This window comes from Melitaea cinxia, chromosome 25, assembly GCF_905220565.1.
Source record: "Melitaea cinxia chromosome 25, ilMelCinx1.1, whole genome shotgun sequence".
In the NCBI taxonomy this organism is placed as follows: domain Eukaryota; kingdom Metazoa; phylum Arthropoda; class Insecta; order Lepidoptera; family Nymphalidae; genus Melitaea; species Melitaea cinxia.
The window spans coordinates 4984593-5108546 of record NC_059418.1 but is presented as its reverse complement, the minus strand read 5'-3'; the positions used below and the strand labels follow the sequence as shown (position 1 = coordinate 5108546).

The following is a 123954-nucleotide window of genomic DNA, read 5'->3' as shown; positions in this document are numbered from 1 at the left end:
AAAACTAAACTGCTTGAAAGCAGTATTATTTAGCTGTACTAGCTATTATCTTCTATAAAGTCGAGTCCAGATCCCAGTCGGGATGCTCCATATTTTGAGCAGGAAACCTGCTGTGGCCTACTTCAGTTAATGTATGTATGTATATTAATTTTTAATAGTACAATAAATAGTATAATTAAAATAAAATGATAATTAAAAAAAAAACAAAAAACCCGCCTGCGTGAAGAACAACTAATAGAAAATCAACTGAAACAGCTGAAACAAGATAATTCAATATGCACACAAAATCAGCGAAATAAATAGAAACAATATCAAACATTTTGTGCTGTACATTTAAAATATATTAATACGGTAGTCCTTCGAAACTTTATGCAACGTCGTAGATAACATGCAGTCGGAGACATGCACAAAGAGAGAATGATTTGACTTAACCTTCAATTTCATGCCTCCGACTGCATATTATCTACGACGTTGCATAAAGTTCCGAAGGACTACCGTATTAATATATTTTAAATGTACAGCACAAAATGTTTGATATTGTTTCTATTTATTTCGCTGATTTTGTGTGCATATTGAATTATCTTGTTTCAGCTGTTTCAGTTGATTTTCTATTAGTTGTTCTTCACGCAGGCGGGTTTTTTGTTTTTTTTTTTAATTATCATTTTATTTATGTCTTTTTAGTCAGACAAATTGCGTAATCGGTTCAATTTATTAAAACAGTTTACATCATGTGGTTGATTAAGTAATTTTTTAGGGTCAAGAAAACTGATAGCAAGCCCGGAGAAAGATCTCACTCTGCTCAAAGCAACGTAAGCCTGACCTTTAGCAAATAGGTGACTGCTTAAGTCAAAAACTATTAGTTTTAATATAATGAAATTATTATTAAAATTATTTGTTTGTATTTGGTATTATGTATTTGTTATTGATTTTATTAATGTATTTAATTAATTTTTATTTGTAATTTTAATCGTATGTTTTTTTTTAACCATTGTATTTTATTAGAAAGGCTTCACCCCGAAGTTGATCGTCGCCTAGGAGGCGAGTTTGGCATGGCATAGGCGTGGGAAAGAGCAAAGTCCACATTTTTTAAACTTTAATATTGTATTTCTTTATTAGTATTACGGTAATAATAATCATGATATACCTTTTTAAAATCCTTGTATTGTGCCCTTCAATTTGATACCCATATTGTAGTATTCGAGAAAAAAAAATTTTTTTTCATTAACTACAATGGCTTCGCGCAGCCGCCATGTTTGATTTTTTTTAATGTCACCTATCTAAGAACACTTGGGCAGCTAAGACGAACCTAACGATACCTCAATTATGTAAATCCGTTCAGTGGTTCTGGAAATATAAGGTAGTAAATAATATTACATACAAATATACATACATACAAGATACGCGCGAAAAACATAACCCTTCCTTGGCAGTCGGGTAATAATAATAATTTACCCTTTGTACTCATAAAAAGAAGTTTACAATTTATTAAACTATTCACAAAAAGAAATGTACAACAGGCGGTCTTATCGCTAAACAGCGATCTCTTCCAGACAACCAGCTTGGAGGAGATAATGTGAAAAAAGCGGAAAGGGTGTACAGACTTAAAATAAAAGAAAACAGGAAGAAAATCAAATATACACACATACATGCATACATATACATATACACATACTACAAACAATATTAACTATAAAAATTACAGAACGTATTACATAAAAATATATAAATACACTACACACACATATATATATATATATATATATATAGTATTATTGTTAATTAACACAATTTATCTATAATTAAGGGATTAAAATAAAACAAAACAAAATGATCAAAGATTACAAGTTATAGAAACTTTATATTTATAACAAAATCAATAAAATTATTGTACCTATATGGCATTCCATTTACTATATAATATTACGTAAATTAGTAAAATTAATATTAACGAAATATTTACAATTATATATATAATTAAATCGATTTATTATTGATACATATTTATATTTGATTAACAAAACCTCTTTTCCTTAACCGTACCTATAACCAATTTTATATATGGCAATTAAGTTTCCACTGTGATGATATTATTAAACTTAAAAAAACATTAATAAATTCAAGGCATACATTTTTTAAAATATAATATATGAAAAGACAATTTTAATATTTAAAGGCAAATAACAAAAAAAAAAAAAATACATTGTTTATTGTAATTATTACTTTTGATAAATATGATAAATTCCTATTTAATATTAAACTTTTGTCATTAATTTTTAAAGTAACTTAACTTTTACGATTGTTTTGTACCTGTGTTTTCATTATATTTATATTTATTTTGGCTCATTAATGATTACATTAAAAATAATAATAATAACTCATTTATCCTAATTATTCACAATTTTTTCTTCTTGTTCGCATTACAAATTCCTAGAGGCCTTCATTTGTATTAATTACTACTCGATTGTAAAATGTTACCAATCGAGCGAATTCTGCAAAGCATCTCTCATTGATAAGCTCTTTTCGCTGTAAAACTGTGAAAACCACGTCCTAAATGAGCGAATAGCTTTATCACTTTTGACGTAAACGGGTGAGCTGACGTATCGCTTATTATTCCATATAGCCACGTCTCTCTCGAACTGTAATATAAACATTTTCATATGAATCGAACAAGGAAACCCATATTAAACTCTTTGTTATAAACTTAAAAACTGAATATGTGTAGGTAACTGTGATATGTATATAAGTTTTTTTTTTTATATCACTAGGTCGGCAAACAAGCGTACGGCTGACCTGATGGTAAGCGATTACCGTAGCTTATAGACGCCTGCAACACCAGAAGCATCGCAAGCGCGTTGCTGACCCAATCCCCAATCCCCCCCCAGGAGCTCTGGTCACCTTACTCACCAACAGGACAACAATACTGTTTGAAAACAGTATTATTTTGCTGTGATCATCTGTAAGGTCGAGGTACTTCCCCAGGCAGGCTGCTCCATATTTTGAGCAGGGAATTCCTGCTGTGCCCTACCTCAGTTAAAAGAATAGTTAGTGGAAAGAATGCTGGCATTATTTTCTGTTGAATCACAATATTCCTGGGTAGTAAAATAAAAAAGAAATAAGCCAAATAGATTTGGTAATTTAGGCGTAAGATAGATTTTAGTTTGACGTAAATAATAGATAGACACCAAAACTAAGTATATCATAAAATTGTTTTTTTTTTTTTTTTATATTTGATACAGCCTGTATCACCCTACTGCTAGACATCGGCTTCCTTCTCCATGCAGGAGAAATATCGGTGCTTAATCCACCACAATTCCCCACAGTGGGTTGACGGATAAATTCCCTACTACGAGTAACGATCGCTATTTATTTATTTATTTATTCATAAAACCAACAGCTTCTTATATACTATTTTTATCAGCAAGCATATAACAAATAATATAGCCAATAATAGGTTTCCCTACAGTTAACAAATTGGTATTATGGAGATATCGTTGACAAAAAAGAAAACAACAGTCACAATCAGTACATTCTGTTACACAAAAAATGCTTGTAAGAGAATATTGATGTTGAGGTGCAGTTAACTAAGATAGTACAAGAGTATCAAGTGTACATTTAATTTTTTTTTAATTATATTGACAACATCCACTGGAGTTATCATATGCACTACATATATTTATTTTATTATTGGCGTGCGTTTTTATACAATAGTTTAACTTCAGACCAGCAGTTCTAAAACTGTCTAGAATTGCTTATTTTATTTATTTATATAACAACAATGTACACACCAAATTTCAAGTACATCATACAATTACAGTAAAGTATTTTTATATGCGGGTTGGCGGATATATTCCCTACTATGAGTAACGATCGCTATCAGGTGTACAGGATAACAACCGGGACCGACAGCTTAACGTGCTCTCCGAGGCACGGTGGGGAGACCCACAAGGACTGCACAAACACCCAGACCACGGCAAACACCTGTATGGCCAATACAAATGTTGGTCATGTGCGGGGATCGAACGCGCAACCGCCAGCGCAACAGGTAGATACAATCCATGGCTGTAACCGTTGCGCCAACGCGGCGTCTTGGAGCAGCGTGGTGGATTAAGCTCTGATCCTTCTCCTACATGGGGAAAGAGGCCTATGCCCAGTAGTGGGATATTAAATACTAAATAAATAAATATATACACAATACACACACGGTCGTCTGTTCCTAAAGTAAGCAACTTAATGCTTGTGTTATAGGTAACAACCGACTGGTATATAGCTACATTTTTTTTTTCGATAAACATACTTTTAAATAATACATATATAAATATATAAATAATTTTTTTATATTATACCCAGACTCGGGGTGGGAATCGAACCCACAACCCTCGGAGCAGAAAGCAGGGTCACTACAAACTGCGCCAACGGGCTAGTCGATATTACAGGCTGAAGCGTATAACAACCGGGACCGACAGCTCAACGTGCTCTCCGAAGCACGGTGGGGACAAGGACACTAAACAATTTATAATCTACAGAGATTCAAATTTTTTATATATTCCTAAGAAATGGTTTAGGTATATAGCTTGATTGTGTACCCCTATCTCATACCTAAACCGTTTATTTAAATATTAGCGTATTAACTTACTTGATAAGCCTCGAATCTTACTAAAGAAGCGCCAACAACCGCGTTATAGTTAGGTGAGTACACGCGATGTACAACTTTCTGTAACAGCGGAGACATTGGAGTGACGGACTGTATCACCATCATAGGACCCAGCGGGCAGGAGAAGCGGAGACGCACATGAGCTGGTCCTATCTGTTAAAGATGAGAAATTTGAAATTAATTTGAAATTCTATCTGGGCATTCGCTGTCCTCAGACACTCTGTTCTATATTCAAAAAAGAAAGAAAAAATTGTGTGTGTGTGTGTGTGTGTGCAATTCAAACTTGGCGGAAGTGTAACTTCTGAAAAGTAGCCTTTTTGAGATCTTTTTGACCAACAATATTAAATACTGTGTAATGTATCCTATCTCATTCTTTTTTTTTATGTATGTTACATCAGAACTTTTGTCCGTGTAGACCGATTTCGACAATTTTTTTTAATCGAAAGGTGGTGTGTGCCAATTGGTCCCATTTAAATTTATTTGAGATCTAACAACTACTTTTCGAGTTATATCTAATAATGCGTTATTATTTGACGCTTTTTTCGTCGACCTACGTTGTATTATACTGCATAACTTTCTACTGGATGTACCGATTTTGATAATTCTTTTTTTGTTGGAAAGGAGATATTCCTAGTTTAGTACCATGATAAGAAACCAGGATCTGATGGTGGGATCCCAGAGAAATCAAGGGAAACTCTCAAAAATCCGCAATAACTTTTTACTGGGTGTACCGATTTTAATGATTTTTAATTTAATCGAAAGCCGATGTTCATCATGTGGTCACATTTAAATTTCATCGAGATTTGATAACTGCTTTTTGAGTAATCTTTGATAATGCGTAATTTACTTGACAATTTTTTCGTCTACCTGCGCTGTATTACTTGTCGATATAATTGACATCGGTTTTTCTTCGTTTACCTGCAAACACAATTATTATTGTGACGCATTTTATTGTGACGTACTTCAGTAATAATTGTGTTTGCTCGCAAACGAAAAAAAAACCGACTTCAATTACATCGACGAGTAATACAACGTAGGTCGACGAAAAAATAGTCAAGTAAATACGCGTTATCAAAGATTACTCGAAAACTTATAATCTGATCTCGATGAAATTTAAATGTAACCACATAATAAACATCGCCTTTGATTAAATTAAAAATCATCAAAATCGGTACACTCTGTAAAAGTTATGCGGATTTTCGAGGGTTTCCCTCGATTTCTCTAGGATGCCATCATCAGATCCCGGTTTCCTTATTCAGGGTACCACACTAGGGATATGTTCTTTTCAACAAAAAAATAATTATCAAAATCGGTTCATAAACAACGAAGTTATACTCGAACATACATTAAAAATAAAATATATATACACACCAAACCCATTATATTATATATAATTGAGTAACCTTCTCCTTTTTTTAATTCGGTGAAAAAGTAAATAAGTTAAGCATATTTCTACTTATATTTACCTGATTTACGGTAACGTCGATGGGGAAGATATCAAACTTCATTATTAAGTATTGTTGAGCGATTTTTATTTGAGCCAAATGATCCGCTTCGCCCTTAGACCACTCTGCGCTCCAATTATGATGACCTGGAATTAGCCACAATTAAAAAAATTGATTGTCTGAAAATTGGACGCATAGGCCAATCGAGTGGAAGAGAGATGGACGCGGCACAAGACAGAACAATGAGTCATCCTTTTTCTCGCATGCAGCCGGCGTTCATCGATTTATTAGACGTTGTCACGTCGAAAAATTATAATAACTATTATATTATTTACTAGATGATCCGGTGAACTTTGTATCACCTACATTATTTGTGAAAAATTTGGTCAAAGTTTTTACCTACATTAAATGCAACACCATTATACTCTTTCTAAACACACCTATAAATATTTGACAATCAAGCGCTACTACTTTCACAGCTACGAAAATTTTGTATTGGAAAATTAAGTGGAAGTTTTGTTAATTTCCGTTACTTATTATTTATGTTTCTCACCATTCAACCTTCCCTGAACTTCCACAAATATTTCAAGATCAAAATTACCCAAATCTGTCCAGACGTTCTCGGGTTTTAGCGAAACAAACAAACAGCAATTGATTTGATATATATATATATATATATATATATATATATAGAGGCATAGGAGGCATAAAATTGAAGGATAAGTCAAATCATTCTCTCTTTGTGCATGTCTCCGACTGCATGTTATGTACGACGTTGCATAAAGTTTCGAAAGACTACCGTATTAATATATTTTAAATGTACAGCAGAAAATGTTTGATATTGTTTCTATTTATTTCGCTGACTTTGTGTGCATATTGAATTTTTATCTTGTTCCAGCTTTTTCAGTTGATTTTCTATTAGTTGTTCTTCACGCAGGCGGGTTTTTTGTTTTTTTTTTAATTATTATTTTATTTATTTGTAATGGATGAACTCAACTAGGTACAACAACTGCTGGTCCGAAATTAAAAATATCCGAAATTAAATTTATTAATAAAATAATAAATTTATTTAATTCTTTTAACAGGACTGCGTTGAATCTATATTGTGCGGCCTACGTGAACGTGAGAAAACGGTACAATTGTGTAGTGTATGGGCCAAGCCTCGATGGAAAGGTAGTATGTCATAAATTAATTACCAATAATATTTTCTAAAACTGGATATTTATATCCGACGTCAGTCAGTAAAGAGACGTTGTGTACTGCGTTCAGATGAGCCACGTCTGCACCATTTTCTGGAATCTCCTGGAAAAAAATAGATTTTATAAGTTAATTTTTGTTTTAGTTGTTTTTAGCCGACTTCCAAAAAGGAGGAGGTTCTCAATTCGACTGTATTTTTTTTTTTTACGTATTGTACATCAAAACTTTTGACCGTGTGGACCGATTTCGACAATTATTTTTTAATCGAAAGGTAGTGTGTGCCAATTGGTCCCAAATTTAAATTTATTTGAGATCTAACAACTACTTTTCGAGTTATATCTAATAATGCGTTTTTACTTGACGCTTTTTTCGTCGACCTACGTTGTATTATACCGCATAACTTTCTACTGGATGTACCGATTTTGATAATTCTTTTTTTGTTGAAAAGGGAATATCCCTAGTTTGGTACCATGAAGGATACCAGGATCTGATGATGGGATCCCAGAGAAATCTTTTTACTGGGTGTACCGATTTTGATAATTTTTAATTTAATCGAAAGCTGATGTTTATCATGTGGTCACATATAAATTTTATCGAGATCTGATAACTACTTTTTGAGTAATCTTTGATAACGAGTAGTTACTTGACTATTTTTTCGTCGATCTACGTTGTATTACACGTTGATGTAATTGAAGTCGGTTTTTTTTTTGTTTGCAAGCAAACACAATTATATCTATTAGTATAGTATAATGATTCATTTTATTTCAATTATTTCTCTTACGTTAAGTTAATTTATTTAATTTAAGGAAAATATTTATTTTTCATCAAATTCGCACACTTAATCAGCTATTTTCAAAAAATGAGAAACTGTCAAATTTGTATAACGTCATGTAACGTGTTTTTACGTGTTTTTTACTGCTGAAATAACTTATATAATATATAAAACTAAATCGTACAATATAGAATATACGCCATATGATATGGTACTTGACTACGCATCAGCGCAACTGGCGGTTATGGTTCGATCTCACCATATGAAACATATTTGTATTGGCCATAAAGAAGTTTGTCGTGGTTAGGCCGTTGGTGCTTTTGTATTGCGTGTGCTTCCAGGAGTAACACAGCAGTAAACTAGTAATGGCCGTCGAATGTGAGACATTTATTTGTTATTTACTTACTTGAATATGAGCATTTACATAGAACTCATTTCTGCCTCGGTATCCCCAATTCTTTGTTTCCTCTAACTCCTCAACAGTCCACAGAGGATGTCGACCTTCAGCGTCGTACCAGATCCACACAGAACCATCTACCTCCATTGATAGGTATGTCTTTATTGATATGCCTTTTGGCACTGAAAGATAATGTAATAAATTAAAAAAAATGTGATAATTAAAAAAAAATGTATGTTCTAAACAATTTTAATATCATATCAAAAAGTATATAATATAAATTCATCCCCGAATATAAAATCATCATATCAAAAATTTCGATCTAGCGGTTACATCGTTCCGTAGCCTTATTGCCTAAAGCACCGACACGGTAAGTCGGAGATACAGGTTCAATCCTCGCTGGAACGGTCGATATGATATTAAAATTGTTTAGAATTTCCTAATGTGTGGATAACACAAAAATAAATTATACGAATTAAAAATGTGTGTATTTTTTGCTTGGACGCCGCGTAATGGTCACAGCCATGGATTGTACCTGTTGCGCTGGCGGTTGCGAGTTCGATCCCCGTACGGGACAAACATTAACACTTTTATGGGTCTCCCCACCGTGCCTCGGAGAGCACGTTAAGCCGTCGGTCCCGGTTGTTATCATGTACACCTGATAGCGATCGTTACTCATAGTAGAGAATATATCCGCCACCCCGCATTGGAGCAGCGTGGTGGATTAAGCTCTGATCCTTCTCCTACATGGGGAAAGAGGCCTATGCCCGGTAGTGGGTTACAGGCTGAAGCGTATTTTTTGCTTGTGTTACCTCATAGCTTCTAATTGGGTGCGCCATCGACCTACGTTGTATATATACCGCATAGTTTTACTGAGTCAACCGATTTTCATAATTCTTTTTTTAATCAAAAGCTGGCTTGTCATGTCCTTTCGTTTAAAATTTGCGTTTATATTGGGTATTTGTACATGACTATATTTTCATGTAATTACGTTGTATTAGATACTTGTCGATGTAATCGAAGTCAGTTTTTTTGTCGTTTGCGAGTTCACACAATCATTTTGACTTGTCCGTTGGCGCAGTTTGTAGTGGTCCCAATTTCTGCTCCGCGAGTTGTGGGTTCGATTTCCGTCTGAGTCTGGGTGTGATATTTGTTTTTATTTATATGCGGTGTAATTTCTGATCCCATGAGAAAAATCTGTTCAGTAGTTTTTTCGTAAATGAGTACCAAACATACATCCATCCTCACAAACTTTTGAATTATTAATATAAGTAGGATTTCTATGTGTATTTAAAAGAAATATTTAGCTATAGAAGTCGGCTGTTACCTATAACACAAACATTAATTCGCTTACCTTAGGAACAGACGACCGTGTGTGAGTGTTATAAGATATTTATTTATTATTTACTAGCTGACCCGGCGAACTTCGTATCGCCTAACACAAACTTTATCGTATGGTATTAAAGTTCAAATTGACTTTTAAGTATTATCACACATCTTTTGTATGGGAGTATATAAAAGTGTTGTTTTAAGACTTTTTCAGGAAATTTAATTTTTTTTTAATTTTTCTCTCCGTAAGAACCATCCTCGTACTTCAAGGAATATTTGCAAAAAGAATTAGCGAAATCGGTCCAACCGTTCTCGAGTTTTGCGCTTAGCAACACATTCAGCGACTCATTTTTATATTATAGATTATTATTGCGTTCATCTATGACAAATAGGATAAAACAGGTGAACTCACCTGTACTCGTGTTAGGTATGCTGACGCATTGACCATTTTCTCCAAACTTCCACTGGTGGAAGGGACACTCGATACAATTACCGCAGACCGTACCCCCTATTGCTAAATTTGCACCCAAATGGGGACAATACGCATCCACTACACGCACTGTCCCATCTTCGCCTCTGTAGACGCAGAGATTCAGACCTGTAGAAGATTAACTGTTAAAACTTACTATTTAAACTAACTTTAAAAATGACGAGCATTACAAACTGCGAACAAGAATTTCAACCAGTTTTTCACAGCTGTATGTTACAAAGTCCATCAAAACCTCAAACAAGTATTTACTCTTTTTTATTTGCTCGCTCGCTTCAGCCTATCGCAGTCCACTGCTGAACATAGACCTTCACAAGGTCACGCCAAAAATGGCGTGAACTCATGTGTGTTGCCCATAGACACCACGCTGGGCAGGCGGGTTGGTGACCGTAGGGCTTTGTCGCACAAAAGACGCTGCTGCCCGTCATCGGCCTGTGTATTTCAAAGCCAGCAGTTGGATGGTTATCCCACCATCAGTCGGCTTTGTAAGTTCCAAGGTGATAGTGGAAATGTGTTATCCCTTAGTCGCCTCTTACGACACGCACGGCAAGAGAGGGGCTGGCTATATTCTTTAATGCCGTAGCCACACACCTTATAGTTATTAGTCGCTCAAAAAGGAAGTTTTATGTCTGTAATACTTATTAAAAAAACGAATCTCTGAATGGTATACAAAGAGGTGCCAAGTTATCGTAATAATTTAATTAGGTGTTATATTTAAAAGCCTCCGTCTACATTATACACAAAGATATAATATGTGATCTATGACACAGGTGTTAAGTTGGCTATCTCAGGTACAGACGACTGTGTGTGTATATTGAACACAATTACTTAGATACTACCAGCTGACCCCGCAAACGTTGTTTGCCATATATGTTATTAGCCCCTTAATCTCCCCCTTATAACTTAGGGATATGAAAAATAGATGTTGGTCGATTCCGTTTCAGAGAAGTATGGTAACTAACACTGTGACACGAGAAATTTTAAATATAAGATTTTAAATATAAGATTTAAATATAAGATATAAGAGAAATGAAGATGAGTATGTCTAAAAAGTCCTATAATATTAAATACCTTTCATTGTTTACAGGAAAATAATTTTTAAAAACACTGATTGTAAGTATAAGAATTTCAATTGGTAAAATTCTGTTTGTATAAAACCTATGAATAAGGAAAGATGAATTTGAAATAGGTATAAAAATTGTATAGTTAAAATATGCTTACAAGGAAAAGTCGATCTAACGATCAAATTAGATTATTTTTTCCTGTTAAGTAATTTGTTTAAAAAACAAATTTTTTTCTTCAATTTTTATATACCTTGTTGAAATTTTCTATCGTTAATAAATATTTGAAGTGAATAATTAAATATATAATAAAAGTTCGAATACATTTTTAAAGGTCTTAAATATATATATATACTACGCGTCACGTTGTTTGTCCGTGATGGACTCCTAAGCTGCTTAACCAATTTTAATCAAATTTGCACACCGTGTGCAGTTTGATCCAACTTGAAAGATAGGCTATATATTATTTTGATATATGCAATTGTTATTTCAAGAAAAAAAACTTGATACGAAGTTTGCCAGGTCAGCAAGTAGACATGAAAGTTGACAAGGGGTCATCTACAAATAACGTGAGGTTTTTTCAGCACTTTTAACCCTCCCCCATGTGCATATTTACTATAGGGACCAAATGGCCATGGACCGAGGCGACATTCTTAGAAGGGTAGCAGAAGCCGAGCATACGTAATAGGGATGTGTAAAATACCTCGACCTTACAGAAGATAACACTTAAATAAAAAAGTGTGTATTAAAAAATAAAAGTGTCTTATGTACGCACGTAAGAAGTTATACTTCATTGGCTAGCTAACTTCACGTTGCTAACTTCTTCTTCGTCGACTAGCTAACTTCAGGGTGTCGGTTTTTTGTGACAGTGTGCGCGCGCATCGTAAATATTTACTCTCATCATTTTTTTTTTATGTCACTAGTTCGGCAAACAAGCGTACGGCTCACCTGATGGTAAGAGATTACCGTAGCTTATAGACGCCTGCAACACCAGAAGTATCGCAAGCGCGTTGCCGACCCTATACCCAATCCCCCCCAGGAGCACTGGTCACCATATTCACCAACAGGAACACAATACTGCTTGAAAACAGTATTATTTAGCTGTGATCGTCTGTAAGGTCGAGGTACTACCCCAGTCAGGCTGCTCCATATTTTGAGCAGGAAATTCCTGCTGTGCCTTACCTCAGTTGAGTTTTTCCCTAGCACGCCAAAATAAGTATAACTTCTATTCTACTTTCAAGCAGTGTTGTGTTTCTGTGGTGAGTAAGGTGACCAAAGCTCCTGGGAGCTCGAAGTTGAGTCGACTACGCGATTGGATTACTTCTGTTGTTGCAAGCTTCTATAAGATACGGTAATCCCTTACCACCAGGTGAGCCGTACGCTGGTTTGCCGACCTAGTAGTAGAAAAAAAAAAAACGAGATTTAGTAATACAGTAAAAAAAAATCTCACCTAACGCATCAACCGCCACCACGCCACCAACTCTTAAATCTCTGCTTTCCACCAGGGAAAACCACCCGTTTGGATAAGGAGGGGGTAATTTAGTTCCAAATCTCCGTGCTTTCTGCGCGCTTATAACGTGTAATGTTCTGTCTTTACCCTTCGGTAAATGATTAAAACCTACGTCTGACAATTCCTGAAATATGATTTGTGTTACTTTATTTAATTAAAATATTTTTAAGGTATTTATTTATTATTATCATTGTAGGCTTTTAAAGACTGTGAAAGAATTCTAAATAAATGTATATATTTGTATTTGTATAAATATTTCTTTCCATTTTGGATGTCTGTCCTTTCATCATTTGGTGTATGTTCTATTGGCTACTCAATGAAGATAAGCAATTTCGAACCAAAGTAGGATGTTTTGAATTTGACATCTTTTCCAATAATGAAATGATTTTGATAAGTTTTTATAACAATGCTTTCAGGATCTGTTATTCGATTTTTAAGTCATCGAAGGAATTAATGGTTTCAAAAAGGGGAATTAATTTTGTCTCCCAGGTATTAAAGTAGTTTTTTAGTACGAAAAGTATGGTAAGATAAAGTAAAAGCAAGGATAGTAAATACTTATAACTATCTTACCTTAGAGTAAAATACGGGACTACAGTACGCTTTGTAGAAAATATATATAACAACAAATAAAATTGAAATCAATAGTAAAACTTTAAAATACTTTAACGAAAATTCGAAAACGCTAATAGCAGCACCGATTGTCACGTTTATCAAGGTAAATTCGTCAGTCTTTGCTTCTTGACAGTTTCTTCCGCTTATGATATCTTTAATAGCCATTTTCGTTTAGCATTTTATCTGTAAAACAACAAAATAAATAAGTAGATAAAAAAATTAATTGTGTGGTTTTATGAAACCGTGATACAGGTGAAACTTTCTTTCGGTTTGTAGGCATTTAAATACCGTGGAACACTTGCACGAATAAGTGAGAATATAAACGCTACACGGTCAGCTGATGCTAGCTATGGGCGCCACAATATTAGCCTTGGCTGCTATACCATGCGCCTTTTACTTTATCCCTACTCCACAGCCGTAATGCGACATGCGAAAGACGAACGAAATTTTTTGGGGTAATAGAATAAAAGTTTCACTTTTATAAAATGTTCATGTTATTTGTTACATTACTGTAATAAGTACAAGCTTTTCCAAGCATAGAACTACACAAAACAGTCAATTACAAGCGTTGCAGATTTTAAATTTGATAAGCTTAAGTAAAAATAATCGATAACGTAAATGTCATCTTGGATTAGTAAAACTTTACATACTGATTCTAATATTTTAGTACATATTTAGTAGTTTATGATGCTTTGATCTCTAAGCTTACTACCAGAATACTTGTAACATTTCATAGAGATAAATCCATTTTAAATATTAATGGTCTACTAGAAAACATCGCACATTGATTTAGAACTTTAATTTTAAGGTAGTTAAACGTCTTTAGGAGGACGAGGAGGATCGTAGTTCGATGTTATTTTTTTATGTTTGTTACCTATCGTATAACTTTTTACAGGATGTACATATTTTGATGACTCTTTTTTATTTTATATTAAATTTGAGATCTAAAAGTATTTTTTGAGTAATAACCAATAACTCTTGTTTGTCTTTTACTTTTTGATGTAAATTAGGGTTTTTTTTTTTTGTTTGAGAACAAACAATTATTATTCTGGCAAAGGAGTGGTACCTTTAGAATAAATTTCCATGTGAATGCAATTGCAGGCATCAGAAGGTGTATATGTGTATACAAACTACATAAACAGGTAAGAATGATAATATGGTAATTATGTTTGCTCGTAAACGAAAAAAAAACCAGGACTACAATTACATCGACAAGTAATACGAAGTAGATGAAAAAATATTCAATTAAATACGCATTATTATCAGTCTCAATCAAATTTAAACGGACCCACATGACAAGCAACATCTTTCGATTAAAAAATTAACCATGAAAATCGGTATATCTACCCAATAAAAGTTAATAAGCTTAACACATGTAAAAATATTTAGTCGAGAACAGACAGACAACGCGTTACTAAAGTATTTATCGTTAGTAGATACGACGACGCCACGATTCTTCGAATTGAATGCGAATTTCCTAGAAATTGCAAACACCCAGTAACACGATCCCGACACATATTTAAATTAAATAAACACAGCAATATTTATACGATGAACAATACATTGTCTGAGTGTACTATATATTAAAAAAAAAGTAAAAGTGCGTTAGTTAACTCCGATACACGACTGGAGTTTATTCCTTAGAAAGGATTATCGTGATATTTAAAAATTAAAATGTTGTATAGAATAAATCAAATTATAATTAATTAGAACAATAAAATACTAAATTCTAAATATAATCGCTTGCTATATATCGGTTGAGTAAGTGCTGGTGTACTATTATACCTGTACCTTACATAAACATTAGCGTCATTCAATAAATGTCTTACTATTTCCTTCCCAATATTTCTTTCATGCCCCGTGCAGTATATCGTTTCTTAAGGAGTATTTGGCAAAAAATATTGTCAAATCGTGTGAAAAGTAAAAGAGTGAATGAAAAATTAGCGCGGAGCTTGTTTATTCACAATTATGCTATATATTTAACTGAGGTAGCGCACAGCAGGAAATATCCTGCTCAAAATACGGAGTAGCCCGACTGGGGTAGTGCCTCGACCTTACAGAGAATCACAGCTCAATAATACTGTTGGTGAATAAGGTGAACAGAGCTCCTGGAGAGAATTGGTGACAGCTTCAGCAATGCGCTTGCGATGCCTCTGTTGTTTCAGGTCTTATAAGCTACACAGTCCCCATGGAGGAGAAGTCTGGTCTTTTCGCCGAGGCTAGCCTGTCGCTGGAGGGGTCCTGTTGCCTGCAGATCCGAGACCCTCCAATTAATGCGGGTGAAGGCTCCCGCAGGGGTTTTGGTCGGTATTGCACCCCCAAGTGCTGAAGCCGACATACGGTCTAGCAATGCCTACCCGGGCATCCTGGATATCACCCGTTAATGGATTCCCCTGTGATACCAAAAAAAAGGTCTATAAGCTACGGTAATCGCATACCATCAGGTTAGCCGTACACTTGTTTGCCGACCTAGTTATATACATAAAAAAACATAGTAAGTGGAACAGCGTTATAATACTAGTTATATATGTAATACAATACGACCTTCCGTATTTAACATACTTGACCTTGTGAAATATGACTAAATTGAGAAACACGTGTACTTATGTATTGGATTAAACTACAGTTTGCAAAAAAAATATCACCAATAAAATAATATTGGTACAAACACAAACCTTTATTTTGCTTAAACTAACTTAACAAATTATAATCTATAGTTCCATACTAATATTATAAAGCTGAAGAGTTTGTTTGTTTGTTTGCTTGAACGCGCTAATCTCAGGAACTACTGGTCCGATTTGAAAATTTCTTTCAGTGTTAGATAGCTTATTTATCGAGAAAGGCTATATAAAGGCTATTGATGAAAGCGCAGGGCACATCTAGTATAATTATATTCCTTTCCTATTGTTATCAATCTTTGGGAAAGACCTGGTTTAATGTCACATATTTTGTAATTTTACACCTATAAATTCTTATTCTGCTGTGTGGTTACGGCAGTAAAAAATATATCCACCCCTTCTCTTCCCGTGGGTGTCGTAAGAGGCGACTAAGGGATAACATAGTTCCACTACCACCTTGGAACTTAAAAAGCCGACCGATGGCGGGATAACCATCCAACTGCTGGCTGCGAAGTACACAGGCCGAAGACGGGCAGCAGCGTCTTCGGTGCGACAAAGCCAGCCCTGCGGTCACCAACCCGCCTGCCCAGCGTGCTGACTATGTGCAAAACACATGAGTTCACGTCATTTTTGGCGTGAACTTGTGGAGGCCTATGTCCAGTAGTGGACTGCGAAAGGCTGCTGTGATGAAATTCTTTTTTTTTAATTAAAAGATTAGTTTCGATATTATTGTATTTACTTTGAAAAAAATATTAGAACCATTATGTTTTGAAATGTGGTGTCACAAAATTTGGGACTCCTCTCTTGTCACACAATGTCACACATTCGCCGACCCCACCCCCCTTAACGTGTGACGTAGTTTATGGATGACTGCTTTCCTAGATTTGATTTTTTGTTTATTTGTAATGGATAAATTCAAAAGTAACCGGACCGATTTAAAAAATAACATTAGCACTGAGCGATATAGGCTATATTATAACAGTAAAATGAACCGCCGAAATTACTACCGCATTCACTCTCTCAATATTATGATCAACCCGTGACTTTGTTTTCATTCACGCAACGGTGTATGGATGAAATTGTTGCCTAGCGACAGACGCGTTATTGTACCTATATCTAACGCTAGTTGTGTTTGTATATGAATTAATAATAACAACAACTTATACAATATTTTGATATATTAAGCAAATACCTGCGAGTAAAAATATGATGCAATGAGACGAAATAAATATATTTGGACATCATGCAAAAGTTTGCATATGACACGAGGCAGCGAGTTCAGCCTAGCCATTTGAAAATATTTAAAAAAGTAAAACTTTTTAAAAACAAGCTTTTATATAAATGCTCTAAAAAAAATCCTAAAAAACTTTTACTATCAACATGTGAAGTAATTTTTGAACGGCTTCCAAAAAATCGAAATGCGGTGCTTTTCATACATACATACATATAATCACACCTCTTTCCCTTAGGGGTAGGCAGAGATCCCTTCTTTCCACTTGCTACGATCCTTAGATACTTGCTCATGTCCCATTTAAATTTAATCGAGATTTGATAAGTACTTATTGAGTTATACCTAATAATGCGTATTTATTTGACTATTTTTTCGTCGACCTACCAACAATAGATGGCGCTGGAAGGCGCTTTTGAAATTTATTTTTTGTAACACAGAAGCTGAAAGCTGATGCTTGTCTTGTGATCCCTTTTAAAGTTGACCGAGATCTGATGACTACTTTTTGAGTAATCTTTGATAGTGCGCATTTACTTAGCTATTTTTTGTCTACCTATCTACAACAGATGGCGCTGGAATACGCTTTTAAGATTTATTTTTTTCAGAGTATAATGTATGTTGGGTCAAAAATGAAATTTAAAAATTCGAAATCAATAATCACTTTTTTAGTAGTATTTTCAATTAGTATTCAAAAGCGATTTTGAATCGATTTTCACAAATTGAAATTAAATTACTTTTAATAAATTAATAAATTATTTATAGTTAAAGTGAAGCTATCGTCAATTCAAAATGTAAATAAATAAATATATAAATGCTTTACACTCAACGGCCCCCAGTAGGATTTTCTCCTGTGTCAGGGGTCCGGAAACACACACAATACACAAGCACAACACCCAGACCGCGACGAATATCTATACGACCAATACAAATGTCTGTCGTGAGCGGGAATCGAACCCGGGACCGCCAGAGTAACAGCCAGTGCTCGTGACCGCTGCACCAACGCGTCGCCCATGTAGATTCTGTAGAGAAGAATCGACAAGAAACTCTGCTGTTTATCTTATAAAACATAACTGTCCAATATCACGGTTAATCACTTCAGCTTGTAATATTCCCACTACTAGGCATAGGCCTTTTTCTCCATGTAGGACAAGGATCAGAGCTTAATACACCACGCTGCTCAAATGTGGGTTGGCGGATATATTCCTACTATGAGTAACGATCGCTCGGGTTTACATGATAACAACCGGGACCGACAGCGTAACGTGGTGTCCGAGGCACGGTAGGGAGACCCACAAGGACTAACAACCAGACTGGAAATAAACACAAATATCCACTGCGAGCGGGAATCGAATCCGCGCGTCGGAGTTTGCGCCGCCAACAAGGCACACGTCTGAGCGGTCGTCACGGAACGGTTAATACCACTTACATATAATAATATTCTTTAAATTAAAATGCCATAAGTTTGTTTACAATAAGGCAAGCTTATCTATTCTCATCTATATTAATATTATTAAGTTAAAAAAATTTTTTGTTTGTTTAAACGCGCTAATCTTAGAAGACGCTGGTTGAATTGAAAAACTTTTATTACGTTAAAAATTCCAGTTACCGAGAAAGGCTATAGGCTATATAACATCACGCTATGACTAAGAGGAGCTGAATATTCATAAAAAATGTTACGAAAGGGGGAAAAACATAGTCTTTTCAGAGCTTTCGTTGTTTACGTTGTGTAAACGGTTAAACCTACTCGAAAACTACGTGTGACGGAATTTGTTGCTATTACAAAAAATCCTCTTATGTTTCAGTGTTCTAATAGTATTTGTTTTTTTTTTAATATACTACTATAATGTACTATTATATCTATAATGTACTATTATATCTATAATGTACTAGTATAATAGGAACCTAACTTTTTACTTCGTCCGCGTGGGTTATAATATAAGATTTCGGATTTTCCGGTTTTCGTAATATATTTTGTCACTCAAGTGATAAGGTAGCATTTTCCTGGTGAAAAAAAAATGTTGTCTGTAAAGTTGGTTTAAGGACGATAGTTTAACGTGATAACGTTATAACAAAACATCTCCTCGGACGTATAGGCCAATCGAGTGGAAGAGAATTGCAGTGCGTACAATGAGCGTAAGGTTACAATGAGCGTAACGTTACAATGAGCGTAACACTACAATGAGTCATCCTTTTTCGGGCCGGCCGGCGTTCATCGATTTATTAGACGTTGACACGTCAAAAAATCGTGTAAAATCCATCCAATAGTTTTTGAGGATAAATTCAAAATGGATAATCAGTAGATAATATTCAAAAATGTAAATATTTCCTCGTTGTAGTATACAAATGTCTTAATCGGTAGTTGATTTATGTTTACTAGTGGTCGCCAAGAGGTCGAAATTCGACCATTATTAAAAATTTAAATTTAAAAAAAAAACAAAAAAATTATGAAAAATGAGAACTTTTTCTGAATTTGACTACAGACTTTGACAATTAAGAAAAAAGTATAATACATACGTGTATTTATTATTATTATACATATTTGACACATCAAATAAATGGTAGTGTGTGTAATGTGTTTTTTATTGATTTAATATATTTTAATGCATAATTTAAAAAAATATTAATATTCTGCACTCCTTCTCTATATAAACTATAAGTGTGCGAAATTTCGTACTCTTCCGTCCGCGCAATTTTCGTAAAAAGGGGTACAAAGCTTCTGCTTCACATATTAATATACAAATTAATTAAGAAGTTATAAAGTTGAAAAAAAAAATATTGTAATAAAGTAACATTTAATAGATAACAGGAGTGATATGATTAGTGTTACGATTTTCTTTCTTACACATACCTACAGCCATAAATGACATAATAAGGGCCTGTATCACAGGTTGAGAATAACGCTCTTTGACAGGAGACAGTATCCAACATTTAACAATTTATGAGGAGTATTATTTATTATTATCGAATTTCATTTCATTTGTGAGGATAAACAGGTCCTAATGGCTTATTATATCTCCTGCTGATGAAAGTCTCATCGTAACTTATTTGTAAGGATACTGTAATACTGTATCCACAAACTTTGAGACCGGCCCTAATAGTTTACGACTTTTTTTTTAGATCTCACAAAAAAGGTTGTTGTATTAAAGTTTGAGTTGAGAGGTTTATATTTTGATAACATTGATTAAGATTATCATTGACTTTCTTGTCGTGTTTTATAAAAGTATAATGAAAAAAAAAGTATTGTTTTATATTTAAAAAAAAAAAGTTTTTAATTGTTCTTTAAGTAATCTTTCCCGAAATATTCGATAATTATTATTTATTTTCATAAATAAATGTAATTTGCTATATTTAGATTTAAAAAAAAAAAAAAATCAGTAATAATATTTTTTTTAATTGTACTTTTAAAATTAAAAAAAATGCTAGTATTAATTAATAAATTAAACTCACCAAAGCTGTGTCTTTAATATTAAAAATATAAATTAAAACTTGTAACAAACACAACGTCTCGGCAAACAAAACTTGCGCTGATGACTGAACGCTTACCGAACGATGCGATCGCTTTTAAAACGTTTTTCATATATATTATTCATGATCTTTATAAAAAGTAGGGATAAACATACGCTGAAACGTAAACACGGTAAACGCATCTGTTTATCACGGTAAAATTGACATTTATCTATGAATATCTTCAAATAAAATAATTACCAAACCCACTCAGTGTCAGCTACAACAAGCGACTGAAGTTAACTCCTTAAATACTCCTTAAGACGACCTCAGAAACGTTGTATTAAATAAATAAAAAACCGCGTGGTGTTGTGGGACACCAGATAGGAACGAAATTAATTATTATTAAATATTAATTTCAACTTCTATTCGAGGTATAAAGAATAGTTGTTAGGGTATACATTTTTTATTATAATATTTTTATCGATATAAATTAAGAGAACTACTATACATTACACATTGTTATAGCAATCATACCATACCATACATAAAAATCTTACGCTTTTTTTTTAGTTTCGGCCGTTTTCTGACGGCTAGGGTACCACAATGCCCCATAAGGAACTTCGTACCGAAATTATAATTAATCTAAACAATGAAAGTCTAAAGTCAAAACATAAATCGACACTTGCTATTTGTATGGTACAGTAAGTGCTGGTATACTGTAATACTAATAACTTACTACAGATGAAAGCGTTGTAAAGCAACAATTTCAGCGACACTGCTGTTTCACAGGATTTCAGTCTTTTCATATTTTTGGAGTTTACTCTTTAAAAATCGATTTTCATATAAGGCCCCGGTATGAAAAAAGTATATGTATAATAATGCATAATAATAAATAATTGTGTTTGCTCGCAAACGAAAAAAAAAATCGACTTCAATTACATCGACAAGTAATACAACGTAGATCGACGAAAAAATAGTCAAGCAACTACGCGTTATCAAAGATTACTCAAAAAGTAGTTATCAGATCTCGATAAAATTTATATGTGACCACATGATAAACATTAGCTTTCGATTAAATTAAAATTTATCAAAATCGGTACACCCAGTAAAAAGTTATTACAGATTTTCGAGAGTTTCCCTCGATTTCTCTGGGATCCCATCATCAGATCCTGGTTTCCTTATCACTGTACCAAACTAAGAATATCCCCTTTCCAACAAAAAAAGAATTATCAAAATCGGTACACCCAGTAGAAAGTTATGCGGTATAATACAACGTAGGTCGACGAAAAAAGCGTCAAGTAAAAACGCATTATTAGATATAACTCGAAAAGTAGTTGTTAGATCTCAAATAAATTTAAATGGGACCAATTGGCACACATCATTCGATTAAAACTTTCGATTAAAACAAAATTTGTCGAAATCGGTCTACTCGGGCAAAAGTTCTGATGTAAGATACATAAAAAAAAAAAAAAAAAATAGTCGAATTGAGAACCTCCTCCTTTTTTGGAAGTCGGTTAAAAAATGAGCATTCTACACTCCTTCTCTATATAAACTATAAGTGTGCATAAACTATAAGACTACATAGAGAACGAGGCCTATACCCAGCAGTGGGATGCCACAGGCTGAATCGTTTGGTTATGGATGACATAATCATTTTATTTATTTACTAGCTGCTGCCCACGACGTCGTCTGTGTAAACGCTATACAGCACCAAAAATACCTACGAATATACTTTTAAAACAACATTCATTTACCCGTTTCTTCTTTACATTTCATATTTACAGAAAAATCTCATAGATGGCGCTGCTTTAAAATTGTCTTGTCTACTTATATTCATTTAATTATGTTTATCGGCTTAGTTACTTATATTGCGTGATTTTTATAGTCTGAAGCTAGCTTATATAGCATGGTTATTAAGATAATAACAACAACATTCAAATATGCGTCGTTAGATTACACGTTGTTGCAGAATGCGTGGAGGAAATAAAGGTTCACTGCTCGTTCCCGGTAGGTGATAGCGTGATAATATGTAGCCTATATGTTGACCCGACTTCTTAATAATATTCGTGCCAAATTTGAAGTAAATCCAGAATACAGACAAACAGACAAAAATTCTACAAACTATATTTTTGGCTTCGGTATCGATTGTAGATCACACTCCAAGTATTCTTTAAAAAAAATATTCAATGTACCTACAGTTTTGACTTTCCTACCATTTTATTACATGTATAGATTACTAGCTATGTCTGCGACTTCGTCCGCGTGAAATTGAACAAAATATTTATTGTTCAGTTTTCAGAGCTATAAAATAAAAGAATAAAATAAAAGCCTAAGTTTCTCCTTATTACATCAGCTATCTGCCAGTGAAAGTCCGTCAAAATCTGTCCAGCCGTTTCAGAAATTAGCTGGAACAAACAGATAGACCGACAGACAGACAGACTAAAATTGTAAAAACTGTTATTTTGGTATAGGTATGTAGGTAACGTGTATACATCCATATGAATTTAGTAAAAAGCTGTTATTTTAATATTAAAAAGAAACACTCTAATTTTATTTAATTGTATAGATTTAATACAATAACGTATACACAAATTCTGATATTGATATTAACAACTAGTGACCCGCCCCGGCTTCGCACGGGTGCATTGCTGATACTAAACATACTACAGAATATCTTTATATACATCGTTCACAGGCCCTGGCCGGTACCGACGCAACCGCTATGTCCCAGTATTATAAATCTGTAATGTAATATCTTCGGAAATATTCATGTAAATTACATGCTGTAAAGAGACATTTTGATTTATGTATTATATTAAATACATAATGTTTTTAAGGTACTTAATTGGATAAGTATTAATACTATATTTTTTAAAATCGCTTTGCAAATAAGCCATTATTTCTCGTAAAAAGTAAAGGATAAAAAGTGGTTATTGTGGGTTATCCCTAAGAGATAGACATATAACATCGCGTACTTTTTTATAGACTTCTTTAAGGTATTCCACCTTGGAACTGTTAACAGTCGACCGATGGCGGGATAATCATCTAACTGCTGGCTTTGAAATACACAGGTCGAAGACGGGCAGCAGCGTCTTCGGTGCGACAAAGCCATTCCTGCGGTCACCAACCCGCCTGCCCAGCGTGGTGACTATGGGCAAAACAAATGAGTTCACGCCATTTTTAGCGCGAACTTGTGGAGGGCCTTTGTCCAGCAGTTGACTGCGATAGGCTGAAGTGATCCCTTTCGCGAAGCCTATAAGATTTAGTATTAACTTCAAGCTTAAGATGAACCATATGTTCAAAGGTTTCTGTACCTAATACGTTTCAAGTTATTTTTATGTTATAACGTCTATGGGTTGTCATGTAAAATATTTTAACTTCCACCTATTCTTCTCCTCAACCCGTGCCCAAAATCTGAATAAAAAGGAACCAATCTTGTCCAATTTAGTTCAAAGTTGTTCTGTAATTTTGTAAAGGCCAACATACAAACCGACAGATAGACTGACGAATGTGATAAAAAACACATATTATATACAAAAAGTTAATATTATTTACAATCATATTTACAAAGAATATTCAACCAATATTATTCAGAAGTACATTTGCAAAATAATTAACTAATTTAAATAAAAATAAAATTTAAACTTAAATAAATATGTGATATCGTAAAATTTGTTCATAAATTATTTTTACATCGCTTACAAAAAATCATACAAAATTTGGAGTCTTAAGGAGCTATAGCCCGAAAATGTAAAATTTTCATTCTTAACGCACATCCCTTCCATCCTTATTAAGGATGAGTTATCATAAAATCCGCTCATTGATCATTTCTACATCACACATATACAGCTATAGTAAAAAAACAAAAACGAAACGGGAGTTTTTAATATGTAATTCTCCCACCCGCAACACTGCGTCAACACCTGCTCTGGTGACCGCAGGGCTGGCTTTGTCGCACCCGGTCGCACCGAAGACGCTGCTGTCCGTCTTCGGCCTGTATATTTCAAAGCCAGCTGTTGGGTGGTTATCCCGCCATCGGTCGGATTTTTAAGTTCCAAGGTGGTAGTGGAACTGTGTTATCCCTCAGTCGCCTCTTACGACAGCCACGGAAAGAAAGGGGATGGCTATATTCTTTATTGCCGTAGCCCCACAGCTTATTTTATATTCAAGACTTCTACAATATATTTATATAATTAGTTGAAATATTCGATTCGGAGATTCCATTTGAAAGATATCACGAGTTTGAAAATATCTATACATATATTAAAATGGTAGGAAAGTCAAAACTGTACATCGATTTTTTTTTAAAAGAATACTTGGTGTGCCAAAAATATAGTTTTTAGAATTTTTGTCTGTTTGTCTGTTTGTCTGTACGATATGTCCGGGATAAACTCAAAAAGTATTGCATGGATTTACTTCAAATTTAGCACGAATATTATTAAGAAGTTGGGTCAACATATAGGCTACATATTATCACGCTATCACCTACGGGGAACGAACAGTGAACCTTTATTTCTTCAACACATTCTGTAACAACATGTAATCTAACGACGCATATTTGAATGTTGTTATTATGTTAATAACCATGCCACCAGCTAGCTTCATACTATAAATAAAGACATTCTGTAGTATATTTAGTATCAGCATTGCACTCGTGCGAAGCCGGGGCGGGTCGCTGTAAATAATAATTAGAAAAAAGTTGCGTAGTCGCCGTTTATTTGTAACTTGGTTTTAATCCTTATAAAAATAAATCTAATATATAAAATTCTCTCTTCTATTCTTTTAGATAAAATATTTATTGTTTATTTTATTATGATTTGGCGTTGAAAAATACATACAACCTAAATTTTGACCCTTCTACCACCAACTCCTATTTTTTTAATAGCGTTTAGCGGCAAGACAACGTTTGCCGAGTCAGCTAGTTTATTAGTTCGTTGGTCTCGTTAAAGCTCGAAAATGGCTGGGAAGCTATGTTGAAGTTCAGGGAAGGTTTAAACGGTGGGAAACATAAATGATAAGTAACGAAAAATACTAAAAACGACAATTTAATTTTCCTATATAGAATGTTCCTAGCGTTGAAATATTTATAGGTGCGTTCAGAAAGTGTTATGTCAAATTAAGTTGTAGATAGACTATGTGAACGTCCTGTTTTTAATTTCCTAGTGTATATAATATGTAATATGTATAATTAATGTTATTGTCTGTTCTTTTTGGTTGTAGTTTAACAACGAAAGCCTGACAAATTTTTTTTCTGTCCGTAATAATCAATGCAGCTTACAATCTCAACCACACTGATCATTCTCCCTCGTGTCTTTTCTATCTCACGTGACATTGGCGAAATTGACAGCGCCGCCTGGCACAATTTAAAGCCATTATGCCCAAGAATTAATTGTTTTTTCTATATTTTTCACAAATATACGTTGGTGATACGAAGGTCACCGGGTCATCTAGTATTGTATATATTATATTTGCTTTTGACTATATTTGTAATGTTCTGTTTTTTTTTTTTACTTTTGGACATATATGTCGGTTTTATTTTAGCTTAAGAACAAACAGTTATATGTAAATTTATACAGAATATAATTGTAATAAAGTTTAAATTTTTTTTTATAATCTTTCCCACCCTACATGATGTAGCGAAATAACTTACAGCCTCTTGTAATGAAAATTATTAAATCGAATAAATTAATGAATGTTTGTGGGAAAATAAAATAATAAAATTGTTTTTTTTTTTTAAATAGTGTTTTAAACATTTAAATCAATTGTGTTGTAAAAATTACAAGTACATGATTTTTTTATTTTATATTTATTTATTTTTTTGTTTTTATTAAGAACAAAAAACAATTGAACAGTAGATAAAAATAAACAAGTGTATAACTTAAGCATGTTACAGCTTCTTAACTTTTGTAATTTAAATAAATATATTATTACGTGTATGTGCATTTATATATTGTATAATTATATATTTATTTTATATTCTATTTTTTTTCTCAATATGTTTAGATTGTACACGCTAATTTTGCGACTGTTTTATAAGTTTCCTGTGGCAGGACTACTGGAAGAGATTCCATCATGGGATAAGTAGTGCCTTTGTACCAGCATTGTTTATAAGAGCTATTTCCTTTTGCTATCCTAATGTACATAAATTGTTAAATAAATAAATAAATTAGTATTATTTTATTTATTTCATTCTATATTTTATACTTAGAACTTCTTACAAAGTGTTAGAAAACTGTTCGATAAAATTTGGCTAGAATTGGTCTACATATCAATTCAATTTTGCTTGTATATTATTTAAAATCTATGCAATCTTACCTACCTTTAGTAAATAATAAATAATAATCTTATAACATACACACACGGTCGTCCGTTCCTACGGTAAGCAACTTAATGCTTGTGTTACAGGTAACAAACCTTTACATTATTGGTCAGATTATGAAACAAATAAAATGCGCCAACGTGTTAGTCAAAAGAGTTACACAAGGCTCTTGCTATAGCAATGGGAGACAAATACGGATAATTGGCTAGAGCGCCGACACGGTCAGTCGGAGACGTAGGTTCGATCCCCGCTGGAACGGTCAATTTTTGATATGATATTCAATAATGTTTAGATTTTTAGTTTTTTAGTGATGCAGGGTATAGCATACAGACAAACTATAATTAAAAATACTCATGCTGCGAAGCACCGCAAGAAACGATCAGGGGAAAGAAGACGCCGATATGTCCTCCTTTACCCTTCGTAATAGAGTGGAAGAAGGGCATTCCTCCCACAAGCTACCGGGGTAATGGAGCGCTCTCGGATGCTTACGGTTGCATGCGTCAGCAATTCCGTAGAGCCCCAGTATGACGACGAGGGCACCGTTGGGTTTTAGTGCAGTTTAGGTAAGTCCGTAATGGAATTTCCCAGTGACAATAAAAGGGTAGCCATGTACTTGAGATGTACTTATCTGGTGTTCCAAGCTTTCATAGGCTACAGTAACCACTTAGTTGTGGAAGGAGGGGGGGCGGGGTGGACGGAAAAACATTACGAAATATCACAGAGAAACCTTCCAGGGGGCGACTATATTAAGATATCACATAAATTTTCGTTGAACGCGCGATTTCTAAGCAAAAATCGAAAAAAAAACAATCAGAAATACCCTGCAACCTACTTTTCTAGGAATTTGTATTAAGACGTTTAAGGTTTCAAAATGTAATCAGATTATACCTGTATTTAAAGATAATATTATTAAAAGTACAATTTGTTTGCACAAAAATACGTGATTTTTTAAATGTAAAAACTCACAGAATATTACCAACGGGGTACAGGTGGTCAAATAGTTGCTATAACACAACGTGATCAATGGACGACCCCTTACTTGTTGGGTAAAAGTCTATATACATAACTCCCATGTACAGACATTGGCCAGTTATAGATTTATTAGATGTATATATTATATCTTCTATATATTACGTGAAGCAAAAACTTTGTAAACCTTTTAAAGAAAATTGCGCGGACGGAGGACTATGAAATTTCGCACACTTATAGTTTATATAGAGAAGGAGTGCAGAATGCTAATATAATTTTTAAATTATGCATTAAAATACATTAAATCAATAAAAGAAACATTACACACTACCATGTATTTGTCACACACGTATATATAGGTATTCTTTTGTTTATTATTATAGAAGTATAGTCTTTGACAACAGAATAATGTTCAAAATTATAATTTAAATTAATTATGGTCGAATTTCGACCACTGGGCGATCATTAGTTATATTAAATTGTTGAAATAACTTTTACTAAATATGAATATATAATATACTAGCTGACCTGGCGAACTTCGTATCACCTTATTTTTTCCTGAAATATAATAATAACATAATATATCAAAATAAAATATAGCCTATCTTTTAAGTTGGATCGAACTGCACATGGTGTGCGAATTGTATTATAATCGGTTAAGTGGTTTAGGAGTCCGTTGAGGACAAACACTGTGACACGAGATTTATATATATATTAAGATAACAATTATAAATATTTTATAAGGAAATGGCAACATAATAAAACCCAAATTTATGTCTGATTAAAATTTGAGCTGTCTCTTATTTTTAAGTTTTCCTCATTGCAGAAAATCAGGAATTTCCCATTTGCACAATTGTTAGATGTTTAAATTTTGTTTTTATTGCTTTAAAATATACTTATACACAAAAATTTCGATTGCTTTCACAATATAAACACAAGAAGAAATAACATAATTGTTATTCAAAGTATCCGAATGCGCAAAGTCCTTGTCTTTTTTACCGACTCCAAAGAGACATTATTAGATTATCGTATCTCTGGACGTATGAAAAAATCCGATAAATTATTTTACAGTTATTAGAAAATAAATTTAAAGTTTATATAAAATATGCCTGTAATATCCCAATACTGGGCATAGGGCTCTTTCCCCATGTAGGAGAAGGATCAGAGCTTAATCCATCGGGCTGCTCCAATGCGGGTTGACGGATATATTCTCTATTATGAGTAACGATGGCTATCAGGTGTACATAAATTGGTCATGGTGTACATAATTCTTTTTTTGATGAAAAGGAGATATCCCTAGTTTGGTACCATGATAAGAAAACCAGGATCTGATGATAGCATCCCAGAGAAATCGAGGGAAACTCTCGGAAATCCGCAATTACTTTTTACTGGGTGTACCGATTTTGATAAATTTTAATTTAATCGAAAGCTGATGTTTGTCATGTGGTCACATATAAATTTTATTGAGATCTGATAACTGGTTTTTGAGTAATCTTTGATAACGCGTAGTTACTTGACTATTTTTTCGTCGATCTACGTTGTATTACTCGTCGATGTAATTGAAGTCGGTTTTTTTTTCGCATGCGAGCAAACACAATTATTTGTAATGTATTTGTGGTGTACAATTAAGTATAAAATAAATAAAAATAAATAGAAAGAGAACATTTTAGAACTTTTAATTCTTAATATTAATATACATACAGTCGATTTGTTCTAGCAATAGGTAGGATACTTAAATAGGCTATCGGAGCTGACAAACACACTTTTTAACCGACTTCCAAAAAAGGAGGAGGTTCTCAATTCGACTGTATTTTTTTTTTATGTATGTTACATCAGAACTTTTGACCGTGTGGACCGATTTCGACAAATTTTATTTTAATCGAAAGGTGGTGTGTGCCAATTGGTCCCATTTAAATTTATTTGAAATCTAACAACTACTTTTTGAGCTATATCTAATAATGCGTTTTTACTTGACGCTTTTTTCGTCGACCTACGTTGTATTATACCGCATAACTTTCTACTGGATGTACCGATTTGGATAATTCTTTTTTTGTTGGAAAGGAGATATCCCAACTTTAGTACCATGAGAAGGAAACCGGGATCTGATGATGGGATCCCAGAGAAATCGAGGGAAACTCTCAAAAATTCGTAATAACTTTTTACTATTTTGATAATTTTTAATTTAATCAAAAGCTGATGTTTATCATGTGGTTACTTATAAATTTTATCGAGATCTGATAACTACGTTTTGAGTAATCTTTGATAACGCGTAGTTACTTGACTATTTTTTCGTCGATCTACGTTGTATTACTCTTCGATGTAATTGAAGTCGGTTTTTTTTTTCGTTTGCGAGCAAACACAATTACTATATATTACGTAAGCACAAAGTGTTGAAAGAATTATTTTTTTTACATAAACTTTTTTAATAATAATAATAATAATAATAATTGTTTCTTTGCATACATTTTTTTTATTCATTTTAATGAACTTCAAAAACAGGTGGTGTTTCTCACTGACTGAACTTTTTAACTCGACTGAATTTTTTAAGTTTGCTAACTAACTTTTAACTTGGTGAACCGATTTTGATGATTCTTTTATATTTAATTAATACATGGTTCATTTAAATTCGACCGAGATCCGAAGAGAAGTTTGTCAATGCTACATCACTTAAAACAGGTCACAACAGTACTCGAAAGCAGTGCTATTTCGTTGTGATCTTCTGTAAGGTTGAGGTACTTCCCCCAGTCAGATTGCTTCAGATAAAATATACTGGAATTCAGTTCACGTAGTATTCGTTCAAGATGTTGATCTAATAACATAATTCCTAACCTCACTTTCCTAAATTACTACCTTAGTCTAAAAATATATAAGAGAATTAAAACATCTCTTGATAGTCAATTATCACAAATCGATCTGAACGAATTGAGTATTTATTGTAATAACAATCACATGACTCTGAATCCCAAAAAGTGTAGCATTATCTCATTTTCTAGAAGGACTGAGTCTTGATTATTTTTGAGTGAGTCTTATTATTTATATGATTATTTTTTAAACAATGTTATGCTTAGCAGGGCATCTGAAGTGAGAGACTTGGGCGTTCTTCTTGACTGTAAACTATCCTTTAATTCTCACATCGAGCATATAACTACAAAGGCGTATCGAATGCTTGGCTTTGTATTTCGATGTGGTAGAGATTTTAGGTATAGATCTAATCTATTATTATTGTACAACTCATATGTTAGATTCATATTAGAGTATGGATCGACAGTCTGGAACCCCTAATACAAAACTTATATTGAAGCTATAGAAAAAATTCAAAGAAAATTTGAAAGGCACTTAAATTTAAAAGCTTTAAAGTTACAATGAAGTTACCGTTGTTCCCATCGTTGCTTGATCGGCGCTTAAAGAGAGCCAAGTCTGTTTGTATAAGATACTGAAATCTCATATTGATTCGGCGGTTTTTTTACAAAATATTAATTTGAGATGCCCTCGGACGAGTTCGCGTTCAAGAAGGTTATTTTCTGTTCCTGTAACCAGGACCTATAAAGTATGACAACATATTTAACTCCATTGACATTTTTAATTGTAACCTAACCTCATTCAAGCAACATGTTAGGGACGTAATAAGTAAAAAATAATAATGTATTTCTTTGATTAAAAAAAATCATAATGTATTTCTTGATATATCTCTCTGATTATCTGTATCTCTTTGATTTATTACAGTAATTTTAATCTTTGACTTATTTTTAAATTATATTTCTTTCATTTGACATAATTGACACATTCGATTCTTTTTATGATATTTTTTTAAGTGATTAAGTATTTTTTTTAATGGTTATGTGATTTTTTTCTCTTTTTGATAGTTAATTTAATTTTTATTCTGTTAATTGATTTAAAATTACGATTTTTCAGAAGACATGTCTGTTTAGTATTGTTAGTGGAAACTTTATTGATAAATGTGTTTTTGTAAAAATATTAATTGTATGTGATGTTTATATTGTTTGTTTTCCAAATAAATAAAAATGAAAATAAAATAAATAAAAGTATTCGAATTTTATATACATACCAGATGACCCGGTAAAGATTGTTTTGTCGCTAAACGCTATTTTAAAATAGGGGTTGGTGGTATAATGGTGAATATTTGAAGTTGTATGTATTATTCACCGCTAAATTATAGTAAAATTAAAATAATTAAAAAATAAATAAATAAACAAATTAGTGGTGGGTCACCCTTATCATTTAGGGGTATGAAAAATAGACGTTGACCGATTTTCAGACCTACCCGACATGCATACAAATTTTCATAAAATCAGTGCAACCGTTTCGGAGCTGTTTGGTAACAAACACTGCGACACGAGAATTTTATATATTAGACCAAATATATTTTATACCAATTTCGATTGCTTACATACTGATAGTAGCGCTACCACCGGGTCCAATCGAGATAAAATTTACCCTATCGCACAAGTTAGATCAAATTACAGATGATTACAAAATTCTATAAAAATTGGTTCAGCAGTTTCGGAGTTTATCGTCCACATACATCGTGACACGAATTTTATATATTATACTAGCTGTGGCCGCGGCTTCGCCCGCGTTGAAATTAGTGTGTCACAAAGTTTTCCGGGCAAACTTCCAGTGAAGGCTTCCAGGCTTAGCCGTTCCGTAAACCTCCCTCTTGCCAATAGTGGAGCCCTCTCTCCAATGGTGAAACCGCATGAAAATCCGTTCAGTAGATTTTGAGCGAATCGATCACATACACTTTTGGGGACTTCGTTTTATAATACACTAACTATTGTCCGCGATTACGTCCGCGTGGTTATGAAGATATGCATTACTATTAAGATGTTTAACGCAAATTATTTTTTTATTTCAGTCACTTGAAATGCTTATCAAACTGAGTAACTTTTTAAAAGGCACGATTTAGTATAATTTAATATTTATTTTTATAAAACCTCTCTATACACCACATTTTTAGCTTTATTTTCCGGCTGCAGTATAAATAACCTATCAGGCGAACTTATAGCTGCTGTTTATGTTTCAAACTATAATCCCCAATTAAACCCTCTTAGCGGTGAAATATTGCAAAATCCGTTCTTAGCGGACGTCTACTTTCTACAATCTACCTACCAACCAAATTTCATCTTTGTCCATCCTGGATGGATTAAAAACCACTGGATCATCCCAGCGGTTTTTGAGTTCTCGTTATGAGTGAGTCAGTGACCTTTCTCTTTTATATATATATATATATAGATTACGATACATTATTTGGACACCTCCGCACCATCTATAGAGCATACATTTTAAATTTCAAGTCTCTTACTCAAAAACATAGGACTTTCATATAAACTTCCAACCCCCGTTTTATCCCCTTAAGCGTCAAGTTTCGTAAAAGCCGGTCTTAAAGATGTTTACACCCTATAAGGAACCTACCTGCCAAACTTCAAGTTTGTGGCTATATATTATATTCTTTATTGCACTAAGTAAATTTTACAATAGTCATAATAATATAGGCTATTATAGTTTCGGGGATTTCGTGATGAGTGAGTCAACCTACCAATCCCCCGTATTAACCCCAAAAGGGAGTTGATTTCTAAAGATACGTTATTTGGAAACTTCCTCACTATCTATAGAGCACAAATTTTAAATTTCAAGTCTCTTACTTCAAAAACATAGGACTTTCATATAAACTTCCAACCCCCGTTTTACCCCTTTAGGGGTCGAGTTTCGTAAAATACGTTCTTAACGGATATTTACGTCTTATAAGGAGCCTACTTGCCAAATTTCAAGTTTATAGATATTATAGTTTCGGAGATTTCGTGATGAGTGAGTCAACCTACCATCCCCCGTTTTAACCCCAAAAGGGAGTTGATTTTTAAAGATACATTATTTGGACACCTTCTCACCATCTATAGAGCATACATTTTAAATTTCAAGTCTCTTACTTCAAAAACATAGGACTTTTATATAAACTACCAACCCCCGTTTTACCCCTTAGGGGTCGAGATTTGTAAAATCCATTCTTAGCGGCTGTTTACGCCCTATAAGGAGCCCATCTGCCAAATTTCAAGCTTGTAGGTGTTATAGTTTCGGAGATTTCGTGATGAGTGAGTCAAACTACCATCCCCCGTTTTAACCCCAAAAAGGGAGTTGATTTCTAAATATACATTATTTAGACACCTTCTCACTATCTATAGAGCATACATTTTAAATTTCGTCTTTTACTTCAAAAACACAGGTCTTTCATACAAACTTCCAACCCCCGTTTTACCCCCTTAGGGGTCGAGTTTCGTAAAATCCGTTCTTAGCGGATGTCTACGTCTTATAAGGAGCCTACCAGCCAAATTTCAAGTTTGTTGGTGTTATAGTTTCGGAGATTTCGTGATGAGTGAGTGACCTTTCGCTTTTATATATATTATTATATAGATTATAGATAGATAGATTGGTATATTTTTGTAAGCTTAGCATATATTGATTAAAATAAGCTTTTGAAGTAAAACTTCTTTACGCACGCTAGACTTGGTGAGTAAGCTGGTGAATGCGTGACGAGCACGTTACGAAAAGTGTAATCTGGCGAGGCAAACGGAAGTAAAGAGAGATATAAGATAGAAAGAGAGAGAGTTACGTTTAGTATATTACTGTAAGGGCAACCAAATGAGTTTCACTTGTGTGGCCTAAAAGACACTCGTATTTTAATGACAATTGAAGTTACACAATCTCTGCATTAGATATAAAATAATTGTGTTTGCTCGCAAACGAAAAAAAAACCGACTTCAATTACATCGACAAGTAATACAACGTAGATCGACGAAAACAGTCAAGCAATATCAAACGCGTATACGCGTTATCAAAGATTACTCAAAAAGTAGTTATTAGATCTCAATAAAATTTATATGTGACCACATGATAAACATCAGCTTTCGATTAAACTAAAAATTATCAAAATCGGTACACCCAGTAAAAAGTTATTACGGATTTTCGAGAGTTTCCCTCGATTTCTCTGGGATCCTATCATCAGATCCTGGTTTCCTTATCATGATACTAAACTTGGGATATCTCCTTTCTAACAAAAAAAGAATTATCAAAATCCGTACATCCAGTAGAAAGTTATGCGGTATAATACAACGCAGGTCGACGAAAAAAGCGTCAAGTAAAAATGCATTATTAGATATAGCTCGAAAAGTAGTTGTTAGATCTCAAATAAATTTAAATGGGACCAATTGGCACACACCACCTTTCGATTAAAAGAAAATTTGTCGAAATCGCTCCACTCAGTCAAAAGTTCTGATGTAACATACATAAAAAAAAAAAAAAAAAAAAAAAAAAAAAAAAAAAAAAAAAAAAAAAAAAATACAGTCGAATTGAGAACCTCCTCCTTTTTTTGGAAGTCGGTTAAAAAAGACAAAAAATTTACGATCACCGAAGCAATTTTGAAATGGTTAAGCAGTAGGCAAATATCAATTGTCATAATAGGACTAAATCTATGGCTGTAAAATCGATTTATGTAGCCAATATTTCAGTAATATTTCCATTATGTAACAAATTGTTGGTATTTAAAAAAAAGTCAACATTACTTCATCGAGTCGATTCTATTACTGTCACGGAAACGATTATTAATAATATTTGAATGACGGCAAAATTTTGGTAATTAACATGTTTTTTGTAAGACATTATCAAATTCGCAGCCAATATTTACACAAATATAGACACTATCATACGATTAGCACCAAGCATTAGGTCCTAATTTGTGTGTCCGTGGCCCCTCCTCGACTGGATCTCGGCTTTGGTTAGTAACAAGCTATCTACGTTACTAATATGTCTGTCTCCCTAAAATGTACCGTAAAAGCTTAGTAGCGATTCACCTATATAAATTCGCGTGTCCGTCCTTTGCGAATGAGAGCTAGCATTTGGGTTAAATAATTTTATTAGCTCGTGATGTCAGCCAGCTAATGAAGTATAGCTTCTTACGTGCGTAGGTACATAAGTATATACACTTTTTTTTTTATACTACTAGGTCGGCAAAAAAGCGTGCGGCTCACCTGACGGTTAGCGATTACCGTAGCTTATAGATGTCTGTAACACTAGAAGCATCGCAAGCGCGTTGCAGACCCTATGCCCTATTCCTCTCGTTAAAATATAGCATACTAGCTTTTAGCTGCGGCTTCGCTCGCATTGTTTTTTTAACCGACTTCCAAAAAAGGAGGAGGTTCTCAATTCGACTGTATTTTTTTTTTATTTTTATGTATGTTACATCAGAACTTTTGACCGGGTAGACCGATTTCGACAAATTTTGTTTTAATCGAAAGGTGGTGTGTGCCAATTGATCCCATTTAAATTTATTTGAGATCTAACAACTACTTTTCGAGCTATATCTAATAATGCGTTTTTACTTGACGCTTTTTTCGTCGACCTACGTTGTATTATACCGCATAACTTTCTACTGGATGTACCGATTTTGATAATTTTTTTTTTGTTGGAAAGGGAATATTTCTTGTTTGGTACCGTGATAAGAAAACCAGGATCTGATGATGGGACCCCAGAGAAATCGAGGGAAACTCTCAAAAATCCGTAATAACTTTTTACTGGGTGTACCGATTTTGATAATTTTTAATTTAATCGAAAGCTGATGTTTATCATGAGGCCACATATAAATTTTATCGAGATCTGATTACTACTTTTTGAGTAATCTTTGATAACGCGTACTTGCTTGACTATTTTTTCGTCGATCTACGTTGTATTACTTGTCGGTGTAATTGAAGTCGGTTTTTTTTCGTTTGCGAGCAAACACAATTATTTAAATAAAAAGTATCCAGGCTGAAGCGAATCCTATGTTACTTCTAGTACCTCCAAGAATATGTGTACAAAGTTTAATGATAATCGGTTTAGTAGTTTTCGTGTCAAAGAGTAGCAAACAAACTTACATTCACATTTATACTATTAGTAGGGATGTCACTCAGTGGTCAGTGAAAGAATTTTCAAAGTCGCGCAGTTTAGAGTTTATCCATTACAAACAAGCAAAAAATCAAATTGTTTCTCTTTATTATATTATTATAGAAGTATAATATAAATTAAAGTAAGAGTACAAATATTCTTAAATATTAATTTTCTAAGTAATATCTAACATGTTTCTCGTCTTGATTTTTTTTGCTGGCTCTTAGTGTAGGTCATTGCTGATGGTCGCTTCAGCCTTTAATATCCCATTGCTGGGCTAAAGCCTCTTTCCCCATGTAGGTGATGGATCAGAGCTTAATCCACCACGCTGCTCCAATGCGGGTTGGCGGATATATTCTCTATTATGAGTAACGAACGCTATCAGGTGTACGTGATAGCAACCGGGACTGACAGCTTAACGTAACCGCCAGCGCAACAGCCACAAACTAGTGCTGTGACCGTTGCGCCAACGCGTCGTCCTACTGATTTAATATTACCTAATTATTTGCAGCTATTCAATGTAATTATTATAAGAAATAATGTGGTCTGCTATATAGTAAATAAGTAAATGTAGATTGTACACAAATACATATTTGTGTATGGCCCCGTTTCGGACTTTGCCTTGTTTTTTCATGAATCAAAATGGTTGACAACGTTGAATGGAGCATATTACGTTTTGATTTAACAACTGAATCTGTCAAGCGCTTGTAACTAACAAATACTCCTTACAATTCATTTTCGCCTGTATTTTAAATGAAAAAGCATAATAAACTAACTGTCGTCCGACAGTCGGTCCCGTATTTATAAATAATAAATTTTCAAGATTTGACACTATTTTTTTTAACCGTTACTAACGCTGACGGCCATTTTGAATTCGCATTCGGATACTCGGTGATGAATATGTAATATTTTGGATTTTATTATTGCTTTTCGCAACAATTAATGTAAAATGTACGTAATCGCATAAATATTTTATTAAATATGCATTATTACAGATATCTGATAATAACAGAACTCGTCATATCTCAATCAAATTTAAATAGGACTGTATGACAAGTACCAGCTTTCACTAATAAAAAAAAGAGTCATTAAAAAGTTGTTTTATTATAATAAGAATCATTAAAATCGGTACACCCAGTAAAAGTTATGAGTAAACGCATAAAAAAAATAGAGTCCAATGAGAACCTCCTTTTTTTCGAAGTCGGTTATAAAACAAAGTCCTCCGCCGCATCTGTCTGTGCAGATGCAGTCGTATGCAGTTTTCATGGATAGACAGAGTGATTCACGGAAAAGGTTTTAGATTATAAATTGTTAAGGTTTTGTGTAAAATGATTGAAATTTGACGATAACTGTTAAAGAAGTCGGAGTAAATTAAGCCACCTGCTTTAATTGTAAGCACAGCCTAAACACTTTGAGACATAACAAACAATGCATGGTGAAATTGTTCCTCTTTATAGATCTACAAAAACTCCGCGATGTCATATATCCATTTTCAACCGAATTCAAAAAGGAGGAAGTTTTCAATTCAAGTGTATTTTTTATTTGTGTTAACTTTTGACTGGGTGGATAGATTTCGATTAACTTAAATCTAATTGAGATTGACAATTACTTTTTGAGTTAATGCCAATAACGCGTGTTTGCTTGACTACTTTTTCGTGCACCTACTTTGTACTGGTGGATACAATTAAAGTATTTTTTTTTTCGTTAGCAAGCAAACACAATTATCTATGAATAATTTATTATAACAATTAAAATTAATTTTAATCCGTGTAAATAAATCGAGGATATATATGAATATTAAAAAATAACAGAGATATTCATTAAAAAAAGTGTATGTGACAGTTCCGCGACTGGAGTTTACACCATAAGAATGATTACCTACCGTGATATTAAGAAATTAAAATGTTTTATTAAACGATTAAAATTATAATTAAGTAAAACAATAAAAATATAAAACCAAAACATAAATTGACGTTTGCTATGAGTGTACCGACGTACAGTAAATTCACTCAATATCTATAAATAAATAAGTAAATGTCACACGTCAGTTGTTTCACATTATTTCACGCCCCAATTTTTTTTTAAACCGTGGGTCTAATATAATTTTTTAAGGAGTAAACTTCGATAGTAAAAACGGTTAATAGATTCATTTAAAACAGATAAAAAACCTTTTTAAAATAACAAAACAAAAAATATATATTCGCGAGTGCGTATCCGAACGCTCGTGCATGTAAATCAAGCCTGAATACAATATGTATGTATCTCCTGCGTCAACAGCGCTTCATTTAAATAATGTTTTATGTTTTAACAATAGACATAATGTTTGTTGCGAAATAAATGACCGTGAATATTTTGATACTTGTGCTTTTTTTATTACAAGGGTGGCTAACAAGGGTACGGTCTACATAATGAGCGATTACCTTAGCCTACGGACGCCTGCAACACTAGGAGCGTGGCCGATTCGTTCCAACCCTACTTCGACCACCACATAAACACTTCGTTTCTTGAGAATAGTGTTATTTATTAAGTTAGGTTCGTTAAATCGGTCCACCCAGTAAAAAAATCATGAGGTAAAATACAAAAAATAGTCAAGTAAATACGCATTAATAGAGATAATTCAAAGCAGACTCTTCAGATCTTCTTCAAATTAAATGCGACCACACGACAAGCACTAGTTTTTGAATTTAAAAAAAATGCTCAAAATCGTTACAACCAGTAAAAAGTTATGAGGCGACACGCATAAATAATACAGTCGAATTGAGAACCTTCCTTCTATTTCGAAGTCGATTAAAAAGGGGTGTATAAATACATTGTAACGAGATGCTGTATGTATGATGATCTGACTACCTATTCGATTGTTTATTTTTGCTTTGCACGCCATTGACTGAATAATGTTTCTATGAAACACAATGTTTAAAATATTTTAAATGGGATTGAAATTTTAATGCTATTTTTGATATAATTTTATGTATCGATAATCGATATAGTAATCCTATGTGGTTGTTTAGCGTTTAGGTACACTAGACTTGACTACTCGTGCCAAATTGCTGTGAATAAAGCCGGAATTCTTGACTAGTCAATCTATAAAAAAATATGTGGTGTCATGGGACCCCAGGGAGGAACAAAGTTCCTTCGGATAGTATAGAAGCAACACAATTTGAAAAAAAAAATATGTTGAATTTTATATATATTTTCTAGTTCTTGATTTTCTTTTAAATTTTGTTAATTAATTTTTAATTAAGTACATAAACAAGTATTTAGGAAATTTAGTATTTTAGAAAATAACAAATACCGTAAAATAAAATAAAATATCAAAGAAAGTAATAATAATAATAATGATTCAAACTATTAAGTGAAATAAAAAAAAACATATGTATTTATTTATTTTTGTCGACAGTATAAAACTACATAAATAATTAAAAAAAAGTTTACTAGTAATATTTTAGTTTTACAAACGTCATATTATACAGTCGTGTGACCGATATTACGTAATATATTTTTCTTACGGTTTTAGTATCACATTTTTTTCAATTCGGTCGCTCAGCCAAATGTCAAGCCTGTCGTAAGGAACTTCGTTCCAACATTATGAAGTAAAGAATTAATACTTGTAATATTTTTAACTAACCTAAAAAAAGGCAGTTCTCTTATCTCAGAACTTTTGACTGAACCGTTTTCGACGATTTTTTTTAAATCGAAAGGTGGTGTCCTGTGGTCCCATTTAAATTTAATTGAGATCTGACAAGTACCTTTTGAGCTATATCTAATAATGGGTACTTACTTGACCATTTTTGAAGTAAAGCTTATTTATGTACGCTCACCTTGGGGAGTAAGCTGGTGAATGCGTGACGAGACTGTTACGAAAAGTGTGATCAGGTGAGGCGAACTGAAGTTGAGAGTGTGATATAAAGATGGAGTTAAAGTAGTTTTACTTCAGTCGTGTGGTCTAAAGCACACTCGTTTTTAACCGACTTCCAAAAAAGGAGGAGGTTCTCGATTTGATTGTATTTATTTTTTTATATGTGTTACATCAGAACTTTTAACTGGGTGGACCGATTGTGATGATTTTGATTGTAATCGAAAGGCGTTTGGCGTGTTATGCAGTCTGATTTAAATTTAATTGAGATAAAATCCGAAAAACTTATTTCATTATAATGAGTGAAATTTGCGTAAACATCAATTTAGATCTGACAAGAGATTTTCGAGTTATATCTAATCCGTATTTACTTGACTACGTTTTCGTCGACCTACGTTGTATTATACCGCATAACTTTTACTGCATATACCGATTTTAATGATTGTTGTTTTGATCGAAAGCTGATGTTTGTTTTGTAATTTAATTGAAATCTGATTACTATTTTTTGAGTTATCTTTAATAACGCGTATTTACTTGACTATTTTTTCGTTTATCTACACTGTATTACTTGTCGATGTAATTGAAGTCGGTTTTCATTCGTTTGCGAGCAAAAAACATTTTTTTATTCACTTTATCAATTACGAATTTGCAGACGTCATGGCCACGGTCATTTGTCGCGTTCAAAATATTGGCAGTCTCAACATTTATTCAAGCGATCACACCTTTATTTAAGCGATCACTCCCGTTACAGAAGATCACAGTTAAATAGCACTACTCTCAATTAATGTAGTGTTCCTGTGAGTAAGGTTAAGGAGCCAGAGCTCCTGAGGACGGTACTGGTGATGTAGGCGTCCATAAATTACGAGAACCGCTTATCATTACGAGATGGTATGCAAGTTTGCCAACTTAGTAATAAATAATTTTCTTTATTTTTAAACAAAAGAAAAATTCGTCTGTAAAGTTGGTTTACGGACGATAGTTTAACGTGACAAAATAACAATAATTTTGTTTGCAGGCAAACGAAGAAAAAACGACATCTATTATATCGACAAGTAATACAACGTAGGTAGACGAAAAAAAAGACAAGTAAATACGCATTATCGATTACGATTACCTCAAAAGTTGTAATCAGGTCTAATCTCGGTGAAATATGACCACATGATAAACATCAGCTTTCGATTAAATCAAAAATTATTAAAATCGGTACACCCACTAAAAAGTTCCCTCGATTTCTCTGGGATCCCATCATCAGATCCTGCTTTCCTTATCATGGTACCAAACTAGGTAGGCCTTTCCAACAAAAAAATAATTATCAAAATCGGTACATCCAGTAGAAAGTTATGTGGTACAATACAACGTAGGTCGACGAAAAAAGCGTCAAGTAAAAACGCATTATTAGATATAATTCGAAAAGTAGTTGTTAGATCTCAAAAAATTTAAATGGGAACAATTGACACACACCACCTTTCGATTAAAAAAAAATTTGTCGAAATCGGTCCACACAGTCAAAAGTTCTTATGTAACATACATAAAAAAAAAATACAGTCGAATTGAGAACCTCCTCCTTTTTTGGAAGTCGGTTAAAAATACAGTTGAATTGAGAACCTCCTCCTTTTTTGGAAGTCGGTTAAAAAGGATGACTCATTAGTCATCCTTTTTCGCGCATGCAGCCAGCGTTCATCGATTTATTAGACGTTGTCACGTGAAAAAACTGATTCAATTAACACCTAATAATTATTACACCACAATACATTATTAGGTTGTATTGATCTATCATCAAAAACTTCTCGTCTCGAATGGAAACTTTAAGTGAAACCGGCAGTCGCAGCTATATATAAAACAATAGATTTATTGTAATCTCCGCCAAATATCCGAAATGTATTCGATTTTTTTAACGTCTCACGAAGAGGGAAGGTCAGCGGAATTACATATTCATTTATTTATAAAGCTGAGTTTCCGTATAGAAACAGGGCTGTGTCGTTTTGAAAAATGTAAGTATAATGTAAGCTTTAAGAGTGTACCCTACCTCAAATTGCTTATTTTCCACTCGGCAGGATGTCCATATCTTCCAAAATACTGAATATTTAAGTTTGAAATTTATGTATGGTACAGTTCAGGACATAAACTATCTTTCATATGTTTCGAAAACACGATTCCATAAAATTTTCTCGATACAAAAAAATCGCAAACTGACCTCTATTTTTGTATTAAAACCTTAATATCTCAGTAAATATAGAAGTTATGGACTTGACATTAAGCATGGTAATTGAAATAAGTATGAAGAACATTTTATATGTTGCGTTTTTAAAACAATAACTATTGGTAATGTTTGTGGGGAGAAAATACATATAATTCGCGCGATGAACAACCAAGCGCTCTCAATTATCATGTGTTTTTAGTACGGGTGAAATCTGAATTCGAGCTGAGGTAGTGTAGCCCCTTAAATAATATATATAAAAGATCGCCCATATAGGTCGCCCAGTGGTCGAATTTTAACCTTAATTAATATAAATTATAAGTGTGAGCATACCTATATTAGTTATAATGTTTGACATAAAAAAAAATTTTGTCCTTTTTATTTACATGCTAGGCTTTTTTGTAAATTTCGAATTGGCTAATCGGAATTATTAATATTATGGTGTGTTTGTTTTGTATTTTTTATATTTTTAAAGACCTTAAATATTATTTCGCTCCAAATTATTTCGCTAAATGTATTATTGTTATAATTATTAGTGGAAACTGGTTTGAAAAATGTGTTAGTAGTATGTTGTGTATGAATGTACTGTGTATTGATTTTGTTTGTTTCCGAAGCGCTTCAGCCTGTAATATCCCACTACTGGGCATAAGCCTCTTTCCCCATGTAGGAGGAGGATCAGAGCGTAATCCACCACGCTGCCCCAATGCTGGTTGGTGGATATATTCTCTACTATGAGTAACGATCGCTATCAGGTGTCCATGATAACAGCCGGGACCGACGGCTTAACGTTCTCTCCGAGGCACGGAGGGGAGACCCAATAGGACTGCACAAACACCCAGACCACGGCAAACACCTGTATGGCCAATACAAATGTTTGTCATGTGCGGGGATCGAACCCGCAACCGCCAGCGCAACAGGTACAATCCATGGTTGTAACCGCTGCGCTAACATATAAAATAATACAAAAATAAAATAAAAATTAAGTAAAGACAAATAATATTAATGCTATAGTCTATAATCTATTCTCAATTTGATTGACGCGTGTGTGTTAAATACTTGGTATTGTGTGTAATATTTTTTTTATTGACTTAATGTATTTTTTATGCATAATTAAAAAAATATTAATAGTCTGCACTCCTGAAACAAAACTCTCAAAACCTGTGCACCTGAGTTGTCTCCAATCCTAACACGCCTGTTTCGTCTTTTTCTAGCGACAGGACATCTGCCGAAAGCCTGGAAGCAAGCTAACGTGCAACCTGTGCCCAAAAAAGGCAGTCGAGCTGACCCTGTCAATTATAGACCCATTTCCGTAACGTCTACTAAATAACCAGCTCCTGGCATACCTTGAGGAGAAAGATATTCTTAGCGACCGACAGTTCGGTTTTCGGCGCAATTGGTCTTCCATCATCGTACTTCGTACGTCCATTTTTATTTCATAACAAAAACAATTATTGAAGTTATACTTCTTGTGGTGCGTTAGGGAAAAATTATGAGAGTGAATTCTTAAGGTGCGCGCGCACGTCACGAAAAAAAAAACCGACACCCTGAATTTAGCAACGTGTAGTTTAATAGCCAATGAAGTATAACTTCTTAAGTGCGGCAGCCCTGGTTAACAAAAATATATATTTTTGAAGCGAATTCAGAGCTGAATAAATTGGGTCAAATGGGGTCATATCACAAAAAAATAAAACAGCTCCTTCCGGTCGAAAAAAAAAAACTTATATCGCCATTGAAGGCGAAATATGTATGAATTTTATGTATAAGGCATTTTTTTCTCTTATGGTAGTCTTGGATAAAACATTTATTTTTAATCTTTTTGATTGATCGATATTACCGACCAGGTCAGAAAAAAAATTGGCCTGTATATTGAGGAAGGTTTGTAGGCTATAAAACGTCAAAATACGACATATAGGAGGGGAACAATAAGAATAAATATTAAACAGGATGTAATTTTTCTATCACAATAATTTGTAACAAGTTGTAATTTTTAGACTGTTAGTTGATACTGCTGTGTGGCTACGGCAGTAATGAATATAGCCACTCCCCCTTTTCCCGTAGGTGTCGTAAGAGGCGACTAAGAGATAACACAATTCCACTACCACCTTGGAACTTAAAAAGTCGACCGATGGCGGGATAACCATCCAACTGCTGACTTTGAAATACACAGGTCGAAAACGGGCAGCAGCATCTTCGGTGCGAAAAAGCCAGCCCTGTGGTCACCAACCCGCTTGCCCAGTATGGTGACTATGGGCACCACACATGAGTTCGCACCATTTTTGGCGCGAACTCGGAGAGGCCTATGTCCAGCAGTGGAGTTGAGTTTAAGAATTTGAGTTTTGTCTAATAATGTCTCAGCCCTAGCTTAAATCAGGTGGTTTAAACAAAAATTTACTGGTAAAATGGGCTACATGTTCCTTTTATTGATTTAGAGCTTAACTGTACAATTTACCTAACTCTCAACATAGTATATGATGACAGATGGTTTGGTCATGTGGAGACAATGAGTGAAGAACGATTAACGAAAAAAATGTATAAGGCGAGTATGAATGGAAGGGTTGGAAGGGGTAGACCTAGGCGGACGTTCCGAGACCAAATAAGGGACGTCTTGAAAAAAGGCCAGGACAAGAGTACCCTAAACCGAAGAGCATGTATGAAGGGAATAATGAAAGTGGACGAAGCGAAAGAAGGATCGTAGCAAGTGGAAAGAAGTGGTCTCTGCCTACCCCTACGGGAAAGAGGCGTGATTATATGTATGTACATAGTTTGATGGCAAAAGAGGCGCTCGGACTTTACTCATACAGATTTAAATTAATTAAAACTAAAAAAGTATTTCATCTTCTATATATATCAATCAATCAATAAAAAATATAAATCAATTGAAGTTCGTTTGTCTTGCTAAAACTCGAGAATGGCTGAACTGATTTGGCTAATTTTGATCCTGATCTTTATATATTTGTTGAAATTCAGAAAAGGTTTAAATGGTGAGAAACTTTTATGTATTATTATATTGTATTGATAGATTTAATCAGCAGATACGTTTTACCTGATAAACTACAACTTTTGGGTTCACAGGTGGTACTTTAGATTTTTTTAAATAGGAACAAAGCAGTTATTACTGCTAATAATATACTCTTTATTGTACACAACAACAATCAACATAAATATCAGTGTTTGCTCGAAAATGAAAAAAAAAAAAACAACCAGTAATACAACGTAACTAAACGAAATAATTATGTTTGCTCGCAAACGAAAAAAAAACCGAATTCAATTACATCGACAAGTAATGCAACGTAAGTAGACGAAAAAAAAAAATAACAAGCGCACTAGTCGCCACTACGATTTTCGAAGGTTCTCCTCGATTTCTCTGGGATGAACACCAGAACCTGGTTGCCTTATCTGGTACAACCCTTTGGATATATCCTTTCCAACAAAAAAAAAAAAAAAAAAAAATCACCAAAATCGGTTTATAAACGACGAAGTTATCCGCAATCACACATAAAAAAATTATACGGTCGAATTGAGAAACCTTTTTTGAAGTCGTTTAAAAATCGTCAAGTAAATAGTCACTAGAGAAAAATCAAAAAGTACTCGTCCAATCTCATTAAATTTAAAATGTAACCTTTTATAAAGAATCAATGAAATCGGTCCACCTACTAAGAAGTTAAAACTTCCTCCGTTTTGAAAGTCGATTGAAAACAATATATACGAACCGGCAGCCTCTAATACATACAATTATTTTGTCTGTCCAGTTATTTTCCAACGACATTTGTTTGTTACGGCCATGGTGTATGTAGGCCAGTGAAATATGGAACAACATTGTGTCACCTGAAGAGTAATGTTGATGCTTTGTTATGTATGTTTAGTTCGATTTCGATAGATGGCGTTACTTTATCATAAGTGTTATGTTAAGTTAAAAATATATGTTAATTTTCTGGGCCTCTTATTGGATGGCAGAAGTATATATATATATATATATATATATATATATATATATATATTACACGTGAAGGAAAAACTATGTACCTTTTTTTACGAAAATTATGCGGATGGAGGAGTATAAAACTTCGCACACTTATAGTTTATATAGAGAAAGAATGCAGAATGCAATTTTTTTTTAATTATGCATAAAAATATAATTTAAAATACAGTAGGTACATACACTAGCATGTATTGACACACACACGCAAATATACTCTTTTGTTTAATGTTAAAACTTTTAATTTTAATTAATTATGGTCGAATTTCGACCACCAATAGTTTCTATGAATATCTAAAGTAGCAAAATCTGTCACATCTGAGAAGTAGAAATACTAGGGCTTAATTGAAGACGTTTAACTGCTTAAATTTAGGATAATAAAGAGATAATATGTCCTCTAAAATCTCGATGTAATAAAAAAAATGTCTTCAATTGAATTATTAATATTACTAAAGACATTTTGTGAAAAATAAACTATATATTATTAATATATAACGCTCATTATGATACAGTGTTTCGATATAAATTAGTTATTTTAAATGTCTCAGAATTTTTCTTGAATAGTTCAGGATTAGAACCCTGGGCTAATACTACTAAAAATACTTACATAGCAAGTATTTGATATAAAATTATTGTAACCCCTGTTCGTTATGATAATAACTGTCAAAATGAGTTTACAATTGCTGAAGATGAGGTAACGTATTAACCTAGAACAACCTCCTTTTTATAAAACGGTTAAAAAGCAGGTGAAAAAACACAAAAACAGAAACGGAATCAGCATAAACATACGACACCTATTCTCGGAAACGTTACCATGAATTTTGGTCTAAATTCCTAAAATATGCACAGCGACGTAGTTTTGGTGGACTGATTTATTTTTCGGGGAAAACGCGTGATTTTTTTTCACAAATATAAACAGTTTTTTGGATATCTGACTTTTGATATGGAAATATAGGGTCACAAGGATGTAAATAAACTTCTTTAATATTCTCATAAGGTCGCCTGTTTCTAACGTAAGAAACTTAATGCTTGTGTTTGGTAGTAGGTAGCAGCCGACTGATATAGCTTCATACTTTTTTCAATTAATATAATATAAACAATATAAATATAAATAAATATATACTATTACATAGACACATACGGGCTATAGTACACCCAGTCTCGGGGCCGGAGTCGAATCTTCAATCCCCGGATCTTAAAACAAGGATATTGCAAATTCCGACAACGGGCTTGTCATGTATGTGACCTGCAAAGAAGGAAGATGCCAAAAAGTAGCAGAATCTATTGATGGAACTAAAGATCAATCTATTAATGACAAATATGTGTTGGTTTTGTGCTGCTGTTCTGAAACTGTGTCGTGAAAGAAGCGTACAGCTGATGGTAAGCGATTACCGGAGCTTATAAGCGACGCGACACCTGCAACAACAGAAGCATCGCAGGCGTTGCTACCTTACACCCAATTCCCCTCAGGAGTTCTGGCAACCTTACACACCACAAGAACTCAACACTGCCTGGAAACAGTATTATTTATTTGTTATCTTTTGTAAGGTCGAGGTACCCACCTACTTCTCCAGGCAGGCTGCTTCAGATTTTCTGATGTATCACCTTGCCTCAATAAAAATTTCCAGTATTTCGTACGCGATTCACTTATAATTGTTGACGATGTTTTTAAAAGAGTAACATCTACTGAGTTTCTTGCTGATTTTTCTTATTTATTACTGCTCGAAAACCAGTAAGGAAATTATTGATTTTGGCTGAAGTAGCCCATACGTCTCACTTTGGGGCATAAACCTTCATCGTACAGACAAAAAAAATCTATCGAAAAAAAAATGGGTTAATTGTGAATTGGACTCGCGTGCCGAGGGTTCTGGAAAAACTAAATTATTAATAATATTTTATTATATGATGTAACTAACAGTTTAGGCAAAATACAGTGGCGTAGCGAGCTTGATTCGCGCCCGGGGCACGATACCTTTTTAGCGCACCCCTCATTCGAAAACCATATAATATGTCTAGCAGTTTTTTGTTTTGCGGACCATTTGGCGCCCTTTTGTGAGTTGCACCCAGGGCAAAATGAACCCCCATGCCCACCCCTCACCATACCACTGCCAAAATAATGTGTATTGTACTTACTTATTTTTTAATGTAAATTGATGTCGGTTTCTTTTTTTCGTTTATAAGCAAACAAAATTATTTTTAGTATTATTTTCATTAATATTAAAATATTCGTAGCAGTTTTGACGAATTGATTTTTATGTGCATTGATATTCAAATCAGATACTGCACACTTGAAACTTCGAAATTTATATAACACCCAGGCTGTGTTTGGACATAAAATTAAGTTATGAAGGTTATAGACGTATGAGTTATTATTTAAATATGTTTTTTTTTTGTGTATATGTAGTCTAGTTGTTTGACAACACTATTTAGTACGACTTTCCGAACGCATGGAAACTCATCTCGCCTTACGAAACTTCTATAGATATGTCGGTTGATACACAACACAAAACTTAATAAAGAACTAGTACACTAAAATATCTATTATTACATATATATTCTTTAATGCACTTTAATAATTGTGTTTGCTCGCAAACAAAATAAAATCGACTTCAATTACATCGACGAGTAATACAACGTAGATCGACGAAAAAATAGTCAAGTGACTACGCGTTATCAAAGATTACTCAAAAAGTGGTTATCAGATCTCAATAAAATTTATATGTGACCACATGAGAAACATCAGCTTTCGATTAAATTAAAAATTATCAAAATCGGTACACCCAGTAAAAAGTTATTGCGGATTTTCGAGAGTTTCCCTCGATTTCTCTGGGATTCCATCACCAAATCCTTATCATGTTTCCTTATCATGGTATCAAACTAGAGATATCCCCTTTCTAACAAAAAAAATAATTATCAAAATCGGTACATCTAGTAAAAAGTTATGCGGTATAATACAACGTAGGTCGACGAAAAAAGCGTCAAGTAAAAACGCATTATTAGATATAACTCGAAAAGTAGTTCTTAGATCGCAAATAAATTTAAATGGGACCAATTGACACACACCACCTTTCGATTAAAAGAAAATTTGTCGAAATCGCTCTACCCAGTCAAAAGTTCTGAAGTAACATACATAAAAAAAATACAGTCGAATTGAGAACCTCCTCCTTTTTTGGAAGTCGCTTAAAAACTTAATTATAAATCATTTTTACAAAGGCTGTTGGCATGGGTGAACTTAACGCTATCAGAGATCTCTACCAGTCTACCCATGGTGGTGAGAGACGATGTTACCGCGGAACACAGTAGCGCAAGAGTGATAAAGTAAAAATTTTTTAAGTCTTGTTTATATTTATACAAATCTAAAGGTTTAGATGTTTGTTCCAGCGCCATCTTGTTAGTTTGCAACGTAATACTATCGATATTAATGAAACAACCTTTGTAGTTTCTGTAGTACACGCTAGGTGGCTCTGTTGTTCGACAAAAACGTTGCACATCTTTGTGACGCTAATATTATTATCATTGCGTTTAATTCGTAAAAATTTTACCCTCATGCAACTAAAGAACTTTCTCTTCAAAAAACGAACAAATTAGTTACACATCAATTGTTAGTATTAGTATTATTATTATTATTTATTTATTATTATTAGTTCATCATCAAGATGTATATCTTTCTGTGTTAAAAGAACCTTTTCTGATGCAGCTTTGTTAGTTAATATGATCTTACATCACCAATGATTCTTTCTCCATTTCTTAGATATAGTGAGAATTAGGGTATAATGGGGCTGGCATATCTGTGTAGACAAAAGTCCCTAAAAAAATAAAGAATTAAAAAAATATATATACATCATAACACTAATATTTATAAAGTTTATTTGTTTGTCTAAACGCGCTAATGGCAAGATCTAGTGGTTTGAATTAGAATTTTTTTCTAGGATAGTTATTATCAAGAATGACTACAGGTTTTACACTATTTTGGTACGTTTTCTATCCAAATCGATGCGGGTGAAACCGCAGGACACAGCTCGTACACGGCGAAGTGCTATCGTTGTGTGTTTATGCAATTGTGACGTTATGTTGGTTAACATTACCCAGAAAAGGAACTCAATGAAAAGAATTGTTTTTTGAGTTACTTAAGCTTTATATTATTAAATTTATATATAATTTTGTAAGTATTCTTTTTGTACGTGTGTATGGAAATGTAAAAAATCGATCTCTTTCTCACTTTTCAGAATATTATATCCCTCTCGCTCTAAAGTTACATTTTTAAAAAGTGGGCCAGATTGAATAATTCAAAACATGAGGTATATATATCCTTACTACAGAAAATACTTATGTGGAGGAAAATATGTTTTATTTTGTAATTTACCCGTTTTGTAAAAAAATATATTTCAAGACTGGATAATAGTTATACGTATTCTTTAATCCTGGTTTGCCAGATGCAGAAATGTTTCAATGTTTTCATCTGTAAAAATAAATAAAACTACTAAAAATAAAAACAATAATTGTCAGTACTGTCCTCCCGTGACCATGATTGCTATTAAGTATCCGAAACGTCAAGCATCTCAAAAACTTAATAAACCGCGATAAAATCCGAAAAAGTTATTTCATAATGAATGAAAACGTAAACGTTAGAAAGCAATATTATACAATAATTTTGTTTGTTCTTAATTTAAAAAAAAAACGACTTAGAGTTTATATCGACAAGTATAGTATAACACATATTTAAAACAAATTAATAAACGAACAAAAAAAAAAAAAAACGAATAATTTTAATCGGTACGTTTCATCCAGAAAAAAGTTTTGCGGTAACAGACATCAAAGTGCAATGAAGTTTAGAATCTACTTTTTTTGAAGTCGGATAAAAGGTAAAATTACCCTGGCATGAAGAATGAACCCATCCTTAGTGCCCAGTTTGATTTAACCCTTACCTGGAGTCCAGAGTCATTACATAGATTCTTAACAGTTTATCGCTCCCCATCTTCTCCTAACGCTAAAAGTTTCATCAGCTCTCTTGACTCACATCTCGAAACTATCTCACATTACAAGAATGTGTTTGTTATTGGTGACATTACAACATAAATTTGATTCCGTCTGAGACAGAAAAACCTCATGAACGTCGTACTAGACATAGTTACCTAAATGTGCTTTCCTTGCATGGTCTCCTCATCATCATCATCATCATCATCATTACAGCCTATCGTAGTCCACTGCTGGACATAGGCCTCCACAAATTTGCGCCAAAAATGGCGTGAACTCATGTGTGTTGCCCATAGTCACCACGCTGGGCAGGCGGATTGATGGCCGCAGGGCTGGCTTTGTCGCACCGAAGACGCTGCTGCCCGTTTTTGTCCTGTGTATTTCAAAGCCAACAGTTGGATGGTTATCACGCCATCCATACCGGGAACGAGCAGTGAACCTTTATTTCCTCAAGGCATTCTGTAACAACGTGTAATCTAACGACGCATATTTGAATATTGTTGTTATTATGTTAATAACCATGCTATATAAGCTAGCTTCACACTATAAAAATCACGCAATATAAGTAACTAAGCCGATAAACATAATTAAATAAATATAAGTAGACAAGACAATTTTAAAACAGCGCCATCTATGAGATTTTTCTGTAGATATGAAATGCAAAGAAGAAACGGGTAAATGAATGTTATTTTAAAAGGTATTATCGTAGGTATTTTTGGTGCTGTATAGCGTTCACGCTGACGACGTCGCGGACAGCAGCTAGTTAAAATAATAAAATGATTTAGATAATTATTTTCGTTTGCAATCAAACACAAGTAATATTTTTTCGGAGTTGTAAATTACTTTTAAGCTTTCTTTGATTAGATACAATCTTGCTCCGACAATAACGAACGCATATAATATGCAATTCAAAGCAATCGTTCGAATGTTATGCGCGTACATACATTTCGGGGAATCATTAGAAGGTTTTATTTTTAATTTTTGCTTTTATTCACTCAACGTCAAAATATGTTACAAGGTTCAAAAATAAGACAAAACAATTGAAGTTTACGATGAGTTTTAATTTAAGATAAAAATAGGTAAAAAAACTTTTTAAGTTAAACGGTTTTATGTTAAACATACATTGCAATGTTTAAGATAAATGTACTAAAAACCAAAAAATAATAAAATAGATACAGTCGTGGGAATTATTAACATATGCATAGACTAGACTAAAATAAAACCGTGGGGCACGTCAATTGTCTACAATCGTTGATTAAAATGTTTTTTTTTTGTAATGTTACACTATAATTAGGCAGTTGTTCAACCGACAACGATGGACGTGTGATAAGTAGGGCTAGAATGTGGAAACAAGCTAGCAAGCTCGATTATAAGCGAGTTTTAGGGTTTCATAGTGGTGAGCGAGTAGTACTTTTATCATATGTTTTGTCGATTAAAGACAAACTACGAGCAGTGAAACGATTCCTCGCCAGCCAGCAGTGTGAATGTCCAACGATAAACTAGTTGAAACATCTCTTTTATTTACATGGAGTGTATAACTATTGGAATTTCCATGAGCAAGAAAATAGTAAGTAATTTCCTCACCGTCTGCGGGCCAACTGCCTATTTTAACGACGAATTAAACGATTCTTCTATCGCACATTAAGTCGATAATTTGTAGACAATTGACGTGCCCCACGGTTTTATTTTAGTCTAGTCTATGCATATGTTTATAATTTCCACGACTGTATCTATTTTATTAGTTTTTGGTTTTTAGTACATTTATCTTAAACATTGCAATGTATGTTTAACATAAAACCGTTTAACTTAAAAAGTTTTTTTACCTATTTTTATTTTCTAGTTTTTAGTTTTTATTTCGCATTCTGTTTAATTCATTTAGTGCTTCATTATTGCAAGGCCCATCTTAAATATTGAGGTTGTATAGTGCACTGTATTCTTCTTGTCAAGCCCTTTTATTTGATACCCATATTGGTGGGATTGATAAAAAATTGTTATCAGACATTTGGTAGCGGCGGCCAGCTTAGATTTCAATTTTGCATAGTAAATTGTATTCTACTTGTTGAGACCTTTCATTTGATACCCATGTTGATGGGATTGATAAAACCTAAGTTATCCGCCATTTTGTAGAGGCCGCCATCTTGGATTTTAATTTTATATAGTACATTGATTATACTGGTTGAGCACTTTCATTTGATACCCATATTGATGGGATCGATAAAACCTACGTTATCCGCCATTTTGTAGCGGCTGCCATCTTGTATTTCAATTTTTTATAGTATATTGTATTCTGCTTGTTGAGCCCTTTCATTTGATACTCATATTGATGGGATTGATAAAACCTACGTTATCCGCCATTTTGTAGCGGCCGCCATCTTGGATTTCAATTTTTTATAGTATATTGTATTCTGCTTGTTGAGCCCTTTCATTTGATACCCATATTGATGGGATTAATAAAACATAAATTATCCGCCATTTTGTAGCGGAGGCCATCTTGAATTTATAATGATAATGAATAAACATAATTGTATTGTCACCTAAATCCAAAGTGTATACAAAATTTCAGATTAATCGGTTGACAGGAAGAGGGTGAAATTTGAATTACTAAATTTGACCCAAGAATAAATAAAAAAAAAATAAAAAAACAAACGGGGTGAGCTAAATAAAACCGTTTAACAATTATTAAATTTTTTATTGTATTAAAAACAGTACCTAAAGTTTGGCAATTATTAATAAAAGAATTTGGCAATTATTAATTAAAATTATATGTAATTAAAGTCCACCTCGACCACTGCTACAGATGTCGATTCTTTTATCAAAGTTTTTAAGCAATTTTGGACGAAATGGCGGGTGGGTCTATTCCATTAATCACGTCACAAAATTATAATTATATTTTAATTAAAAAAAAAGTTCTCTGAATAATCCTATATAACAGTTTTCATAGAAATAACATACTATAGGATTAATATGACGTCTGTTTTGAACACTGTATTAAAATTCAACGCAAGTAAAGCTGTACAAGTATGTTTAAATATATATATTTTTTAAGATATTCAACATCATGCCTTTTTGAACCAACTTCAAAAATGGAAGAGGTTAGCCAATTCGACCGTATAAATATACATATTTTATGTTATGTGTTTGGGGATAACTTCGTCGTTTATGAACCGATTTTGATAATTATTTCTCTGTTGGAAAGGAGATATCCCAAGTGTGGTACCATAATAAGTAAACCAGAGAAATCGAGGGAAAGTTCAAAAATCGTAGTGACGAGTAGTGCGTTTGTTAATTTTTTTTTTGTCTACTTGCGTAGTATAACTTGTCGATATAATTGAAGTCAGTTTTTTTCGTTTTCGAGCAAACACAATTATATAAATGTCGTGTTTCTGAAATCCCATACAGCGTAATTAATACTTGTGAGTGTGTGATGAAGTGAATTTAATAAACTCCTCACATTTGATGACGTTATATTTTAATGATATTAACTAAAGATTGGCATAGCCATATATAACTAGATTTTTAACCGACTTCCAAAAAAGGAGGAGTTTCTCAATTCGACTGCATTTTATTTTATGTATGTTACATCAGAACTTTTGACCGGGTGGACCGATTTCGACAAATTTTTTTTATCGAAAGTTGGTATGTGTCAATTGGTTCCATTTAAATTAATTTGAGATCTAACAACTACTTTTTGAGTTGTATCTAATAATGCGTTTTTACTTGACGCTTTTTTCGTCGACCTACGTTGTATTATACAGCATAACTTTCTACTGGATGTACCGATTTTGATAAAATTTTTTTGGTGGAAAGGAGATTTCCCTAGTTTGGTACCATGATAAGGAAACTAGGATCTGATGATGGGATCCCAGAGAAATCGAGGGAAACTCTCGAAAATCCGCACTAACTTTTTACTGGGTGTATCGATTTTGATAATTTTTAATTTAATCGAAAGCTGATGTTTATCATGTGGTCACATATAAATTTTGTTGAAACCTGATAACTGCTTTTTTTAGTAATTTTTGATAACGCGTACTTAACTTGACTATTTTTTCGTCGATCTACGTTGTATTACTCGTCGATGTAATTGAAGTCGGTTTTTTTTTCATTTGTTTTATTATTATAATAATAAACCCACTGTTGGGCATAGCCCTCTTTCTCCATGTAGGAATAGGATAATGGAGCTCCACTTCGGGTTGGCAGATATATTTCCATCTAAGAGTAATAATCGTTATAAGGTATTTGTGATAACAACCGGTACCGACAACTTAATGTGCTCTCCGAGGCACGGTGGGGACACCCCCAAAAATTACTTGATGATAATAAAATGTATTTTAATTATTAATTAAATAATATGTATTTTATAATATGTGTATGTATATATATATATATATATTATATACTAAAATATTTACTTATTTATATGTTTTTTTTTTAATAATTATGTAAGTCTATCATATCGTAGTTTTTATCTATTTATTATTGATTTTTCCTCCTGAATTTGTGCACACTTCTAACCGCTGCTACTGTATCGTGTCCAGTACCCAAAGATTATCTGGAAGAAATTGCTATTTAGCGATAAGATCGCTTTTTACATCTTGTATTGTATTTTTCTTTATATGTGTCTATATTTCGGTGTACATTAAGAATAAATAAATAAATAAAAGATAAGGGGTCGTCCATAAAATATCTTTGCAAAGAAGGGGTAGATAGGATAATGCTGGAAGGGGGTCTAACGGTGATACATTTCGAACCTCATATGTATCATCATTAGACGTGACTTGGCGTGATTCAGGGGAAAGGGGTCGGGAATGAAGAAGGTGATATGTCACATGACGTATGTATTTATGAACAAAAAAATGAATCGAAGTAAGTCAAAACGCGTGAAAATTGTAAAGTTCATATGTAAATGTTATATTTCTATTTTTGTGATCACACGAGGTCTGGCGTAATAGCATTTAAATTTGTTAATAATAGGCCAAGGATGTGTCGCTTTCAGGTCTTACGTGATTGAAACATGTGCGTGTATATTTACATGCAGGTGCCGATGGTAATTGGGTTAAACATGGCGATGGTTGGAGGTTGGGATACATTATGAATTAGGTATTATAAATTTATCACCCCAAACTTGGGTATCGTTTATCGGAAAAAAAATATGCAGCTACCATCAGTCGGTTGTTACGTACAACACAAGCACCACCTTAGGAATAGACGACCGTGTGTGTATGTCGTGCGTTATTTATTTGATTTTGTCGTTCTGGTAAGAAGTCATACAAGGATTTTATTTAATGGAAGTATCAGGGCTTCAAGCTTAGGGGTGCGAAGAGTAGTCTATTCGAAAGACTCCTGGGCTAGCTAGCTAGACTACAGAAGGCTGAACTTTTTATTTTAGGCCACTTACTCCATAAATTAAATGAGTAAAAAGGGAATATTCGCAATATATTTCCGCTGACCTTTTTTTAAATACAAATCAATCTTCGCCACCCTTCGCAGAGTGCCGCCCTGGACCATTGGCCTGTTTGACCTAGGGTAAATACGTCCAGCGACATATATATATAATCATACTTACAGCGATCGAACCCACAGCCCCTGGTGGAGAAAACAGATGATCACTCCACACACAGACTAGTAGGAAATATTAAGTAAACAAACGCACGGATAGAACTGGACTTTTTAAGTAGTCGGTAAGCATTACCAGGTCAAAGTTGTTTACAAGACAATATGGAAGGTGGAAAGCGAGAATAACTTTGTTTTCTATTTTTAACCACCTTCACAAAAAGGTGGAGGTTCTCAATTTGATTGTATTTTTTTTATATGTATTTGCTCCAACACACGACTGAAGCTTAAGAATCTTAGAACGGTAACTGTGATATTTAAATATAAATATAATATGTTCTATTAAATGATTTAAATTATTATCGTTAGGTCAAACAATGAAATTCTAAAACCAAAACATATATTGACGCTTGGTTATACCATAGTAAATGCTGGTATACTGTTATACCTACATCATGCTATAAGCGCCGTAATGCTTTCCTTTCCAGCGACACTCTTAGCGTCACTGCTGTTTCGGTGTTTCACACAATGACACTCAACATAATTTAATTTACTCTTTATTGTACACATAAAAAGAGGTTTACAATTTATAAAATATTTCACAAAAAGAAATGTACAACAGGCGGTGTTATCGCTAAACAGCGATCTCTTCCAGACAACCAGCTTGGAGGAGATAATGTGAAAAAAAGATAATGTGAACATATTATATTTTAGTACCGTACACATTATAGTTATAAGTACATATTATATTCTCCAAACCGTTTCTTAAGGAACTATAAAAAATAAACCAAACGTTAGCGGAGTCAAACCTAGAATATTTCAGTTGTATTAAATCCAGAAGCGTGTTCCAGATTACGACATCGACGGTTTGACTGACATTGTAAACAAGTAGTTATGCTCTAAACATTGAACTTTTATTTCGAAATTGTTTTCGTATGCATTTATGTCACGTTTCGAGAGAAATTCTGAGTAATGTCAAATGCTTTAATACTAAGAACACTGTAGTAGAGGAAACTCTGGATTTTTTTCTCAGTTCCACAATTATAAGCACGTGATTTGTAATAACCAGAATAGTTCAGAGAAAAGACCCCGTGGACTTTAATCGAAGGTTAAAATATCCGTTCAGTTAATAATGCACCTAAAAGTACCTAATTACTGATTTTTAACCGACTTCCAAAAAAGGAGGAGGTTCTCAATTCGACTGTATTATTTTTTTTTTATGTATGTTACATCAGAACTTTTAACCAGGTAGACCGATTTCGACAAATTTTGTTTCAATCGAAAGGTGGTGTGTGCCAATTGGTCCCATTTAAATTTATTTGAAATCTAACAACTACTTTTCGAGTTATATCTAATAATGCGTTTTTACTTGACGCTTTTTTCGTCGACCTACGTTGTATTATACCACATAACTTTCTACTAGATGTACCGATTTTGATAATTCTTTTTATGTTGGAAAGAGGATATCCCTAGTTTGGTACCATGATAAGGAAACCAGGATCTGACGATGGGATCCCAGAGATATCGAGGGAAACTCTCGAAAATCTGCAATAACTTTTTACTGGGTATACCGATTTTGATAATTTTTAATTTAATCGAAAGCTGATGTTTATCATGTGTTCACATATAAATTTTATTGAGATCTGATAACTACTTTTTGAGTAATCTTTGATAACGCGTAGTTACTTGACTATTTTTTCGTCGATCTACGTTGTATTACTCGTCGATGTAATTGAAGTCGGTTTTTTTTTCGTTTGCGAGCAAACACAATTATTGAGTTATATCTAATAATGCGTTTTTACTTGACGCTTTTTTCGTCGACCTACGTTGTATTATATATACAACATTACTTTTTACTGGATGTACCGATTTTGATAATTCTTTTTTTGTTGGAAAGGAGATAACCCTAGTTTTGTATCACGATAAGGAAACCGGGATTTGATGATGGGATCCTAGAGAAATCGAGGGAAACTCTCGAAAATCCGCATAACTTTTTACTGGGTGTACCGATTTTGATAATTTTTATTTTAATCGAAAGCTGATGTTTATCATGTGATTAAAATTAATTTAAATTTTATCAAGATCTGATAACTACTTTTTGAGTAATCTTTGATAACGCGTAGTTACTTAACTATTTTTTCTTCGACCTACGTTGTATTACTTGTCGATGTAATTGAAGTCAGTTTTTTTTTTCCTTTGCGAACGAATACAATTATTGCCGAATCGAATGAGAGATAACATTCACAATTTGATATTGACAGTTGTTGTTTCCCGCCACGTTTTGATGAAAGCCAGCTCAGACTGATACAAACAGCTACCAAAAAGCGAAAAGAACTTCGTTACGACTGCAGGTCTATAGACCCCTCACGGCATTAATTTCAATCACAATTTATTGGAGGAATTGCGCATAAAAATAAAAAATAAAAAACTAGCGATAATTTAGACATATTATGATTTGACTTTTCAAGTCAGGACAACATCTATCAAGTTACGTATCGCATCAGATCGCATGGCATCGTACGTTGCCGCACATCTCACTCGCGTACGACATCGGATAATTCCGACATATTGACCTCACAGATTACCATGATACACGTGTTTAAATGAACATTTTAAAATCACAGTATTTTTTAAGAAAACAGATCAATTTAAATTTCAACGGAATTTAAAAACGCCTTTGACGTAAATCCGGTTACGTATCGTATGTATTCGGTATACATATTGATACGCGTTTGGTTTAGTATGGCAATTGGGCAAAAGACTGGTTCATACTAGGCACGGTAAAGGTAATTAATTACCTCTGCTCGCAAACGAAAAAAAAAACCGATTTCAATTACATCGACAAGTAATACAACGTAGGTAGACGAAAAAATAGTCAAACAAACACGCATTATCAAGGGTTGCTCAAAGAGTAGTAATCAAATTTAAATGGGACTACAAGACAAGCATCAGTTTTCGATTAAAATAAGAATAATCAAAATCGGTATATCCGATGAAAAGTTATGCGATATAACACAACAAAGGTCGACGAAAAAATAGTCAAGTAAATACGCATTATTAGATAAACTCGAAAAGTACTTGTCAGATGTCAATTACACATGACACACATCGCCTTTCAAATATATATTTAAAAAAAAAACATTGAAATTGGTCCACCCAGTCATAAGTTCTGAGGTCAGTTTTTTTTTCATTTGCGAGCAAACACATTTATAAAACAGTATATTAAATTCAAAATTCAATTATATCACTATATAGGTATAATTTTTCTCTGTGTGTTTGTCATTTATCTTCTCTTAAGCGGCTAGACAAGACCGATTTGGTTAAAATTTTGTGTGCACATTTCAATGGATTCATGGATGGTTTAATTATTGGACCCGTACACATGTGGCGCTGCTCATATGTTATACCCATAGTCACCACGCTGGGCAGGCGGGTTGGTGACCGCAGGGCTGGCTTTGTCGCACCGAAGACGCTGCTGCCCGATTTCGATCTGTGTATTTTAAAGCCAGCAGTTGGATGGTTATCCCGCCATCGGTCGGCTTTTTAAGTTCCAAGGTGTTAGTGGAACTGTGTTATCCCTTAGTCGCCTCTTACGACACCCACGGGAAGAGAGGTGGTGGCTATATTCTTTAATGCCGTAACCATGTCTATGCTGCTGTAATGTGTCTATGCTGCAGTCGGTAAATCACATGTATTGATGTGAAGATATTATTCAGGCCAGGACCACGTCTGCTGGGTCCGCTATAAATTTTTTGTTTATTAAGTGATCTCCCTCTAGTTATGAGATGAATGATTTTATTTATTTGAACAATCAAATAGCCATATTGCGATTCGACACTAGATGGCGTAAATATAAATTTATATAGTGAGTTTTTAATTTTAATTGAGTGAAAAAATAAATGCCATAATATTTTTTTTAAATATAGATATTAATTGTTTTTATAAAGAAACGAGGATAAAGCACCACTTAAACTGTTGTTGTCCATAGACATCTGAACATTAGACAATTATCGGTTCTATTATCATACCTAACAGATCTTTTTTTATACGACTAGGCCGCCAAAACGGTTACCGTAGCCTGCAGACGTCAACACCGAGCAAAGCATCGCGAGCGTGTTGGCAACCCTACTCTCGACCCTTTCCAGGAGCTCTGGCCACCTCAATCACCACAGGAACTGTCATCTTCCTTAGCTTTATCGGTGGGCTTAATAATATTTCTGCCCAAACTTCATTCCAAAATCAGTTAAACTATGGAATTAACTTCCTAACCTACAAAACAATTTTAAAGTCAATTCGATTCAAAACGATTACGGGTAAACGAAAAAAAAAAAACTTTGTCTCCATGTCACATTAGCATACCAAATTCAAGTTATACAATGTAATAAAAAAAAAAAAACGATTTTAATTTGAATTCAATATATTTGAATAGATGAAAAATTATGAATTATTGTTAACAAAGGGCTGAGTGGAAATTCTAAGCTCACCTCACCCACAGATATTCAATAATTATTTTTTTTAATTTAATAAAAAAAGTACGAAGTCCTCAATTAAACTGTTTTTTTTTAAACTATTTTATGTATGGTACATCATCAACTTTTACTGGTGCACTAATTACGATTAATCTTTTTTAATACGAAGCTTACATATATAATATCTTACATTATATATATGACTTTATTTTATTTCCTTGCTAGCTACTACTTTTTTGAAATCAGATAAAATGTATTGGATTGATTATTAATATTCATAGTTCGCAGTGAAGTTCTGTGCCGCAAACTCAGTAGATACCATAAAGCTACCATTCTTACAAAATCCGTTAAAACAGCTTAGTGCTCATTATCTGTATATTTAAGGGAATAAAAAATAATGACTTTCAAACGTTAAATATACCATATTATATATACACAGACGTTGTGTCACAAGCGTACTGGCCGTTTAATTCAAAAAAATAAAATAAAAAATAAGCCATGAATAAACTTTTTCATAAAATTTAACATAAAATATACGGCGCAGATTTTCCATACACTGTGCTGCCAACTGTCAAATGTAAGTGTCAACTGTTTGAAACGGCCAAGCAAATTTATAATATGCAACATCAATGCACCTTATTGCAACTAAACAGAAATGAAATTCCCTTATCCGAATAGTGAATTAAATTATATTCTGTTACGTATATATATGGCCCATTTCACAGTCTTGTCGCAGTGCTGGCCGAACGGGGCTCTTAGCCACCATATCTCCGCAACGGGTTTGCCACTCTAAAAATTTCTTTTTAGAAAATAAAAATGAGTGCGCTCCTCATAATCGCTATATGTCTTATCATATATAAACTCGTAACACGTCGTACTGTTACGTGGAGAAAGTTTACGAGATATGGAGATGACAAAGTAGCCAATTTGAAGCTAGCTCCTGGTCCGATACCCTTACCAGTGATAGGGAGTATGCACTTGCTTGGAAAGCACGAATCTCCCTTCCAATCGTTCACAGAATTAGCGGGAATTTACGGAGACATATATAGCATTAAGCTGGGCTCTGCACAATGCCTAGTCGTCAACAGTTTGGAAAAGATACGAGAGGTACTAAATCAAAATGGAAAATTCTTCGGCGGTCGTCCAGACTTCCTGCGCTTCCACAAACTCTTCGCCGGTGACAGAAATAATTGTAAGTATATATATTTTTTAATTTTTAAAACTCTAACCGTCTAAAAGGAGGTTCTTTAACTTTTTTGTATTTTGTTTTAAATTTAGAATTAAATAAAACATTTAAAAATTATTTGATTTAATTACATATTGTAAGTTTCGCGTTATTTTATTACACGTAATGGATAAAACAGTTTTCTTTGCACATATTTGTCTACAATATGAAAGATATATATGAGAAAAAATATTATTGGGACCTGTATCATCGCAAATAAGATCCATAACAATGATTGTTAGAATTTTTGTCTGTTTGTCTATGCATTTATGTAATCTGAGAAACAGCTTATACTATTTAGACGTGGTTTTCACTAATATAGTATGGTAAGCATCACTTAACATTTAGTTTTTATATAATGTCAATCGGTTAATAAATAAAAAAAGTTATGCCAATTTTAAGAATCACGTTAACTTAACATACCCATACAACGGTGTTTATAATTCAAAATAAACTAAAAGATATATCCAAAAAATGGTGTCCAAAGTTACTATTTCACGCAAACGAAGTCGTCTAGTACTAAATAAATGTCATTAACAACTTACCTCGAGACATCAACAGGAATTAGTTTATCACATATTTTTTTCACTCACATTGCTCGCAGGGTTAGAATGAAAATTTAAGCTGTCTTCCGTACTTATTAGTCTTACCCTACCACCTTATATATACTAAATATAATAAGAAATAAATTAGAGAATCATTGGTTCCCAAATAAACGGTTTTCAATTTGATTTACATTTATACTTCGAAATTTATAGCCAACACTTTTTAAATATTAGGCTTTTTCAACGTAATGTTTGGAAGATCAAAATAGTCAAAATAGTGTATCAAAGAAATTCTTTGTAACACAATTTAATTTATAGTTTTTAAATGGCCTATTAAATCCTGATGAGGATGGTCACGTCAACAGTAAGCACTAAGCACGTCTATCACTCTCAAAGGCACCAATAAGAATGCTTATAATATTTTTCAAAAGCGATAAGAAAAAAGTTCATCAAATTACAGTCATTAAGATCGAATGAAAAATGCGAGCTTTAATTACGCGTTGCTTGTGTGTACAAACGTTGGCCCAACGTTTGGACAATGTTTGATGTACAATAAGATCTTACAGAAGTTTTTAGTCCATATAAATAAAATTATTGGAAATGTCGGACGTAGTCGGAATCAACCAAAACGCATTATTAGCGATAACTCACGTCAGATTTCAATGAACTGTTAGGACACGTATCCGCTTTCGAATGTAAAACGAATAATCAAAATCGGTACACCCAGTAAAAAGTTACAAGGTAATACATACAGTCGAACAGAGAACCTCCTGATTCTCCTTTTTTGCAGTCGGGTACCAAAACAAGACCAAGACTTCGCTCGTGCTATCCAAGGCATGATGGAGAGACACATAAGGATCAAAAGGGGCCTATAACTTGTATATATGTTCTATATCATTCTCTGTATGTAATATTCTCATCGTTTCTAGGTGTACGAAAAACAGATTTATTATTGTAATGTATTGGAGGGAAAAAATGCAACAGCAATAGTTATTTCTTCAGCATATGTTTGATTGTCTATCTGTAGTACGGATGGACTGATTTGAATGTGATTTTTTCACGTAAATACGAATTTCCTTGCGTTAGGTCTTAGTCATATTCGTTGAAAATCGATCCAGCATTTCGAAAAGTATCAGCACTTTCCCTAAACAATGTAAGGCATTCCTCTAACAATTTAGATAAATATAATGATCCCATACATATCTTTGTACAACGACAGGAAACACGACGTTAGTTATTCGATAAAACAATCAATTAAATACGCATTATTGAAAAAAAATAGTCAATCACATCTTTTTTTGAAGTCGGTCATAAAATAAAATTTAAAGCCTTACTAAAAAGGATCTCTAAAATAAGACATAAACATTCTTACTAACCCATTTTTATTTGACCTAGAAATAAAGTGTAATATTAGATTTTAAATATTGTCTAGAAAGTGTCAATTCATAAGAGATTTAAATTACTTCTAATAGATAATAGTTTTTGCGCGTAAACGATATTACTAGGGATAATTCAAAAAGGACGGTCGTCAGATCTCGATCGAATTTGAATCGGACCACATGTCAGCTTTCGATTAAAAAAGATTCATCAAAATCGGTACACCCAGTAAATAGTTATGCAATATCATATATTAAAAATTACAGTCAAATTGAGGACCTCCTTCTTGTTTGAAGTCAGTTAATATATCTTTAATTACATATCAATAGGGTGAAAAGGAAACACGAAATAGATTCTGGTTGTAACATCCCACTGCTAGGCATAAGGTACTTTCTCCGTATAGAAAAAGGATCAGAGCTTAATACACCACGCTGCTCTATTGCCGGCTGGGGGATATATTCCCTAGTACGTGTAACGATCGTTATCAGGTGTATATGATAACAAGCGAGACCGATATCTTAACGTGCTCTCCGAGGCATAGTGAGGAGACCCACATCCACACACATTCAAACCGGAAAGAAATATTTGTACAAACACAAATATCCGCCCCGAGCGGGAATCAAATGAATAAACCGCCGGTGTTTAAGCGCGTACATGTCTCACACACCACTACATAAGAACGGTTGTTAAGAGAATTACGAGTTATTTTGGAGATCCAACTATCAACCGTACCTAGTTTTATATAATCAGTTCAGTAGTTTTTGCGTGAAAGAGTTACAAATATCCATCCTCGCAACTTTTGTAAGTTATCCCTGACAAAGTTACCGAAAAAAATATATATATAAGTTGTATTCCTTATCGATGTAATCGAAGTCGGTTTTTTTCGTTTGCAGACAAAAACAATTATTTTTGTCAAATTAAATTTAAATTACGTGAATAATATGAATACGCCTTTTACTTACACCACACGCCGAGTAATTTAATACAATAATAATGTTAACAGGCGCCATTTGGTGTCAATATGACACTGTATTTGTAGAATAGTAGTAGGGTTGGTTATATGAATATTTTTTACGACCATGTTTAATTGATTAATTAATATAGAAAGCCGTAAGGTTTTTGTTTAGTGTTTTACTAACGATATTAAGTCGGTGCTATAAACAAAATTTGTATGTTGTGAAACTACTGACGCTGGCGCTTAAGACGCTTACTCTAAGCGACATTACAAAAAACTTTAGTGCTTAATTCATGTTTCATTTGAATTATATTATTTTATTAATTATAATTTATTTATTTATTTATTTATTGCGGTTAAAATTACATTAAGTAAAATAACAATATTCTAAAGAACAATGGCGAAAAAGTTGTTGATAGAATTCCTAAGCGTCTATAAATGTCTTAATGACAAATGTAAATAAAATAATTTCTTACGTTTTTTCAATATATTTTTAAGATCTGTGTAAGTCTAGGAAAAATATCATTTTTAATGAAAAAAACATTTGACTATTGTAAAAATGATTTGACATGTCATTGGAATATGACGTACCTAGCGATAGTTCCGTTGAATGTTGCCACATGGTAATAAATCTTCTCTCAGTAACATACATGAACTTTTTGCCTTTAAATAAATAATACACTTTACATGTATTATATTGCATCACGTTAAACGATTTATATGGTATTAATCCGAAACCTTGTTTTATTACAAAGAATAACGCGTTATTTATTTATTTACTAAGCCCAATTATTTCATGAAAACAATAATAATTCGAGTATGGTAATGGTAAAATAATATGACAGCCATGACAACACTTGAAAATCATAACTGTCTTAATTGAGCGAAGGACTAGAATCCAGCTCTTAATAATAAAATATATGTAAAAATAATGTACTCGGTCGTGCAGGAATAGTAGAGTATTGTTTTAGTTGTTAGTAAAAAATAATGATGTTTTATGTTATAAACATTCTTCTATTAGAAAAAATGAGCAGATACTCTTAACTGACTGTATAGGACTACTGTCTTTATCCCACGCAGCTGTAGTTAAGTGGTTTCTAGAGTCTGCTTTTTAACCTAGAGGCCGCACCTTCAATTTTTGTAGGGAACAACCATTTTGTGTGCCATTGTAAACTGTTTCTTATTTAGTTAAGACCTTGCAGGCTGCTCATCTGATTATCTGATAAAAAGATGATCCCATGCTGCAAAGGGCACGATAAGTGGATGGTCCTAGTATCTATCTATGGTGATTATCATTAAAGAAAGAACTAATCAGGAGCTTAAAGGTGGTCTAGAAATTCTAAGAGCTGGGTTTATTAGATCTGTTGACCTACAGCACTCATGATTTAAGAAGATGAACGTCTTTGTCGATCGTCGATTTTACATCACCTACAGCTAACGCTGTACGAAATACGTACGCTGTATGTACCTACGTAGGAAATACCTTAGGACAGGTAACAAAAAAAATCCCCGAAAATGAAATATTTTTAGGCCTGAAGTTTAAAACAAGCGTCTAAGAAAAATAATTTTCTTTATTTTTCTTGGAGTGCGTCAAAAGTCTAAATATACCTATTAACAAGGTTTTGTAATCAATCTATCTAGATATTTAAAATGTAGTTTTGGACTATATTTAACATGTATTTGACTAAGTTTTTGATTAGGTACCTACAAGTTGTCGAAACATAACCTCTAAATGTTCAACCTGGAATATCTTCAATTCATTACTTCTTTCGACGGTGCTTCTTTAGGTAAAAGTGATCAGGAATTTAAGCACTATATTATTACATATTTTTCATTAGTAGACGCTAGAAATTTATGCCAACAAAAATTTGTTAGGGAATCTGCCATTGTCCTTTAAGTAATTATGTTTGCTCGCAAACGAAAAACGACCGTCTTCAATTACATTGACAAGTAATACAACGTAGTTAAACGAAAAAGTAGTCCAGTAAATATGTATTTTTAGAGATAGCACCAAAAGCACTCGTCAGATATCGATTAAATTTGAATGGTTACACCCATCAAAATTTATTGACAAGCGCTAGCTTTCGATTAAAAAAGAATATCAAAATCGGTACAATACAATATAGATCGATATATTATCGGATACAATTAGGCTGTTAAAAAAAAGTGTGTGTGTGTAATTCAAACACGGCAGAATTGAAACTTCTGAAAAGTCGTAGGAAGGTAAACTGTTGCGATTAATTCTATCGACGATGATTCGTTTCATTGAGTTTCAAATCGTAACGATTCTAAAGAACTTTCGCTTTAAAAATAGCCTTTAAATTTTTTTGTAATAGAGGGTAGAAATAGAAAAGTACCTATAATATATTTCAAAAAATAAAATAAAGAAAAACATTCGAAAATCAAGCTTTTATTTAAATGTGTTAAAAAGAATAAAATAAATTTTTCGTTTAAAACTCTTACCATCAACATATAACGTCATTACACATTTTGTGTGATAATAGAGACCTCTGTCCTTCCATATCTTTTTACGCGACAAGTAATCACCAACATATCATATACTAAAATCTTCTCCGAAGAACGCTGCGTCTTATGGTATAAAGTATTAATCCAATCAGTTCAGTAGTAATCGCAGTGTAACCGAGCAAAAAAACGGCTCTCCGATTAGTACCGATAAAAGCTCATCGCGAGATTTAAGTACCTATTCGTATTTAATTTCGTAAATTTCGAAACAACCTTTTAACCTATTATTAATTTTAAGCTATTAACAATTTAAAAAATAAATAAAAAAATATGCTTTATAAATAACCCAAACTAAAAAGTATTAAACCTTATCAAATTAGTTTATTGTTATCGGACCTTTGTTCGGTTTGAAGTGGGTCAAAATGAAGTCCAAAGGAGTCGGTTACAAACATACAAACACACAGGTGAAGCTAATAAAAAGCGTGTAAAGTTGATGGTTTTTAAAACGATCACAGTTCAGTTACTTCTCAGCATAATTTAAATTCCGAATTGTTACTAATTTGACAATACGGGCAGGTTTCACCGGGTTGCCATTGACGCTATCTGACGAATGACGATATCCGACAGATAAAAGTTTATGAAGTATTATTTCTATTCGCAACTGTAAACCTAAAAGTTGTAGTTTATGAATTGATGTGAAACAGGCCCTAGGCCTATTTAACTTCTTGCTGTTGAAGTCTATTCGTAACTTATGCTTAGGATAAACTTCACCACAACCGGCGAAGCATTATATTTATTTCTAACTATTTTATATGACGATTTAAATTGCCTTTAAGCATACTAAGTTATTACAAAATATTAATTTCAAGTTCTATTTGTGGTATAAAGAAAATAATTATTTGGCTATACATTTATTCATATGATTTTTTAATCGATAAAAACATACTTTATAATAATATCTTAACAATTTATTTAATTAACAATGATTTATAAAAATATATGTATGATGATTATCGAATGATATAATAATAATAGCAAACTGCAATAATAATAACAGTCATTATGTATAGCCATCATACATAGTAATTACATGACTGTACTTAAAAATCTTACGCTGTTTTTAACGTTACGGACGTTTTTGCCGGCTAGGGAACCCCCCCCCCCCAAGGTTCCCAAAAGAGTAATTATACAACGCGAACAAAGTCACGATAATAACAAGTATTTAATATCACTTTGATTGTATTTATAATCAATCAATTTTTTGTGACCTAGACTTACAAATGAGGCAATAATTTTTTTTCACGTAATCATCTTTATTATATAAATAATTCTCAAATATCATATTGAGCTTAGTAAACAAATCGAAGTATATTATTACAAATTTCGGATTACTGAAACATCATAATTACATCTAGATTAATACAATAACAATTTTTAAATCAAGCAACACTGAAACTACAGACTTGCAAAATCGATAAACTAACTGTCATTTGAATTAGCAAAAACTATAAAAGGATTTATTTTTAACCGTCATCAAAAAAGGATGAGGTTCTCAATTCGACTGTATTTTTTTATGTAATAATAAAAATAATGTATTCTTTATTTGACCAAATACTATACAATTCCACAATCCGCCAAACTGTGTGACAGTTTATCGGCGGAATTGATGCTTCTCAACATTTAATTATTTATTATATAATAATAATTATCATAAAATATTCAATTACTTTTTTTTTCATTTTTTGCTGGCTGGGTTCTTTTTTTAATCGAAAGGTGCTTACCACGTGGTCCCATCTCAATTTAATTAAGATCTGACGAGTACTTTTTGAAAATATCGCTAATGATGCGTGTTTAATTGATTGTTTTACCGATTGCCTATATCGCATTACTTGTCGATGTAATTGAAGTCAACTTTTTTTTTTTTTTGTTTACGACAAACACAATTATATTACAAAGATAAAACCCAACACAAGAAACACAACTATAAAAATGTAGTAAAAATAGGAATATCGGGGTAAAAAGTAGCCTACATATTAGATCTCCAGGTCTCCAACTGTCATTTATTTGTTGTCTAGATGTCCAGGTACCTATTTGCCAAGTTTCATTTCTGTCAATTTTGTTGTTTTTGTGTGAAAAGGTAGAAAATAATATTAATCCTCATAAACTTTCGTATTTAGGTATACTAGTAATCACCTAGTGGCCGAAATTCGACCATAATTAATTTAAATAATAACTTTGAACGTTAATAAGCTTCTGTTGTCAAAGACTATACGTCTATAATAATAAACAAAAGAGTATATATGCGTGTGTGTCAAATACATGGTAATGAAAAAAAAAACATTCCTTTTTTTTATTGGTAATTGAAAAAAAAAATCATTCTTTTTGTGCTCACACAATTTAAATTCACGAATAAAAATCAATTTAATATTAAATATTTGTAAGCTTAGAACATTCGGAGATCCAAAAGTACAGCAATTTTTGTATACATAATAATTTTATGTATAAAACATGAGATTTACTGAACGCACCCAGCTGGTGAGCTGCATTGACGTAAAATAACAATTATTCATACAGTTACCGACTTATGTGTGCGCATATTTTGCGCCCTGTATCATATTAGCGACGAAAATAGACTTCTAGATTAAACATAATTGTATAAGCTGACCCGACAACTTATTTCGTCATGCAACAATAAATAAAAAATGCGAAATTCTAAACATTTACAGATTTAATACGCAATTTTCGTAAATAAAGTAAGAAACTTCTGTAGAATCGTTGTGATTCGAAACTCAAACAAAAGGAAAATGCGTCACAATAAAGAAACAAAGATAAAAACTAAGTCCTTTCGAAGATCACGATCTAATTTAACGTAGTTTATTTATTTATTTTTTAATAAAAAACTAAAATACAAAATGAGATTATGAGGTTTTTGAATTTTGCAAATTTTTAAACTGTACTGTGTGGCTACGGTACTAAAGAATATAGCCACCACCTCTCTTCCCGTAGGTGTCGTAAGAGGCGACTTAGTTCCGCTACCACCTTGGAACTTAAAAAGCCGACCGGTGGCGGGATAGCCATCCAATTGCTGGCTTTAAAATACACAGGCCGAAGACGGGCAGCAGTGTCTTCGGTGCGACAAAGCCAGCCTTGCGGTCACCAACCCGCCTGCCCAGCGTGGTGACTATGGGCAAAACACATGAGTTCACGTTATTTTTGGCGTAAACTTGTGGAGGCCTATGTGTAGCAGTGGACTGTATAGGCTGTAATGATGATGATGATGATGATGATGAAACTTTTTAAAATCTGGAGTAGCACGACTGGGGTAGTACGTCGACCTTACAGAAGGTCATAGTTAAATAATACTGCTTTAAAGCGTGGTGTGTTCCTGTGGAGAGTGAGGTGACCAGAGCTCCTAGTGAGGATATTAAACTTAAGGTCGGCGACGCTCTTGCGATGCTTCTGGTGTTGCAGGCGTCTGTAAGCTACGGTAATCGCTTACCATCAGGTGAATCGAACGCATGTTTGCCGGCCTAGTTGTAAAAATAAATAAATAAATAAGTAGCCTAAAATAAATAGTTTTCAAATTTTTCATAGTAAATATGTACCTAAATAAATTACATTATAAAAACTCTTCTAATCTCTCTTATTTAGTTAAATTATTCTGACACGAAAGAAAAAAATTTAAATTTATTTTTACGGAAATAAAATACGCCAGAACACTCAGTAATCACGTAGATTTAAACTGATAAACAAAAATCAAAATCATTTATTTTAAGCAGTTCTAGTAGATTACACCCCACAAACTTACAAACAAATAAAAATTTTACTTCACATTATATTATTGATATTTTGTCCCTTTATAACTTACTGGTGTAGTTGTATATTTTTTACAAAGAAATATCGCGTGTTGAACTACAATTCAGATTGATATCCATCAGAGCATGTCTTCTATGGTCCATTAATTTTTATGGGCCATCGACACTATATTGGAGAATAGGGGAAGATTTTATTTACAAATTAGTGATGACCCTTTTGATATTTAAAAAAATATCGATGCGAGCAGCCGCGGGTAAAAGTTAGTAATTTATATTTAAAATATAAAGTTAACAGAGTTAAATTAAAAAATTTCTAATAACTCAACTCTCAATATATATATTTCTGTATAATGATTGAATATAAAGAGTAAATGTAAAAAGCAGAAAACTGTACATGAGATAAATAAAGAAAATTGAAAAGAAAACAGTGACAACTGAAGCACTAAATGATCGCGGATTTTTTTTTAATATATAGACTATCGCTTGACTGCGATCTCACCTGATGGTAAGTGAAGATGCAGCCTAAGATGGTTGCGCGCTTGCCTAGAAAATGCCTATTCACTCTTCATTTGAGGATACCTAAGTTATAATTAGTTAGTAAAGAGGATAATTAAGTTAATGAAATATAAAAATGTAGAAATTCTATACCTACATTTTATTTTTTAAATTAAAATTTTGTAATTTTATAACTAAACAATAATTATTATTTATTATAAAATTAACCAACGTTAAAATATATTTAATCATTTTCAATCACAGTAATAATTGGTTCGTGGTAACTGAAATATGACACATATGTTTGAGATCTAATTTTATACTATAGTAAAAAGTGTCGATAAAAGGTCTTATTACGCTTTTTATGATCTCGCTCCCATCCCACTAAGTGTATGTACAGCGCGATAAGGAACTTCGTTCTTACAATAATATTAGAAATAATGAAAAATGTATAGTTTGTAATATGGACAGCGTAAAATAGCTAAGCTATGAATATTAATTAATTCTGTTTTATGTTAATAATGAACGCTTCACACTTAACGGCACCCAGTGGGATTTACACCTTTGTTATTTGGTCTGGGAACATAATCACAAATCTGCAGAGTCCAGACAACTTCAAAAATTTGTATGGCCGATACAAACGTGACCTCTGGCGTGTTAACTACTTACTATGACCACTACGGCAACGCCTCATCAAATAATAATATTGATAATTAAAAATAATCAACTGTCATTTATTTGTAATAATACTCAAAATATGCCCATAACTTAATTTATATTTCTATCTCTTACAGCCCTTGCCCTCTGCGACTGGTCGAATCTGCAACTGAGACGCCGCAACCTCGCCAGACGTCACTGCGGCCCGAAACAGCACACTGACAACTACGCAAGGATCGGTTCTGTGGCTACATTTGAGTCGATCGAGCTCATTCAGACTCTGAAAAACGTAACGAGGTCAACTACCGGCAGTATTAACTTGAAACCCCTCCTAATGTCAACAGCTATGAACATGTTCACCAATTACATGTGCAACATTCGATTTGATGCTGAAAACGATGCCGAATTCAAAAAAATCGTTGATCATTTCGATGAAATATTCTGGGAGATAAACCAAGGTTATGCTGTTGATTTCCTTCCATGGTTGGCTCCATTTTACAAAAAGCATATGGACAAACTATCTAGCTGGTCACAGGACATTCGTTCTTTCATACTCTCCCGGATAGTTGAACAGAGGGAGATCAATTTGGACATGGAGGGACCGGAGAAAGACTTCCTTGATGGTCTCTTAATGGTGCTCCATGATGATCCAACAGTTGACAGAAACACGATCATATTTATGCTCGAAGACTTTTTGGGAGGTCACTCATCTGTTGGTAACTTAGTAATGCTCTGTTTATCCGCTGTTGCAAGAGATCCCGAAGTCGCTAAAAAGGTGAAGGCAGAAATTGACGGTCTGACTAAAGGCAAACGAGCTGTGACGTTAGCTGACAGAAATCTATTGCCATACACTGAAGCAACGGTCTTAGAATGCTTGAGGTACGCCTCGTCTCCCATTGTACCTCACGTAGCCACCGAAAACGCAAACATATCTGGATACGGCGTAGAAAAAGGAACGATCGTCTTTATAAACAACTACGAGTTGAATACGTCAACGAAATACTGGGACGAACCACAGAAATTTGATCCATCAAGATTCTTAGAGCGTACCAAAGTACGTGCACGCAGGAATTCACAATGTGACTCGGGCATGGAATCCGACAGCGAAAGAACTGGGCCAATTAATAGAGCGACTGAAGTAGAAAGAGAAATTGTTACTGTTAAGAAGAATATACCACATTTTCTGCCATTTAGCATCGGTAAAAGAACGTGCATTGGACAAACTCTCGTAACGACTATGAGTTTTGTCATGTTCGCGAACATCGTTCAGGAGTTCGATGTAGCAGCTGTTAATTTTGAGGATTTACGACAGAAACCCGCGTGCGTCGCACTACCAAAAGACACTTACGAGTTCTACCTGTTGCCGAGAAAATATTAGACTCAAATTATTCTAGAATAATCTATTAATTTATTCTGTGACGATCGATTTTTAGCATTTTATTAATTTTATTTAATATTTTATTCAATGATGTATTTCCTTATTTATTGTTTAAGTTTTTATTTAGTTATTCTTTCGATTTTTAATAGACCTGTTTATTTTTGTTATATAATTGAAAATTTTAATGTATTAGCTTAATTGTATTTGAATTATAGTTCTGTATTTTAATAATTATAAAAGTATATATTTCACATGATTCATATGATTATGCAAATTATCGAAAAGTTTTGTTAAAAATATCGTTTTTGTGATTAGAAAAGCTATTTTAAGACATTCTTCTTAGTGTTATTTTAAAGAAATGTAATTTTACATAAAAATTAACATTGTACTATTTGTTTGTATACAAAACGGTTTTAACAATTTTTTTATTGCAAAGCTATGTCTGAGCATTACGGCACAAAGGAAGCTTGCCTTTCTGGCTATACGTCTGCGGTTTTATCTTATTTGTTATACACGTTCATCATAGCTCCATTAATTGTGTGCATATAATTTTTCAATTTTAATAATTATTAATGGAATGTAATTCGTTATTGACATTAGGACCGAAGATAAATTTTGGATAAAACTGCTTCAGATACATTTTGGATAAAACTGCTTCAAAATAACAAAAATATAATTGGATGGAGAAATCAAATACCATTTATAAAAATCACTATGATAGCGGACTTAATTCGAGCATTTATAGATATTTAACGCGATGAATTATTCTGCAATTTATTTATTTATTATTTATCTAAATACTTTCATCACAGAATAAATAATGGAGTAAGCTCAAAACTAATTTATTATGAAGATTTTGTAAATTATTTTGATAAATTCTTAAACGCGAAATGGCTTCAAGCATTTGACTATTGACTTTATATGTAATGAAACGACTGCATTATGTTATGTTGGATATCGATTTATAGTTGTATGAATGGGTTTAGAATGATAAAATAGAAATTTTTACTCATAATTATTATAAAGGCTTTTTATTTTCCTACCCTTATTAGGTCTTTTACTGTCTTACAATGTTGTTCAACCTTCTGGTAAGCACATAATTGTGTTCAAACGAAAAAAACCGACTTCAATATTTCATTGACAAGTAACACAACAAATAGTGCACCCTCAAGTGTTGAAGCCAACATACGGTCTAGGAATGCCTACCCGGGCATCCTGGATATCACCCGTAAATGGGTTACTCTGCGATATCAAAAAAAAAAGTAACACAACAAAGGTAAACAAAAAATAGTCAAGTAAACACGTATTATTAGATATAACTCAAGAAATACTCGCCAAATATAGATTAAATTTAAATGGAACCACACGACAAACCGTAGGCTTGTTTGTCACTCTAGTAGTAAACAATAATTGAGTTTGCTCGCAAACGAAAAAAACCGACTTCAGTTACAAAAGTGGTTATCAGATCTCGAACAAATTAATCTCGAATAAATGGGACCACAAGACAAGTATCAGCTTTTGGCTGAAATAAGAATCATCAAAATCGCTACACCCAGTAAAAAGTTATGCGGTATAATACAACGTAGGTCGACGAAAAAAGCGCCAAGTAAACACGCATTATTAGATATAACTCGAAAAGTAGTTGTTAGATCTCAAATAAATTTAAATGGGACCAACTGACACACACCACCTTACGATTTAAAAAAAATTTGTCGAAATCGGTCCTAAAATGTAGAAAACAGTAATGTAAAAATATAGACATAAGAACTTGTCGTACATAGTATAAAAAAAATCTTGGCAAGGACCAATTCACTAACCACAAGTTTCTTGTCAACAACAATTATCTTTAAATCAATGATTGCTTATGACGATCAGTCAATTAAATTATTTATTAAAATCATTAAAGTTGAAACGATGCTGATTTGCATTCTTGACTCTGCAAATAGACGGTTCCTGCTTGACTTATATCATTTTGTAACGTTATAATAAATATGAATGTAATTTTGAATGACTTCGCCAGTAGATACATTTTCAAAACGAGATTTATAATAATTGTGTTTGCTAGCAAACAAAAAAAAACCGACTTCAATTACATCGACAAGTAATACAACGTAGATCGACTAACTACTTTTTGAGTAATCTTTGATAACGCGTAGTTACTTGACTATTTTTTCGTCGATCTACGTTGTATTACTCGTCGATGTAATTGAAGTCGGGTTTTTTTCGTTTGCGAGCAAACACAATTATATACTATGTAATGATATAAAATTCTAGAGTCATAACGGTAGTTACCATACTACTCCGAAACGGATGGACATAATTTTATAAAATTTCGTGTGCATATCAGGTAGGTCTGAGAATCGACCAACATCTATTTTTCATAAATGATATGATAACTCACCCCTTAATTTTTTTATATTTTTTATATATTTATTTCTTATGATTTAGCCTTGAAAAATATATACAATCCTAAATTTTCACCCTTCTACCACAAACCCAAGTTTTAATAGCGTTTAGCGGCAAAACAACGTTTGCCGGGTCAGCTAGGAAATTTATAAATTAAGATATTTTAAAACAAGAAAAAAAAATTGAAAAGTAGGATGGATGGTCGCAGATCATAGGAAGGTTTGAAAGCTGGAAACAATTTTTTTTTGTATTACAAAGGTACCAAAGAACCGTAAGGTCCGGATGATAGTAAGCAGATATTTTAGCTTGTGGAGGCCTACAAAACTAGGAATAAATTACATATTATTTATTTATTGTTAATCTGTGGTCAACTGAGAATAGATTAATATGGTTTGTCTTTACTGAATATCAAACATAACCATAATAAATTCATCTATTACAATATACACAATTATACACATTACCCGACTAGAAAAAAAGTCAGGCTCAACCAGATCATGTATCTGGACCGGATCAGGATAGAATGAGGCATGCCAGATCCGGCAAGCTCTATCAGGGCCAGGTCTGGTCCAGACAAGGATAGCCTGATGTAAAATATAATCAAGTATGGTAAGGCATACTGGATCATTACTGCGACTTCTCCACTGTGTAGAAATGGACTCCCTGCTAGACTGTTCTGATAACTGTATATATACTAAGTGCGCTTAAAAACATTAATAGCGCGATTCCGGTTTAATTTTTTTCAGGCTATCCTAATCTGGACCGGACCGGGTCCTGTCACGACTACTTGTTTATATAGGTCACGACTGTTCTTATATGGCACGACTATTTGTTTATTATATAGGTAGATGTTATGGACAAAAATAAAGTAAAGAATTTCATATAACTTGTCCTCGTTTAAAACCATTTGAATCTATTAGAATTCCATACTTATATGTGAATAAAAACAGAATGAATGAATCTATATTTTTGCTAGGGTTTTTTCATCGTCTAGCCTGCATATAGTCTAGACCATTGCCTACCACAACAAATTTTAAATTCAATCAACTAAGGAAGTGATATTCATGTATACTGACCTACCTCAATGTCGAATACTTATAAATTTTTTATTATAACCTTGTGAGCGGATATGCGTCAAATTTTACACCTGAATACACTTTTAGAAGTAAACTAGCTGCTGCCCGCGACGTCGTCTGCGTGAACACTATACAGCTCCAAAAATACTTACGATTATACCTTTTAAAATAACATTCATTTACCCGTTTCTTCTTTACATTTCATATCTACGGAAAAATCTCATAGATGGCGCTGCTTTAAAATTGTCTACTTATATTCATTTAATTATGTTTATCAGCTTAGTTACATATATTGCGTGATTTTTATAGTATGAAGCTAGCTAGCATAATAACAACAACACTCAAATATGCGTCATTAGATTACACGTTGTTACAGAATGCGTTAAAGAAATAAAGGTTCACTGCTCGTTCCCCGTAGGTGATAGCGTGATAATATATAGCCTATATGTTGACCCGTCTTCTTCATAATATTCGTGTCAAATTTGAAGTGACTTCAGAATATAACAGTCCATTGCTAGGAAGCCTCTTTCTCTATGTCACTACGCTCCACTGCAGCTTGGCAGATATATTCCTTACTATAAATAATATTGTATTATGCTGTATGGCTACGGCATTAAAGAATATAGCAACCCTCTCTCTTCTCGTGAGTATCGTAAGAGGCCACTAAGGGATAACACAGTTCCACTACCATCTTGGAACTTAAAAGTCGACCGATGGCGGGATAACCATCCAACTGCTAAAAAATAAAATAAGTACACAGGCCGAAGATCGTCCAGTAAGTGGACTGCGAAATCCTGAACTGTTACTAACACTGTTTGGGCTAGTCCCGAAATAAGGGGGGTTTTTATTAAGGGAGTTTATAACATATATGGCAAAACAAAGTTTGCGGGGTCAATTGATCGCTTTTTAACCGACTTCCAAAAAAGGAGGAGGTTCTCAATTCGACTGTATTTTTTTTTTTTTTTTTTTTTTTAAATGTATGTTACATCAGAACTTTTGACCGGGTGGACCGATTTCGACAAATTTTGTTTTAATCGAAAGGTGGTGTGTGCCAATTGGTCCCATTTAAATTTATTTGAGATCTAACAACTACTTTTTGAGTTATATCTAATAATGCGTTTTTACTTGACGCTTTTATCGTCGACCTACGTTGTATTATACCGCATAACTTTCTACTGGAAACACCGATTTGAATAATTCTTTTTTTTGTTAGAAAGGGGATATCCCTAGTTTCGTATCATGATAAGGAAACCAGGATCTGATGATGGGATCCCAGAGAAATCGAGGGAAACTCTCGAAAATCCGCAATAACTTTTTACTGGGTGTACCGATTTTGATAATTTTTAATTTAATCGAAAGCTGATGTTTATCATGTGGTCGCATTTAAATTTTATCGAGACCTGATAACTACTTTTTGAGTAATCTTTAATAACGCGTAGTTACTTGACTATTTTGTCGTGGATCTACGTTGTATTACTTGTCGATGTAATTGAAGTCGGTTTTTTTTCGTTTGTCTGCAAACACAATTATTATAAGCATTAGATTAACACGAATACCCCAAGAAGTACTTGTAATATTTTAATAAATCGCACTGTTATTTATTAGGGGTCGTCCATTTATCACGTAACGTTTATTCCTGCCTTTTTTGACCCCATACCTAGGAATACGTAGTGAGATTTTAGCCCAATCCCCCTAAATCCGAAAATAACATATGATATCTCATTTACCCCTACCGCGCTATTATATTTAGTGATTTTTTTCGAGTATTTGCTCTCTGGAATTAATAGTTTACCTCTTAATACTATTGCGAATATGCAGATCGATACATAAACGGGACGGGACTTAGTTTTAAATATGTGGTGATTAGTCAATGAGTTTTAGTGAGTGTTATTCATTCGATTTTATTTAATCAGTTGTTGTTGTTGTATTTCTAGTTGAGTTGAAAGTAAAATTTTACGAAGTGCTTCTTCGAATACGAAGGGTTCCGTATTACTGTAATATTTTATAACTATTTATTAATAAACTTCAAAAGTACAATTTTTATTTATTGGTTAAACTTCTTTACGCAAGCTTGACTTGCGGAGTAAGCTGATTAATGCGTGACGAGAAGGTTACGAAAAGGGTGATCGGGCGAAGCGAACGGAAGTTGAGAGGTAGATATAAGTTAGATGGAGCTAAAGAAATTTTACTCCAGTCGTGTGGTCCAAAGCACACTCATTTTTTGTACGTCTTAAGGTTGACTGCCGTAAGGCTTTAAGTTCGCCTTCTGCGCAACAAGTTATTTTCAGTTGTGCAATAAAGTTTTAAATTAATAAAAATAGTTTATTTCAGACAAATTGTATCCATAAAAGCTTTTAGTTAAGAAGAACGGAAAGTTATAAAAAATTGGTTGTCTGTAAAGTCGGTTAACAGACGATAGCTTTACGTGATAATTGCATACTTTTATGAATTGAATTAATGTCACTGAATTATTCCGAGCTGCTAGCTCTGACGTCACGTGAGAAGAAAAATGTGTTACAAGCCAACGCTTGGGCTCGTCGGCCAAGAAAGTGGTGTACCACCCTAAGGTTAAATGCCGCTTGCAGATTTATAGATGATAAAGATTAGTTTCGCTTGCAGATCGATCTGATAACTAATATTGCCGTCTTTATCTGATTACTGATATTATTATTCAATTAGGTTTACGTCATTATTATATGTCACTTTCAGTAATATCTTTTAATAACGAACCTTGTCGTAATTTTCGATGACAAGGAAACTAAATCAAAACTGGTACACCACTTTCTTGGCCGACCGATCGTGTCTCTCTATCGCTTGTTTTTATTTTTTATTTTATTTTTATTTTTTATTTTATTTTATTTAGGAAACAAACAGTACAGTAATACAAAGAAAAAAATCATATAAAACTAATACATAAACCAATAAAGTTTCCAATAGTAAACAATTCATTAATAAGCTAAAAAGCACACATTAATCAGAAATAATCGATACACACAGAAATATAAATAATTCAAACAGTAGTAAAGTGAATAATTAGGTAAACATGTACGAATAGAAACATTTCATACAATCATCCATTAAATAATAAATAATTAAAAGATAATAAAATTCAGATATATACAACATTAAAAATTAATCATACCAACTATAATACAATTATAATTAAATTAATTTATAACAAAATCAAACCAACCTACTAGAAATTCATGAATTATGTAAATAATTAATGATAAATTAAAAATTAAAAATTTATTGCATATCGTAATTCACTCCTTAAAGATTGCACTGAACAAGTTGCAAAATCAATGTGATGAAAACATTGGTTGTACATTTTACATGCTCTAAAAGTAAAATTATTCTGCGTATATTTGGTCCTAGTTCTAGGCACATAAAATAGGGACTGATTACGTGTATTTATTTTGGGACACCTAAATAATATATGACTAAGTAGATAAGGGGAATCAATAAAATTACGAAGTAACTTAAATAAAAATATTTGGTCTCTCTCCAATCGACGACTTTCTAAAGAAGGAATATACGGGATATCTTGAATATGCGGCGAAGCTTTGTAACTTAAAAATTTTATAAATTTATAATTAATTTTTTCCAATTGAGCAACATGACATTTGTAAAATGGATTCCATACAGTTGAGCAGTATTCCAAGATAGATCTTACAAAAGAGTTATAAAGGAGAATAATTGTGCTGACATTTTTAAAATCACGTCCCACTCTCAACACAAAGCCAAGCATTCGGAATGCTTTAGCAGTAACATAATTAATATGTGACTTAAAAGTCAATTTGTTATCGATGTAAACACCCAAGTCTCGCACCTCGGTAACTCGTGTTATTGGCTCTTGATTAAGTTGATAATTAAAATTAATTGTGTTAGTCTTACGAGAAAAGGATATCACGTAGCATTTTTTTATGTTCAGATACATAGAATTCACTGAGCAGTAATCACACAATTTGTTTAAGTCACTCTGAAGTAGTATGCAGTCAGAATTATTAGATACACACCTAAAAATTTTCATGTCATCAGCATAAAGAAGTATATCTGAATTCTCGAAAATTTTATGTATATCATTTATAAAAATATTGAAAAGTAGAGGACCAAGGTGCGAGCCCTGGGGTACACCAGAAGAAACGGGCACAAAAGAGGAAACATGCCCTTTCACTGTCACTGCTTGGCTACGGTTATATAGGTAAGAAGAAAGCCATCGAAGTAGATCGCCATGTATACCGACTCTTTCTAGTTTATTTATCAATATTGCATGCGGTATCTTATCAAATGCCTTAGAATAGTCGGTATACACGACATCCACCTGGTAACCCTGATCCATGGCAATAGAAACGCGTTGGACAAACTCACACAAATTACTCTCCGTTGATCTCCCGTCCACAAACCCATGCTGCTGACTCATTAAGAAAGGTCTAAGACTCGGATAAATATTGTCATACACAATTTTCTCAAACAATTTAGCAACAGTAGACAATTTTGAAATCGGTCTGTAATTTTCAATATTATGCCTATCACCAGACTTGTACACAGGAACAACGTAAGATCGTTTCCAAATATCAGGCATGATACCCGATCGTAAAGATAAAGAAAACAAAAGCAGAAGCGGATAAGCTAAAGATTTGTGGCACAATTGCAAAAAAATAGGTGGCAAGCCATCCGGTCCCGAACCCTTATCAACTTTCAACTGCTTGAGATATTTCATAACAATATTAACGGTAAGCTCAATACGTCCTAACGACAAATTACTATTAGAAGACACATTACCTTGTGACCCATAAGAACTAGCAATGTTAGGCGGCGCTGAATAGACAGATTTAAAGTGTTCGTTAAAAAATTGACATATTTTACTTGCATCGGAGGTGCACTCATTCTTGAAAAAAACATCTTTAGGTATATTTACTGAAGCCCTTTTAGACCTAATGAAAGCCCAAAAAAATTTACTATTCCTATTAATTTTTAATTCTGATTGATATATATATTTATCATAACACTCAATTTGGACTTGTTTTTGACGGTTTCTCAGATAGCTGAACATGTTGTAGTCAGATACTCGACCATAGATTTTCCATCGCCTATGACAACGCAACTTATCACATATTATTTTTATTAGACCGTTAGTATACCAAAAAGGATACCTTTTATCGCCTTTTAAAGTTTTTATTGGAACATATTGCGAAATTATGGAGTTAATAGTATCATAAAATAAATTAATAGCATCAGAGATATCACCGTTACTAAGCAAATGACACCAATCAATACCAGATATGACTTTATTTATTTCATTATAATTAGCATTTCGAAATAACCGTACCTTACGAGGAGTGGAAAAAGTAGATCTATCATAAGCAATACTTAATTTCACCTTAAGTGTGGGATGATGGACATCTTCCTTTGTAAGAGGAGAATCATTGCGACTCACAACACAGTGAGAGTTGCTAATTACTAAATCCAAAAATCGCCCATTTTCATTAGAGACACTATTAAATTGTTTTAGGTCTGTAATATTTAAGAAACTGAACAAAGAATCAACTCCAGGGTCACTATCATCGAAGTTACACATGCTCATAAATTTCCCATCCCAATCCCAAATACAGTTCGAAATGTTAAAATCACCAATTATAAAAAAATTATCATCGGGATGCGTCAAAACTTCATTTGTGATATGTTCAAAACAATCACAGAGAGATTCAACATGGAATCTACTGTGAGGAAAATAACAACAATAAATATGAAGCTGCTTAAGGAGAGGTCCAATTTCCAAAGGAATAGAGACTTTAATTACTTCACCAGCAAAATTCTTCACATCAATTGATACTGACGATCGAACCGGTATATCTGTCTTAACTGCGACTAAGACACCCCCACCCATACTATCACCACGATTTTTATACTCACGATCACGCCGATATACCAAATATCTAGAATCAAACAGTTCTTCGCTGAAAATACCATCACAGAGCCATGTTTCAGTCAAACAGATAAAATCATAATCCACACCCAAGATGCTCCTAAAAAATGAGTTTGTTTTAGTACGTAAGCCGCGGACGTTCTGATACAGAATTGAGAAATTCTTAGCCATTAACAATCAGTTTAAAAATAATCACAAATATAAAGGTCAAAACAAGAGAGAGTCCAATATTGTACTCAAAGAAGAGTATGTCCCAATATATAATAATAATGTACCCAAAACCAAAACGCAAAAACACACGATATACCATGATCAATTTCAACAATAATAATAATAACAATATAAAAGCAAACACAATCAAACACACATTAAAATTAAAATTAAATAACATAACTATATGTACAATAATCCTCACGCAATTTTGTTTAAATCTTTCAAACTTGTAAAGTGCAAAACTGGACTAGTATCGGAACGACGAGCCATAATACTGCAGTTTTTCACCCACACATATTTATAATTCTTATCACTTGCAGCCTTCTTCACTGATTGCAATAACGCTTTATTTGTGCTGGTGAGATGATCGTTGAAGAATATCGAACTGTTACCATCATTAAAACCAATATCAGTACCTCTGAGCTTTAATTTTCTGACAACTGATAAAAATTCATCTTTCTTCCATCGGCATAAAAAACGTACAATAATCGGTTTGGTTTTCTTATTTTCAGACTTTTTAGAGGCAACCCTAGTAACGAAATCGATATCAGTACTCATATTTATTCGTAGATCTGTCTTATTAACTATAGTCTGTAACAGAGAAATAAGATTTTCATTTTTCTTTTCGGGAATTCCATATATTTCTACATTAGACTTACGAGCCCATTGTTCTCGATTATTGTTTTCGGACTCGATTTTTTCAATGGAACTACTCAGTTTACCGATTTCGATACATTTCTACATTGTTCCACGCTCTCGCTTGCGCGTTTAGAACGTGACACTTTTTCGTGCGTGCAGCCGGTGTTCATCGATTTATAAGATGTTATCAAGTCAAAAACATATGATATTATTAGTTTAGTACTAAGCAGAAGATATTTCTCCTCACCATATGGCCGATCAGCGGACAGTTTTCACTGTCAGCAATCTCATTCAGTAGACTGGCCGCTGCTGCGCGCTGCTGTGCACTCAGTTTAGTAATGATGCTATATTTTTCGTATTATTACATCGAAATTATTACATCTACTTATTATCATCACAGCAGCCTTTCGCAGTCTACTACTGGACATAGGTCTCCACAAGTTCACGCCAAAAATGGCGTGAATTCATGTGTTTTGCCCATAGTCACCACGCTGGGCAGGCGGGTTGGTGACCGCAGGGCTGGCTTTGTCGCACCGAAGACGCTGCTGCCCGTCTTCGGCCTGTGTATTTCGAAGCCAGCAGTTGAATGGTTATCCCGCCATAGGTTGGCTTTTTAAGTTCCAAGGTGGTAGTGGAACTGTGTTATCTCTTAGTCACCTCTTACGACACCCACGGGAAGAGAGGGGGTGGCTATATTCTTTACTGCCGTAACCACACAGCAGCTACTTATTATAATACTGATAAACTTAAAATCATCTTTTAAGAATTTAAATTATTTTAGATTAGCTTTTAAAGGAACTGAATTATGCGTCAGCCTGTAATATTCCACAGCTGGGCAGGCCTCTTTCCCCATGTAGGAGACGGATCAGAGCTTAATCCACCACGCTGGTCTAATGCAGGTTGGTGAATATGTTCCCTAATATGAATAACGATCGCTAACCAGGTGTACATGATAACAACCGTGAGCGACGGCTTAACGTGCTCTCTGAGGCATGGTGGGGAGACCCACAAAGACTGTACAAACACCTAAACCACAGCAAACATCTGTATGACCAAAACAAATGTTTGTCATGGCTGGGGATCGAATCCGAAATCGCCAGCGCAACAACCACAAACCAGTACTGTGACCGTTGCGCTAACACGTCATCAAGTTGAAATTAAATTAGTTCCAATCATTTGTAAGTGTCTGGTAAACTTTTTTCAAAGTTTATCTCCTTATCCTGTAAGATATCGGAAATAAAGTGAGATAAGCAACCCTCACTAACTCACTCACTCACTTCAGCATATTGCACTCCACTCCTGTACATAGGCCTCCCCAAGTTTGCGCTTGACGCCGTAATATTAAGAACAGACATTCCAATTTTATTTATTTGTATTGATTAATTATTTATAATTTTGTTCATGTAATGAAACATTTTAATTTTTGAATATAACGGTAATATCAGAGTTCAATGTCGGAGCTGATAAACACACTTTTTTTTCTTCAAGTATAATCTTCAATATTATAATAATAAAATTATGTGGTGTCACGGGACATCAGGTAGGAACGAAGTTCCTTCGGATAGTATAGAAGCAACACATTTTGAAACAAAAAATGTTAAACTTTATACATATTTTCTAGTTTTTGATTTTTTTAATCTTGTTGATTGGTTTTTAATTAAGTACATAAAAGTATTTAGGAAATTTAGTATTTTAGAAAATAACAAATACCGGAAAATAAAATAAATCAAACAAAATGATAATAATAATTCAAATTATTAAGTGAAATAAAAAAACTATGGTTTTATTTATTTTTGTCGACAGTATAAAATTACATAAATAATAATTTAAAAAAAGTTTACTAGTAATACTTATTTTAGTTTTACAAACGTCAGTTTATATATATTTATTATATATTATTTTCAGTATATATATTTCATACAGTCGTGTGACTGATATTACGTCACTTCCGTTATATATTTTTCTTACGGTTTTAGTATCACATTTTTTTCAGTTCGCTCGCCCAGCCAAATGTCAAGCCTGCCGTAAGGAACTTCGTTCCAAAAATACAATCTAATTGAGGATTCTTCTTTTTTGGAAGTCGCTTAAAAATAGATTTTTCTTTATTATATTTCTATATAAGTTACATTAAAATTAAGCTTTTAACATCATACTTTGAGGAATAGGCCTTATTCTCCCTGTAGAAGGATCAGAGCTTAATCCACTACATCGGGTTGGCGGATATCTCTATCTATACATATAATAAAATGGTAGGAAAGTCAAAAATGTACATTGAATATTTTTTTAAAGAATACTTGGGTGTGATCTACAATCCGAAGCCAAAAATATAATTTTTAGAATTTTTGGCTGTTTGTCTGTATGTATGTCCGGGATAAACTCAAAAAGTAACGCATGGATTTACTTCAAATTTGGCACAAATATTATTAAGAAGTCGGGTCAACATATAGGCTACATATTATCAGGCTATCACCTACGGGGAACAAGCAGTGAACCTTTATTACTTCAACGCATTCTGTAACAACGTGTAATCTAACGACGCCTATTTGAATGTTGTTATTGTGTTAATAGCCATGTCATAAGCTAGCTTCACACTATAAATAAAGACTTTTTGTAGTATATTTAGTATCAGCATTGCACCCGTGCGAAGCCGGGGCGGGTCGCTAGTTCCCTAATATGAGTAACGATCGCTATCGAGTGTACATGATAACAACCGAGACCGACAGCTTAACGTGCTCTCTGAGGCACGGTGGGGAGAACCACAAAGACAGACACCCAGACGGAATAAATTTTTTAACAATACAAATATTAACCCGTTATCATCCGTTTATTGGCCTTCGTGCACTATTACATCTAACCGATCTTATCTTTAAAAGTGGAATTTAAAAAAGTAAAATTTTAAAACAAAAAGTTTTTATTCAATCAATAAATAATAACAAAATCACCAAAACAAAAATTAAACACCGTATTGTAAATAATTTATTTACAGAAGCAAATTTAAAAAAAAAATACACTTTTATTTAAACCTTGCAGCACATTTTAACTTGTTCCTGATTATCATTCTTGCTATGGCAACACTTATCCCTCCTTCCTTTTCCCGCCAATGGCCTATCCTTTTCATCCCATACAACTACACCGTCGCACGCGCATATTCTTTTAGGATTTTGGAAGATACCGGCTGATCTTGCTATTATACCGCAGGCTATGCTGAAATATAATTATTTTACTTATACCTCTTTCCTATTCATCATTTCAGCCTATCGCAGTACACCACTGAACATAGGCCTCCACAAATTTGCGCCAAAAATGGCGTGAACTCACGTGTGTTGCTCATAGTCAACACGCTGGGCAGGCGGGTTGGTGACCGCAGGGCTGGCTTTTGTCGCATCCTCCATGGCACAATCCTAGACGTTAAACATTCAGCCTCGGTGTACTATAATACATAGATACTTACGACGAGCCCGCGTTCCCATCAACTTTTGAAGCGGGACTCGAACCTCTACCGAAATCGTCAGAACCCTCTTTTATCGCTACCGACCTGCCCACGATGTCGTAGATCTGAAAATCAAAAAGACGCGTATAGCACAAGTACTATTACAAATATTATCTCCATTATTCTCACTCCCACAAGTGGGCAAAGTTTGCCGCCTACCATAGGGTCGTCCATAAAATACGGCATGTGGAATTTTACCAACCCCCTAACAAATACCATGTTACATAATTGTTTCAGCTTGCAAACTAGAAAAAGTCGATTTCAATTACATCGACCAGTAAATACAACGTAAGTAGACGAAAAAATAAGTCAAGTAAATACTTTTGACTAGCCCGTTGGTGGAGTTTGTAGTGAGCCTGCTTTCTGCTCTGAGGGTTGTGGGTTCGATTCCCACCCCGAGTCTGGGTGTAATATAAATATTTGTTTATATATTCATATATATATTATTTATAAGTATGTTAATCGAAAAAAAAAATATATGTAGCTATACCAATCATCTGTTACCTATAACACAAGCATTAAGTTGCTTACTTTAGGAACAGATGACCATGTATGTATGTTGTAAATATTTATTTATTTAATACATATATCATCATGTTCAAAGCCAGCGGTTAGATGGTTATCCCACCATCGGTCGGCTTCTTGAGTTCCAAGGTGGTAGTGGAACCTTGTTATCCCTTAGTCGCCTCTCACGACACCCACGGGAAGGGAGGGGGTGGCTATATTCTTTGGTGCCGTAGCCACACAGCACGAAAAATTCATTAATAATAAATAATAATTTTCATACATTTAATACACTATCCAAAATCCTGAACGTTGCCCTTCCATTTTCATCTGCGGTGATATTACCCAGGTCCCCCGCGTGTCTCTTATCGGGGGGGTCCGAGGGCCCTCCGTGTGGGGATTGCTGGGGGTTATAGTGGTCACCGATTGAGTTACAACCCTGAAATTTTATATATTAAATCATTAATTACTTATTAATGACAAAACATAGCGTACGAGAAAAATATACAAATAATCCACAACAAGCACCAACTTAAAATAATAATAAAAAAAGAATAATCAAAAATTTGGCTGTATGGAGTTGAATGGCTAATGTCTAATATATATATAGATATTTAACATGGCTGCGGGGGATTAGAAAATAGATATTTTCAATTCCCATCTGGCCCAGCTATAAGGTGTATACCCTTGTTTTGGTGTTATTTACAACGGAAATTAAGGCATTGCAACTTTTAAAGAACAAAGCCAAAACAATATATAATCTGACCCGAGTCCATTGAATGGCATGTAGAGATACACAGCGATGGCATATCCACAATTCTGTTTTAGAGAAAGTAGGCTGCGAAAATTTGTAAATTCATCAAATTGCTAACAGTTGACAAGATCAGCCTAAACATGGCTTCATATTAATTTAACCTTAACCAACTTAATAGACATTTCACATCCTTCTTTATTTATATGAGTTCTTTATTTATAAACCGATTGACATGTAACAAACACTATTTAGTGTTAAGCTAAGCTTGTCACAATATATTAGTAAAAACCACATCAAAATCGGATAAGCCGTTTTTGACATTAGCGTACACAAACGCATAAACATACAAAAATTAATAAACATTCATTATATTGGGTGCTATTTGCGTTGATAAAGGCCCCAATAATATTTTTTCCCATATATCTTAAATGTACAGACAGCGACCTGTGACATTTTTATTATATGTATTAATTGATAATTAAATCCCTAGAACAGGGTTGTAGACGTAGAGGCAAGAGAACGGACATTCAATTAACTAACCAAGCTTATATCTCCAGTATCGTGAACGTGAATGCCATGTTCACCTGGTGCCAGACCGTCCACACTGCCATCGGCTATCAGCGGACCCCCTTCACTCTGCTGGAATCTGATTACGCCCAGAACTTGATTCTTACAGCAATTCTGGCTCGATATCATGGCAACCGCTGATTGAGTCTCTGTAATATTTTAAATTAAAATTATTTTTAATTAATTAAAATTATTTATCATTCCTTGCCATATCAACCGGTTGCGGGTTCGATCCCCGCACACGACAAACATTTGTATTGGCCATACAGGTGTTTGCCGTGGTCTGGGTGTTTGTGCAGTCCTTGTGGGTCTCCCCACCGTGCCTTGGAGAGGACATTAAGCCGTCGGTCCCGATTGTTATAATGTACACCTGATAACGATCTCTTACCCTTCTCCAGAGCTCAGAAACAGGCTAATACCCAGCAGCGGGGCGTTACAAGCTGATTCAATCTAACATTCAATAATTTTACTTTAGATGAAATAAATAAATATCGATACTAATATTAAAATTGCTAAGTTTGTTTGGTAAAAGGAACTTAGTTCCTAATTTTTTTTAATATGAAAAACATTTATATAAATCACTTTTCCAGAACAATTTATGAGCATTACCTCCGAATCCTTGTAAAACGGCTCGTTTTCCAGATGATTTCGTCACAATATCTAGTATAAGGGAACTGGGTAGCGTTGTCTCTATAACTACAGCGCCATCTTTGAATAAAGCCTGTAAGTAAAAACAATGAGAATTTTCGTCAATAATAGGAATGATACAAGTTATTGGATGAAGTGGTCCCACACCACTAAGCGGTTTTAATGTCAGAATTCGATAGAAGTCAGGATGGGTAGGGCAGAATAGAATAGAAAAAAATTTACTCACGTCATACAATGCTTATATTATAATGCTGTTTATATAAAATTGTATAAGGATTATACAATATTATATAAACAACATGAATAATAAAAAATCAACAACAAAAAAATTAAAATTGTATTTGTATTAGCACAAATATATGGTCTGGTCTGGGTGATGGGCCATAGCAATAATAAACGCCTCAGACTCAAAGGCCACCACTAGGATTTATTCTTGTGTCATGAAGCCGGAAATACACAATTCCAAAGTTTGCCATGTGCAGGAATAAATCGTGACAGCCAGGGTTACAGCCAGTGCTGTAACGGTGTACTCGCTAGTACTCACCACATTGACAAAACATATAATTAGAAGACAAAATTCACTTTTAAACTCATTGGTCACAGATTTATACAAAGAAACATTTAATATCCATTAATACATCATGTCCAAAGTAAATTACTCACAAAACAATTTTGACTTTCATTGCAATTAATTCCAAAATGACATAGTTATGTATAAATAATTACATAAAACCTCTAATGTACAAGGAGTAAGTTTGATGTTACAGCAAAATAGATACAAAAGTATTGTTACCTCTTTTACACCGTCTTGGCCTTTTAAGTGATTCAGCGTTTTGTCTATCATTTTTTGATCAGGATTTGCACCAAAGTCCACCAACACTTCCAGCTTTAAACACAACACACATATTACAAAACATCATCATAACATTTAATGAAGTCCTACATAATATGAATCTAGTGTCATAGATACGAAAATATATTTGAAGATAAATAAAATAATAATATTCTTTTTAACCGACTTAAAAAAAAAGGAGGAGGTTACTCAATTCGACCGTATATATATATATTTTTTTATGTATGTTCGGAGATAACTTCTTCGTTTATGAACCGACTTTGATAATTCTTTTTTTTGTTGGAAAGGAGATATCCCTAGTTTGGTACCATGATAAGGAAACCAGGATCTGATGATGGGATCCCAGAGAAATCGAGGGAAACTTTCAAAAATCGTAAGGGTGACTAGTAAATTTAATCATGTTTTCATTAAGTACTATAAAGCACTACTATTTAATAAAGGTCTGGAGTCGATCTGATGATGGAGAAGAAAGATACTCGAGGAAACTCTTCAACAATTAATAGCAATTACCTGCTTTTTGAACTTAATTCGTATTTATTGATGAGAACTTTGAACCTGTATGAGTTATAAGTGCCATTACAGTCTGATGATGGAGACAAAAGTTAGTCGAGGGAACTCTTTAACGATTTATAGCAATTACCTGCTGTTTGAACTTAATTCGTTTCTATTGATGAGAACTTTGCATATATATGAGTTATAAGTGCCATTTCAGTCTGATGATGGAGACGAAAGATAGTCGAGGGTACTCTTCAACGACTTATAGAAATTACCTGCTGTTTGAACTTAATTCGTTTCTACTGATTAGAACTTTGCACCTATATGAGTTACAAGTGCCATTAAAGTCTGATGATGGAGACGAAAGATAGTCGAGGGTACTTTTCAACGATTTATAGCAATTACCTGCTGTTTGAACTTAGTTCGTTTCTATTGATTAGAACTTTGCACCTATATGAGTTACAAGTGCCATTAAAGTCTGATGATGGAGACGAAAGATAGTCGAGGGAACTCTTTAACGATTTATAGCAATTACCTGCTGTTTGAACTTAATTCGTTTCTATTGATGAGAACTTTGCATATATATGAGTTATAAGTGCCATTTCAGTCTGATGATGGAGACGAAAGATAGTCGAGGGAACTTTTCATTGATTTATAGCAATTACCTGCTGTGTGGTCATCTGTGTCGCAGGACCAAGTTTGATGATAGAGCCCATAAACACTCGAGGGAATTTCTCAACAATTTACAGCAGTTACCTTTTGCTGTTTGACGACCGCTTTGATATAATGGTGCATGTACCGTGTCGGCGGCGCCTAAACACCCACTGTCGCGGGTTCTATTCCCGCTCGGAGTGGATATTTATGTTTATACAAATATTTATTTTCGGTCTAGTTGTTAATCCTTGTGGTTCTCCCAACCTAGTCTCGGAGAACACGCTAGGCTCTCGGTCCCGGTTGTTATTACGTATACCTGATAGCAAACTTTACTCATAGTATATCGACGCGTTAGCGAAGCGGTCACAGCACTGGCTGTTGCGCTGGCGTTAGTAGGTTCAATCCCCGCGCACGACAGACATTTGTATTGGCCATATAGATGTTTGTCATGATCTGGGTGTTTGTGCCTATCTATTGTTTATGTTTCCGGACACTCGACACAAGAGAAAAAGTATCCTTGTTAGGTCTACCCATCACTAAAAATTGTAAAATAAAAAGACGTGTGGCACTCGGGGACTGCCGCGGTAAAGCTATTGCATAGCATTATGTATCAACTTATGCAATTATAATTATTTATTTATTTTATTTATGCAGTATTTCTTTTTCTTTGATATTAATTCAAGTTACACTTTTTGAGTGTGGTGACCGATAAGAAAACAAATTTTTTTCTTTCATTAAATAAATAAAAAGTTAATATTGTTTAAAATATTTTTATTATTTTACAATACATGTGGTTTTATTATCTTACAGTAGCTGTTGGTTATTCAGGAATATTTATCATTGAAACTATAGGTTTACGATAACTGAAATAAGAAAAATAAGTTTGCGACTTAATATCCTCTAAATACCTAGAAAATACTCGTCTCGATTCGTGCGAGTTTCGTAGAGTCGTACAATACGTCTAATCGCGCGCACACAACGCCGTGTCGAAGACTCCCGAACTGAAACGACGTTAGACGATGCACGACCTTCAAGCCACACCTCCGTGCCCGTCGGAGTGGGGAGCGTGAGGTGTTTTCGTTACGGAATTTCTGGATTCGGTCCCCGCGCTCAAGGCCCGCGATAGAAGCTATGCAGTAGCTTAAAATAATTTTTAACAAAAATAAAACCGACTTCAAACAGGAAACTAAAAAGTGAAAAATAAATTTACAATTTTGAGGTCGGTACCAAGTAAATACTACAACAACCTGACTACAATAACAAATACAAACAACACACACAACAAACAAGTACAAAAAATATTATTAGATATGTCTCAACAATAACAGAATGATAACAGAATTCTAACTAATAGTCAATGAAACAAATGATGAAAGAAAACTGAATACAACTTATGAGTAGATACTAGAGTAATTGTTTTACTTGGCACGGAGTTCAAAATTATAAAATATTTATTTAACCATTCCTGATTGACTAAATCAAAATACGAATTACTTTGTACTAAGTAAATTTATTTTTCACTTTTTAGTTTCCTGTTTGAAGTCGGTTTTATTTTTGTTAAAAATTATTTTTAAGCACTTTGTACGTTGTCCTTCATTTATTTTTTTTAGCCCGTTGGTGCAGTTTGTAGTGGCCCAGTAGTAGTGCTTTCTATTCCGTGGGTAGCAGGTTCGATTCCCGCTCGAGTCTGGGTGTAATATGTGTTTTTATATATTTATACTAGTGACCCGCCCTGGCTTTGCATGGTTGCAAAAACTATCAATGTTCCTCTACTATATTATGCATGTATTAAACCTTTCTCTGGACTCACTTTATTTATTCAAGAAAACTGCATCAAAATCTGTTGCATAGTTTTAAGGATCTAAGCATACAGACAGCGGGAAGCGACTTTATTTTGTACTATGTAATGACATGTATTATTCAAAACAAATTTAGTTATAACAGTTGGCTGTTACCTGTGTTACACACAACTGTTACTGCTGTTAACTGTGTTAAACACTAACGGTCTTATTCATAATGCTTAACATGGGAATTGTCGACCATGTGTGTATGTTATAAAATATTTATATTTATTTATATTTTATGATAAAGCTTAATAGGTGTTTTTAGAATTATAATGCTATTTCAATCAATTTCATTATGAGTTTTAATTTGGACAGACATAAATGAACTGTGCAAATCATCATGATTTGAATTTGTATAAAGAAATAATGTCTAAAATATAACTCAATAACTGATGTAAAATAATTATCGTAGTAGCAATTTCACAAAAAGAATAAATAGAAGTATTCACAAAAGTATTCAATACACAGTTATTCCTAATTAAGAAGAATTTTTTATGTTATTATTTTTGTCTCAAAAATATCTTATTCGAATTAAGTTTTTTGGGAACATTTTTTTTTAATTTAGTTTCTGTTGTCAATCATTAATCTAATCTAATTATCATATCATCATAAAAAAAACTTTTTAAGGTACAATAAATACAAGTAAAATAAAGTTGTGCGTAGACGAGACAAAATATATTAAAATTACACATATAGATATTTTTTTGAAAACACCTATTATTTTTTTTCATAATCATTCAGAGGCCAAGGTAAAGGGCAATAAGTATTAAATCAACTGGTTAATAAGAACAATATAAATTAATAATTATCTATTCTTACCTTAGAAGTCAACATGCTTCCTGTTTGCTATATCTACAAACCAACTTTTTACGACCTATGGTGTAATATCAAAAACTTCTAGAATATAAATATTTATAATTTGGGTACGATAATCGCATGCGAGCAAAGCAAGTGATAAGATAACTGACGTTTGACGGTGACTTTTGTTTTGACTTAAGGTTGTTAAGAGTTGCCTGTTGCAATTTTATATGTATTAATATTTTCTCTCACAATTATTATACTTAATTTTCCTGTTGTAATACATTTTGAATTTACATATTTTACAAAGAAGAATAAAATATAAAGTAGAGATTAGTTAAATATAAAACGAGATTCAGTGTATTTTAGCAATTTATGCTAAATGTAAGACTGAATAAAACTTAACGTGTCAAGTTTATAAGCACAAAAATTAATAAATAATAGGAACTCCGTTTAATGCCATGCTTGGGGTTTCTCTCAAAGATAGGATTAGAAATGAGACTATCCGCGTGAGAACGAAAGTAACTGACATAGCCCACAGAATTAGCAAGTTGAAGTGGCAGTGGGCCGGTCATCTGTGTCGCAGGACCGATGGCCGCTGGAGTAGACGGGTCTTGGAGTGCAGACCGCGTCTTGGCAAACGCAGGGTGAGATGTCCTCCGGTCCGTTGGACCGACGATCTACGTAAGATTGCAGGTGTAAGCTGAATGAGGATTGCGGAAAACCGGGATGTCTGGCGCGAACTTGGGGAAGCCTATGGCCAGCAGTGGACTGCCATAAGCTGAAGTGAACTCCATTTAATAGTAAGGAAGGTAAAATTTTCTAACGTTCAATGCTATTGGACATAAAATTCGAATATACAATTATTTGTATAATAAGAACACCATAAGTTTTCTTATAATAAATACCTATTGCGATATAAAATGGTGAATAAAAAATGTATTAGTTCGTAGGCATATTTATTTACATAATAATAACAACAAAATGTATTAAAAATTCATCCATAAATGAATTTCTTTGAATTATTTGTATGTAATATAATCAAAGTTATACTTTTTTATCGATCATTGGGGTATGGTGCCATTGCCTTCGCTCTCTGTAAAAAAAAAATATTACAAAATTAAACAAATAATACATAAAAGTAAGTTTTTACTTAAGACAACTTCTATCACATAAACCAAATTTTGTTTTTTATATTTCTTTCCGGCTTGGATGTCTGTCCTTGTGACCTTTCCCCATCCTGCCTCGGAAAGCACATTAAGCCGTCGGTCCCAGTTGTTATCATAAATCTCTGATAGCGATCGTTACTCAGGTACATATCCGCTATCGTAAGGTACATATCCGCCGGCCCGCAGTGGAGCACCGTGGTGAATTAACCGCCGGTTAATCTCCGACGTGGAAAAAGTGCTATATGCCCAGCAGTGGGATTTTACAGGTTAAATCGTAATTGATCGTGATCACGTGTGTAATATAATTTAGACTTTACTGAATAATATACGTTAGGATATCCTGGAATGTCAAACAAGATGTTTCCTGCTGTATCTATCTCAACAGAAGTACAGCATAGCGGAAAAATCCATAGAAAGTGAACAGGCTATGTTGACCTCACCTCTCTATAATCGGCCTCTGCGAAGGCAGGTCTAAGCATTTCAACTTTCTTCGTCGGCGCTTCGTCCATATTGTGAATTGCTTTGAAGACTTCAGAACGCTGCAAATGGTCAAGTGCGGGCAGTGGTTTTTCGTATTTCATAAAATTGACTCTATGAAAATAAATTATAAATTAAATTTCCTGTTTTTGACTTCCTAAAAAGAAGATTTTAAATATTCTTAAACTCCTTGATACCTAAGTTCATGTCAATCTTCTTAACCGTAGTTTACATTTTAATGTTTATTTTTTTGAATTCACATAACAGTAAAGTTTTAATGTAAATTAAAAATTGTTTTCACATTAATGTGACAACAACACCAGACATAGACCAACAACGATTACAACAAATAAAAAAAAAAATACACATTTCGAAAAAGTCTTGCCAGTCACATTGACTTTAAAATAATAACTACATTCTAGAAAAAACTAAAGTGATGCCGTAGAACGAAAAGAAAAATGTAGATCTGTATACCCAATAGCATTCCCCTTAATGACTTCTGCCTGAGCTGTCAGTGTTTCCTGGATAAGTTCTTCGTTGTACTCCATTGACTTTTTCCACCTCCTCCCACCAGGGAGGACGAGAGATCTCTCCTGAGGAGCCGGTCCGAATGCAGGGGTTGGTTTCACACGTTGAGTTAATTGGGGTTGATTTTCTAATTGGATCTGGTGGATTGTTTCCTGTGTAATATGTTATTTTTTTTTAATTTATTGTATTTAAATTAAGATCTTTTCTGTTAACTTAATTTGACAAAATTTAGTCTGTTGTAATTAATAACTGCCGTTTTTCTATAAAGTCTAATTGCCATATTTGAGAACTACCAAAAATCATTGATTATAGCTCTTTTATTTTGCGTGGACCCATCACCAAACATGGATAAAAGCTCTAACGAGTAACTCTTATTATATACTGCATAAGCACTTACCTCTTTATGCGTATTCTTTTTCATTTTACACTCTAACATTTTCTTTATATCTTCCTGTTGTAACTGCAATTCTTCTTCTGTCAAACTCGGCTTCGTCACTCTTATTTCTAGATTTTTCTCCTTCTCTCCTTCCACATCATTATCCGGTTCAAGCTCTGTTATTTCAACGGAATGTCTCGAATCTTCTGGATGTCTTTCAAATTGAACTATTCTTTCTATAATAATGGTATTAAATAATTTTGACGTTATTTTATTGATTTCGGAGTTTTATTTTTTTAGATTATCGTAAGTGCTGATCTTAAACTACTGATGTAGCCTTGCTTGAAATAAATATATAAATAAATGCTCTACCTAGCTAGATATACACGAGCATATAAATGCTCTGTCGAAACTTCGGAAGCACTAACAATAGATAGACATAAGAAACCCAATCACAACAAACGTCTACAGATCTACTGGGGACCTACTTAAACATTTTGTCGTGTGAGCAGATTGTCTCACGATCACTAGTACATCCAGTTGCTATGATCATTATACCAATGAGTCTATTTTTTGACCGAATTCAAAAAGAGAAGGAGGTTTTCAATTAGTCTGTATTTTTTATGTGTGTTAACATAAAAATTTTGACTGGTGTACCAATTTAGATGATTTTTTTTTTCAATTGAAAGGAGGCGCCCGTAATTAGTTCCCATTTAAATTTAATGACAAGAACTTTTTGAGCATTTTGCACATTTACTTGACTATTTTTTGACGTTGTAATACTTGACGATGTAAATTGAAGTTGGATTTTTCGTTTGTGAACAGACTTATATACATCAGGTACAAGCTTTTAATAATCCGTTGAAATATAGCTTATTTTACTTCGTAATATTGTCCCATTCTCCTGACTAAAAGACTAAATAAAAAATCTGTCCAGTAATTTCCAGTTTATCCATTGTAAACAAACAAAAAGTCAAATATTCCTACTTTATAATATTAGTATAGACTTAAGGAAAATTAGATTAACATCGAGTTAGAGAATGGTGGATGTCAATAAACAGAAAACAGAGGAAACAGAAACGTTAAAGTTTAAATAGTAAAAAAACCTACCTTGACCAGGTTTTTCAATCTCAAGATATTTTTCTTGTCGTACTTCTTTGAAGCTCTGAAAATTAATAAATGAATTATGTATACAAATATTTAATTATAATATAATTGAGGATTATATAGTCTAACGATAAGCAATACACACATGTATACAGAAAGAACAAAACGATATTGCCTCAAAGCTAGCCCTTATTAAACGACTTCCAAAAAAGGAGGAGGTTCTCAATTCGACTGTATTTATTTTTATTATTTTTTTTTATTTTTATGTATGTTACATCAGAACTTTTGACAGCGTGGACCGATTTCAACAAAAAATTTTTTAATCTAAAGGTGGTGTATGCCAATCTAACGACTACTTTTCGAGTTATATCTAATAATGCGTTTTTACTTGACGCTTTTTTCATCGACCTACGTTGTATATTATACCACATAGCTTTTTAATGGATGTACCGATTTCGATAATTATTTTTTTGTTGAAAAGAAGATATCCCAAGCTTAGTACCATGGTAAGGAAACCAGGATCTGATGATGGGATTCCAGAGAAATCGAGGGAAACTCTTGAAAATCCGCAATAACTTTTTACTGGGTATACCGATTTTGATAATTCTTTTTTTGTTGGAAAGAAGATATCCCTAGTTTAGTACCATGATAAGGAAATCAGGATCTGATGATGGGATCCCAGAGAAATCGAGGAAACTTCTTGAAAATCCGCCATAACTTTTACTGGGTGTACCGATTTTAATAATGTTTAATTTAATCGAAAGCTGATGTTTGTCATGTGGTCACATATAACTTTATTGAGATCTGATAACTACTTTTTGAGTAATCTTTGATAACGCGTAGTTACTTGACTATTTTTTCGTCGATCTACGTTGTATTACTCGTCGATGTAATTGAAGTCGGTTATTTTTTTCGTTTGCGAGCAAACACAATTATATTTATTTTTTATACAAATAGGTCGGCAAACAAGCGTACGGCTTACCTAATCGTAAGCGATACCGCAGCTTATAGACATTTGCAAAACTAGAAACACGGCAAGCGAGTTACCGACCCTATCCCTTATTCCGCCCAAGAGCTCTGGTCACCTTACTCACCAACAGGAACACAATTCTGCTTGAATACAGAATTATTTAGCTGTGATCTTCTGTAAGGTTCTACCCCAGTCGGGCTGCTCCATATTTTGGGCAGGAAATTTCCTGCTGTGCCCTACCTCAGTTAAATATTTAAGTCGACTAACTTGAAAAGTATCGATATGTTCAATCTACTCGCGTTATACGAAACAAAAAATTTGATTAAAAATCAAACACACTGATTTAAAAAAATCTTACACCATTTGAAAGCTACGTTATCTGTATAACAACTGCGAAACAATAAGGCCAGAAAACCACGTGGATAATATACAAGGAATTTAATATTGACTCTTTAAGAAACAATATAAGGCGCACGGTATAAAAAAAATATGGGGAGTGACGTCATATGAAACCATGAAACAGCAGTGATGATGGGTAACGGTTTACAGCGCTTTTACCTAAAGTAAGATACAGGTTTAATAGTGAACCAGTGTAAGCAGTGTGGCTACGGCAATAAATAATATAGCCACCCCCTCTCTTCCCGTGGGTTTCGTAAGAGGCAACTAAGGGATAACACAGATCCACTACCACCTTGGAACTTATAAAGCCGACCGATGGCGGGATAACCATCCAACTGCTGGCTTTGAAATACACAGGTCGAAGACGGGCAGCAGCTTCTTCGGTGCGACAAAGCCAGCCCTGCGGTCACCAACCCGCCTGCCCAGCGTGGTGACTACGGGCAACACACATGAGTTCACGCCATTTTTTGGTGCGAGCTAGTGGAGTCCTATGTCCAACAGTGGACTGCGATAGCCTGAAGTTATGATGAAGTGATGAGTGAACCAGCATTTATTGCACCGATATGAATAGGGAACTACACATATTTTTTAATTACCATTTCTCTAATATGGTTTATCTGCCTGTTAACTGCATCTACTTTTTGTTGTATTACCATCGGCAAATGCGACAGGGCTTCAAGTTGGGCACGCATTTGTGCCAATTGTTGTTCCACAGATGCACAAGGGTCTGAAAACAAAAACAAGCTTATTTGTGTCAATATATCAAAGTTGATAGGATAACAACGTAGTTTGACTGAGGTAGGGCACAGCAGTAAAGATCCTGCTCGTAATCTGGATCAGTTCAGCTGGGGAAGTATCTCGACCTTCCAGAAGATCACAGCTAAATAAAACCATTCCTATGGTGAATAAAGTGACCAGGCTCATGGGGGGGTGTAGAGTCGGCAACGCGCTTGTGAAGCTTCAGGTGTTGCAGGCGTTTATACGCTCCGGTAATCTCTTACCATTAGTTGAATCGTACGCTTATTTGCCGATCTAGTAGTATGAATAAAAAACCAACACCTTACAGTTTGTAATATAGTAAACTGTTTAGGTTGCTCATACTAGGAGCATCACAAACGCATTACTAACCCTACCCCTGCTCTCAACACAGCATATCGCCAGGTCTGGATATCTCATTAAATACAGAAACATCACTTTTTCTTGAGAGCAATATTATTTAACTGTAAACTTAACTAAAATACTTCTGCTTGAATGTCGGTTTTTTCATTCCTTTTTGAAGTAAAAACTTCTTCAGCAGCGTTATGTACTTTTTTTTTGTAATGGGTAAAAAATTTTAAGCTCGCGTCAGGACACGTGGCGTGATGGAAAATTCGTAAGACAGGAGGAAGGAGACCGTCGGCGCGGCGTAGGAGAGGAAGTATCCCATTTTTTTTATACCGTGCGGCAAAAATGTATGTCTGCGCCTGCTACTTCGTTTAGGCGGCGCAGGGCGCTAGCGCGAATGTTCGTGTGTAATATAAATTGTCATGTTTGTGTACGATAGCGCAATAAATGAATATATTTAACCCCATAAATGATAGTACCTTTATACTGATAATTAAAGCAATTCGTGCAAAATTATTCCCAAACCATTCCAAAATATCACAACTATAAAATGCACAACGTTAATATTCAAGTTTTCACTTCTGGCGGCACTCCCGGAGTGCATCCCGTTGTTTTTTTTTCAATTAATTTTTAGTGTAATCAAATGAAACATGTTAACTTATTTGTTAGGCATTTGTAAATAACAATTTCGACCATGTCGTCTTAATCCTCCTTAATCTTACCTATCATGCTGTCAACTGTCTTCATTATTTGCTCCGCTATGCGCATATGATCCATTTCTTCTTACTAATTCTTAACTTTTCTTCACTATTTCTTAAATAAACTTTATCTGAAAGAAATTAGCGCGTAAATTTAATAGATATAATCGTTATAAAAATAATTTAAGATCGATTAGAGCCTTCAAACGAAGAATACTGTATTATAGCACAAATTTTAAATAATACTAGCTGACTTGGCAAACGTTGTCTTGCCGCTAAACGCTATTTAAAAATAGGGGTTGGTGGTAGAAGGGTGGAAATTTAGGGTTGTATGTATTTTTCAACGCCAAATCATAATAAAATAAAAATTAAATAATTTATCTAAAAATTAAAAAAAAAATTGGGTTGGACTAACCTTAACATTTAGGGGGATGAAAAATAGATGTTGTTCGATTCTCAGACCTACCCAATATGCACACAAAATTTTATGAGAATCGGTCAAGCCGTTTCGGAGGAGTTTAACTACAAACACCGCGACACGAGAATTTTATATATTAGATTTATTATTAACCTCCTACAAATAATTGTGTTTGCTCGCAAACGAAAAAAAAACCGACTTCAATTACATCGACGAGTAATACAACGTAGATCGACGAAAAAATAGTCAAGTAACAACGCATTATCAAAGATTACTCAAAAAGTAGTTATCAGATCTCGATAAAATTTAAATGTGACCACATGATAAACATCGGCTTTCGATTAAATTAAAAATCATTAAAATCGGTACACCTAATAAAAAGTTATTGCGGATTTTCAAGAGTTTCCCTCGATTTCTCTAGGATCCCACCATCAGATCCTGGTTTCCTTACCATGGTACTAAGCTTGGGATATCCCCTTTCCAACAAAAAAGGAATTATCAAAATCGGTACATCCAGTAGAAAGTTATGCGGTATAATACAACGTAGGTCGACGAAAAAAGCGTCAAGTAAAAACGCATTATTGGATATAACTCGAAAAGTAGTTGTAAGATCTCATATAAATTTAAATGGGACCAATTGGCACACACCACCTTTCGATTAAAATAAAATTTGTCGAAATTGGTCTACCCGGTCAAAAGTTCTGATGTAATATACATAAAAAAAAATACAGTCGAATTGAGAACCTCCTCCTTCTTTTTTGGAAGTCGGTTAAAAACAGGAAGATTCTATGTTTGGATGAACTTTTTAACCGACTTCCAAAAAAGGAAGAGGCTCTCAATTCGATTGTTCTTTTTTTTAAATGTATGTTAAATCAGAACTTTTGACTGGGTGGCCAATTTTGATATTTTTTTTTAATCGAAAGGTAGTGTGGGTGTGCGTCATTTGGTCCCATTGAAATTTAATTGAGATCTAACAAGTACTTTTCGAGTTATATATATATGCATTGTTAGATATAGCACACACAATACATCCGAAAGTTCAGAAGTAACATACATCAAAAAAATACAATCTGATTGAGAACCTCCTCCTTTTTTTGGAAGTAGGCTAAAAATGGTTTAAATTTAAAGTGATTTTAGCGAGCTTGTATGACTATAAAATGAAAGTATGAGAGTGGTATAAAATATTGTCAAATTATAAAACGAAATACTTCATTTTTAATGTTAAAATTCCAGTGAACTTGTTTACCTCAAACTTTTGGAAAAAATATGGTGTATATTTAAAAATATTTGCTGTCTACAACTCAATTATCATATTACAGCTGAGCAGAACGCAGGTCCACTGCAAACTGCCGTAACAGGCTGGTGTAACAAAAACTATTTCCTCAAAAAAATATACCTAGGTCATTTTAGCATGCTAAGGCTAAAAATAGGTATAAATAGCTGGCAGGTTGTCTACTTACATAAGGCGTCTGATTGAGACCACAACTGGGTATATACTAAAAATTTCTTCTGCACTTGCCAATTTTTTTTTTTTGTATTGAATAAGCGCCAAACAATGATGGACTTATGTGTGAAAATGTTTTATATTTAGACTTACGTTTAATTTACACTCTTAATTAATTTAACCTTAATAAATTGTTCATTTTGGTATTTGTTTAACAAAACACCATGATTAATAACTCTCTGGTTCAAAGAAACTTTTTAATTTCGTTCAGAAATGTTCAGATTTCGTTTATGAGCAGTTGAAAAGTGTCTAACAAGGCTCGTTTGGCTGTGCATGAGGGGGTGTTGGTTCCGACACTCATGTGCGGAAGTTGGGTATGGCAGAAGAAACATGAAAGCAGAATAAATGCAGTTGAAATGAGAGCGTTAAGAAGTATGATAGGAGTTAAACAGAGTGAAATGATAAGAAATAGTGAGATAAGGAAACGTAATGGTCTGAAAAAAGATGTAGTGACGAAAATTGAGAAAGGTATGCTTCGATGGTTTGTTCATGTCGAGAGAATGAGTAAAGAATGATTGACGAAAAAACTGTATAAGGCAAATGTGGATGGAAGGGTTGGAAGGGGTAGACCTAGGCGGCCGTTCCGAGACCAAATAAGGGACGTCTTGAAAAAAGGCCAGGTCAAGAGTACCCTAAACCGAAGAGCATGTATGAAGGGAATAATGAAAGTGGACGAAGCGAAAGAAGTATGTAAGGATCGTAGCAAGTGGAAAGAAGTGGTCTCTGCCTATCCCTACGGAAAAGAGGCATGATTATATGTATGTATGTATGTAGACATAAAAATGAATAAATCAATGATTTTACCGGATTTAACACCCTAACTTGCTGAGTTGCTGTGCCGAGCCGAGTGCTGATAAAAATACGCGAAACAAAACGGTATACAACAAATAAAAGCTTATGATATATTTTCTCTTTTCACCTTCAAACTTCACTTCAACTATCAGAAATTTATTCGCCACCCAAGATTCCAAAAGGTGTCGTGTATTAGTAAAAGGATTTGGTATACATCTTACTTATAAAGCCTATCAGTATCTTATGTGCGAGATAAACTTTATCAGGGCTCTTTAACATACAATAACAATAGCTTTACCGTATGTCTGTATATGCTCTGTGTTTTTACAATTCCATATGACAATCAACGTGTTGGTTGAATCATACTACTAACGCCATCTAGTTTAATTGAAATGACCTTATAAACGTAAAACGATTATACAATGTATCGTTAACCAATGATCAGTAAACTAGAATAAAAATACATTTAATTATGCATGGCATTTGGCAGCGTTAACAATGATGTGTTTTATTGCAACGCCAATTATGTAGTTATTTCATTCATTCAATTATTTCTATAAATATAATTGTGTTTGGTCTCAATCAAAAAAAGCCCGACTTCAATTTATATCGACACGTAATACGACGTGGGTAGTCGAAAATATAATAAATTAACTATATACCTACGCATTACTCGTATTAGGCATAACTCAAACAACTCGAAACTCGTAAGTTTCCGATCAAATTTAAATTAAATATCGTGACAAGTAACAACTTTCGATTTAAAAAAATAGTCACCAAAATCAGTAAATCCTGTAAAAAGTTAGGAGATAGCACATGTAAAAATTGAAAATAAGCATAATTGAAAAATATTTCTTTTTTCCCCCCCTTATAACTTAGGGGAATGAAAAATAGATGTTGGCCGATTCTCAGACCTACCCGATATGCACACAAAATTTCATGAGAGCCGTTTCGGAGGAGTTTAACTACAAACACCGCGACACGAGAATTTTATATATTAGAATTGTAGGTGACTATATACTGATAGCTACAATTATTGATATATATCTGTTATAAGGAAAATATAGCAAAAGTAATATAGCAAAGTGAAATTAGCTAACCAATGAAGTATAACTTCTTGCGTGCGTACATAAGTACACACACAATTTTTATACAAAATCACTTCATCACAAAACCAAGAAATGTAGAAAAGTAGGATAGAATTCTAATCAGTAGAGTAATTAAATGATACAAAAAATAATAATTAAAAAAAAAAACAAAAAACCCGCCTGCGTGAAAAACAACTAATAGAAAATCAACTGAAAAAGCTGGAACAAGATAAAAATTCAATATGCACACAAAGTCAGCGAAATAAATAGAAACAATATCAAACATTTTGTGCTGTACATTTAAAATATATTACTACGGTAGTCCTTCGAAACTTTATGCAACGTCGTAGATAATATGCAGTCGGAGACATGCACAAAGAGAGAATGATTTGACTTATCCTTCAATTTCATGCCTCCGACTCACGGCCGTTGATCATCGCCTAGGAGGCGAGTTTGGCATGGAATAGGCGTGGGAAAGAGCAAAGTCCACATTTTTTAAACTTTAATATTGTATTTCTTTATTAGTATTACGGTAATAATAATCATGATATACCTTTTTAAAATCCTTGAATTATGCCCTTCAATTTGATACCCATATTGTAGTATTCGAGAAAAAAAATTTTTTTTTTCATTAACTACAATGGCTTCGCGCAGCCGCCATGTTTGATTTTTTTTAATGTCACCTATCTAAGAACACTTGGGCAGCTAAGACGAATCTAACGATACCTCAATTATGTAAATCCGTTCAGTGGTTCTGGAAATACGAGGTAGTAAAGAATATTACATACAAACATACATACATACATACAAGATACGCGCGAAAAACATAACCCTTCCTTGGCAGTCGGGTAAAAATATGTACGTCAAGAACATTTTCAACTGACTTCCAAAAGGAGGAGGTTCTCAATTCAAATGTACTTTTTTATGTGTGTTACCGCAGAACTTTTTACTGGGTGAATCGAATTAATCATTCTTTTTTCAATCTAAAGTTAGTGCTTGTCGTGTGGTCCCATTTAAGTTTAATCGAGATTTGTAAAATGTTTTTTGAGTTATCCCTAGTAGGTAATATGTATTTAATTGATTAATTTTTCATTGACATACGTTGTTATTATACCTCATGACTTTATACTGGGTGTCCTGATGTAACACGTGGTTCAATAAGTCCCGAGACTAAGTACTAAAAAAAGGTCTTTTTTATAAAATTAATTTTTATTCATCAACATAGTCTCGTCCAAGAGCGATACAGTCCCTCCAACGCTTTTCTAACTTTTCTATCCCATGTGTGTAGAACGATTTGTCTTTGGCTTCAAAATAAGCCTCCGTTGCTGCGATAACTTCACTATTTGAGTCAAATTTCTTACCCTGAAGCATTTTTTTGAGGTCTGCAAACAGCCAGTAATCGCTGGGGGTCAAGTCTGGCGAATAAGAGGGATGAGGAAGCAATTCGAAGCCCAATTCGTTAATTTTGGCCATCGTTCTCACGGACTTGTGACAAGGCGCGTTGTCCTGGTGAAAAACCACTTTCTTTTTGTTCATGTGAGGCCGTTTATCCGCAATTTCGTACTTCAATCGCTCCAATAAGCACATGTAATAGTCACTATTTATATTTTGCCCCTTTTCAAGGTAGTCGATGAAAAGTATTCCATGCGCATCCCAAAATATAGACGCCATAACCTAACCGGCCGATTTCTGAGTCTTTGGACGCTTCGGGCGGCTTTCACCAGCCGCTCTCCACTCCGCTGCCTGCCGATTGGATTCCGGAGTGAAATGGTATATCCAGGTTTCATCCATTGTTACATACCGACGTAAAAAATTCTTTTTATTATGATTCATCAGCGCCAAAATCGCTCTGAATCATTGATACGTTGTTCCTTTTGATTAGTTGTAAGCAAACGCGGCACCCACTTAGAAAAAAGCTTTTTCATGGCCAAATTTTTATATAAAATAGTGAAAACACTACCAGCTGAAATCTTCACTATCTCGGCTATCTCTCGCACTTTTACCTTCCGATCTTCCAATACGATTTTGAGGACTTGGTTAATATTTTGTTGAGTCACTGCTTCATTTGGACGACCTGAGCGTTCCCCATCATTGGTGTCCATGCGACCGCGTTTGAAGTCGGCATACCACCGACAAATGGTTGCTTTAGAGGGAGCTGATCCTGCATAACATTTTATAAGCCATTGCTGTGCTTCAACGGTATTTTTTCCCATTAAAAAACAATGTTTTATCAACACGCGAAACTCGTTTTTGTCCATTGTATCGAAATTACAACCGTAGCGTCACTTAAATGTTTCAAAATCAATAATTTTATTGTTCCATTTTTAAAAATTTGACACATATTCTTGTATTGATAGCCAGTACTTTTTAAAAATCAAAAGAGTTTTTAATATATGCGCCATTTCCAGGTTAGTCTCGGGACTTATTGAACGATCTAGTATATAATTATTTTTTTTATCGAAGACTGGCGCTTGTCATGTAGTTTCTTTTTTATTTGATCGTGATCTTATAAGAACTTTTTGAGTTATCTTTAATAATACAAACATGCTTAACTATTTTTTAGTCTACCTTGGTGGTATTCTTTGCCTAAAACCTACTCCAACCTCCTCTACCTAGTGTGACGTCACATATTTTGCAATTTTAGACCTACAGATTATTATTTATTAAATTAAAACATCAGTTTTAACATTATTTTTATTCCCTTTTGAAAATTATTTCAATAAAATCAGTAGCAATCCGACATAGGTATGAAAAATAAAATTATATCATACTAACAATCATAAACCTACTTGTATACATTATATTTTGAAATATTATATCACAATATTTTGGACCCCTTGCCACACAATGTCACACTTCTTGAACCCCTTAATCCCCCCTTGATGTGTCACGTAAATTATGGAAAACCTTTAAAAGCGCTGTAAAGCGTCAATCACAGCGTCACTGCTGTTTAGTCCTTTCACACAATTTCCCTCCCAAAAGTTTTTTCATACTGCGCACCTGTATCACTTCTTAAGGGGTAAACTCCAAAAAATAAATATTGTATTCGATTTAATACAATATTTTATAATATTTGTTGTTTGTTATCATAAACATATCTATTAATACGCATGTTTTGGTTTCATTGTACTTACATAATATGTCCTGTTATATTATTATCAACGCATTAATTGCGTCTTTTCCTTGACTCCTTCCTTTCCTCTATCAGTCTTAACAAGATTTTGTATATTTATTTTTTCTGAAAAGAATATATAAAATTTGTATCATCACTACATAGTATAAAACAAAGTCACTTTCTCTGCCCCTATGTCCCTATGTATGCTTAAATCTTTAAAACTACGCAACGGATTTTGATGCGGTTTTTTTTAATAAATAGAGTGACTGAAGAGAAAGTTTTATTTTTCAAAGCGATTTTAACCAATACAGCATTAATTCTTATCTAATTAAATACCTTAAATACATTGTTGATTTAATATAGATCTATATGGCCCTTTACAGCATATGATTTAAATGAATACTTTCGAAGATATTACAGATTTAAAAATTGCGGTGCGTAGTGTTTGCGGCTGTTCCGGCCGGCTTTTTAACCGACTTCCAAAAAAGGAGGAGGTTCTCAATTCGACTGTATTTTTTTTTATGTATGTTACATCAGAACTTTTGACCGGGTAGACCGATTTCGACAAATTTTGTTTTAATCGAAAGGTGGTGTGTGTCAATTGGTCCCATTTAAATTTATTTGCGATCTAACAACTACTTTTCGAGTTATATCTAATAATGCGTTTTTACTTGACGCTTTTTTCGTCGACCTACGTTGTATTATACCGCATAACTTTCTACTAGATGTACCGATTTTGATAATTCTTTTTTTGTTGGAAATAAGATATCCCTAGTTTGGTACCATGATAAGGAAACCAGGATCTGATGATGGGATCCCAGAGGAATCGAGGGAAACTCTCGAAAATCCGCAATAACTTTTTACTGGGTGTACCGATTTTGATAATTTTTAATTTAATCAAAAGCTGATGTTTATTATGTGGTCATATATAAATTTTATTGAGATCTGATAACCACTTTTTGAGTAATCTTTGATAACGCGTAGTTATTTTTAGCGTAGCGTAGACTATTTTTTCGTCGATCTACGTTGTATTACTCGTCGATGTAATTGAAGTCGATTTTTTTTCGTTTGCGAGCAAACACAATTATACTCTAAAGTGCGGGCTACGGGCAGTAATGAATAAATCAAAACTGCTGGATCGATTTTAATCATTTTTTCAGTGAATGACATAGGCTATAATTATATTTTATACCCGTGCGAAGCCGGAGCGGGTCGTTAGTAAATTATAATAATGAAAGTATTATTATTTTGGAATATAATATAAATAAAACAAAACTGACTTTAATTTACATCGACAAGTATGACACACGACACGATTAGGGATAACTCAAAAATTACACATCAAATTGCGCTCAAATTTAAAGGAAAGCTCTCGAAAAAAATATCAAACCAGAAAGTCATTATATTCTAAAAGTGAGTGTAAGAAACGAAAAAGTGGAACTCATTACGAGTAACTTATAATTATTTAAACTTACCGTCCATTTTCAGTACAAATGCAACAAGTTGTTTTTTTTTTACATTAAATTGTATAATATTAAGTTCTTTTCTTTATTTATTTTCCTTCTTCGTTCGTTCGAAATTGGATGTCTTCAAAATTTTATCTTTTTGAATTATATCCTAAATTTTCTTTATTTCCTTTATTTATTAAATTTACAGCAACTTCTTCTTACTTCAAGGAACTACTATAAATACAATATATTTCTTTTAGTTGTCTTCAACTTTTAAGGAAAAGGTGTAGCTTCAATAATCGCGAACACGTTCGTTTATTTCTGTGTACTAAACTTGAAATTTTTTCTCAGTACATATTCTTAGTGGGTACTTAATATAAAAAATTCAATTTCTTTATGACGTGATAACGTCTTATAAATCGATGAACATCGGCTGCACGCACGATAAAGTGTCACGTTTCGCCTGAGCCTGAGCGTGCATGAGAGGCACGATCGGCCCAAGCGTTGGCTCATGACATATTATTTTATCTCTCTTCTCGCGTGATGTCAGAGCTAGCAGTTCAAAATAATTCAGTAATAATAATTCAATTCAATTCATAAAGGTTTCTTATGATGTTATCACGTAAAACTATCGTCCGTAAACCGACTGTACAGACAGCCATTTTTTTTTATCTACCAAGAGTACTGAGCATATAACCTTCGCGATATACTGGTATGTGATAGTTATTAACAAAGTAAATCGTAATTAATATCTAAATTAAAACTAAACTTTACCTAATTGTAGTTTTTGTTATGACTAAATAAGTCTTGTCTGTTTTTATATCAACAAAAGTATTTGAATAAACTAATGTTACTACTTCTGTAATCTCCCGATCCACCTTTTAAACCAGGCTTTTTGTAAATTGGAACGATTTGCCTTTCTGGCGATGCTGGAGGTGTTGGCAAAGGCGGACTGTATATTATACGTTCAATTCTAGTTATTATATGTGGTATGTAACCACATTTTAAAATGATATCATCTTCAATACTTTCAGGACTATACGAACAATCTCTCTCAACGTATCGTGTAATACGTGGCAGTGGTATATCAAATTTGAATATGTATTCATCAGTCAGAGGAGTAGGCGGCGATAGTGGTGGGGATGGTGTAAAACCATTGGTAATAACTTCAGATTCATCGGCTGTCAAATCAGCTCTTATTTCTAATTTTTGGCTAGACTCGTTTATTGTAGATGAGTTACTTCTTTCAAGTGCATTTTCTTCATCAACAGAGGTAGTTGCCACTGAAAATGCTGCAGCTTTCTTAGATTGAATATAGTTACTTTTCCTGGATATGTCTGATGCTGCTTGAATGTCATTAATTTCCAATCTAGCATTTCTCGACTCCGCTTCCAAAGAAGTTTTGTCATACATTTGTGATTGATTGGCATCAGAAATTTGCATAATAGCAGATTCCGATTCAGCTACTACTGAATCAGATTCTATAGCTGCTGATTTCATAGTCTTTTTCGTTCTTTGAGCTGTTGACATTCTTCTCCTAGACTCAACTATTGGTTCTTCTTCGATAGACAATACACTTACATCGATCCCTGTTTCAATAGTTTGTTTTGTTGCTGCCCTTGCAACAGCAACTTCTGTGTGTAAGCTTTGTATTTCGGATGAATGAACACTAGATTCTAATGATCTAGAAATTTTCTTAGAATCAAAGTATTGCATAGTGCTATCTTTTTCAGAGATACGTTCCGTCGTTTCCATTGCAACTTCTATTGCTTCCGGATGAAGTTGAGAATCAGCTATATCTTGTAATATTAAAGTCAAGCTTGTATCAAAACTCTGTACGGTAGCTGTTTGATATTTGGACTTTAGTCTCAATGTTGCTTCTTCAAACACATCCTCCATATGTTTAAATGTTCTTAATTTTGGACCCCTAAGTCTAAATAAGTATTCTTGTATAATGGGTATTAATGTAGGCGATGGAAACGTGAAATTAGTAATATCTTCTATTTTTGATGATTGTAATATTTCTAGTAATTCTTCCTCCACTTTTTTCTCAAGTTGAACGTCTGAAATAAGAGCTGTATAGCTGAAATTTTCGTCCATAGATTTAAATTCCTGAACATGTTTTTTCAAAAGTTTTATTGACTCAAAAATACTAGAATCTACTTCTGTTGTTTTCTTTTCATTAACTTCGTATTCTGCGAATACCTCAACTGGTGGACTTTTTTGTTTGGTCAATGTAACTTCCGCAAATACTTCGTTGACCTCTTCGTCCTTCGGTAGCTCTACAGTATAGTTCAACTCAATATCTTCAGTTTTTACATCTTGTATTTTTCTTATCGGTATTTCCCTTATTTTTACTCTAGACTTCAAGTCAAAAGTTCTAAATGCTTCTTCTTTAGCTGCAGTTACAGCTGTAGTTTCTGCGATCGTTGCTGCAGATGATTCCACAAACGTGACATTAGCTGATTGGGAACACAATTTTAGTTTTTCACTTAAATCGTTTGTTTCTTCAATGGACGTTATAATTGTGTGAGATATTGGCGTCACTGATTCCAGCGCTACTTTGACATCCTTTTCAATCGATTTTAAAGCCTTTTCTAGTATAATTTGAGTACCTACTTCAGTAGCGGATTCTATAGAAGAGGTCGTTACAGTTTCAGCAACTGCTAAAGGACAACTTACTATTGATGTTTGTACTTCTTTTTTAATTATTTCCGGTAAATCTAAGTTTTCGTTTGCAATTTCTTCGCACGTTATTATTTCTGTTTCTGCAGCTTTAAATTCTTCAATATTAATACGCGCTTCTTGAGTTTTTACTGTTGCAACATTGAATTCTTGATCCTTAGGCTCTTCCGGTATTAATAATAATGTTTCGGCGATGTTTAATTTGTTTTCTTGTATTTTGAGTTGCGGCTGTTGTTCAATAATCTTTGGCATTGGTAAAATATCTTTTATCGTATCTCCAAGAGACACACTTGTTGTTTCTACTGAGTGTAATTTGTTAAAATTCACTCTTATTTCTTCTTCTGATGTTTTATCGATTACAAGATTTCCTTCTTTCAAACCTTCTGGTATTATTGTTAGTACTTCAGCTAGAATATGATGAGGACTTTCTAATTCGGTCTGTGCTGCCTTAATATCAATTTTAGGAACTTGTAACTCGTCGTGTTGGTCCTCTAAAAACACAACAGTTGTAGTAAAAGACTTTAAAACATCTAAACCTATATTAGGTTTTTCTAGTGAAATTTCATTAACTTCAATTTCTCCTTCTTTGGGTCCTATGGATAGTGTATCGAGAAGTTCAGCAACAGTTAATGAGGGTGATTCAATTGAAGATTTCGTTTGTTTTGCTGCTTCACTAGGAATTTCCAAATATTCATCTTTTGGTCCTGCTGGTTCGATAGCAATAGTCTCAGGGACCATAAGAACACTTGTTTCTATTAAACTCTGAGGTAACTTTTCAACTACTTCAGCCATTATAAGATTTTCCTGTGAAGGTTCCTCTACTAATATTGTAGTTGTCACTGGTGAAGCTAAAAATTTTTGTTCTATATGCGTTTGACTTTGTCTATGTTCGGTTTCAGCTATTTTTATTTCTTCATTTATTGGTTCTTCGAACAAAACTTGTAGAACTTCAGTTGCCATACTTTTACTTATATCTATTGCTGCTGATTGTCTTCGAATTTCAGTATTATTTAAAAACTCACTTCCGATTTCTGGTGAAATGGCTATAGTTTCTGCCACAGCCAGTGACGCTTTCTCTACAAGAGCATTTGATGTCTTAGTTGTAGCTTTTTGTACATCAAGCACACCTAAATTAGCTTCATCAACGGCAACTTCAGAAACGATGGCGACTGATTTAGTAGATATGTCTATGGTGGGAGAAGGTTTAATTAGCTTTGGTTCAGGAATCACAATTTCATTTACGTGGTCCTCGTTTATTATTACTTCAGATATTTCAGCGAGTGACTTAACTGGAGGCTCGATTACAGTTTGAGGTTCTTCTTTTTTAACCTTTTCTTCTTCAATAATCTCACTATTATCTTCATCTATAGATATTTCTGTTATTTCAACTGCTGGTTTCTCAGGTTTTTCGATTGACATATATGACTTTTGGGTTACATATACTTGAGCCTGGAAAAACATTTGATCCTGTTCTGTGAATATCTCTGTTTTTTCAGCTATTGTATTTACAGGCGTTTGTATCTCTGCACGAGCACCTTTACTGGCATATATATCAACCTCTGTTTTTAGTAGTGGTTCAATAACTTGCGTGATATTTTGTACTGCAATTTTCTTTGCTACATGTTCCAAATCTGTAGTACTTCTTATATAATTTACTTTGGTATTTTCCATTTCTTGAACAGTTGCATACTCTTCAACAGGTACCATGACAGTACTTGCAAGAGATAACTTACGAGTATCACCAAAATCAACATAGATATCAATTTTATTAGTGCTGTCTGTTACGTCGCTCTGCTTATTTATTTCACACTTTTCTATTACATTTTTAGTCTCCGACAATCGGCGCATATAATCTCTAAAAATGGCATCTTTATAAGTATATACGTGAGCTTCTACTATAGCAATATATATAATATTGCCATTTGCGTCTCTAACGTAAGTTCGCACTTCATTACAAGGACTAGATTCTTTTTTGTTAGATCTATATTCAGAATAACGTTTTTCTGATCTAATTTCACGAACTTCCATTGACTGTGTTTTAGTTGTTTCATAAGTATGAAATTTACTTTGCTTTTCGTCAAACTTTGTTTTATATTCGTAAGAAGAATCTTTACAATCTTCATCAATTTTATTTTCACTGCAAGGCCTAGTACTCTCGCTGCTTCTTTGATATTTTTCACAATAATTCTCATTTTTATTGAATTCTTCCTTATCGAAATCCATCTTCTCAAAATCTGTTTCACTATACTCAGTCTCATCAAACTCTTTTTGGCAAAGCTCTTCCTCTTTTCCTGACATTCTTTGGAGCTCTAATATCACGACATTCATTTTATCTGTTAAATCAACGGGTTTCATTCCCTCGATTTGAGCTATTTTTGCCCCAGATAGTTTTTTCTTTACAATAAGTTCTCCTTCTTTTAAAAGAGATGAATGTTCTACTTCTCGCCTTTGTTTAAAATGTTTTTCTTCTTTAAAATAATATTCCGGTTTTATTTGAATAAATTTAGATAAAAGTATCATAAATTTGGTGAATTGTGAGAGAAATGATTTCAGCAATACTTTGCTGAATAAAGAGCAACTTGCACGATGTATGTTAAGTATTGTTTGAGCTCCTGTTTTGTAAGCTTTCTGTTGTGAAACTTTTTTTGCTTGCTTAGTTTTTGAAAACACATGTTCACTTCCTTTAACATTCGATTTTTCATATTTATAGTCACTTTTTTCTATAACATCATTCATTATATTATATTTCCTGAAGACTTCTGATCTATCGCGAACAGTTCCTGGCTGAATTACTTGTTCAATGTCCTGTTGAACTAATAATTTCCTTTTTTCGGGTGTTAATCTACCATTTGTTTCTAAACAATTCGTTACATCGTTTTCCGTTTTATTACAAAAACTCTCTTCTTCTTTATATTCATCTACATTAAAAGTAACTTTTTTCGTTTGTGCCTTATCACGTACAGAACTATGTATAGTTTCCTGCTTGTGTTCGTCTTTGAAATAATTAGATTTTCTTTCATTTTCTTGAAACTTTGACTCATTCAATGGCCTAAAATTCTCAAACGGTGATTCTTTATGTATTTCATACTCAGCTCGTGTGATTTCATTTTTAATTTGCGTTTTAGTTTTTTGTTTCGTTTGAGCTGAAAGAGCTTTATTGATGCTCTTTTCAACAATTTTGACGGCTGTTTCTTTGGTAAAATTTTCTATATTTTCATCCATATACATAAAATCTTTTTTGATCATTTCATTTGGTTTTCGTATTTCTTCTGCGTTAAAATCTCTATTAATAACATCTTGTTTTACATCTTTCAATCCTTGATTTGTTTTATTGTCGTCATTCTTCATTTGTTTAAGGACTTTCGTAAGATCAATATTTAAAAATTTTTCATATAGTCTGCGTAATTTCGACATTTTTTTACCTTCTGGATCATATTCATCAGAAATAGGTAATTTAAATCTCGCTTGTGGGGGAAGATCTTCTGTTTCGATTTGGGTAAAGGTATCTTTTAAATTCATCCTGATTTGATCTTGGAAAGCTGTATCAAGAGTTTCTTTCGCTTGTGTTTTGAAAACGTTTTCGTTATTTGTTCCATTTCTTTGTTCATAGTTTTGCTTTTCACTGTAACTTAAATTTTGTGTTTGTTCAGAATTATTAGATGCTTGCCATTCTTCTTGTGTTACTGGTACGTAAACCAGTTCAGTGTCATCTAGTACTGGGTCGTAGAGGCCACTGAAATGTACAATAATAATAATAATTAGTAAATTATCTAACAAGATTATAAAACTACATTGTATTGTTTCATATTACAAAAGTCTATATAAATAATGAATACTTTATTATACACTGAAATTGACGCATAACCTTGAAAGGTTTTTTTTTTGGATTCTTTAAGAACCATCTATAAAGTAGAAGACATCACAAACGAATTGGCTAAAATTGTTTCAGTCGTTCTAGATTTTAAAACTATAACTCTTAACGATTTATTTCTAAATTGTTTTGTATTAATTTCCTACAAATAAATTAAAAGTATTTATTTAAAAGAACATTGAAGCGATTATAAATCTTTTACAGTCAAAACGTATCATTCAGTACAAGATTATAATTATAAATGACAAACTTGTGTGCGGTTAGCAATTATAAATTTCACATAGTACGGAGGACTGGATACAGGCTGTACCTTGTAGGTATCTACCAAAAATAAATATTTTTACATATACAAATATCTATCTCGAGGCACCACTACACCAGAGTGGAGAGTGGACTGGGTTTATAATATAATGTCTAGTATTTGAAAGGGTAACCTTATGTCATATAATTAATTTTTTTCTCCTGATTAATCGTATGAATTCGTAACTAGCTGACATGGCGAACTTTGTGCCCTGGTTTATCAATCTTACCAACAGAACCGGATAAAAGAGGCCAAGTTGCAGTGATATAAACCATCATTAATATAGTCTAGATTTAGCATACTTACGTGAATTTGAATCTTGTATCGTAATGAATAAAGTTAAATTTACCAATAGCAATCACGAAATGAACGATGCTCAAAGCGCAACAAGTGGAGAATCTCTTCAATGTTCATAGTTACCTGGTACTTATGTTTTGGGTTAAACGTGACTTCAGGGCTTGAATTGTTCATGTTAAGTAGTTATATTTATTGGTGTACGTGTTGGTGTATGTGTTGTACACGAAGTAGTATCATACTATTTGATATGTGTTTAAAATAATTTGAACAAGCTGTTAAATCATGGTTATTATTATAAACACCTGATCGTTACTTATAGGAGGAGAAAAATATATATATACGGTCGAATTGAGTAGCCTCCTCCTTTTTTTAACCGACTTCCAAAAAAGGAGGAGGTTCTCAATTCGACTGTATTTTTTTATTTTTTTATTTTTATGTATGTTACATCAGAACTTTTGACCGGGTAGACCGATTTCGACAAATTTTGTTTTAATCGAAAGGTTGTGTGTGCCAATTGGTCCCATTTAAATTTATTTGAGATCTAACAACTACTTTTCGAGTTATATCTAATAATGCGTTTTTACTTGATGCTTTTTTTTATATTGTTTCTATTTATTTCGCTGACTTTGTGTGCATATTGAATTTTTTTCTTGTTCCAGCTTTTTCAGTTGATTTTCTATTAGTTGTTCTTCACGCAGGCGGCTTTTTTGTTTTTTTTTTTTTAATTATTATTTTATTTGTGTATTTTTAGTCAGACAAATTACGTAATCGGTTCAATTCATTAAAACAGTTTACATCATGTGGTTGATTAAGTAATTTTTTAGGGTCAAGAGAACTGATAGCAAGCCCGGAGAAAGATCTCACTCTGCTCAAAGCAACGTAAGCCTGACCCTTAGCAAATAGGTGACTGCTTAAGTCAACAACTATTAGTTTTAATATAGTGAAATTATTATTAAAATTATTTGTTTGTATTTGGTATTATGTATTTGTTATTGATTTTATTAATGTAATTGTAAATTGGTGTGACATTTATTAATTTTTTTTTTGTAATTTTAATTGTACGTTTTTTTTTTACCATTGTATTTTATTAGAAAGGCTACACTCCGAAGTTGATCGTCGCCTAGGAGGCGAGTTTGGCATGGCATAGGCGTGGGAAAGAGCAAAGTCCACATTTTTTAAACTTTAATATTGTATGTATTTCTTTATTAATATTACGGTAATAATAATCATGACATACCTTTTTAAAATCCTTGTATTATACCCTCATTCAATTTGATACCCATATTGTAGTATTCGAGAAAAAAATTTTTTTTCATTAACTACAATGGCTTCGCGCAGCCGCCATGTTTGATTTTTTTTAATGTCACCTATCTAAGAACACTTGGGCAGCTAAGACGAACCTAACGATACCTCAATTATGTAAATCCGTTCAGTGGTTCTGGAAATATGAGGTAGTAAAGAATATTACATACATACATACATACAAGATACGCGCGAAAAACATAACCCTTCCTTGGCAGTCGGGTAATAAGAATTTTATTTCGAAAATCAGTGAAAGTGTATTTTAGGGTAGTTAGGGTGTTGTTAATAATTTAAACAACAATTTTAAATACGTAGTTTTTTAATAAACGTTCAATTTGTTTGTCACCTACTCTAATATAGGCTCTGAATCAGCGGGTCAACGGGCAATCGTGGTGAAATGCTGTGTGGCTACGGATGCTGTGTGGTTACGGTATTAAAGAATATAGCCACTTCCTCTCTTCCCGTGGGTGTCGTAAGAGGTGACTAAGGAATATCACAGTCCCACTACCACCTTGGCACTTAAAAAGCCTACCGATGGTTACCGGACATCCTGTATATACACCAGTTAACAGAAATATGTGGTGGTACTGGAAGTGTCATTGTTAAGGAGTTATTTTATGTTTCATTATATAACAAAAAATTAATATACGTATTTTTTTTTAAAGTGAAAACGTATTACCTAATTGATTTGCTGTATTATAAATTTGAGTAATTTTTTATTATAATTAAAAAAATATTTTATTATTATTATCCTTTTTTCCTTGCCAAATTTCATAACCCGTAGTTTAGTTTTTATTTAATGACATTTATGTAGTTTAATTTTTAATTAGATAGGTATGTTTATGAAATTGAAATAATTAGAGCTTAGTTTATAAATAATTATGATTATGTTATTCGATTTTTTATATAGTTTTTGAGTAGTTTCTTAAAACTAAAAAGCGATTTAGCTTCCCTAACGTCATTTGGAAGTTTATTGTACAGTTGGGTACCTTCGAACATTACACATCTCTTCCCATAGTTAGTGCGTGGTCTATAAAGTATCATATCATTGGCAGATCTTAATTTCATTTTTTGTATTTCTTGTTTTTTTTTTTTTGTAAAAGTTATTTTAGATTGTAAGTCCTTGTTTAATATTTTACATATTAATAAGCAATTATAATAAACATAAGTTTGATGAACATATTAAATTATTTGGTTGGATGTGAAGAAATTATCTATAATATAAAAATGAGTCGCTGAATGTGTTGCTAAGCGCAAAACTCGAGAACGGTTGGACCGATTTCGCTAATTCTTTTCTTAAAATATTCCTTGAAGTACGAGGATGGTTCGTACGGAGAGAAAAATTCTAAAAAAAAAAATTTAAATTTCCTGAAAAAGTCTAAAAACAACACTTTTCTATACTCCCATACAAAAGATTTGTGATAATACTTAAAAGTCAATTTGAACTTTAATACCATACGATAAAGTTTGTGTTAGGAGATACGAAGTTCGCCGGGTCAGCTAGTATTTAAATAAAATTTTTATTAATTTATTTTGTGCTACTTGTAAAAGTTCTAAGTTTGTTTTTGCCGCTGAGCTACAGATTTCAACCGAATAATCTATGTGTGGTTTAATAAGAAAATTATATATAATATAACGTACATCATGTGGCAAACATCGGACGATGCTTTTTATAGCTTCCATTAAAGAAGTTAATTTGGATTTAATTTTATGGATATATGGTTTCCATGTCAATTTACTATCCAATATTAATCCTAAATATTTTTCTTGGTCAACTTTTGTTATTTCTTGATTATTTATTGTTAAAGACACCTTTTGAGATATATATTTTTTTATTTTCTGGAACAAATACGATATATTTAGTTTTTAAGGTGTTTACTGTAAGCAAGTTAGATTGGAACCAAATATTCAAGATATCCGAATCGTTCTGAGCATCCTTTACACTAGTTTCTAAGCTATTTCCATAGTAAAATAAGCTAGTATCATCTGCATATAACGAGATATCACCTCGGAGATTTAAAGTATGGATATTGTTTATATATATAAGAAAGGAGCAAAAGGTCCAAAATCGAACCCTGGGGAACACCGCAAGTAATCACTCGTGGATCACTCTGTGTCTCCCCCTAGGATTTTATCATTTTAAGCACTGATCCCGTGATGCCAATAGATTGTATTTTTTTCAAAAGAATTTCGTGGTTCACAGTATCAAACGCCTTTTTCAGGCCAATAAATATACCCAATGCTACCTGCTTCCTATCGATATGTAGTTTAATTTTTGTTACAACCTCTATAGTTGTTGATGACGTGTTACGTCTTGGTCGAAACCCATACTGTTTATCATAAAAGAAATTTTGTGAATTTAGAAAAGCCTCTAGCCGCATATATATTATTCTTTCGAAAACTTCAATTTCAAATTCAAAAATCATGGTAAATTTTATCTAATAAAAAAAAATAAAAATCATATTTTGTTTGCACGCAATAAAAAAAACAACTTCAATTTAAATCGACGAGTAAATACAACGTATATACGCTTACGCTACTCGCTTCAGCCTGTAATATCCGAATGCTGGGCATACGCCTCTTCTCCCATGTAGAAGAAGGATCAGAGCTTAATCCACCACGCTGCTCCAATGTGGCGGAAATGTGCTCCAATGTAATGATAATACAATTTATATATTAGATAGTGATAGTCAATTAAATATACAATATTAATTATTTATTAGTATTAAGCATCATTTTAGAAGTACTCGTCAAATCTCGATAAAATTTAAATGAGTGGTTTCATGACAAGCATCAGCTTTCGAAGAAAATAAAACGAATCACTAAAATCGGTATACCCAGAACAAAGTTGTGAGGTAACACAGATAAAAAAATACAGTCGAATTGGGAACCGCTTCCGTTTTTATAGTTTATTAAAATATTTTTAATTAATAAAATTAAATAGATTTTCTAATACCTTCTACGAGTATATATTAATATGTGAAGCAAAAGCTTTGTACCCCTTTTTACGAAAATTGCGCGGACGGCGGACTGTGAAATTTCGTACACCTATAGTTTGTAAAGAGAAGGAGTGCAGAATGCTAATATTTTTTTAAACTTATGCATAAAAACACATTTGATCAATAAAAAAATCATTACACACACTACAATGTGTTTGACACAACACGGATATTTTTGATAATTGTCAAAGTCTGTAGTCGAATTGAAATCTTTAAAAAAAGTTCTTTATTCTCATAATTTTTTGGTTGTTTAATTTATATTTTTACTAGCTGTGCCCGCGACTTCGTCTTAAATTATAGCATATACATTAAATCAATAAAAAGACATTACACGCACTACCACATACTTGACACAACACGCATATATACACTTTTATTTATCATTATAGAAGTATAGTCTTTGACAACAGAACCTTAATAATGTTCAAACTTATAATTTAAATTAATTATTGTCGAATTTCGACCACTGGGCGACCACTAGTTCTAATAATAATAATCAGAAGTAAAACGATTTTAACATTTATAAAAGATTGATTACATTATATTCAAATGAAGGCTATCATTAATTAGTATTATTTAAATTTGTAAATAATTTATAAGCCTTGCAAAAAAGCTTAATAACAGAAACAGTTGGAACTATTTTAATAAAAATTAAAGTTTTTCTTTCATATTTTAAAAATGAACGTAACGAAAACACAGCGCCGTTTTAAAAACATTTAGTTTAAAGCAGTAATTAAAGTAAGTACTTAATCAGTTAAGCACAATAAACACATCCACAAAACTTTTTTGTTAGAAAAACACAGTTGAGATCAATTTAAAAACACATAAAGCACATCCATAAAAAACGATCCTTACTGATTTTTGTAAAGAAGGTAAAAACGCATGTTGAAATGACCAAAAAAAAATCTATATACTGTTTGATGTAGCGCCAATACCTGAATGAAAACGATCTTACTACAGCGTAATCATCAGGTGCTTAGGTTCGGTGCCAACACGATTGAAAGGTGACATTCCACTGTCAATACAATGCGATACGCTTTAAAATAGAGTTTTGATTTAGTTTACTCGCCAACAAAAAAAAAAACGATTAATCTGCATTAAGATATAATAGAAAAAAATCAATCAAATACGTTTCAAGCAATCGTCAGACCCCGATCACGTTTTTAAAAATAGGACGACATGACAAGCACCATTTTCAATTAAAAAAAAAACTCATTAAAAGTCTATATCTTTATTGATCACGACAATGCTGTGTGGTTACGGCACTAAATAATATAGCCACACCCTCTCTTCCCGTGGATGTCGTAAGAGGCGACTAAGGGATAACACAGTTCCACTACCACCATGGAACTTATAAAGGCGACCGACGGCGGGATAAACATCCAGCTGTTGGCTTTTAATACACAGGCCGAAGACGGGCAGCAGCGTCTTCGGTGCGACAAAGCCAGCCCTGCGGTCACCAACCCGCCTGCCCAGCGTGGTGACTATGGGCAAAACACATGAGTTCACGCCATTTTTGGCGTGAACTTGTGGA

The 123954-nt window shown here is 33.5% G+C and overlaps 4 protein-coding genes and 1 long non-coding RNA gene across 5 annotated transcripts; 1 reads left to right on the top strand and 4 right to left on the bottom strand.

The window, feature by feature from the left end:
* Positions 1 to 2471: 2471 nt before the first annotated feature.
* LOC123666034 (cholesterol 7-desaturase nvd) lies at positions 2472 to 13626 on the bottom strand. The gene is made up of 8 exons (XM_045600244.1): positions 13420 to 13626; positions 12790 to 12973; positions 10204 to 10389; positions 8472 to 8644; positions 7293 to 7398; positions 6118 to 6242; positions 4634 to 4804; positions 2472 to 2636 (listed from the first exon to the last, which is right to left on the bottom strand). Exons 1-8 carry the CDS (start codon positions 13624 to 13626, stop codon positions 2472 to 2474), a joined length of 1317 nt encoding a protein of 438 aa, XP_045456200.1.
* Positions 13627 to 58834: 45208 nt separating this feature from the next.
* Positions 58835 to 80552, bottom strand: LOC123666263. The gene is made up of 3 exons (XR_006745194.1): positions 80442 to 80552; positions 67816 to 67820; positions 58835 to 58849 (listed from the first exon to the last, which is right to left on the bottom strand). It is a non-coding gene; the product is annotated as an uncharacterized LOC123666263 (long non-coding RNA).
* On the top strand, positions 62809 to 74902 carry LOC123666261 (cytochrome P450 307a1-like). The gene is made up of 2 exons (XM_045600431.1): positions 62809 to 63184; positions 73662 to 74902. The coding sequence occupies exons 1-2, from the start codon at positions 62809 to 62811 to the stop codon at positions 74900 to 74902; spliced, it is 1617 nt and encodes a 538-aa protein (XP_045456387.1).
* Positions 80553 to 88118: 7566 nt separating the features above from the next.
* On the bottom strand, positions 88119 to 102676 carry LOC123666262. Its single transcript, XM_045600432.1, has 12 exons — positions 102625 to 102676; positions 101395 to 101525; positions 99433 to 99487; positions 98344 to 98558; positions 97893 to 98098; positions 97382 to 97532; positions 91922 to 92014; positions 91090 to 91201; positions 90454 to 90629; positions 89443 to 89598; positions 88617 to 88720; positions 88119 to 88369 (listed from the first exon to the last, which is right to left on the bottom strand). The coding sequence occupies exons 1-12, from the start codon at positions 102668 to 102670 to the stop codon at positions 88183 to 88185; spliced, it is 1632 nt and encodes a 543-aa protein (XP_045456388.1). The 5' UTR covers positions 102671 to 102676; the 3' UTR covers positions 88119 to 88182.
* An 8907-nt stretch (positions 102677 to 111583) lies between these two features.
* LOC123666260 lies at positions 111584 to 123402 on the bottom strand. Its single transcript, XM_045600430.1, has 2 exons — positions 123276 to 123402; positions 111584 to 117383 (listed from the first exon to the last, which is right to left on the bottom strand). The coding sequence occupies exons 1-2, from the start codon at positions 123302 to 123304 to the stop codon at positions 111788 to 111790; spliced, it is 5625 nt and encodes a 1874-aa protein (XP_045456386.1). The 5' UTR covers positions 123305 to 123402; the 3' UTR covers positions 111584 to 111787.
* Between the last annotated feature and the right edge of the window lie 552 nt (positions 123403 to 123954).

Coding starts and splice junctions, on each gene's coding strand:
- LOC123666034 (XM_045600244.1), bottom strand. CDS start 13,626: ATGGCTATTAAAGATATCATAAGCGGAAGAAACTGTCAAGAAGCAAAG. Junction 8,645..10,203: donor CATACCTAACACGAGTACAG/GTGAGTTCACCT, acceptor ATTATCTTTCAG/TGCCAAAAGGCATATCAATA. Junction 7,399..8,471: donor ATGTAAATGCTCATATTCAA/GTAAGTAAATAA, acceptor ATTTTTTTCCAG/GAGATTCCAGAAAATGGTGC.
- LOC123666261 (XM_045600431.1), top strand. CDS start 62,809: ATGAGTGCGCTCCTCATAATCGCTATATGTCTTATCATATATAAACTC. Junction 63,185..73,661: donor CGCCGGTGACAGAAATAATT/GTAAGTATATAT, acceptor TATCTCTTACAG/CCCTTGCCCTCTGCGACTGG.
- LOC123666262 (XM_045600432.1), bottom strand. CDS start 102,670: ATGCGCATAGCGGAGCAAATAATGAAGACAGTTGACAGCATGATAG. Junction 98,099..98,343: donor AAAAGAATACGCATAAAGAG/GTAAGTGCTTAT, acceptor CATATTACACAG/GAAACAATCCACCAGATCCA. Junction 97,533..97,892: donor ATTAAGGGGAATGCTATTGG/GTATACAGATCT, acceptor TTATTTTCATAG/AGTCAATTTTATGAAATACG.
- LOC123666260 (XM_045600430.1), bottom strand. CDS start 123,304: ATGCGTTTTTACCTTCTTTACAAAAATCA. Junction 117,384..123,275: donor TACCTTCTTTACAAAAATCA/GTAAGGATCGTT, acceptor TGTACATTTCAG/TGGCCTCTACGACCCAGTAC.